Source organism: Rattus norvegicus, chromosome 12 (genome assembly GCF_021556685.1).
Source record: "Rattus norvegicus strain SHRSP/BbbUtx chromosome 12, alternate assembly SHRSP_T2T, whole genome shotgun sequence".
In the NCBI taxonomy this organism is placed as follows: domain Eukaryota; kingdom Metazoa; phylum Chordata; class Mammalia; order Rodentia; family Muridae; genus Rattus; species Rattus norvegicus.
The window spans coordinates 53,079,863-53,220,602 of NC_141545.1; the positions used below are offsets into that span (position 1 = coordinate 53,079,863).

The following is a 140,740-nucleotide window of genomic DNA, read 5'->3' on the forward strand; positions in this document are numbered from 1 at the left end:
AAATGCCACGGCGTCCCTCTAAACTCTTAACTGGCAAGACCCAGTCCTCTGCATGGGGAAACATAGCTCAGCTCTGTCCGGGAACCTCCTCTTGCTGTCCAGGGTCCCGGTTCTAGTGGCCTCTTCAGCCTCCATTCACCAAACAGCCATCTGGCTTCCGGAGCTGGGCAGTGACAGTGCCGCAGGCTGGCCTGCTGCAGCTGGACAGATGCATTGTTTCACTGACCTCAAAACGATGCTCTGGGTTCCTTATTGTCAGCAGTGATGGCACACCTTAGAGTCACTGTGAACACCGCAGTGGTGATAGGAATGTTCTCCGTGACACACAGGTCCCTGCAAGCCTGTGGTCACCGCAGAGGTCACACAGTCATGGATGCTGGTCTTTTTATTAGTTATTTTTTGAGACAGGGAACTCACTAGGTAGGCCAGGCTGGCCTTGAACTCACAGAGACCTGCCTGTGTCCACTTCCTGAGTGTTGGGATTAAAGGCATGTGCCAGCCATCGCACCTGGATGTTTATTTGGTTTTAAAGGCAGTTTTGTTGCATTTATTTAAATATGAGTGGAGAGAGAGAGAGAGAGAGAGAGAGAGAGAGAGAGAGAGAGAGAGAGAGAACCAGCCCATATATGGAAGTTAGAGGACAATTTGCAGGATTTGGTTATCTCTTTCCACTATGTGGGGGTCTGGGATTAAATTTAGGTCATCAAGTTTTGGCAGCAAGTACCTTACCCAATGAGCCGTGTTACCGGCTCCTGGTCCTTTTACGACCCGTGTGCAGCAGGCAAGCTCTCTGCCACTGAGTCACACTCACAGCCCTCCTTTTAAGACGGTCTTGTTCACTAAGTTGCCCAAGATGGCCTTGAGCTTTTTATCATTCTGCCTGCGCCTCCTTGGGAGTTGGGGGACAGGCTTGGGACACCAGGGCCAGAGCATGCAGGCCCTCCCCTCAGCTCATGGCTCAGACATCATTTGGCTCCTCTGAGGGATCAGGGAAGTTTCTGAGTTTGTTCCGAAACAAGAACATAAAATGGTGTCTTTCCCAAATTCCTAGCACCTCGGGACAGAACCTCCCTTAGGAACAGGATCTTTGCAAATGCAGTATGGATGGAGTTCAAACTGGAGCAAGATACCAGGGGCTGCTATCCCTGTGACAGGAGAGGGCATAGGATGATGGAGGTAGAGTGCCACAAGCCAAGACCCATGATCTCTGAAGTAGGGAGAGGTGGAAGGCTCCTGCTGGGCACCCCCACTGGTGCTTTTCCTTTCCCATTCCTTGCTAGCTTCTCCAGCCTCCGCAACAGGGAAAGGCCACATTCCTGTTGCTTTGAGTCCACAATGGGTGGCCCTTTCTGTGGTAGCCCAGGATACCAGTGCAAGGAGACATGGAGGCTTTTGAGCTGATTCCCAGCGGGAGAGGAAGGGTGTGGTATGGGATACAGATCGAAGGGCAGAAGAGATTCCTCCTGGAAAACCTTATGCCACCTGGGTGCCACCTGGGTGCCAGGCACCAGTGGGACTTCTCATTGCAATTCCCTTGTGCTCACCCTGAGTCTAGTCGCTTCCCACGGGGCCCACTCCCAAGCACAGCTGGAGCCATCTGGGAAGCCTTGCTGGCAAGTTGAACACTTTTATTAGGCAGAATTAGATTCTGAGGCACTGTGTCTACCGAGAGCAGAAGAAAACAAGCAGCACCCTAGTGTAAGGGGCCTCCCCAGGGAGTCCTCCGAGTCCTGTTTCCCAAGGCAGCCAGAGCTCTGGCTACAAATGAGCTGTTTTCTTCCCAAACCACACGGATTCTTCTACATTGGCTATGAGGCCAATTTACAATTGAATTAATGAAAGAAACGGACATGTTCAGTCTTATTACATTCTATTTGTTTGATCATTGCCGTTCATAATATGACTGTTGTGCAAAAAGAAGGACAGAAAGAAAAGAAGGAAGGAGGGAAGAAGGGAGGGAGGGAGGGAGGGAGGGAAGGAGGAAGGAAGGAAGGAAGGAAGGAAGGAAGGAAGGAAGGAAGGAAAACAGGCAGGCAGGCAAGATAGAAGGAACCCAGTTTGGGCACAGAGAGGTGTACCCAATTAACCCTGTGACTGTGGATATCTTATACGAAGTCACTTTCTTCCTCTGTCTGGCCAGCCATGAAGTGTGGTCACGTCTTCCCAGTGCTACCTAAATGTAGATAGAGAACTGAGCCTCACGTCAATATAAACTTTGGCTTCCTTCCTTTCTTTTCTTTAGTTCTCCTCTTTCTCCTTCTCTCCCTTCTTCCCCTCTCCCTCACTGGCTTTAGCACAGCCCACAATGGCATTAGATGTTATTCCGAACTCAAGATTTATGGTTGAAGAACCAACACGTGTAAGTCACACGCCACCATGAATTCAACTTGCAGGCTGATCCCAGCACAGAACATCTCTGGGCCTAGACAGACAGGGTCTAGGGCAGCAAGAACATCCTGTTGGCCATGGGCAATACTGACCACAGAAAACATAAAAAGCACTAAGCTAAATCAGAGCCCCCACTCCCCAACACACACACACACACACACACACACACACACACACACACACACACACACACACACATATCTTCTTCATCTTTGGCCTGAACTGTCCCCTAACATCTAGGGGGCTGTGTTTACCCACTAATTAGACGCCAGTTTCACTGTCTCACTATGTGGACAACATCAGGCCTGTGAACTGATTCCCGTTTCCTCAGGAGAACTCTGGGAAGATCTGCACAAGGAGAGGTACTCAGGGGCGATGTGCTGGGGTCCCACAGGAGCTTTGGAAGGGCAATGGAGACATGTGTTCTGTGTCTCCCCCATAGTAAGAGAGCACCACGGAACACCTCTGGAAACAGTTCTGTACATTCCTCCAAGAGGTCAGGAGCCTGAACTGTGGAACTTGGTCCACATCTGGGCAGCTGGGGGTGGGTGGGTATCCTGTCGGTTGCTCACCCTTGCAGCAGTTTCCTTCCTGAGTCTGGTATCCTGAGCAGGACGAGGTGGTGACACTTCCTTTCCTGGAAAGAACAAGCTAGAAGAGGGACTGTCAGGCTCATGACCCTCTAAAAGTCTAGGCTGCTCTGGTAATACAGGTATAGGACAGACCTGTGGCAGATGGAGGTTCTGTTGTATAGAAACTACCCTGCTGACTCTATGGAGAGGCATAGGAAGCCAGCAACTGGCCCGTAGTTCTGCCTCCGTGAGACCATCAGAGGGGTCAGGAGGCTTCTGTGTGGGCAGAGCTGGCTGGATTTCAGCAGCCACCATCGAGTAGTGAGTTCTGATGTCTGGTGGGTGCTAAGTCTTCAGTCACAGCCGGTCTTCAGTGTAGTTCCTCCTATCAAGGGACAAGGTGCCCTCGCTGCCCTTTGTTAGGAAGTCTTGCTGCTCAGACCAGTTTGGCAGCCCTGGAAGGGCCAGGGTTTTAGGGTAGTGGCCATAACCATAAGCCCATCACCAGCATCCTATCTCCAGCAGCTTAGCCAGCATGGCCCCTTGCCAGTGTCCATGATGGCAAATAGAACAAGACAGGCCACTGTGTCCTGGGATGGCTGTCTGTGAGGACATTGGCTATGTTCATACAACTCTCCTGCTCTTTATCTTAGAAACTCTGGCTTTCAGATGCAGGTACAGCTGCCCAGTGTTAGGCCACATTTTCCAGTTCTGCCCAGCAGGGATGGTGACAGCTGGCGCCTCCATGTCTATCTTCCCCTTCAACATCTGGTCAACAACACAGCGAGGCCAGCTCTCCTGGACCACGAGGGCAGACACATCCTAGCAAAGACATCTGGAAGTGTTCCATACAACTCAAGACATTAAGAGCCATGCAGCATGGTCTTCGCCCTGTGCTACAGTTCAAATGCTGAGGCCACACATCATCTCAGACAACAGGTATGGCTGTGTGCCAGTAAAACTTTATTTATAAAACAAGTGTGGGGTTGGGGGGATCATTTGATGGATGCCTGCTGTAGAAATGGCAGAACAACAGGAGACTCACTTCCCAGGCTGAGAATCCCCCCCCACTCCCACCCAGTGACTGCCAAGCTGACCCTTGGGAAGAAAGGTGAGCTGGGTCTCATCCCTGTGATCGCTTCCCATTGCCTTGTTACCAGAACACAAGCGGCCACCCTCAAAGTTTGCCCTGTGTTATGGTGAGGTTGAGCAGGTGAGCGAGAGCAGCTGAGCTGAGAGGCCCTAACCTGCTAGGACAGGGTGCTTGTTGTGAGGATGCACCCCCTGCCCTCAGCACTGAATAGCTGAGTCTGTTTCCATATGGATTATGTACAGGGACTTAGCACATGCGTGGTGGCTATCCTCGAAGCCAGTTGGGGAACACTGTAGAAAAGGCACGTGATTTGGCATGAGTGTGCGCTGTCCTCAGATGTCCTCCCTCAGGCAGAGCTGCCTGTTCCACAAAAGTTTGGTTCCTAATACAGGCCGGAGCTGTCTTGGATATCCCTGGTGACAGGGCCCAGCCCTGAGGTGTGCAGGGCCCACGTTGCTCTTGGGTCTGTGGGGGTGGGCAAGACGTTCCCATCCTGGCTCCACCCCAGGACCTTCTGAGTCCTGGAACATTCAAGAGTCCAAGGGCCTGAATGTGTGGAGGTGGTCCAGGAGGGGTGCAGAAGTCAGGGCTTGGCGTGTTTGATCCAGTTTCGGATCATCCACTTCTGCCCTGAGCAGCGCTGCACCACCAACCTCAGCCCAAAGTTGGCATCTTTAGACATTTCTACCTCCAGACACCGACCTGTGTCTCGGCTCACAATGGGGCCACTCTGTAGGACAGGAGAAACAGAGTCAGCTTGGGAGTCCGGGATGTGTTGCTGATGAGGGGTGATCCTAGCACTACCACCGTAAAGATGTAGGGAACCTGTTTCTTTGGAATACCTGCACTTCCTCCTCTCCCCTTCAGCTAGCCACTCTCTTCAGTTCTCCGAGGTTCAAAGATCTTCCAAGAACACATCTAGGGTCACCCAAGACTGTCCTCTTCCTGAGTGCCCTTTGGTCCTTTTAATTATTGGTATCTCCATGACCCTTAAGTCTGGTGACTTTGGAACCCTCTTCTGCAGATTCTCTGTGTTGGCTTTCACTGTCTATCCAGCCAGCCTCCTGGGAACCTTAGAGCCTCAGTTGCTCATCAAGCAACAGTGGCAGCCCATTCCTACAGCCAGAGTAGCTAGACCCCGCCTTTCTGCTCCTACAAATTGCTCATGCTGGCAGAACAACACCCAAGGGATCCTCTGTGTGGGATCCCTAGAGGCTCAGGGCCAGAAGATCAGAGGACACGTGACCCATAGAGGCTGGTGCTGAGTGGGTCAGGATGCACAGGAAGAGATAGTGAGGAGGCTGGACCTGGATCGGGGCCCAGAGACCCAGAGGAGCAGGGCTTGACATAATTGAAGGGCAGTGGGGAAAAGGTTAGATTCAGAACCCAATGCATCAGAGCCCTGAGGAGTTCTAGTGGCCAGGGCTAGTCTTAAACCCATCCTCTCCCTCTGTGTCTGAGTCCAGGTGCTGGGGCAGGCAAGACTGTGCCCCTCTCTTCCTGTGTGACTCAGGGCCAGTTTTATAAAGTTTCTGACAGGGAATGAGGTGATCAGTCTTGATCGCCCTGATTTGATTGATAAGTGTCTACGGTGGCAAAGCACACCTCTGCACGTGTCTGTGAGGGTCTTTGCAGAGGTGTTAACCGCCACGATGTGAGCTGTTCTGCTCTGCCACTGTGGTGAGGCCTTTGAAACCATGAGCCAAAACAAATCTCTCCCTTCAGCTGTTTCACTATTTGCCACAGCCATGAAGTCTGACTTTCCGGGACTGTCAGCCCCATCCACTGACCTGGGTGAAGTCCCACAGTCTCTGCGTAGGCCTGGCTACATCCTCACACTTCTTTAGGGTGGGCATGCGTCCCCGGCCGTCATCTACCAGGCACTTGGAGTCTGGCAGAAAGGCGGTAGAGCCCAGGGGGCCCAGCTGCAGGAGGCCATCAGCACTGTAGCGCACCAGCTGGGGAGACAGTGGGAGCTGTGAGTGGAACTTGGATTCAGGCTCAAGGTACCCTGAGCCTAAATGTATCTGTCTATGCACAGGCCTTCATCAATACCCAAGGTCACAACTTTCCTCTCTAGCAGGAGGACATGATCTTGGTGTGGCCATGTCTGCCCTGATCACAGCATGAGGTACCTTCTCAGGTGCTCATGTCCCAGCAGCACAAGCTTCCTCAACTTGGACCTGGGAAAATGATGCCGGTCAGGGGACTGACACCCAGATGTTGACAAGAGACTGGAGAGACAGCATTTACATCTCCACTAAAAGCCCCATTTTGCCCTCAAGCAGAGACCATTCCCTCTCCCACTCACTGGGGCCATTGTCTCAGAGCAGGCATCTTGCAGTCTGAAATTAAGAAGCACCCAGAGACTGACTGTCTCTATCCCTGTTGGAGGCAGCAAAACCAGAGGCTCACAAAAATCCAGGTTTACCCACATGGGTGTTCATGAATGAGGCTCGAGGTATGCAACCCCAGCTTTGAGCTGCACACGACTCTTAGTCAAGTCTGGCAAGCTTTGGGGCTCCCCTAACAAGAACAGAATAGAAACAACTGTTTTCCCCCATGAAACCTCATTTAACTCCTCCTTGTGACTCCCATTTAATCTACAAGACCATCAGAGAAAGTAGGTGCTGCCTGTCCCATTCAAATGGTGGAGAAATGGAGGCATAGGACTGTCCATGACTTGCCAAGGCCCATTTGACCCAAGGGGTGCGTTTTTAAACTTATGGCACCCACTGCCTCCAGAGTCCCAAGATGCTCCAGCCTCTTCTGAGCTTGGCTCCAAGAGCACGGGGACTTGCTGTGACCTATTCTGTGCCTACCTACCCGCCTTCCCCGTGAGGTCTAGACGCTGCCCACCTGTGAGGACATGCCATGGCAAGGGTAAAGAATGGCTCGGTCATCGTCTTCTGCCCCCTGGTCCAAGCAGTAGCCGCTGGCTTTGCTGTTTCTCACCTATATCCGAAGTAACAGAGAAATGGCAGGTCACTGAGGAGGGTCCCGGGGCTGAGGAAAGACAGCCAGGAGCTCCCCCACCCTGTCTCCCACTTTGTAGCTGGCTGCGATGAGACAGGTATGAACTTTACATCTTCCCTTGGGATAAGACCCTGGGACTTGGCATTTGCCTGGGGTAGGCAAGAGGTATGGTCCCTAGGGAGGAGGCAGGAAAAAAAAAGGGGTGGCAACTCTGGCTCCATAGGCAGCCTGGAAAGAGATGACTGTCACATAAACATGCGCTCTGTGAGTATATGGACAGCTAGATGGCCCCCATTAGATGAAGCTGGATTTGGTCAATAGAATGGCTCAGGGACATCCCTGTGCTAACACCTTCTCCTGTGCAGCTAGCTGCAGAGGCTACTCTGCCTCCAAGACACTTTGGCTAAGGTCTACAGTAAAACAACTGTGTATAGCTGTGAACCCAGGAAACAGTTGTAGGTTCCTCAGAGAACCCACTTGGAATGCTCACAGGACCCAGCCAACAGCCAGCTGATCTCTAGTCTATGTAACAAGCACAGGGGGGCACCCACTGCAGCTCCTGCCCATCAGAACAGTGGTGACCTTGGACTCTGACCCAGGAGAGCGGTGTTCTGTTTCACCCCACTGGGATTCAGGTTGTGGAGTTTGCAATAAGTCAGCCCATGGGCCTGGCCCTAGGATGGGAGAAAGTCCTGTGGTCACAGCATTCAGGTTGGGAATGGATCCCACAGTTGGCACAGTGGGAAGGACAGCACAGGAGAGCAGAGAATTCTCCCTTCATCTCCACTTGAATGTCCAGAAAACCTTCATGCCCATAAGCTGGATCTGACTAAGGGGTTACCAAAGGGTGATGGTTCTGCAAGGACTACCCACCAGGCCCCTCAACCCTGAGTGTTGTTCCAGGGCTAGCCTGTCTGTAGGGAGGCTAGGCTGCCCTCATGAAGTTGAGGAGTTAGGAGCAGGGGGTTGCTGCTGTCTGTGGAATGCCTTCCTTTCTCCCTGACAGTTCTGTAGTGAGAGACCTTAGATTCCAGACCTGGGTCATGGTAAGAGCACAGTGCCTTCTCCCCAGCTCTAGAGAGATCCCTGTACACAGTTGTGCACTTGGGAGCTCAGGGTGACACATGGGTCTTGGTACAGCTGGTGTGCCAGCACTCAAGTGTACATGTATACGTATGTGTTTCTGTATATGCACATAGTGCATGTGCTGTGGTGTGAATGTAGCTATGTGGTACCAGTACACAAATGTGTACCCTTCCATGTTTCGTGGGAGGGGTGGCACATGGATGAAAGTATTTGGGGAGCTCCATGTACATGAACAGGAACAATATGCACCTGTGTATGTGTATGTGCACCTGTACTCATGTACAGACATGCATCAGTATGTGTACACATGCTATGAACTTATGTATAATATACACATGCGAGTGAATGACTACAGGCTTCACACATGTAAATACATAAGTTCACATATTCACACATGTATGAATGCACTGTCTTGTGTAATAATGCACTCATGCAAACATGTATCTTGATATGAATGGATGTGAATATATACACAGATGTGTGCAGATGATGCACGCTAGGCATGCATGTGATTTTATGCATTTGTTGGCATGTGTGTGATTGCATGTCTACATACATATGTGCAGTATGCATGTGTGAATGTCTGTTTATGCATGAGTGCATATACACAGGCCTATCGATTTGGGTAGATTTCTTATAGAAGTTGATTTTTTTTTTTTTGGTTCTTTTTTTCGGAGCTGGGGACCGGACCCAGGGCCTTGCGCTTCCTAGGCAAGCGCTCTACCACTGAGCTAAATCCCCAACCCCATAGAAGTTGATTTTTGTCAGGCACTGCCGCGCACATCTTTAATCTCGGCAGGAAGATCTTGGTGAGTTTGATACCAGCATGGTCTACATTGAAAGTTCTAGAACGTCCAGGGCTATATTGAGAGACCCTGTTTTTAAAAAACCCAATTAATTAATTAATATTCATTTCATGTGTGGGCGCATACCTGTCGTGTATGCATATGGCGGTTAGAGGGCAACTTGAGGGAGTTGGTTTTCTGCTTCTACCTTATAGGTCCCAGGGATCAAACTCAAGTCATCAGGCTTGGCAGCAATCACCTTCACCTGCTGAGCCATCGCACTGGCCCATTTATTTGCATATATTTTTGCATGCAAATGTGTAAGTATGCTTCTGCATGGACTCAATAGTGATTATACTCACAAACACGGGCGTAACCGTGTCATTTGGGTATACCCCAATATCCCAGAATGTGCACAGGAATATACACATTTATGCTGGTGGGTTTCTGGTGTCAGGGCATAGGATGCTGGAGCACGAGATCTTGGGGTAGGTCTGAGGTGCTGGGCAGAAAGCCCACACCCCAGCAGGGCCGTGTGCAGAGGCGGTACCTCTCCGTACGTGAGGGTGTTGTTGTAGATCCTCATCTCGGGGTACACGTTCTCCAGGTACCATTTGAAGCTACGGCATTTTAACTTCTGACGCAGGGCCAGCCTCTCAGACACATCCCCAAAGTCCACTCCTGGGTTCTACGGGACACAAGCATGCAAGACAGGGTAAGTGTTACAGATCTATGCTACCCTATGGTTAGATCTTTCCCTGTGTCAGGGACTCTTGGGCTTCCCACCCTATGAGTAGCTGCAGTTGTAGCCTTGGACCACCAGGGCCTCATCTTGGTCTCCTAACCTGGAACTCACAGAGGCTTCTGGCTGTGTGTACAGACTTGGCCTGTCCACAATGCTGTGCTTTGGGGAAGAGACATGAGATATTTTTTTCTTCCTGCCTAATCTATGTTGGGTTTGCCTGTGATTCAGTGATACTCATGGTGGGGCCTTGGACCACAACTTATCAGCTGGACTCCGTTTGATTTCTGGGGGGTGGGGTTGTCACCACAACTGAGCCCCAGACACAGAAGCTCATGGAACTAAAGGGGACGTACGCTTATTAGTACTGGGAAGGCTACACAGGGGATTCATGGGTCCTGCAAATCCATGCATCTCCTTCCTAGCTATGCCTACCCAGCAGCTCTGCTGAGTTTGTGGTCCTTCAAGTGAACTGTGGACCCTGAGTTGTTGTGGGGCCCAGTACCCTTTCTGGGCCCTGAGCCATCATGAACTTCCCTCTAGCTTGACTGGGTGGAGCTGGGGTAATAAACCGTATATGTGTGGCCCCCATGATTGGCCATGATGTCCTATGTTCCCTTCCAATGTGAACAGAGATAGGGTTGTGTATTCAGCTTGCGTTATAGACAGCAGGATCTTTGGGTTTTGCCTCTACTATACGAAGGCCATATGTTCTAATGGGGTCCTGATGCTTGAGGCTGGAGGGAAACCCAAAAGCAGACCTTGAAGGTCCTGGGTTAAGGTGGTCAGTCTCCTGCATCTTGGCAGGGTTGCAAGGGATGCAGGGTGGTCCACTGCAGACCCTCCACATGATTATCCAAATGCCAGCTGTGCTGCCTTAGTGGAGGTGAACCAACATAGGAGGGCTAAGAGAGACATTTCAAAAGGTTAAGTTGGCCAGACATGGTGTGGCCTCCGTGACCCCAGCCCAAGAGGGAAAGAAGCAAGACTATGGTGAGTGAAGGCCAATAGCAGACTATTGCAGAGTGAGACCCCATTTAAAACAAATTCAAGAAAGCACACACATTCCCTGAATCAGCATACAAGGACTGGTTCTGATTATAGGACAAGGAGATAAAAAGAGGTTGTTTCCAAGAGACTGGATCAGCTGGAGAAGACTGATATGGGAACACTGGAGTGAGGCTCTTGGATGACCTTTACTTACAACCTTTGGTGGCTACTTGTAGCTTGGAATGGTTACCTATAGGAAGGAGAAGGTTGTGGCCACTATGGCTGAGCCAACGCGATGAGAAGTCATTTCCTAGTTGAGCTACCATGTGGGGGAGGCTGCCTGGATGTGGCTCAGTATTCCAGAATCCCTCACTCCAATTCCTTCCCTAGGGTCTACAGGCTTCCCTGTTTCTGTCCACCCCACCCATACCCGCCTTACTGTCATGGGGATATTCCATGCCATGTAGACGTGGGACTTAAAATCATCCATCCACACCTCGGCGGCCCTCAGCGCGTTACGCTTGGCGTAGTAGTCGATGTCATTGTTATATGGCTTCTTGGTACGCTCAATGTGGGCCACACGGGAGCAGGGGAGTACCTCCATGCTGCCACCACACTGCCACACCTGGGGAAGAGAGGAATGGTTAGAGACCTAGGCGGCCACCTGACATACAATGAGAGGGTCCCTGAGCCACTGGAATCCAGACACGCTGGATTTGTTAGAGAAAGGTATCTAAGGAGAAGCCATGGACTGTAGACTGTATCCACCAGGGCTTGAGCGTGAGACTACCTCCCCTTTGGGATTTCCTGTCATGCCTTATTTATCTTCCATGTTGTATGACCATGGATTTGTAGCCATCCACCTCACTCAGCGCTCTGAGTAGGGACTCTATCAATAACTACCTTCCCAGTCCAGTTTGCCAGTCAGCCTAAAGCTAGTTTGAGTTGAATAAAAAGAGTTACCAGTTGCCTAACAGCAACTCAATTGGAAACCGCCACCCCCACCCCACCCCATCCCATCCCCCACTCCCGCCACCCTAAGCAATTTTAGATGCTTTCTTCCCAGTATGTGGTGCTGTTTTGGGCAGCCTGTGGAAATACCAAGAGGAGGGACTGGGATGCAGGAAGTAAGTCACCAGGCGTGAAACCTGCTTCCTGTCATACTCTACATCCTAGTCAACCATGATGTGAGTGCCTACATCGTGTTCTTGACACCAAAGGCACACCTACTTCCATTGCCAAGCCTTCTCCACCATGAGGGACGGAGCCTGTGAACCTGTGCACCCAAGTAAAAGTTACCTTACTTAAGCTGTTGCTATTGGGCGTTTTAGTCACAGTGAACTGAAGATCACACGCGGCCTCTGGTACCCTAAGCAAACACACATATGCAATAGAAGGTGGAGTAGTTTGCTCTCTCAGAGGACAGACACTGAATCCATCTGCTGCTCTGTGGTAGAAATGGGTTTCACACTCTGGGACCAAGCACAGGCCTGCCCCACTCATTTCTACTCAGCTTGGCTCTCCCCAGCTAACCTCCATGGTCATCTCGAGCTGGGCTAGCACGTGGCTCATTCGTGTTGCTTTCTGTCCACCCAGGAATAGGATGGTTACACAGGTGTTCTTTGGATCTACTTCTTCTTGTGTGGTCCCACCTCCTTAAACCTACCATCATTTCCCACTAGCTATAGGGGACATTTTTATTTTCAAACTGAGACACAGTAATAAAAACAAGAGAATAGCCGAGAAAATTCTAGGCAGATAATGAGGACATATTCAGCAGTTAGACATAGTCTTTTATAAAACAATGAGGTAATGGCTAAAAGTAGAAAGTTCAAAACAGACACAATACACACACATACACATATACACATACACACACATATATAGACACATACATGTATAGACCCAAACATATATACACATAAACACACATACACACATACACACATACACACATATATATACATACATATACACACCCATACATATACATAAACACACATATCACATACACACACATACACAGACATATATAGAGACACACATATATACATAAAACCACACATATATTTACACAAATATACATACATATACATATATATATACATATACATACACATATATATATAGACAGACACACACATAGAGACACACATATATACACAGAACCACATATGTATATACACAAATATACACTCATATGCATACACATACACACACACATAGAGACACGTACACACATATTTATAGACACTCATATACACAAAACCACATGTGCACAAGTTTACACACAAACACACATAGACATGCACACACACACACATATATATACTACTCACACACCAACACAGACAAGCATATATACTACACACCAAATGCACACCACAAACTGACACATATGCATACATACCACATACAATAATACACACAGACATACACACATGCAGAGTATGTGGCAGAGGTTGTTGTTCTTGTGGCAAAGGAGGGAGGAGCCTCTATTTTAAAACAGTGGAAAGGCAATTAGGACCTCACTTCTGTGCAAGCACGCACTGCACACTGACCAAGCTCTCAGAGTGGGAACTCTGTGGTGCCAACAGGAAGGTATTTAAAGGACTGATGGCTTCATGTTATCCCTTCAGAAAACACCAGGAAAAGCCCAGTGCCCAGAATGCAAGCCAAAAGCAACAGGAACGGGTTTCCCAACCACACAGGGAGCTCATATCCCTGAGGGCAGAACGGCTCTTCAACCAGCCAGAGAAGGAGGGGCAAGCAAGCAAAGCCAGCCAGGGAGGGAAAAACATATGGTGAACACTTGCACACAGTGTTCAGACTCATTCAAAACCACAAAGCTAGGTCCTCAGTGTCTGTCATAGTTGCAGAAAATAAAAAAATGACAGCTGATCAGCCCCCACATATCACAAGGCTTGGAAAATGGCTTCCCTCAGGCATCACCACCAAAGAAAATATTCCACACACCACACACATACACACACACACATACACCACACAAACATATACAACACATATCATGCATGTACACAAATACCACAACATGTATATACCATACACATATGCACATACCACACACATACATATGTATACACATACACACACCACACAAATACATATATGCACAAAGACCACATTGTACATCATACACATGAACATATATATCACATGCATGCAGACATATCACACATGTATACATATTACATATGTGTATACAAACTACACACATACATATACAGATACCACACTCATTGCACATATATACCTATCACACTCATATATACATATAGATGTACAATCTATATATAATGTACATACATATACCACAGGCACACACACATATATGTGCACATTGAAATATAACATACACATAAACATACAAATATCCTTCTGGGGGCAGAAAAAGGGACTAACGTTTGTATCAAAAGCTGTGCAAATACAAGACTCATCTGACTGGGTAACTCCATTTCCAGAGACATATTACAAAGGGTGACTGAGCCGTGACAGCAGTCAGACCAAGCTGTCCCTTCCAGGCTGGTGACATAGAGAAGCCACAAGTGCCTGCCAGGCCGGTACCATGAGTGGAAAAGGAACTATGGATACACATCCACAGCAGACCTGCTGTTGCAGCCAGTCACCCCAAGGATATCTGTAGACCCACACCAAAGACACAGACGTAAATAACACAGGACAACGCTCATCACACACGACCTACCGCACGCAAGCGCACACACGCATATCCACAAGCAGGTTCCAAGCAGGGGCACACCTCCTGCTGACAACTGGGCAATTCCAATTCTGTCTGAGCCAGTGTGCCTCATCCCAGCCCCCACCACATCAGGCTGACTTAAGTAAAACAGTGTTTAAGCAGCGTCTTTCAGAGCCACCATGAACACCACCCACGGCGTTTAGTCCTTAAACAGTTCTCACGGGCTCCTCTACAATGGATTGGCAAACAGGCTGAGATAGATGTTAGTGTGGGTGAATGAACAGAGTCCAGCATGAATGCAAGTCTCAGGGGATCTTGGAAGATACTGTGTCTGTGATGCTTCTACCCACGAGGCAGCAGATACCCTTCATCCTCTCCCCCTGCCCCCAGGCAACGCCTGCCCCCTACAGATGGAGCTTGTGGATGTGTGGATAGCTGGCAGGTAAGGATGCTCAGTTTGTGGCTGCTCTTGCCCAACACCCAGACAGCAAAGGGCCCCTCTGCCCTGTCTCACACAGGCATTCTTAGGTGAGGGTTGAAGCTGTGTGGCAGCCACAATGTGGTCCCTGGGATGGGTCCAGGCTAGCCCTTCTCTTTGCATGGTAGAGTTGCCACGTAGCCAGTGCCCCTGGAAAACTCTTGGCAGCAGCCGTTAACATCAGAGCTGTTGGAAGCAGGCTCCTTGTAGGCCACCCACTTGCAGGGGAGCACCTGAGACACCCCAATATAAATAGTGACCGTGTGGTAATGATCTCAGATCCGACACAAATCTAAGTTGTTCTCTTAGCCTCAGTCACCTTGGATTGAGGTCTGATACCCTCTTGGGATTCAAATATCCTGGGGAATAGCCCACTACCTGCCTCAGACACACACCTTGTTCAGTTATAACCTCCTGTCTCCTCTCCTCCCTAGAATTTTGCTCTCATGAGGCCTGAGGATATAGCTCAGTGCGGAACATTTGCGTTTCCCAAGTCTAAAAGCCCTTGATGTTACTATGGTGCATACGGCCAGTGACTGTAGCTCAGGGATGATGCAGGATCCATCTAAAGTGGGCTGCAGTACTGGCTGGGAAGGGTAAGGAGAGGGGAGCTAGTTGCAGACTCTTACAGTCTGTTCTCGGGGTTGCAGATACCATGATCTAGCAGAGAATCATGCCAGGGAAATGTATGTCCTTGAGGAGCTCCCCTACCAGACAGACAGAATTCTCCCCCAAGCAGTCTGCATGTGCTTTGGCCAAACAGAAGCATGGAGGGGCTGAGGGATTTCCATGAGGAAGGCTGGGAAGGTGGGAGGGCTCTAAGACTGACACCTGAACAGAGACACAAAGGCTCCCGTTCGTCGTTCGGTGGGAGCCAGGCAAGCTGTGCGGCCAGCAGGGTAAAGTGGCCATGGTGGAGAAAGAGCGGCTCAGAGGGAGAGCGCGGTGTGTGTACCTGTTCGGGATGATGGTTTGCAGCCACGGGTCTATACTCTGCTCCCTGTTCTCACGTCTCTGACCTGTGATTAATATGATGGCCCACACAGCCTTTCTAATTGACTCAATCCAATTAGAGGGACTCCGAAGTCTCCAGGTCAATTTTCATCCCTGTGATTGTAGAAATACCAGCTGCACGTCCCCTAATGAGGAAAGTCCTGGAGCCAATTAGGGGGGAAATGATTCTGCTGCGTCCATTAGGTTTAATAAAGGTCAGGACAAAAATCTAACGAAGACTGCTTTGGAAAGGCAGCTGCAGAGCGGGAGCTCAGACACTTGCTCCTGTGCTGTAAACTGCCTGCGTTTGAGGAGCAGGATATATGCTCTGTCAGGTACTGAGAATCACCACTAGCCCAGGACTCCAGCCCACAGAGGCTGGCTTTAACCTTGGAGCTGATTTTTGCAAGGAAGAAGAGTGTGAGACCCTCTTCTTTTTGTTTGTTGGTTTGGTTTGGGTTTTCTCTTTGTACCCTTGGCTGTCCTGGAACTCACTCTATAGACCAGGCTGGTCTCAAATTCACAGAGATTCACCTGTTTCTGCTTCACCTGAGCTGGGATCAAATGTGTGCACCATGGCCACCCAGATGAAACCCTGTTCTTATTCTGAAGAGCCACTTTGAGGAATTGTGTTCTAGGGGCTGGAAGGATAACAACTCAGTGGTTAAGAGCATTGCACAGGCATGAAGACGTGATTGGAGCGAAGACCCGTAGACAGCTGATGGGTTCAAGAGGAGCTTTGCCGTGACTGGGGAAACACAGTCCATCAATTTATACCAAAGATTGAGCAGTAATTGGTGCAAATGCCTTGGCCACACCCACTTTCTGTCTATGTAAGGAAACTGTTCATCTTGGTTTATGAGTCTCTGGGAGACTCCCTCCTGCACTGCAAAACCCCAACCCCCACCTCCTGCCAGGTGTGACAGCAACAGGTTGAACTGGTAACAAGAAGAAAAGGCTATGGTAGTGGGACAGCAGGGGTAGCAGCAGCAGCAATGACAAGAGGCAGGGACAAGGGTAAAGAGACAAGGAGCAGAAACAATATGGCGAGGTGGGGGTTGGGGGGAAGTAGTGAGCAAGTCAGGGCAGGTGGAGAGTAGAGACTGGAAAAAAGAAGAGAGCCCTAGACAAGGAAGTATGGGTCCTGGCTGTTGGAAGAATTACACAAAGCTGCAAAGCTTTAAGGGCTAAATTCCTGACCTCCAAAGCCTGAGAGCTGTAACTCCTGTCATTCCAGGTCAAAGGATCCCAGCACCTAAGGCTTACTTGAGAGCTATGTCACCAGCAGTTGGCATTCCAGCTGCTCTGAGCTGTCTGCTGCCACCATTTATTTACTGTGGCTTGAAGCTGAGGGTCACAGAAGCTGCCAAGTACTTGGGCTGCTGGTGGTTAAGGCCCAGGGCTATAAGCCTCTGAGTGTCCAGAGAAATGCATTTCTACCTTCTGAAGGGCCCAGAGCCATAGGCATCTGGGTCTGCCACTCCAGTACCCAGGCCTCAGGAAATATAGGGCCCAGAATGCCCTGGAAGAGCATCTCCTTTCTACTCAGGATTCCCATCTGGATAGAGCAGAAGGACGGGGCCAGCTGTTGGTGACTTTCCCCTCTGTGTGCATTCATGCATGTTCTCCTGGTTCCTCTCAGGATGGGGCCGCATACGGTTAGATGAGCATTTCGATTATGAGGTGTCATAGTCCTCCCCAGCATGGATCTCAGCCTCGGTGATCAATCATGCCAGAGCCCATGAATATTAGCTATTGTGACAGAACAATAGGCCCTTGGAGACACCGCAGCCATATCCAACTTCACACAGTGGGTGGCGGCAATGGGCCCTGGACAGGCAGAGGCATCAATCATCCAGTGGGGTGGGCACTGGGTTTTTTAGACTTGGGAGGTGGATGGCTAATCTGGATTGTTGACTTGCTAAGACTTAGAATCACCCCTGAGCCTGTCTGTGAGGAAGTTTCTCGGTTGGGTTAACTGAGGAGAGAAGGCAGCACCATAACTGAATAGAAGAGAAAGCAACTGAGAGCTAACGTCCACCTTTGCATCCTGACCGGGGACACAGTGTCATCTGCTGTCTCACACCCCTGACACCATGACACCACCCCCCACCATGCTCACAGACTGCACTTCCAAGCGACAAGCCAAAACAAGCCTTTCCTTCCTTCCTCCCATAAGTTGTTTTTGTTGTCATAGCAATAAGAAGAGTGACTGAGACAGGAGGTGAGTGCAGAGTCCAGGGACACAGCACAGGAGTCCACCAAGACCTGGGCACAGCAGCTGCTGTCACTGAACATGCCAAAGACCCAGCTCTCCTGAGCCATCAGGGAGATGGGCTCCATACCTGGTTACCTTCGCTCACTCCTGACTTCCTTAGTCTTTTTTTCCAAGTACCCAGGAGCAGCTTTCTCTCTTTAAAAAGCTACTTTACGCCCACCTACTTTAGGAATGAAAAAAAAAAAAAAAGGTCACATTTGACCCTGACCCTCACCCCACATGCAGTTCCCAACCGCCACTAACCATCCCTGTCCTGTCTGCCCCTTTCCAGTCTAAGCCACAGGCATCCTGTGATGGGCCAGCCAGCAGTGATGGCTTGCTACCAGTCATACCCACTGTCTTGCCATCTCTAGCTGGGGTCTGTCCTGACTCCTTGTTTTCTTCCAGACCATCTGGGCACTATGGGTGAGGGCTGCCCAAATTTCAGTGCGCCCTGGATCTCTCTGCTGGAAAGTCCTCTTCGTCCACACACATGTGCTGGACCCGGTGGTCATCTCAGGGTCACTGTGGGGAGCAGGAACATAGCCTGAAGGCTATGATCTGAGCAAAACAGCTTCCATGATTGCTACTGACTGCAGAGATGCCTGTTCTCTGGCGATTTCTAGAACTGCCCCCCATGTAGGAGCCATTTTCCATCATCTATTCTTTAATTCTAGAGGCCTGTTTAGAGAGCACTCACATTCGGGAAGACTGGAGATTCTCGAAGTGGACTAGTGGATTCTCTAAGATGAGGTACCTCAGCAGGGGGCTGCCCCACGGTTAAAGGGTCCTGGAGCCACACGGGTGTCAGATGGACGCAAATTGGGAACCTTGAGGGGAGGGCAGCTCACCTTGCTTCCTCTCCATGGGCCAGGCCTGGCTCCCACACCCTCTACCCTGTTGGGGATTCCTCCCAGGACTCTGGGTCCCTGGGGAAGTAGAGTCCCTCCCTGCAGAGCCCTTTGGAATCTTTAACAATGAAAACAGAGGGTCCCAGGCTCAGCCTTCCAAGCCTCAGCAGAGCTTCTTGGCAGTGGCCTGGCTCAGAGGAGTGCTGGCTTTCCTCCTGCCCAGCTCTGCAGGGTTGTGTGAGCATTGCTGTGTCAGCCCGTCCCACCTCCCTCCCTTCCTCCTTCTCTGATTTATTTTATCTTGCTGAAACTGTTGGTTTCCATGCAAGCTCCCCTAAATGCAGTCAGAAATAAAAACGTGATATACACGTGAGGCTCACTTGTGTGCTTTACACATGACTGGTGTGAGCGACACTCAGTCTGCAGCACTGGAGGCTGTGATTTGCACCCTCTTCAATCCCGTGTGCAGATTCCGTAAAGAATAAAATTTACCTCTAGGTGGAGCCACACTCTTGTCTCTTCCCTGACTGGTTAATCCGGCAGGGCAGGTCAGGACCACCCCTAGGAAGGTGGGTTCACCTTAAAGATAACTTCCCTGATGTAGAAAAAGCTCAAAGTGGCAGAATTGATATTACGAAGGATTTATTGTTAATAGAGTGGCCTTGTAGACGTAAAAATCACCAAAAAAGTAGAATTTTAGTTAAGGGGCGATGCTCTCCAAATACCCTAAAGATATGTAGCATGCCAACTAGGCCTGTTAGAGATAAACAAACTTACAATGCTAGAATGTAAATGTCTGCTCATCAAGGTTGACCAGCCATTCGACTCATTCCCAAAGAACACATCTCCTCATGCAGTGACACGGCCAGTGTTAAGTCCTGATCTGACATAAAGCTCCCAGCTCCCTTCTTGAGGAAAAGCACAATTCTGCCAGATGGGAAAGATAAGCCCAGATAACAATATTTGAAAAGAACAACACTGGTTTACTTAAGAAATTATTCTGGGGCTGAAGAGGTGGCTCACCGGTTAAGAGTAGTGGCTGTGGGGCTCAGTGGTGGAGCGCTTGCCTAGCAAGCTCAAGGCCCTGGGTTCGGTCCCCAGCTCCGAAAAAAAAGAAAAAAAAAAAGAGTAGTGGCTGCTCTTCCAGAGGTCCTGAGTTCAATTCCCAGCAACCACATGCTGGCTCACAACCATCTGTAATGGGATCTGATGCCCTCTTCTGGTTGCCTAAAGACAGTGACACTCATAGTCACGGACATAAAATAAGTAAATAAATGGTTTTAAAAACATTATTCTGGCGACATCTTTGCTATGGAGAACCTCGCATTTGCCCAAGTGGCCAGACTTGCGGTTTCCTGTCTCTGTTTAAATTGTTCCAAGTGTAACCTGGGGCCAGGACCTAAAAGAAACTTAAGGATGACTGTAACGTACATGAGCTGAAGTTTTTTTTTTTTTTTTTTTTTTTTTGGTTCTTTTTTTCGGAGCTGGGGACCGAACCCAGGGCCTTGCGCCTGAGCTGAAGTTTTATTTTACAAACTTAGTAAAATCTATTAGTGGCCAACTTGTAATTGGCCGTTAGCTCCAGTTGGCCATGTGCTTTTGGGTGAAAAGCCTTTCTTTCATCTCTAAGTATGCAGAGAGATCTCCCAATGGATGGGGCTATTATTTCTATAACATCCCTTCCTGGAATTCCAACCCCTTAGCACAACCCCTATGAACCATGGGTTCTGCTGGTCGAACCGTCCATGAGTTCTGCCTGCCTTTGTGCGTTCTGGTCCAGGAAGATTCAAAGATTCCCTTTCTTCTTTTTATCTGGGATGCTGGTCAGAGACTAACTATGCATTTCGACTCCTTAATGCAGTCTCAGGGCTTTCTTCCCACCGTCTGGCTGCCCGCCTGTCACCGTACTGCTGACCTCTGTGCACGTTTAACTTCTCCTCCTTCTACTGATTGTGAAGTTCACAACTTACCTGTCCTTGCTTTTTCCTGTAGACTCTAAAGCTACCCGAAGCTTTCTTCTGAGCCTGCTCTTTGTCCTCTAGGAAGTCAGAGACTAGCACAGGCCTGCTACACACAGCCTCTCTTACTAGCACAAGTAGAGCCCTGACCACCAGCTTCTAAATGCAGTCTGATTTTTTTTCTCTTTTTGCGAACAAAACAAAGCACGAAGTAATGGGAACGTGGATGGTGAAACTAAGACTTGGGGAAGGCTGCAGTGAGGTGTATCACAGTAACAGGGCTACATGGATGCCGAACTTCGAAGGGACTTCGGGATCTGTGGCATGCATCCACAGTCAGCCTCACACCCCCGAGGCATCTCTGTCCTTCCAGATGCTCAAAACCGATATGGAGGGGAAGCTGTATGCCCTCTCCCTTTCCACTGCCTACCACCAAACATGGCTGGCCTCTTTCAGGATAGCTCAGAGTCTGAGGAGCAGGTCCACTCCCCACCACTACCTCCTCAACTCTTCCCTCAGCTATGTCTTGTCCTCTCTGTGTAGCCTCTCCCATCCCACAAGTCAGAGGCATCCCGGAAGAAGGTATCAGGAGCCTTGGAGTCTGGCGCTCTATGTCCTGCTCCACTGACTGGGTAAGTACCTTCCCATCTCTGAGGTACGGCCCCACAAACCTTGGGAGCATCTCAAGCTGCCCCAGAGTTTTGCACTGGTCAGTCCTTTGCCCGTCACATCTTGCCTTGCTGTCCAGGCTCCTGTGGCTCACTGGAGTGTTTCCCTAAATGTCTTTGTTGTGATTAATGCTCCTGCCCTGGACCCTTCTGCTTCATTTCCTACCCCATCTTCCCCTTTGAAGGACAGGCTTCCTTTTCTCTAATCATCACCTTTTCTAGAAGCCAGGGTACAGAAAGGCAGGCCATCCTTTCCTTTTCCCATAGAACCTAGCTATGAGGTGATCAGCACATCTGTCACTGATGGCTCTGAGAGGTCCGGTGTCCTAGGGAATACAGAAGCAAAAGCTCAGGGCAAGCCTGTCTCTACATCTGGCTCACAAGGGTGGTGTAAGGGATCATGGCTGCTTGATCTCCATTCTTACAACCTCTCACAGTCTACCCTGTGCGAGGTCCCTGTGCCCAGTTCTGCCTGTCACCTCCACTGGGAGGCTGTTCCCATGCTCCCCTCACAGGGGCGCCCGTGTCTTCTGTGGATGTTCTGCCTTTCCCTGTAAAGGGTGTGTGAGCTGTTTCCAGTTAGCTGGAGGACCAATTCTCCCCACCGCGTCCACCTGGGCTCTAAGGATGAGACTTTCCCAGGCAACCTCACTAGCCAATGTGCATGACATGGAAAATGACAGTTTGGAGCACAGACACAGCGCTCCATCTGCTTTGATCAGCTGTAGGCAGAGCTTTGCTTTAAAAATGCTAGCAAGGACTCCCACTGGGCCTTTGTCTTGGCTGGGCTAACATAGTCTTCCAAGCAGCTTGAGTCCTCAGGCCCACCCTTGTAGACAGTCTTGGCTCCCCAGAGCATGCCAGTCTACTCACCCGCATCCCCAGTTCGATGTTCTCTGCACCATACACCTCCATGCCTGGGTCCAGGAGGCCAATGTCCCCGAAGTACTCCCGGTCCACCACAAATGAACAGCCAATCATGGCGGGTGTCCTGGGGAAGGAGAGATGCGGAATGAGGCTGTCACCAGGGTCTGGCCCAGAGCCCTAACTGCCTGTGAGACCACAACCTCTCGCCCCTTCAGTCTCCCCATGCTTCTTGTTCCTACTGACATCACTGTGCCTTGGGTATAGTGAGAAGCCATTTCTCCAGCTGCCCTGGACCTGTCCTTGCAAGCCTTAGGCTCTGGCAGAGCAGTTCAGACCAGAGTCTAAGAACTTGGCTTGGGCTGTGTGACTCCAACAGACAATGCTTTCCACAGGTCACACCTAGTCACCCTCCTTCAGGGTCATGTCTTGTTGGTGTGTGTGGATTCAGGGCTACATGGGACAGTTCAGTTGTGTGAGTTGTACACTACTCGGCTCCGTGAACCTTTTCTGATGTCAGGCTGAATGACAAGCTCTGAAGTTCCGGAGTATGCAGCTATGCAGCTGCAGAGAACAGACTGCCAGCTGCCATGTAATATTTCAGTGTAAACACACACACACACACACACACACACACACACACTCTTAAAGATGGCAGCAAAAGGCCTTTCAGCCTTTTGTTGAAATCATGAATGGATACACTCATCATCTAGGTAGCAAAAATCCTTCAATGTCTGCCAGGCAATGGCGAGACACACCTTTAATCCCAGAAGCACTTGGGGGCCAGAGGCAGGTGGATCTCTGAGTTCAAGGCCAGCCTGGGTTTACACGGAGTAACCCTGTTACAAAAAACAACAAAACAAAACAACACAACCCATCAATGTGCATACCCAAGGAAAGAGTACATGGAGAAGCAAGATCGATAAAGGACCAGGTAAGGGTGGAGAGTAGCGGCCACCATCTTGATGGCACTTTGTGTGTGTGGATGTATTTATTGGTAAAGGGTGGAGTGTGCTGACCCTGCCAGGTAGGATGAAAAAACTGAGAAGACGTAGACCACAGGGACTGTGAGTCACACACACCCTGTGGCCACAGGGTACACGAGGACTGTGAGCCACAGAACACACTCTGGGCTTCTAGGCTTTGCATGAAAGGCTTCACCTTAGAACAAAGGCATCCCTCAGCATCCGAGCTTAGTCTCACCCAGGGCACAGTGCCTGATGCTGAAACCAGCAGAGGCTGCTCATGCCTTCTCCAGGCCCAGATCTTTCCAACACAAAGAATGAAAAGACGTTGGTGTGCATCAATTTTAACAGAAACGTTCTGCTCTTGCTGACTGAAGGGCAGCGGTGAACACGGTAGTATGAAAGAACGGTTGTCCTTTTGTTTGCGCTAAGATATATTTCGTTGTTTGCAAAGCTAACAATAACAAGATTTTAATAGCACCTTTGAATCTTAATAGCAGGTATTCAGTTTAACAGCAAGTACTTGATTGGTTAAGGTATGATCCCAATGTCCAACAGGTATGTCTCTCATCGTCTTAACAATGATAACAATTCCAGGATGGTTTCTGATGAAGAGAGGTGCCAAATTCCCCACCAAGGCTATTATAGCCGGTAATGACTTTTTTTTATTGTTCAGCTCCAAAATAAACAGGAACTTAGGAGGCCATGGTGCTCGAGCCAGGTGAGCTGATTTTTACTCGCATGAGGAATTCTTGCTGTGATTACAGAAAAGCAGAACCAAGCAATGCCTGAATGAGGTCTTCTCAGGTTGGGGGTGTGTCCCGATCATTTCCGGGGTGACCCCCGTTTCTGCAGCATTCAGAGGACACAGACACAGCAATAGGTCCCCGAGGGGGCCAGGAGATCTGTTCATCCCAATACCAGGTCATTTGCCTCTAACCCTGTCTTCTAGGCCTGCAAGCTCTGGAAGAACCCAGATGTTTCTGTTGTAGCATAAAAAGTGGATCAACCCTAATGGCCTCTGTAGCCGATTGATAAACAATGGCTTGTGCACAGCAGAATACTATTTGGCTATTACAGGAGTATATATGGCCACCAACGGTCAGGCCACATCAAGGAATGGCTAGGGAGAAACTGGCTTTTGGTGGGCATATTTGGGCCCTGGTTCTCAGGCTCCCTCACCTTTCCTGACTTCTCTCCTCCATACTTCTCTCTCGTTTCTGGTAGCTTTATTATTTGTGTGAAACTTGACGCCAGTATCCTGTTCTGGTTATATATTTGGAGAGTGCCGGGGTTGATTCTGAAGACCGACTGTAGCCATGGTGTGTTGATGAATCGGAAGTGTATTCCATGGGCACCTGACTTGCAGAAGCTGTGGCTCTGTGTGGTGGTCACAAGCAGTCAGTTCAGAATCAGTGTTCAAAATTGGGGAATTTCTGTTATTTCTCATCCCCAACCCAGCCTGTTACATGAACTCCAGTTTTCCATGGAAGGCTATAGAGGATGGGCATGGTAGTGTTTGACTGTGGGGAAGGTGCTTTTTCCCTAGGAACTGGCCAGGTTTTTTGGTTTCTTGAGCTTGAAGATAATTTTATTAGAGTTTTACAAGATAAATCTCAGGGCAGACAAATGCCCTTAATCCCAGCACTGAGGAAGCATAAACAGGTGGAGCTCTGTGGAACAAGGCCATCCTGATCTACTCGTCAAGTTCCAGGCCAGTCAGAGCTGCAGAGTGTGACTCTGTCTCAAAAGGGTGCTGTGGAGGAGGAAAAGGAGGAGAGAGAGGAAGAGGAAGAGCAGGAGGAGCAGAGGAGCAGGAAGGGGAAGGAGAGGAGGAAGGGGAGGGGGAAAGGGAGGGGAAAGGGAGGACCAGAGGAGGGGGAGGAGGGGAGGAGGAGGACCAGGAAAGGGAAGGAGAGGGGGAGGGGGAGGGGGAAGGGAGGGGAATGGGAGGAGGGAGGGGAGGGGCAGAGGAGGGGGAGGAGGGGAGGAGGAGGAGCAGGAAAGGGAAGGAGAGGAGGAGGGGGAGGGGGAAGGGAGGGGGATAGGAGGAGGGAGGGGAGGGGCAGAGGAGGGGGAGGGGAGGAGGAGGAGCAGGAAAGGGAAGGAGAGGAGGGGGAGGGGGAAGGGAGGGGGAATGGGAGGAGGGAGGGGAGGGGCAGAGGAGGGGGAGGAGGGGAGGAGGAAGAGCAAAGGAGTAGGAAGGGGGAAGGAGAGGAGGAGGGAAGGGCAGGAGCGAGAAGAGGGGAGGAGGGGGAAGGGAGGGGGAAAGAAGGAGAAAGGGGAGGAGGAAGAGGAAAAGCAGAGGAGCAGGAAGGGGAAGGAGAGGAGGGAGAGAGGGAAAGGGAGGGGGAGGGGAGGAGGAAGGGGGAGGGGAGGAGGAGCAGAGGAGCAGGAAAGGGAAGGAGAGAAGAGGGGGAGGAGAGGAGGGAGAGGAGGGGAGAAGGGAGGGGAGGAGGGAGAGGAGGAGAGGAGGGAGAGGGGAAAGAAAAGGAGGAGGGAGGGGAGAAAGGGAAAAGCCATGTCCCTTTGCCATTTGAGTCAAGACAGCATGACAGAGAAGCAGCCACTGGTAGGGAAGGCTTAGGGGAAGATCTAAAAAGCCGGAAGAGAGGGAGGACACACTTAGGCTTAGGCCAGTATCAGAAAGAGAGAGACAGAAAAGAAAACGGGCAGACCTGATAGAGCCTCTCTGTAGTTCTGTTGTAACCACACCAGGGTCAGGCTTTCCAAGAAGGGGAAATACATTATCTCATTAAGGGTTAATTATTCCTCCCCTCTCTTTAGTGTGGTGTTAGGTGAATCTGCCTTCCTGAAGGGTGGTCCCTTTAGCCAGGTCATTGACTGGATTAATTAAGGAAGGATATGATACCGCGTTTCCATCCACAGGCAGAGTCCAGTCTTTTGCAGGTCACACTTTTGAGGAACCAGCATAGATCTTCTCATGTGAGAGAAATCAGTCTTGGTCAGGAATAATAATCACTCCAGATCCTCAGCTGTGAGAAGCCACACTTGACCAGAAGGCATGGCTCCTAACAACACAGAGTAAACGCTGTCTGATCCGGCTCTTAGATTTCTCACCCTCCAAAGTGAGCCGGATTCCTCGCTGTTACTCCTGAGACTGAGTGGGTGAGGTGACAAGCGAAGGTTCTTCCTCCTCTGTTGCTCCTGCGGCAGCGCTGTGTGGAAGGTGAGATCTGCCCCCATCCCAGAGTGAGGGAGGTGAAGGCTGACAGGATTCTCCCCTGTTGCTCCTGCAACACTGTGAGGGAGGAAACCTCTGACAGGATTCTCTCCCACACTTCCTCGTATTCTAGAGTGAGGGAGGCAGTGTCTGACTGGATTCTCTGTCTCTTCTCGTGTGTCAGGGGAAGGGAAGCAATGGTGAATCCCCCCATACTCCTTCCTCCTCTTACTCCAGAGTTTAGGGAAATGAAGCCTAGGTGGATTCTCCCTGGACTCTCAGGCAGGAGAGACAATAATATCAAGACAGTGAGGCACACCAGACGTATCAAACCACCCCCAATGGCAAATCCACGAGGGAGAGGATGTCTGTCAGGATCCTCTCCTCCATGAATCCCCGTCCTCCAGAATAAGGGAGGCCATGTCTTCCAGGACTCACCGGGTCAAAACACTTGGCTTGTTCCTACAGTGAGCATTTTAAAAATTATCATTGCAAACACTTGTATATAAGCCTTTTTGTGGGCTGTGTGTTCATTCATTTTGAAAAAAAAAAAAAAAACTTGCCAGGAATAGAACGTCCGGATGGTACAGGAAGTTCCTACGTCTTTACAGGAGGCAGTTCTCCAAAGCGGCTTCCACCAGACAGGCACAAGCTTCTGTGTGTCCCGTCTCCTTAAAGTATTACTAGTCTTCCTTTTTTTTTTTTTTTTTTGTAATGTGATATCTGTTGAGTCAGTCCCATTAGTTAGCTGGGTTTTGGCAGCAGGGTTAACAGCTCTAGGGCGATTCTAATAAAGGAGTTTGGGAATCGACGTCCCTCAAGACTCAATCAGGCCATCGAGCTTGTTCCCTCTGTCTCTTGCATATCCAGAGCCTGGCACAAACCGTGGGAGATGCCTCCCATTGGGCCTCGGACTTCTTCTGATTTCTAAAATGTCACACGCGAAGCATTTATCTTGCTACTAATTGGGATCATGAAATGAATCTCAAATGAAGAAAAATAACCTTCAGACTGTCACTCTCTGCTTCAATGAGCCCCTGGGGGCCCATCCGTGGGCCTTGTGCTTTGAGAGGCTCCCTTGCACTGGTTTCGCTGCAAAGCCCAGAGCCCAGAGCCCTGCCCAGGAAATCACTGCAGCAGCTCAAGCAACTCCAAGATCCCTGGTCCATCTCCGAGAAAGCAACCTTGAGGAGCTAAGAGGTTTGGGGAGATGGCGCTTTGCCAGCTCTGAAAGCTCCTTATTCTTGGCATTGTAAAGCCATTTCCTCTGAGATGATGATTTTGTTTGCTTTTTTTTTTTTCCTTTGGTTCCCCCCTCCCCCGCCCCCAGTTCCTCGCCAAATGATTTCGTCTCACGATGCTGAGTTCTGGATTTACTACTAATAGTTCTTTGCCAGTGGAGAGGAGATGAGCAAGGCATTTCAATGAACTAGTTCTTCAGTCTACAGGGTCGAGCTGTGCACCAGTTCCTAGGAGGCCTCAGGAGACCCTCCCACAGGAGCCATTGGTCCAAGGGATCACAGATGCTTGCAGTATTCTAGCCAGAAGGTGCCACTTTTATAACAAGGTGGTTATCTCACCAAGTCCCACAACACTGCAGGGAGATAGGGCGAGGTGCACAACAGAACCCTGGGCCCAGTAGGACCTGGAGGTGTTCATTTACTCCAAAGACAGTTCCGGAACCCAGGCGGGTCCCCAGGAGAAAGTGGAGCAAGCCACCAGATGTAAGGGTGCAGATTTCCCAGGGGCTCATCAGGTGGTGTGGTGGGAGATGGGACTTACCAGAGGAAGAGCCTGACAACTACAGAGACTGTCCTGCTGGGAGCAGGCAGGTGAAAGAAATCTGATTGAGTGGGGGGTGACACCAAAACCAGTAGGATGACAGGTAGCAGCAGGGTCTCCCACAAAACACTCTCCCATGACCCCCGTTAGGCAGAGCCCATAATTCTTTTGGATGAGTGGGGCTCCCAGATCTTATGAAATGGTTGAACTTCCTCTCCTTGAGTTTAATGAACCAATTCAAACAGAAAGAAAATGCTCTGCCGGGTAATGTGAGGTCAGGGTATTACCCTTCCTGAACACAGTTCACAGCCATGGGCTGTCCTCTCCGCCCATACTCAGGGCTCCACTGTGGCTGCCTCCTCTGCTCTCCGCTGCCATCTGCTTTTCTGTGTCTCTGTGTCTTTATCTCTCCCACCTCTCTGTCTCTCTCGGTCTCGTTTCTCGCTGTCTCTGTCTCTCTCTGTTTCCATCTGTGTCTTTGTCTCTGACCTTCACTCTTTCCTTTCAGTCTTTGTCTCCCTCTGTTGCCGTCTCTGTCTTGCTTTTCTGTTTCTGTCTCAGTGTCTGTCACTCACTCAGACTATCTGTCTGTCTGTCTCTGACCCTGCCTTTCCATTGCTGCTATTCTAGTCTCTCAGTCTCTCAGTCAGAGTCTCTCTCTCTCTCTCTCTCTCTCTCTCTCTCTCCCTCCCTCCCTCCCTCCCTCCCTCCTTCTCTTCTTCTCCCTCCCTCCCTCCTTCTCTTCTTCTCCCTCCCTCCCTCCCTCCTTCTCTCCTTCTCCCTCCCTCCCCCCGCCTCCCTCTTTTCCCTCCTCTCCTTTTTCCAAGATCACACAGCCAGACCACAATCTAATCGACCTGGTCGTCATTCTAGAGTTGGATCTGAGCCAGCCTTGTCCATGTTCCCTGACCAGAGCTATTCTGTAGTCCTGGCACTCCCTGCTCCTGTGAGGTAGGGACACATTTTTTTGTTTTGTTTTGTTTTTAAGTCTGGGGCAGACTGGGGCTTCTTCAAGCAAACGATCCTCCCTCAGGTCCTGAGCCATCTTTGGTGGAACTTCCCAACCCTCACACTGATCCTGGCTTACCTGATGGGTGCTGACTCGTCACCTCGGTCCAGCCAGTCCTGCGGAGGGATGATGTACATGCACCACAGGCCCCAGTTGTAGCCGTGGGCAGCGCTGGCGTACTGCTGCACCTCAAATGTGCTGTACTTGATGTTGTCGATGGCTGGCAGGATGATGCGTCGGCGGTCCTCCTGGATCCGTGCAAGGGCGGGCTCAGCCCTGGGAAAGGAACTGGCAATGAACAAGAGCCTTCCCGAACCATCAACAACCCAAGGAAGGAGCCCCACTGGCCGTGAGTTCAAACCCTGCAGTTGGGCCTGATATCTAGCTGAGCACAGGACCCAGTCATGGCAGACTTGGACTACTAGGAATGGCTAACCCACAATATTGCCCTGATCCAAGCCTGCAACCTGTTGACTGGTCAGTGCTAGGCACAGGGACATCTGAAGGTTCTCCATGGGTCAGGTAGGGCCCTGGGGCTATACAGAGAGACTTCTTAGCCTAACCCTACCCTTCCCTCTATTCCTGTATCTGTGGTAAATATGTCCATTTTCAAGTGTCAACGGAAGATCTGTTGTAGGCCACACTTATTGTAACAGATTGCATTCATAAAATTAAAAAGAAAAAATATCCATGCCTTGTGGCGCTTACATATACTGTGTGCAATGCACAGCCTACACAACAGACCGTGGTTAGAGGGAAGGAAGATGATGAGGCTTGGGTAGAGGATGCGTGGGAGGGGAAAGGTACTGTGGAAAACAGGAAGCTGTGAGTGGGGTGAGCTCTGCATTCTAGATGATATCCAGTGTGGAGTGCTCTGGGTACTGAGTGGGAGGATGCCAGGCAGTGTGGACGGACAGTCCACAGGGACAGAGCAGCTTTACCAGCTGGCCACACATGCCCAGTGTGCATGGGGATGGAGCATGTCAGGAGGCCATAGGAGAGAAGGGCAAGAGAGCCTCTAAAGGCAGAGGCAAACGGCCATAGTAGCAGGTATTCATTCCATGACAGCAGCTGGGCTGTTGCCTGTGCAGTATCTTGGAGGTAACAGGGACAGCCCTAACCTTTAAAGACATTATCTACCACAAGGACAAGGTCAAAGACATGTTACCTACCCACAAGGTAGAGGGCTGTATCCAAACTGGGGTTCACCTAAGATCTGAGAGTTAGGTGACTTCTGGGTCAAGGATGTCGTGCTACAGCAACAGAAGGATGAGGAGTGAGGGCAATATGGGCCCATCCCCTTATCCTGTCAGGAGCCTCTATTGACCTAACTCCTCATCAATGAATAAACAAAGCCCACCGGAGACATTGCAAGTGCCGTTCCTGCCAACGCACAGGATCTGCAATAAAGGCCATGCCTTCTCCAGAAAGCAGGGTTTCCAATTATGAAAATAAGAATTGTGTAGGTTAAAAAAATTGCATCTGACTGATAAATTCAGCTCTCCCAAGCGCCTACCATACTCAGGGAGCTGATGGTGGACATTGTTGGCTGTTGTACAGTGCACAACGCACACCACAGTACAAGGTGACTCTAGTGGGAGGGTAGCTGGTGACACAGGATTGATGGTATAGGATTTGAGGAGGTGATGGAAAGGTGAAAAAAAGAAGAGCTGCGCCACTGCGGCAGAGGAGGGAGGCATGGGAGTGTGGTGAGCAGAAGGAGGTGGGTCTGCCAAATGCCTGCTGAACATAACCAACCAAGTTGTAGTTGTAGAGTAGGTGAGAGAGTTGGGGCATCATGGTAGCCAAACAAGAGAAGCTGCTTCCATGCCATGCCTGTCAGACAGGCCAAACCGGGGTGAATCAGGAAATGCTGCTCCACCACCAAGAGCTAAGAGATATCCTGAAACCCTCAGTACCTGGGGACCCTCAGGGATTCTGGGACCACACACGGGTGGATAGTTCCACACATTTGTGCAGTGAGCCCCTCTGTAGCTCTCAGGCCCCCAACTCCCAGGTTGACACCATAACAAACGTCTCTACTTAAAAAATGAGTTGGTGGGCTAGCGAGATGGCTCAGAGGGGAGAGGAGCTTGCTGCCAAGCCTGGATTCGATTCCTGGGACCCACAAGGTAGAATTGATCCCTCTAAGTTGTGTTCCGATCTCCACACATACACTATGTCATGCTAGTGTGTATATGCTCACAATAAATGAAAAACAACTTAAATTTCCTTTTAACAGGTGGGAGAAGGGCTGGAGAGACGGATCAGTGGTTAAGAGCACTGTCTGTTCTTCCAAAGGTCTATGGTCAGTTCCCAACAATCAAATGGTGGCTCACAATCATTTATAATGGGATCTGATGCTCTCTTCTCGTCTGCAGGTGTACATGCAGGTAAAGCACTCATATACATAAAATAAATATTTTTAAAAAGGGTGGCCTAATATTTTTTTAAAATATTTTTAAGAAGTGGTACAAAATTCTGAGTTTTCATTTCTCTTGAAAATGGGACGACTGGATGTTCCATGGTGACCTGGCCTGGGTGGACTTAGGGTTTTACTGCTGATGACGTTTAATTGAGGTTGGCTTAGAGGTTTAGAGGTTCAGTCCATTATCATCAAGGTGTGAGCAGGGCAGCATCCAGGCAGGCCTGGTGCAACTGAGACTTCTACATCTTCATGGGAAGGCTGCTCTAGCAGAAGACTGTCTTCCAGGCAGCTAGGATGAGGGTCTCAAGGCCCACGCCCACAGTGACACGCCTACTCCAACAAGGCCACACCTCCTAATGCTATGGGGGCCATACCTAAACATAGCATAATGAAAAATACATTTAGTTCAATTTACAAAGCCCCCGTAGTCTATAACAGTCTCAACAATGTTAAAAATCCAAAGTTCAAAGATCACTGAACTGTAATCCCCAAAGCAAAGACAGGGAACCAGCTGGGCAAACTCCAAACTCCGCCATCTCCACGTCTGATGTCAAAGCGTTCTTCAGATCTACAACTCCTTTTTCATCTCTGTTGACTGCAACAAATGTCTTTCTCCTGGGCTGGTTCTACTCCCTGTTAGCAGTTTCCTCTGGCATCTTGAACATCTTGGGGTCTCCAAGGCAACTTCAGTGTTACAGCTTCTTGTTTCAATGTCTGGGATACACACATGATATTCTGGGCTCCTCCAAGGGCTGGCCTCACTTCTCCAGCTCTGTCCTCTGTAGCACTCTAAGCTCAGGTTGATCCACTCCACTGCTGCTGCTGTTCTTGGTCATCATCCCATGGTACTGGCATCTCCAATACAACAGGGTCTTCTGCTGCAACTGGGCTTCACCAATAGTCTCTCATAGGCTCTCTTCATGGCGCCAAGCCTCAAATCCTTTGCATGACCCCTTCAGTTCTGGATTGCCAACTACAACTGAGGCTGTACTTTCACCAATGGCCTTCCATGGCCTCTCACAGTGCCCAGCCTCAGCTGCTCTTCATGACCCCTTCATGCCTTCAAAACCAGTACCACCTGGGTGACTCTTACACACTATCCAAGTCCAGCCACAACATGAGGTACAACCTTGCTATCTCTGAAACACAGCTTCTCTGTGCTCTCAGAAAACACTTCCTAGAAGATTTCACCTTAGTGATGTGGGCCTCTTCTTAATCACTGCTAATTTCTTAGCTCCATCTCACCAGCGTCAATTGTTCCAGTAGTCCCTTCTATTCTTGACTCTAAAACCAGACTCAAATGGCTGAAGCTGCCAATTTCTGCTGCTTGCTGGGGCTGGTACATGGCCCCCTTTTTCTGTTACATTATCACTTTCTGTTTTTCAACTCCTTCACTGCCTAAGCTTGACTGACCTAGAACTTGCTCTGTAGATTGACCTTGGACTCAGAGAGCTGCATGACTATCTCCTGAATGCTGGGATTAAAGGTGTGTACCGCCACACTGGGAATTAAGCTTTTCTTCACCTAGAACCTGCTCTGTCTTAGGCTGGCCTTGAACTCAGAAAACTGCTTGCCTTTGCCTCCTGGGATTAAAGGCCTATATTACTATGCCTGGAACTACACTTAGCTGGGTTGGAACTTGCCCAAGGTCACTACTCCCTTAATTCAATTTAATGTCCTTGAACACAGGATTCTGCTCCATTTCATTTCCTGGTGCTCCTTTAATACTTGAACCATATATTTTATATTTTTCCTTTCTCAGCTTGCTGTGCTTGTTTAAAATTCTCTTCATGAAACTTAACCAGAGAACTAAGTCTAGGATGAGTGTTTCTGAGACTTCCTTTGTCAATGCAATTAATCTGAGTCTCTTCACCTTAGCCTTAGGCAAACTCCTCAGATAATGGCAAAAAGCAGCCACATTCTTCACTGAAGCACAAAAAAAAAAAAAACAAAAAAAAAAAAAAAACAACCACTTCAGACACTAAAATTCTCTAAAACCTCTTGGGCCAGGTCCACACAATTCGAATCACTCTCAGTAACAAAGTCTTCCACATTAAAGCTTTCCACTGCCTTCCAAATCTGAAGCCTCCAAATCTACATTCTTCCAAACAGAAGCATGGTCAGGCATATCACAGAAATACCCAACTCCTGGTACCAACTTATGTCTTAGTTAGGGTTTTACTGCTGTGAACAGACACCATGACCAAGGCAACTCTTTTTTTTTTTTTTTTTTGGTTCTTTTTTTTCGGAGCTGGGGACCGAACCCAGGGTCTTGTGCTTCCTAGGCAAGCGCTCTACTACTGAGCTAAATCCCCAACCCCCCAAGGCAACTCTTATAAGGATGACATGTAATTGGGGCTGGCTTACAGATTCAGAGCTTCAGCCCATTATCATCAAGGCAGGAGCAGGGAAGCATCCAGGCAGGCATGGTGCAGGAGGAACAGAGTTCTACATCTTCATCTGAATAAAGGCTGCTAGCAGAATACTGACTTCCAGGCAGCTAGGACAAGGGAAGCTCACACCCACAATGACACATCTACTCCAATAAGGCCACACCTCCTAATGGTGCCAGTCTCTGGGCCAAGCATATACAAACCATCACAACTGTGGACCCTGAGAAGCTCTAAGGCTCAGGTTTGGCACAGGGACTTCCTGGTAGAGCCACTGACGAGGGTTCTAACAAGGGACAGAATGCCATGTGGAAGCCAGCAGAGTAATGCAGCCACACATCAAGGGACATCTGGCCACCAGGAGCTGAGAGAGGGCAAGACCCTCTCTAGACCCTCAGAGGGACCAGTCCCAAAGCACCTTGATCAGACTGCCTGAGTTGGCAGAGGACTATCTTCAGCAGCTAGCGAGGAGCTTTGGTGGTGGTGGCCCCAGGGCAGTACTATTCCAGGCCACCTTCCCTCTGCAACCCCCCCCCTCATTCTCTGAACCCTCTGGTACCCACTCTCACTTCTCACAACACCTTGCCCTAAAGTGGTCTTGGCAACTTGGCTTATGGTCCCAGATGCTCATGTGACGTGCATATATGCAATGGCAGATACCACTCTGTGATCTTGACGAGCACAGAGACTGAGTCCCAGAGCAGAGCCACAAGTAGGGATTCGAATGCCCTTTCTCCATATGAGAAACAAAGACCATAGGAGACCTCTGCCAGCCATACCCACAGGTACAGCACAGCCCACATAGATTAATAGCCAGGGACCCTGGCCACCAGAGGAAGGCATCACTGAAGCAAAGCTGCCCAGGGTCAGGAGGAGGAACAAGCTCTTTCATAGCAGCATGGGTCAAGGAACCAACTCTGGCCCAAAGCCTCCAACATTGCTTCTTTGGGATGTGTCACTTGCTGGACAAAAGACACTGTTCTTAAAGCATTCTTTGCTGAATGAATATGAGAAATCCCAGGACAGAGATGCTGGACCACTCAGCCCTTGTGGATGTCTTGGTCTTATAAAGGCCTGCTCTGGTCTAAGGTTCCTGCCTCCACAGACCACAGGATCCCAATCCACACCAGAAGGACAGATAGATTGCTCCTGTAATGGATATTGTGCATACCTGCTGGCTTATGACCACGAGATGGGGATGCTTCTTCACCTCCTGGCCACAGGGCCCTCCCATTGGTTTCTCATTTGAAACCAATCCTTTCCCTGAATTAAAAAGTAGTTCCTAGATCTAGAATTTCCCACAAGGTCAATAAAATACTTCCTCTTATGCCAAACAGCTAACAGCCTAGACCATCTCTAGAAACCTCCAGAGCCACAGCCCCCACCCAGCCTTATATGCCGTCTGATCTGAATCCACACAGGATGCTCACACACCCCAGCCCTTACCAGCCAGTGTTGAACTCCACGTGGGCATCAAAGAAGCCAACGATGGGAGCCGTGGCCACCTTCCACCCCTGCAGCCGGGCACGGATCAGGCCTTCCCGACGGCTGTTACGCACAACCTTCACGAGGCCTGGGTACCTTTTGTGAACATACTGGTCCAGATTGAACTTGAGTTCCACTGAATGGGAAAGATACAGTTTGTTAGCATGCTGCGCTGGCAAGAGCCTGAGCTGTGTCTGGGATGTTTGAGCCCTGCTCCCAAACTGGAGTTTCAAAAAGTACTGGGTTGGGTGATATCCAAAATACTACACAGGGCCCCCCCGTCCTGTGAATATGGACAAAGTAACAAAGGTGACAAAAATAAGAACAACTCAGGTCAAAGTGATAAACGCAGCATAGGCAGCAGGACCCGCAGTTGAGCTACAAGCAAGAATGAAGACCTTGTGCAGAAGAGGGTATGGTCAGCCAGATCTTTACACACAGGAATGAACTCCTGTGCAGATGAGGAAGCAGCCAGCAAGGTCCCTCCACACAAGGGAGTCACTTGGTGATGATGAGATAGGACACTCTCTTTGCAATATGGAGGGACTGTGACACAGTATAAAGTGACACATACCAGACACTAACAGACAGTGTGGTTTGGTTGTCTTTTTGACACGTCTATAGGTGTCGAATCCACGGAGGGGCAGTAGGAAGGTGCTGGCCACTGGGGCAGTTGAACAACTGGTTTCCATGAGAGCATGTCCAGTTTGGGATGACGAAAGAATTCTGTGGTCACAGCATGGTGGCCTATGCCTGTGATCCCAGAACTCAAGCAGGTGAGGCAGGAGGATCTCTGTAAGTCTGGGATCGTCCTAGGCTATGTAATGAGCCCCAAGCTAGCCTGGGTTACAGAATGAGGCTCAAAAGACACCCCCCCACACACACCGACAGTTCTGAGGTAGAGATGGCAGTTGCCCAACATGGATGTCCTCGATATCATTGAACCACAAGCCTGAAAATGGTTAAAATGGTAAATAAGGAAGTTTCTAGATTGGGTTAATAGAGGTGGGAGGCCCATTCTAACCATGGACGGCACCACCCATGGAGTCCTAGACTAAAAACAGGAGAGATTAACTGAGCGCTGGCATCAATCTTCTCTGTCTTCTGAATGTGGATGTGGCTAGCTGCCCTCTCTGCCTTCTGCCATGCCAGCCCCATCAGGATGCACCACACCCTCAAACTGAACCAAAACAGGCTCTTCCTTACGTTGATTTTGTTAGACACTTCCTCCTGGCAATCTGTAAAGTAACCATTGGTAGGGGCCTCGAGAGGAAGGAGCATAGAGGACTGTGTGACAATAACACAAGAGAGGAAAGGGTCACAGGCCCAGAGCCCAGTGTATTGGTGCAGCAGCTGAAGATGGGATGTCACTGGGCAAGGTGCTTTCCCGGGCTGCACCTCCAAGCTGTTGCCTGTCAACTTAGTGACTCAACTCTATGGTTTCAAGCCACCGAGAGCTGGCCCACAGATGCAGAGCTTGACAGCACTACTCTTAAGGCATCAAAGCCACGTGCTTGCCCAGCATGGATACCCTCAATATCAATGGACAGCCACTCACCATTGTCGCTATTGTCATCCACCAGGATGATTTCCTTCAGGAGCTGGGACGGTGTGTGGTTGACCACACTGTGTACAGAACGCAGGATGACTGAAAGTGCCTCGTTGACAAAGATGAAGACCACAGAGATCTGGGGCAGGTCTTCAGAATACGTTATCTGTCGGCACCTGTGGGAGGCATGGTGGTCACCAGGGGTGCAGTGGGAAGCTGGGACTGCGGTGGTCACTGTGGGAGGTCAACCTGGCAGGTTCTAGACCCTGAAGCCAGCAGAAGGGCAGAGACAAGGCAGTCACTGGAAACCAAGAAATGCTATAAGGAGCCAACCTTTGGAAGCTGTAGCTTCTCACACAGCCTGTGCCCACCCACTTTAAGCCTTTTATATCACAGGATGCTTAATGGGTTAGGGTTAGGGTTAGGGTTAGAGGATGGAGGTTCATGAGGTCTATTTGAGGGAGCTGTGCTGCCCACTCTCAGTACAGTTCCAGGGTTGTTCATAGTCTCAGAGCAGGAAGAACAGGTTGTAGTCTCTAGATATCCTGAGCACCTACTATCTGAGATCCAGCCAGGCAGACAATATCACTGTTCAGGCCATGAACAGTGAGCTCGGTGCACTGTCTATCAAGTTCCCCTGAACTGGGGGAAGTATGCAGAAACCACCTGGTTGTTGTGAACAAATGTGCTGGAGTAGCAAGAGTCCAGCATGAAAGACACAGGGAGGAAGCCTATGGGAGTGAGAGGAAAGGGCAAAACTGGGAGAACCTTGACTCTGTGGTTGAGCGGGGGAAGTCATGTTTCAAACAGAAGCAAACACAGCTGACAAATACACAAGGGTGTGACAAACAAGACCCAAGGGCAGAGGCAGAAGGATCGGGAATTCAAGGTCTACCCAACCTGAGCGTGCAGGCTAGTTTTATGTTAACTTGACACAAGCTAGAGAACCATAATGGTGAACAGATCTCCATGAGCCTGGCCTCTAGGCAAGGCCATGGGATATTGACCTGATTAATTATTGATGTGAGAGGACCCAGATCACTATGGGTGGGGCCGTCCCTGGGCTGGTGGTCCTGGACTGTATAGCAAAGCAAGTCAAGAAGCCATGAGGCGCAAGCCAGTAAGCAGCACCCCTCTGTGGCCTCTGCATCAGTTTGTACCTCCAGGTCTCTGTCCTGCTTGAGTTCCTGCCTCAGTCTTCCACTGAGCCATTACCTGGAAACTTAAAATGAAATAAACCTTTCCCCAAGTTACTTTTGGTCTTGGTGGTTTATCACACCCTAAGATACTGGTATGCTTAATATTCTGCCTCAGAATAACAACAATAAAAACAAAAAACAAACAAACAAACAAACAAACAAACAAACAAAAACCCAACTCAGGGGCTACAGAGAGGGTTGTTAAGAGCACTATCTGCTTTTCCGGAGGACCCAGGTTTGATTCCCAACACCCACATGGTGGCTCACTACCTTCCCCTAACTCCAGTTCCAGGGGATCTGATGCCCCCTTCTGGCCAACATGAGAAATGCATGTGGCACACAGACATAAATGCATTTATACAGGTAGATCACCCATAAACATGAAATAAAATCCAAATAAGAAAGTGAAGGAGCGAGGGAAGTCAGGCGGTTTACACTGGTAATCCCAGTTCTCAGGAGGATGAGGCAGGAGGATCGCTGTGAGTTTGAGGCTAGCCAAACCAATCCGGGCTAGACCGAGATCCTATCTCAAAACAGCACCGGATGAAAGAAGAAAGAAAAATCAGGAAATTAGGTGAAGCAAGGGACAGAACCCACGGAAAGCTGTTAAGACTCTTCACAGAAGTAAACAAGGTTTCCTTCCTAACGGGAAAGCCGTTTAAACTTAAACACACCTACCTTTGTGTGATACAGGATGCTACAGAAGAGATGTGCTGGGTGGGTACCACCCAACCCCTTTGGAAGCAGGAGTGTGTGTGGGGGGCATGGCATGACAATACTGAACATAAGGGTAGATAATACTGTGGGAGACAAAACTGTCACCAAGGGGTGGGGGGAAGACTGGAGGGGAGCTAGGGGTTCCCCTAGGTTCTCCCTAGCTAGGGAGATAGGAGATGACAGGAATCACACAACATCTCCCTAGTGCCTCCAGGGCACGTTCCCATGTGTTCCAAAGCTCAGCATCTAGAGGTGCTCGCCAAATCTGACCACCTGACTTCAGTCCCTAAGACCCACAGAGCGAAAGGGAAGAAATGGTTTTTACAAGTTGTCCTCTGACTCCCAGACATGTGCTGTGGCATGTGAGTCAACCCACAAATAAATAATATATTTATATATTAATACATTAATAATGTTTATTATATATGAGAAAAATCACAGGGGTGCACAACAGGCAGTCTCCTACCCGACCTCTGCCTCCTCTTTTTTAAAAAAAGAATTAATTTATTTATTATGTGTGAGTACACTGTTGCTATCTTCAGACACACCAGAAGAGGGCGCCAGATCCCATAACCGATGGTTGTGAGCCACCATGTGGTTGCTGGGGCTTTGAACTCAGGACCTCTGGAAGAGCAGTCAGTGCTCTTAACGACTGAGCCGTCTCTCCAGCCCCTGCTTCCTTCTCTTTAAATGGGATTTTTTTTGGGGGGGTCAGGGGTCTGTCCTTCACTAATCACGATCATAGTAACTCTGCCTCCAGGTGAGCATATGAAGTCCTGTAGGTTAATGTTTCAAAGCGAATTCAGGGAACGCAGCTCAGCCTGTGACACCAAGAGCAGCAATGTTCATTCCACATTCAGACCGAGAGTTAGAGTCAAGGGGCTCTTGTGTCATTTGAGAACAGGGACCGCATTTGCTCACTGTTACTCTTTACAGGCTCAGTCTTCCCCTGTTGGAGACGAGGACGCATTCTCTCAGCTGCGGGGATTCAAACCCAAACCATCTGGGTCAGGAGCAGAGCAGGGAAGGGACACCCCGTACACAGCATGGTTAAGGACCCAGCCTCCCCAGAGTAGTCACCGCCCTCATGGCCAGGCTGCATACATCCCCAGCCGCCTGTGTGACTTTCAAGGGACAAATACCTTGCAGCAGCGCCACATTGATATGGGCTGCGTGCGCTTAGCTATGCAGATTTCATCACTCAGACAAACGCTTCCTGACAAGACGACCTGGGTCCATTTATTCGTGGAAGGAGAAAGTTGAATGCATGATTTCCATGAACTTGCAAAGCATGTAAAATGGAGAAAACATTAGCGGACTTGCAGCCACCCAGAAGGGACCCCATGCGGGAGGAGTTTAAATGTTTCCTGCACCAAGAAATTGTGTAGCTGTCGCTGGGTCCATCGTTAGAGTCCTTGCCCATCATTTACTCTTATTGCTGCTGAAGCCCCTTCCCAAAGAGAAGATGCAGGATGTAAATAAAGTCTATTTCTCCTCCTCAGGTCCCAACAACAAACAGGCACAATTCCACGGAAGTTCACCCTGGGGAACCAGCTGGGTTTCCTTACAGAGCACAGCTTATCTACAGGGCTGTGATCCCTACTCTCAAAAGGCCACACCGGAAAGTCATCAGCAGGGATGTTGATTTCCCCACAGCCTCAGAAGAAGCCTCTCTCAGTCTTCTCTGGCCTATAGACTCTAGCCTCTTCCTGGGGCCACGTGGAATCTCTGCATACCAACAGGTGGTAGGGAGACACTAGATACTCAGGTGGCCATCTTGTAATCACTCCTACCTCTCTATGAGCAGATGTAAACAGTCAAGAAGCCCAGCTGAGATGATCTTCTGCACATGGGATGGTGGTTGGTTTGCTCTGAGGACAAATATATACAACACTCACCCAGCACACAGACCTCATGGCTGTTTTCCTCATCCATGTCCTCTGTCAGGGTCTTCTTTCCTACTCCTTCACGAGAGGTTGGTGGTGGACATTCAGGACAAATACTATCTGATCATCCTGCCATGTGCTATCAGGAGGCAGTAGCTGGCTGGACCGGGATGGACTGTACCAATTCTCCTTCTGTTTCTGGGTTAGTTGTCTGGAAGTCCATGGAGTTGTCCACAGATACATGCACTTGCCTCATAGACCCTTCCACTGGCAAGGACTGGATCATGAGGGCATGTCCTGTCTCTGGCCCTCAGCCCGTCAAGGGTTGTTGAGAGGGAGAGATCCTATCTCTCCGTCTATGGGGGCCAGCCTTGGCTTACTGCCTCCACTGAGGAAGGCTGGACTCTTCTTACATTCACCATCCCACTGGGCTGGGATGTGGGCACAAGACACAGACACAGAGATAAAGACAAGGTAACAGAGAGTCAAAAGGAGAGAAAGACAGAGACAGAGGGAAATACAGAGATAAGGACAGACAGACAGGGACAACAGATAGTGTCATGCAGTCCTTTGAACAAATACAGAAATGAGTAGTTGCTGGCTCATGCCTCACACTGTCTCACACACCCCCGAGCTCTCGCTGTCCATCTCATCTCTCAGCTTCTATGTCCCATTCTGAAAGCTCAGATATGACACAGAGCTGAACCCATTCCACCCCAGTTTGGCCCTCTCCTTATGGGCACTGATGTGGGTCTGACAATGTCCTCACTACTGCATATTACAGAGAGCTATGTCTTGTGTGCCCTGGAGGTACCTTGTTCCTCTTCAGACAAATCATGGCTTACAATACAGACTCGGTGTGGTAATCTGGGCTGCATGTGTGAAAATTGTTCAGGAGGTAATGCCTCAATCGCCCTGTGTCCCCTCCTAACCTTGGGGTCCCTGGAGTAATGTGTGTGCTGAGATAACGTTCAGGACCATTCGAGACTCCAGGACTCAGAGAAGAAAAGAATGAACCATGACTCCACAGCCCCAGGGTGCACAGGAGCCAGAGGCCCCTCCCAGCTTCAGCATCCTGTCTGTCAGACGGGAAATAAACCAGAGCTTAGGTCTTCTCATGGTCAGCCACAACGTCTTTCTGGCTTGCCATGCACCAGGATGTGGTGGCTCTGTTTTGTTCCCATTCCTGGGCTCAGTGTCCCCAAGCAAAATCAAGCAGTGTGCTCAACCGTGAGCAATCAACCAACTAGTTTGCCCACCATGGCTTTTCTGTGGACATTGTCCCCTCTCATTGCTGGCACAGAGTAGGGCTTCTGCAAACCCATGGTTAGGCATGCGGAGGGCGAGGGCAAGGCTGGGAAGTAGACTAAAGGGACCCTGTGCCAAGGAGACTCAACAGGGAGATGGGAGAATCCTGCCTGAGAGATGGCAGGCGCCGTGCACTTGCCAAGCACCTGAGCATCTCTCCCCAGACGCCCAGATCAGCGGTGCTAATGGAAATGCACGAGGCTGCCCCTTGCGCCCTGGGAAAATGACGGAGGGAATGTCAAGAAGCAAAGTGGCGGCATGTCCCCGAGAGCCACTGGTTGCGAAGCAACGCCACCGGTGTCTCATGCCCGGCTGGGCCTCAGCAGACAGAAAGTTTCTCATTTGGAAACTGTGCCCTCACTTCTGGGAATATTGTATGGGGAGAAGATTCTTGGAAGGCAGGTCCTTGGGGACTGTGGTGCTGCCGTGCTTCACGGCAGAGTCCTGCCTTGCTGGGAAACACATGCTCACACAAGCAGAGCACATGTGTGAGAAACATGTTCATCCAAGCAGAGCTCACGCAGTTCAAAACCCTGAACTAGGTAGCCACCTGTGCTACTGCCTTCTCACTGCCATCTAAGAAGCAGGGGAGGAATGCCTCCCATGGCCAGAGGAAAAAAGAGAGTAAGGACCCAGAAACTAGGGGTCCCTCCTGTATCAAATTGTCTTTCACAGACTGAGTCCGTCCATCCGTCCATCCATCCATCCATCCATCCATCCATCCATCCATCCATCCCCCTATCCATCCATGTTGCTAGAGACAAGCCTGCCCTACAATATACCCACACCTATGCACACACACACACACACACACACACACACACACACACACAATTTGCACATATGAGCACACATTTCCACACATGTATGTCCACATTCACACATGTACACCTGGCATTTTGTCTGAAGACCCAGACACATCCCACCAAGACCTCTCTAGTTGGCATGTTGATGGCATGTGGAGCATGTACATTTACACAGTGCCTGCCCCTACAGTTATGGACACATGGTCACAGACACATGTCCATGTTCAAAGACTGAAAGCCACAGGAACCAAAATGCTGAAAGCAAGCCCACATGCTCCACCCACCAGCCCTCTCCTCACAGGTTCAAACTCCCTTTGGAGACAGACATACTTCAATCATGTGTCAGAAGCAAGACACACGCAGAACATTCTCATACCACCCTCTCTCAAAGGGACCTCAAACTGGTTATAGGGTCACTACCTGAGTGAACCAGCCACTTGGAGACAGACAGCCTCCCTTGGCCCCACAGGGGTATGGGTATGTCCCCTGTTCTTCAGGTAGTAACAACCCTCAAACTGTTTGTGGGTCACTGGTGCTGGCAGATCTCCTTGGTCCGGGTGACACACTATGTTCTGGGCCAGTTCAGCCCTTGATGTTCTCTGTTGACTTTCAGAGCTGTGTTAAGCTCCTTGCTGCCTTAGCCCAGGACCCTCTACAGGCCCCTCTGGATGCTCAGTGGGCCCTGGTCAGAACTCACACAGCAGGAGACGGGGACGGCAGCCCTGTAGGCCTAAGGTTGAAGTTCATACCACAGCCAATGAACTCTGTGTCCAGCTCTGCCCCCTGAGAGGAGGCCCTGTGCTCTAACTCCATTGAAGGATGCAAGGCTTTCATTGTCAAATTAGGTTTCATAACTCCAATCTATGTTGCCAGGGACAGGTTTGGAACACCAGAGACAGTTGCTGGGCTGGATCCTCCTGGACTCAAGGCCTTCCAGCTGTCCTTCACAACACTACCTGACTGTAGACCTAGGCGGAGAAAACTGGTAAGAATTAGCTTGCATTCAGGACAAGGACTTGCTGTCCACAGCTCCACGCCTAGTAAAAACCAGGACCAGGTATCGGGACACAGAACTGTCATTCCAGTACTCAGAAGGCTGAGGCAGGAGGACTGTGAATTTCAGCCTAGCCTGGACTACATGAGGAGACCCCTCCAGAAAACCACCACCAAACGAAACCAAACCGACAAAAAAACTATTGCACCACAAAACGCAGGTCAAGGGTCATGTCTTCAGGGAACCTCAGTGGCCCTGAGATGCGCAGTGTCCAAAGTTCCTTCCTTTCTCTCAAGGACCAAGAGCACAAGGGTTGTGTGTGGGGGAGGGGGTGGGGTTCGTCCAGTAGACTGTACAGCCTGAACCCAAGGAGCTAGCTCAGCCTTCTGCTTGCCACGCACTCAATCTGCACTTATTGGAGCTGACAGCCAAGCTGTTCCTGGCTCAGACGATGAATATGCATGGAGACCACAAACACGAGGCAGGGGACATCACAGCGGAGGCTTCTGGGGGAACGCTGTTCGCTTTGATGACACTGTTTAATTTGGATTTACTGGCCTCCTTTCGTCATCCCAGGGGCAGGCTTAGTAATCAACATCTATGTGATGCGTTTTGTGCCATAATTAAAGCTGCTGCTTAATTAGAAAAACTGTCCACCCCCAGACAAAAGGCATCCAAGGATGACACCGACTAGAAAGTGTGAGAAATCATCTGAGTGGGTGGTGTCCGCCCGCGGGTGCTGGAACACACTCACATATGTGCATACACACGCATGCATGCCTGCAGCCCAGTTTCTGATGACCAAGCCTGCTGGTCCTGGAGGCATGTTCTGGCCATGCTGGGAGGGTGAAGCCCTTGAGGAGATCATAGACAGAAAGTTTAGGGGGAGCCTGGACTGAGCTTGCAATGATTGCTTTTCCCACTTAGCCACCCTCAGACGCCTGTCCCTAACACCTTTGCTGAGGAGGGCAATGCTCACAGACGCTGACCTTGTATTCACCTTGCTCTTCACAGGATGTCCATCACAGGCTGCACACAACAGCCTAAGGTTATAACTCATACAACAGCCATTTCTTGTCATGGCTCTGGGGTCACGGGGAGAGCAGGGATTTGGAGACCTCTTCAAAGATTCTAGGTTGGGGACTGTCACGTGGTACAGTCACATGAGGGTTAAAGTGGACAAGAAGGGGTTGAGCCCCCGGGAGGGGTGGGTGCCTCTTCAAGCATCATCTCAGAGCCTGCCCACCACACTTTGACCGTCCACCTGCATGCTCAGACATCCCACTTGCTTCTGTTTTATTTCTCAGCAGCTCCATAATGCGATTGCCCCAGTGTCTCTCCGGGCTGGTTCCCATCATGCCTTTGCTCTGATTGGCCAGGCCTGGTACACATATCTCACTCACCTGGATTAGGCCTTCTGACATATTTCATGAAACTGGACATGGGAAAGGGAGGTTCGAGAGCTGAGTGATGAAGTTCTGAGTACACTTGTCCTTGGTTCACTCTCTGGGAAGGGGAATGTCCATCAGGGAGAGCCCATAGTGGGAGGGTTCACCGGGGAGAGCCTACTGTGGGAACATCAGGCTGGGAGAGCTCATTGTTCCTTGACAAGACAAGTGGGTCACATTCTGATACAGGTGGACTGCCCAGGTCAGGGAATTACCTCCACACTCTCCATAGTCCTTTCTCACCTTCCCAACCCAGGCCGGCAGGCTTGGAGAAAGAACTTAACAGGGTTCTACCAAAGCAGGTCATAAACCTTTGCGTAACCTCAAATTTGAAGGCAGCAGCTAGCTTCCTGGGTCTGTCTCAGGATGTAAATAATTCAACTTCTGAATTTCAGAAGATACCCAAAAATAAAAGAATCAGGCATGAAAAATACAGGTTATTTTGGGAGTTAAAAAATAGCACAGCTACCAAAATAATCCCAGAGGTACAGTCTCCATTCCATTGCTGGGAGGATCACCCCAGCCCAGGCACCTCCTGGGAGCGGTTCAAGCACAGCCCCAGAGAACTGTTCCAGATTCTAGGCATTCACAGCCAGCTGGGACTCTGGGTTTTGGCCATCTTAATACCTCGGCTCATGCACAGAGCAAACTGGGGGTGAGGAACGAAAGTCCTCAAAAGCAGCTCAAAGATTGAGACTCAGGAACTCGGTGGATGGTGGTGGGGTGACCCCTCCTTTTTTCTCCCTCACTGCACCCACTGCTCTGGTGAGGCACCTCTCCAAGCTTCTTTTTTCACCTTCTTCCCTGCTCCACCCTCCTCAGCAAGCTCCTTGCTGGAGTTCTAGTCCTTAGGTCCACCAGGCAGTAGGAGAGCTGCAAACAGACCTACTACCACTCATCGACCTTTACCAGGCCCCAAGAGCACTCTGGCAGGTGCTGAGCCCTGAGCTTAGTTATCCAGAGCTGCTGAGAGTTTCTCTGTCTAGGCCTCCTGTCCTGGTGGTCTATGATAGAGCACAAGAGCAGCCATCTTGCTGCTGGCAACTCTGAGTCTTGGCACTGTAGGTGCTGGACCTAGCCAGTCTTCCTATCAAGGTATTTGTTCAAGCTCAGCTCTGGTCAGCCCCCTTGTGTGCTTTTGGACTGAGATAATAATCAGGGGCAAGAACTCAGTCCTGAGACACAAGCAAGGCCATAGCAATGAGCACCTTTGTGGTGAGGAACAAGATGGCCACACCCTCTGAAGGACTGCTGAAACCTTTTCAGGACACTGAAGGCTCACTGAGCAGTCACAGCATACACACACCAGCAATAGCTGCAAAAGCCAGCGAGAAGAACATACTCAGCAGGAATCAAAGCTCAGGTGTTCAAGTCCATCTGCAAACCTATGTGCATGTGTATATACACATGGGCTCACAGAGATAGCCCAGCCACCTCCAGCCTTCCAGCCTCTGAGACCAAAGGGAAAGGGGACTGATCCTGCGTGTGGATGGGGCTCAAAAGAGAGGAACAGAGCAGACAGCAGAGGGGCAAGTGAGACAGAGAAAGAGAGAAAGAAAGAGACAGGAAGGGAAGGAGGGAGGGAGGGAGGGAGGGAGGGAGGGAGGGAGAGAGAGAGAGAGAGAGAGAGAGAGAGAGAGAGAGAGAGAGGAAGAGAGACAGGGAGAGAGAGACAGAGACAGGGAGAGAGAGACAGGAAGAGAGACCAGAGTCAGAGAGAAAAACAGAGACAGAGACAGAAAGAGATGGATAGACAGAGACAGAAAGAGTCAGAGACAGGGAGGGAGTGACAGGGAGACAGAAACAGGGAGAGAGAGACAGCAAGAGATAGAGACAGGGAGACAGAGATAGAGAGAGAGACAGAGAGAAAGAAAGACAGAAAGGAAGATTGAGGGAGACAGAAAAGAGACACAGAGAGATATAGAGACAGAGGGATCAAGGGAGACAGAGCCACAAAGAGACTGAGGGATATTCTGCAGCCCCATGCCCCTGTGTAGCACAATCCCACCTCCAGTTCTCAGGGGCTAAGGCCAGGCTGCTCACCTCTTGGGCCTGTAGTCAGGGATGGTCCTATCCAGGGAGATGCGGTCACTGAGCTGTGCATTGTACCCAAAGTCCTCGAACTTGCCCTCGGTCTCTTGGCTGTCATCTTGCAGAGTGGCAGCCACTCCTCCCTGGCCCAGGCCACCTGGCCCCTCCACCAGCCCAATGGGCTTTGCAAGGCCTGTAGAAGACAAGAAAAGGCAGGTCAGGGGATCCTTGGAGTTGCTTCCAGTGTACCCACTCCCTGCACAGTGTGTTCTGGAATGAGCCTGTCTGTGAGATCAGAAGATGCAGGCTGACAAGGTTGTAGGAGGGTGGACAGAGGAAGCATGAGCCAAGGTAGTGGTGTTACTCAACACTTCATCATGATGTCAAGAGCAAGTCTGTAAAGTAAGCAGTAAAGTCTGGGGGGCGTTTGGGAAGCGATGTAGAAACCTAGTGCAGTGGTAAGCTCCTGGAATCTACAAGTAACCTTATCAAAAGACTCCCAGTAATGGGGGTTATGGAGCCTGAATTGTCCATCTTCTATAACCAGGCAAGGCTCCTAGCAGTGGCACAAGGACATCAACCCAGCCACAAACCTTTGACCTAGAATATGTCCTGTCTGCAAGATGTGCTGGAGTAATGGAAGTGTAGAACTTGTGGGAGTGGCCAACCAATGATTGACTTAAGTTGAGGCCCACACCACAAGAAGGAGCCTACACCTGACACTGTGTGGATGACCTAGAACTAGAGGCTTGTCAGCCCAGAGACCCAGAATAGAACCAAAAAGGTCAATGGAATGTTTTCTAATGATTCTCTGCTATACCCATAGACCGGTGCCTAGCCCAATAGTCATCACAGAGGCATTGTCCAGCACCCGAGAGGAGCAGATGCAGAGAACCCCAACAAACACTGCACAAAGCCAGGGAAAGCAGAGGGGGAGAAAGGATTCTAGGAGCCAGAGGGGTTGAGGATACCATGAGAACAGGACCCACAGAATCAACTAAGCAGGGCTCATAGGGGATCACAGAGACTGAAGCCACACTCATGGCCCTTTATGGGTCCGAGCCAGGTCCTCTGCACATACACTGTGGTTGCATAGCTTGGCGTCCCTTTGCAATCCCCAATAGCAAGAGTGGGAGGTAGCCCTGGCCCTTTTTGCATGCACTTGGGACCCTTCCACTGGGACGCCTCATCCATCCTTGATATGAGGGTTTGTGCCTAGTCTTACTATAATTTGTTATGCCATGTTTGGTCGATATCCCTAAGAGCGCTCTCTCTCTCTCTCTCTCTCTCTCTCTCTCTCTCTCTCTCTCTCTCTCTCTCACAACAGAAGAGGAGTGGATCTGGATCTAAGGGAGAGGAGACGTAGGGAGAGGGGACTGGGCTGGGAGGAGTGGAGGTAGGGGAAACAGTCAGGATGTAATGTATGTAAAAAATAGATAGATAGATAGATAGATAGATAGATAGATAGATAGATAGATAGATAGATAGATGATAGATAGGAAGGAAGGAAGGAAGGAAGGAAGGAAGGAAGGAAGGAAGGAAGGAAGGAAGGAAAAGTCAGAGCCAGTGAAATGGCTCAGAGGGTAAGGGTGCTGCTGTGTGGAGTTCAGTCCCTAGAAACCACATGGGACAAGGAGAGAAATGACTCCTGAGCATGTAAACACACACACACACACACACACACACACACACACACACACACACACACAGTAAGTAAATCAATAAATGTAAAAAATAAATGTAATAAAATCTACAATAAAGAGTAAAGTTGGCGTTGGGGATTTAGCTCAGTGGTAGAGCACTTGCCTAGCAAGCGCAAGGCCCTGGGTTCGGTCCCCAGCTCCGGGAAAAAAAAAAAAAAAGAAGGAAGAGTAAAGTTAACTGATATATAAAATTTTAATTGGTGGCTGGGCAGTGGTGTCACACACCCTTAATCCCAGCACTTGGGAGGCAGGCAGATCTGAGTTCAAGGCCAACCTGGTCTACAGAGTGAGTTCCAGGACACCTAGGGATACAACACAGAGAACCCTGTCTCAAAAACTAAAAAAGGTAAAAATAGGTAAAAAGTACACACATTGTAAAGAATTAAAATATTAAACTTTTAAATACAAAATCGTCTGTACCCTGGGCATGGGTAGTGTTTGTGTTTGAGACCAATTGCAAATGACTGCCACACACAGTTCCAACCCAAGGACACGGGTGATAACTCGGGAAATAAGGCATTGGAGAGGAGAAGCCAGGGACTCTGCAGAAAGCTAGGACAGAAGCCTGTTCTGCTCCAAGTCTTAGATGAGGCAGTGGCTACAGGACCTGGGAACCCCAGCTAGGGAGGCTCTTGACAGTCGTGACAGTGGACACAACTCAGAGCATCTATCCTAGAGGAGTTATAAGCCAGGGCTACAAACACATGAGAGACCCTTTGCTCTCCTTGGTGGAGGTCCAGCTGGGTAACGGGAGGCATCAACCTCCAAATAGCCAGTGGGGGAGGCGGGGTCCCCTCTCAGTCCAGGTTCCTGGACCTCTGTGTGTTCTGTAACATCCCATTTTAATTGTTCAAACACAGAATTGATGTTTGTATAGGATTGAAGGACATGCGTTAGATATAAAGACCGAAAAATTATGACACATCACTTCACCTGCTTTTATTTTCTTATTCCCTTGCTTATTTTTTTTTCTTTTAAATCTTAGTACTGCAACATATCTAAAAACCATGCTGTAGACATGGTCTCCTCCTGTAGCCCAGGCTGGCCTGGAGTTCACTACATAGTCCCTGCATAGCCCTTCCCGCCTTACCACTACATATGACAAAATCCTATCTTTAAACATATTACACTTTGTGACTTTCATTAAAGACAGGGTTCCCACAGAGCAGACACACAGTAGCTTCCAAGCTGGCAGGAGAGCAGCCCTGATAGCCTCTGAGCACTTGTCCCCAGGCCCTGCTGCCTGGCTGCAGGGTGGCTGGGGGAGTGGGGGCTGTTCAGGTGGTGCTAGTAGCCAGCTTTGGGGTTTTACTTGTAAAAACAAAATATCTGCTTGAACTGTCTGGTGAATCCAGAATACACCACTTGTGCTCCCTTGCCTGCAACCCCACCCTTGGAAGTACTTGGCCGTTGGTGGCCTGCTGCATCCTTCAACGCCAGGGTCTGAGGACTGGAGCCCTGATAGCTGGATGGATCTGGTTCCCACTTTGTGAGCCAGAGGCAAGTCCCAGGGCTCCTAAGTGAAAAATGAGTGGAGTCTGTTTCAGCCTCCGCCCACATCCCCTCCCCTGCGCCGCCTTCCCCCGATTTTTCTCAGCTCTGTTTTATTTTTAGTGATTCTGGCAGTTACCCTCGTGACTTCCAGAGGAATGCCGAATGCTCTGTCTCCGGGAACGTCAACCTTACCATGTCCCTCGATACCTAGCATGTAAGATGAAGGACATACGGGTTTCTTGCCCACAGCAGCCACAGTGTCCCACAAGGTTGTCTGGAACATGCTGTGCAAAAGCAGGCAAGATCCCACGAGATTTTAAAACAAGAAATGGATAAGTATCTTTCCTGCAAAGTTACCTGAACAGAACTCGCTCCAGAATCTACCTGGATCAAAATGTAATAATTCCACCACTCACCAATCTCAGGCCACATAATGAATTTTCAAATACCAAGGCAATGTTGACGTCGTTTTTGTTTTCCCTTGGAGACAGGGTCTCACTGTGAAGTGTTGGCTGTCCTGGAATCTGCCCTGTAGACCAGGCTAGCCTCAAATTCACAGAGATCCACCTGCCTTTGCTTTCCATGTGCTGGGATTAAAGGCATGGGCCACCACTGCTTGGCCGGCAATATTGATTTCTATTGCCAATGTTCTGAATTCCCAGAGCCACATGCACTCTGATTGTTTTGTGTTAGGTCATGACCAGCCATCTTGCTCTGGCATGGGCGTGTGTGGTAGTGACAGTGTTTGTAGGCACCTGCTCTGCAGACATGTCCACTCCCTCATTATCAACAGCACCTCTAGGAGGTCATTTGGGGCACTTCAATCTGCAGAAGAGGAAACTGAGGCACAGAGTCAAACAACAAGTGAGGTTGTGGTGTTAGGGAGCACATGACCACACTCAGGCAGCATGGCTAGAAACAGCTGGTCTCCATGCTGTATCCCAGGCTTCTTAACAAGGGGATTGTGGGGTAGATTCCAGCCTGTGTCACTGGAGAGCGGGGACCATGGGCAGTGCTCAGCACCCGCATCTGGGACCTTTTACCTCCTAAATCATTTGTATAATCTTGCTTGGACACCACCCTTGGTTTCCTATGCTCAGCCTGGGTAGGCTCTCCGATTTTGCGAATTCCACATTTCCTTATGTCTAGGAATTGTCTTTCATTTGACAGAAGAATATTACCAAATTATACTTCAGAAGGATTTTATGGAAAGAGAATTTTCTAAGCTATGAGACAGTTGGGAAATTTGTTTTTTCCTCCTTCTGAGTGGCAGATAATTTGGTTGGGTATAGAATTCCTACTAAGCTTTTCTCCTCACCCAGTCTCAGGATTGAATTCCAACATTGACTGAAGACCCTTTTCCTTCTAAATTTATTTTTTTTAAGATTTTATTTTATTATATATGAGTACACTGTAACTGTCTTCAGACACACCAGAAGAGGGCATCAGATCTCATTACAGATGGTTGTGAGCCGCCATGTGGTTGCTGGGATTTGAACTCAGGACCTCAGGAAGAGCAGTTGGTGCTCTTAACCACTGAGCCATCTCTCCAGCCCCCCTTTTCCTTCTATAGGTATTGTCCTTCATACTAACCCTGTCTCTGTGTCTCTGTCTGTTTCTATCCCTGTGCCATTTCTGTTTCTCCCATCTGGGTTATTATGGTCATTGACTTAGTTAGGGTTTTACCGCTGTGAACAGACACCATGACCAAGGCAACTCTTATAAGGACATTTAATTGGGGCTGGCTTACAGGTTCAGAGATTCAGTCCATTATCATCAAGGCAGGAGCATGGCAACATCCAGGCAGGCATGGTGCAGAAGGAGTTGAGAGTTCTACATTTTCATCTGAAGGCTGCTAGCAGAATACTGGCTTCCAGGCAGCTAGGATGAGGGTCTTAAAGCCCACCTCCCACAGTGACACACCTACTCCAACAGGGCCACATCTTTTAATAGTGCCACTCCCTGGGCCAAGCATATACAAACCATAAAAGTCATGTTTGGCCTTCAAGAGACATTTCCTCCTGGAAGATGTGTTCTGTTAACTGTAAGATTATATACTTCTGTCTGCCTTCTAAATTGTTCTTCTGCAACTTCCTTTAATTTCTTTTTATCTTTTATATTTTATTTGTATATGCAGGTTGTGCTTGTGTGAATGTGGACCATGTGTGTAGAGGTGCCCTCGGAGGCAGGCATCAGATCCTCTGCAGATGGAGTTAGAGGTGGTTGTGAGCCACTCACTGGACATGGGTCTTGGGTGAATGGAGCTTGGGTCTTCTGATTGAGCAGCAGTACTCTTTACAGCTGAGCCTGAGCCCTGGGACTCCCCTTAAATAGAGGCTTCTCCTCTTGACACCTCTTCCTCCTGCTAACATCCCTTCTTTGTTTTCATTCTCTGACACTTTCAGACTCCCAGCTTGATCCCTTGTGCAAATGTGCAAATCTTGGTGGCTAACTAGTCCACCTGTGGTATTCTTTGTTACAGTATTTTGAATCCCAAAACACTGGTTCTTATTCTCTGCCTTCTATGGCTGGCATGCTGGCTATACACACACACACACACACACACACACACACACACACACACACACACACACCACTGAGCAAGCCAACTCTTTCTTTCTTTCTTTCCTTTTTTCTCTTTTTTCTTTTTTTCAGAGCTGGGGACCGAACCCAGGGCCTTGCGCTTGCTAGGCAAGTGCTCTACCACTGAGCTAAATCCCCAACCCTGCAAGCCAACTCTTGCCCCTGGAGATCTGTCTGTACACACACAGCCCCAGGGCATGACCTCCCCAACCCTTGGGGAACAGGTGAGGAAACAGACATGGAGGTACAAAATAGCCCAGACAAGGTCTCCCTCAAGCTGTTCCCAGAAGGTGGCGGACTGGGGGTCCAGGCTAGGAACCTCCACTGTGAAGAGTCAAGGTGGAATCCTGGTGGTTCTGCTGGTCCAGGCCTGGCCCCCACCATCCTTCCTACACAGGACCCCAGTGGACATGCTATGCATCTGGGAAGTCTTGTATATCAATATCTTTATCATTGCTGGGACAAAATACCTAACAAGGCAACATAAGGAAGGACGGAGAGATTGGGGTACAGTCTATCATGGTGGCAGCTGGACATTCTGTATGCATAGTCAAGAAGTGGGGAGATGAATGCATGGTGGTGCTCTGCTAGGCTTCCCTTTGTGTTCAGTGGGACCCCAGCCCATGAAACGTTGTCACCTATTCAGGGTGAGTCTTCCCATCTCAAATAACCCAACCTAGAAACTCTTCTAAGCGCCGAGCTTTTGTCTCCTAGATAACTCTAGATCTGCCTGAGTTCACAACCAGCCCTAACTATCACACCTTGTTTTCAAAGTGTGCTCCAAGGGCCTCAGGAAGAATTCAAGGTGGTACAGGTTCAATCAGTCCTTAAGGACACCTGTTTCTTGCCATTCTGTGGAGTCCCAACAGAGGATGTGGGACAGGAATGCTGTTTCTGGGGAGATTCACAAGCGGGTTCCACACAGACTCGCTTCTGAAGAGCACTGGTCAGGGGCTGCCACTGGAGAGGGGTTAGCATGGGCAGAGCAAAACTTCAAAACCAGCCTGGGAGTGGGGCCTGAAATCGGAGCCTCCCGCATGGGCCTCGGCTCCTATCCCAGTTCTCTGGAGTAGGAATCCGTACCAGTGACACTGACTGAAAACTCGAAATTGGATTTGCCTTTAGGGAAGGATCACTCTGCCATCGGATCCTGGCCTCTCACCTTCCTTCGCTCCCCCTGCGTCAGCTCAGATTCTACTTGACAAAGATTTCTTGTAAGGAGATGGGAGTGCTTGACCTCACCAGGAAACGAGGGAAAACCTGGAAGGACACCGAGATGGCCTCTCGGTGACAGAAAAGTCATGAGGCCTGTTTTACAAAGTTAACTGTCTATAGAGTCGCTCACACTCTGAGGCTCTGCTAAAATCCATGCTGAGCTGGGCAGACCCTTCTGCTTGGACTTCAGGACTTCTGGGCTGCAGCTGTGGGGTTTCCTTCTTCACTGCAGGCCAAGCTCCAGACACAGTACAGACTGGGTAGAAGGGGCCATGTGGGTTCTGGTAAGGGGTAGGGAATTCTGCTGCTTCATGCCTTCCTGGTTCTCAGGATCTCCAGCTCCAATGAGCAACAACGAGTATAATGTAAGCACACAAGACCAGACTACAGACACTACTGTGGGCTGAACCGAATCCTCCAAATATCTTTAAGGTCAGTGTGCTTAAAGTCTCATGAATGGAGCCCGGTTTGGAAACAGATGTGATCACAGTAAAATGAAGTCACACTGGCTGGGCCTGGGCCCCAAGTCTAGCATGGCTGGTGTCCTCAGAACTGGGGAATTTGGATGTCTACCCACAGACCACCTGTGTAGAAGGTGCAGGTGTCCCCTAGGGACACCTGGAACTCCCAGCAGCTGGACGGGGTTGAAAGGCTTTCCCTAGAACCATGACTGCAGACTCCTTGACTTCAGAGCCTGTTGTTGTAGCTGGTCTGTGGTGTTTGCCGCACAGCCACGGCCTGCACCACATACTTGGACCTGACCAAGCTCTGTTGGTATCTGGGGCAGGAGATTCTGATATGTGTGAACTGTTCCTCACATAGAGTGACCCAGTGGTGACGCAGTGTGTGTCCATCCCAGGGAGCTGAGCTGTGAGAAGGTGGCGACATGGTTTCTGATAGCACTGCAGTTCCTGGAGAACCAGGATGAAGTGTTTTCTAGTTTCTGGTCCAGAAATCGGCCCTAGCTGAATGATGCTGTAGTGTGTGCTGTATCCTTAATGTCATGTGACTCTAAGAACGAGAAATGCACATTCCTCAGCTCAGTTTAAAACATCTTCTCACATTGTTCCTAGAAAACGGAAACCAGCATCCTATGCATATGACAGCTCATATACCCATATGAGGCAGTCTAACAGCTCATTCCAGGGTCACCCTCCCAGGATCTGGTGCCCTGCAGAAAAGGTGGAGCCCAGGATCATCATATAACAAGCCCAACCAGCCACTCGGGCACAAATGCCCTCAAGAGAAGACAGACGGTCAGTAGTCAAATTATCAACTAAAAAGCAGTGTCTAATCCCACCAGGCCAGTCAAGGAGAGATAACAGGAAAAGGTCAGCTTTTCGGTGAACACTCTCAGGAGAATATCACCCATCTCCTTCACATTGGCAGGGAGACCATGAACGCACACCCGGAATCATCCAAGGGTCTCATCACAGAGCCAAAACTCAATATTCACAGCCTAGTGCCCCACATTATTTCTATTAGACTATGACCACGGGGGGACATAGGGGACAGAACAAGTGCACATTTGCCCTCCTCTCTCTGCCTCAACACTTTCCTGCTACTGAAGGTTCTTTTAAAAACATCACTTGAATAGCCATAAGCATAAAAAGCCAGTGTGAAAGTGTCTTTTATTTCTTCGTCCATTTGTCAAAATGGCCCCAGAGAAGGGATAGAGATATGGCTTGGTGACCAAAAGCATTTGCTTTCTAGGGGAACAGAGTTTGGTTCCCAATACTTATGATGGCTCACAAACGCCTGTAACTGCAGTTCCAGGAGATCTGATGCATGCACTCACATATGAATTATGTGCAGAGCCTTTGACAAGAGCCATCCCATACCAACCGGCAGGCACATGCTATCATCAGGAAACTTGGCAGGGGCAGGGAAGCAAGTGTGGTGCAGCTGTGACCACCAGCAGTGGGGTCCAGCTGTGATTGGCTGCTCCATGCCTGGGGTCAGTACAGGGAGAAGAAGAGTAGGGTGGGGCAAGGCATTCTGGGAAGAGGTTGGGACATGGTGGGCTAGAGAAGGGTGTTCTTGAAACCTTGAAAGGTTGGTATGGGAGGACAGTGGGGGTGGGGAGCTTAATCCTCAGTCTAATCCAAAGCTACAAATGGGTCTGTGCCTGGCATTGGCATGGGTGACTGTCCAGTCTTACGCATGGGGAAATCACTGAGGTGAGCATGGTGGGGACTCACAGACTGTGCAGGGGGCAGGTGAGGAAAGTAGGCTTTTTGTTGTAGGGAGAGAGTTGCAGCAGGGGAGAGCTAGACATGAAGAAAAGAGGGTTTTTTTCCAAACCCCTGGGAGGCAGCAGCTGGAAGGCAAAGGGACTTTGATAAATGAGGTTACAGTTTAGCTTAACCTAGAGACCTGACTGCAGGGAGGGGCAGTTCTGCTCAGGACATTCAGAGCCACCTTAAAATTGACTGCAGCAGGATCCATTTGGAGGGTTGGGAGACACAGAGACAATACCCAGGAACTACCCAACTCTCCAGGCTGCCAGGGTAGAAAAGCCTCAGCTTTTATGGGCCCTTCTGTGTTTTCTCATTTTAATTTCTATTTCATTAATTTCTGTTTATTGTCTCCCTCTTTCCAATTTATTTAACGACTGTGTGCTTCCCCTAAGACCTTGGTTAATACAGTTTTGACCTTAGTTGTTTTCCAATGTATTAATGTAAAACCATAAAGTTAAATACAGATCAGGCTGAACCTAACAATTTTTAAATCATTTGGTTTCTGAGCCTTTTATGATGTTCAATATAACATACCCCTTCCAGCTCATAGGAAACACAAGGTTACAGCTTTATGTGAGCCTATGTAGAGTACCAGCTTCTCGCTTCCAGAGTCTACCATCTGTGTGCCCAGCAGAGAACATGATCTGCACGGAGGGCTGCAGTTGGGGCTTGCCTGTGGTCTGGTGCAGGCTCGAGTTTTTTGTTTTGTTTTGAGATCATGTCTCTCTGCATACCCTTGGCTGTCCTGGAACTTACTATGTAGACCAGGTTAGCCTCGAATCCACAGAAATCCACCTGCCTCTGCCTCCCAAATGTTGGGGAAAGGAGTGTGACTTAGGCTCACTCTGGTTAAAAAAATTTTTTTACACTATTGCACACGTGCCAACATGTACATATCACAGCACATGTGAGGAAGACATGATAATTTTCAGGATAACTTTCTCTCCTTCCACCATGTGGGTTCTGGGTACCAAACTCAAGTTTTAGGCTTGACGGCCATTATCTCGCCCCCTGAGCCATCATCTCACTGGCCCTGCAGACTGAAGGTCTTGAGAACTTTCTGTGTATCTCCTAAGAAGGCAGGTCTTGTTGCTGAGTTCTTCATGTTTGATCTGACAGAGTTGAGAGGCCTCCCCTTGCTCAGTTTCCCAAGATGCTCCATTTTGTCTTAGTTCTTTCGATGTTTTCATTTCTGGGGACGTGGGCGGGGGACACTGAAGCACTTCCCTGGTGAGTCGTTTGCCACCTTGGTTTTTATTGTTAGAAGCACCTGTGTCCTACTCCTCTGACATGCTGCTTTTAACGATAGCTTCTGAGTTTTCTGCATGCACATTTGCCTCTTACAGCCAACGATCACTACCTCTGCTCTCCTCAGTACCTCAGGGCCTATGCAATGATGACTTTGTGTTCCTTGAGTGGCCCTTGTCTTAAATGTGGCTTGAACACAGCCAGGGGGTGCAGAGTCTTGAACAAGACTTCTGTTCAGAGACTTCTCAGTCCTGGCCTCCAAATCCAACACTTTTTCTTCCCAAGGTGCAGTGACCCATTAGTGACATCTGTGTAGGACACCTCTCTTTCCCTGCCCCCTCTACCTTTAAGTCACAGACAGGCCTCTTGGGTTACAATCTGCTGATTTAACTATTGAGTCTGATAAGGTCTTGGCCTCTCGGCTGAGGTCATGTGTAGAAGTCAGGGTTGCTCTAGCCTCCCATTCTGTTCATGCCAATTGTCTATGCAACCAGTTCATAGTCCCAGGAGTCTGACTTAAGTCCTCATTTTCCTTGGCTCTCCACAGCCTCCCATAGATGGCTAAGCCCACAATTCTCAGGATGATGTTGTAGAGTAAGGGTGTGGAGTTCTTCTTATTAAATGACTGAACTTTTGCAGTTAATTGGGAAGAAGGAGAAGGAGAGGAGGAAGTAGAAGTAGTAGTCAGGGGCTGTTACTTCCTTATCAATCCGCACAGCTGCCCAGGTGCCTCCAGACACATATTCTGTAGAACCGGCTCTACATGCTTAACAGGAGCTTCCTGGGGTGGGGTGGGGTGGGGTAGCTGCCAGTTTGTAGTTTGATGGGTAATTTGTTCCAAGCTTGGCTGGTTTATTTTCCAAGCCCCATCTCCCAGTCTTTTCTTCTTCAGGGGTCTGCCTCTTTCTACCCCCGGAACAGAGTAGGAAGCTGCTACCTCTCCAGGTGCCCGCCCTCCAAATCTATACAGTGCCTTTCCTCTTCCTCCATATAAGTGGCCCAGGCTATGCTCTCAAGACCATCTTCCAGGTACTACATCTTTTCTTTAGCAGTGTCTGATTCCTTTGTAACTTTGTACTCTACCCATTGAATCTTTTGTTTTAATGGCAACAATGTACTTCAATTTTGGAAGTCTGTATATATCTGCCTTTTCCTTTTTTTTTTTTAATTGTTGAGACAAGACTCTGTAGTCTGTGCTGACCTCAAATTGGCAACCCACTTACCACCACACCAGTGTTACTATGTATTTTTCTAACTTATGCTTTCTTGTTTCAAAATATAATCTCCTTGTAATTTTTATCCATTTTCTCTTTTAAGCACTTCATAGAGAACATTTGAGGGTCTCTTAAAACATCTACATCTATCATCCTGTCCTGTGTGTGTCCCTTGGCCACACCCATCAGCTCTCAGCAGTGGCTGGCTCCTCACTCACTATGTATTTTGTCAATTTCCACATGAAATAATCCTCAGAGGGGGCCTTTCGATCTGGAAGGATTCTGATGGCCCACAATGCAGAGGGAAATGTCCTGAGCACGTCCACACTGGCTAGGGAGCACCAGGACAGAGCTGGCCCTCCCTTTCTTTGAGTAACCAGTCAGCTGAGGTCCTGTGGGGGCCATTCCCATGCATATGAGTCACGTGCTTCCTCAGAAGGCTGCTTTTTCAGGATGATCTGGAATCACCCTGCCACTGAGGCAGGGGCTCATCTTGAGCCCGACTGGAGTCTTGTCAGATCACTGTATATGAAACCAGTTCCCTTGTTGGGCATCAAGACGTCTCTGTGGCTTTGGCCAAATGTTGACAGGAGGCACAGGTTTTTAAAATAAGTGTTGGGAAGCAATGAGGGGAGCAGAAACCAGGCTCACCTGGCTGGCCTCTGGGCTCCAGGTAAAGGATGTCTGTCTGAGGCTCAGGTCCCGGGGAGAGGCGAGCAAAGAGCTATAAGGGAAGACGGAAGCATCACAGGTGTGGCTTTGAGGTAGGGCGTTTCTCCACAAGTTCCTCCCATTGTAACAAAGAGCCATGAGGAAGGTTCTGGTACAAAAGGAGGAGGGTAGAGATAGCCACAGTCACCTGGGGTTGTGACAGGAAGGCCCAAGTGCTCCAGCCCAGCACATCGAGTCGGGAGACACGGCTCAGCAGCTAAGAGAATATGCTGCTCTTAAAGAAGACCCAGGTTCTGTTTACAGCACCCATACAACAACTCATAATTGCCTATAATTCCAGTTCCAGGGAATCCATTGCCTTCTTCTGGCCTCTGCGGGCACAAGTTATACATATGGTGCACATATGTACACACAGTCATCACTCATGAGAAAAAAATCTAGAAAGCACAGCAAAACAAAAAGCAGGGTTTACACACAGCTGAGACTGCAGATTGCTGCTCTAGGTCCCTGAACCACTGACCTCATCCAGGAGTCTGGAAAGCACGAGTTAGAACCTAAAAACCAGGGGTTGGACAGATGGCTCAGTGGTTAAGAGCACTGACTGCTCTACCAGGGGTCCTGAGTTCAAATCCCAGCAACCACATGGTGGCTCACAGACACCTATAATGTAATCTGATGTCCTCTTCTGGTGTGTCTGAAGACAGCTACCGTGTACTCATAGAGAGAACATAAATAAATCTTTAAAAAAAAAATCTAAAAACCAGCACTCAGCCCCACCCCAGAGCAGGACTTGACTGTGTCACTGAACGAAATTGGTGGGGCATGGGAGGAGGTGGGGGGCAGAATCCTCAACTTCCTGATTCTCCTGCCTCAGCTTCCAGATGTTGGGATTACAGTTGCCTACCACCATACCAGGTGGTTTTTGGAATCCTTAACAACCCCCAGATCAGGGGTTGGGGATTTAGCTCAGTGGTAGAGCGCTTGCCTAGGAAGCGCAAGGCCCTGGGTTCGGTCCCCAGCTCCGGAAAAAATAGAACCAAAAAAAACAAAAAAAACAAAAAAAAAAAAAAAAACACAACCCCCAGATCATTCTCATGAGTGAATGGGTGCTCTGGTTCTGGCCTTCAGGTATCATTGAATCTCAGGTGTCACCTCCTAGCAGGTGGATTAGAGCTGGACCAGCTTGGCACAGAAGTGAACCAGGACTCCTGGGGCTGGGAAACATCTCAGTGTCTGGGTACAACTAGGTATCAGCTGTCCTGCCTGTGGGTACCCCGTGTCCAGAGCATAGGCCAAGAGCTGGAGGAACCACCCATTTGTACCTCTACTCATCCCCATGGAGTCAGGTCACATGACAGCAGGGGCAGGCTACTCCATGCCACTGCTCTAGCTCAGGGTCCAGGTCCTCCTCTGGTTCAGAGGCAGTGGTCTGACTTACAAGGGGCAAGCGAGTGGCCTTAGTGTAAGACTCAGGCAAGCTACTTCCCCATCCAATTCAACGGTAACAGAGCCACTGAAGGCAATGACTCAGTGACGTGCAAAGCTAGCAGTAATCCCACCTTTATAGAATAATCACTCCAAGTTCTTGTCCTGTGCCCTGGGGCAGGGAACTCCGCACACCTCTGATTACAGGATCGCGGTGGGTAGAGCCGTTGCTAAAGGGTGGGTGTGAGATTGTTTACACAAGGAGTTGACTCAGTTTGGAAGCAGGGTGGCAGGCACGGGTGACTCAGGCGCTGCGGTGTGATTTGGATCAGTTTCCACACATCCCTTCGAAACTGCACTCTGAGAAAAATTATGGCAGAAGTCCCAGGATAAATATGCCATTCACTGTCATGCTGGGAACTACAAGTGGTGGTGAGGACTGGGGTTGATGGCTACACAGGACCACTGAGATCGAACCAATCACTGTCAGCCAGAATTGGGACCAAGAGTTCCAGGTGATCTAAGATTTCCAGAGAACCATCGATAGATAGGTTCCTCTTATGACATGGTTTGGAAGAAGTGGTTAAGAGGCAAACATGGAAGTCTGTGTGCCAGGCTGGGTTTTGGTTGGCTAAGTACTGGACACTGGGAAGACAGTGGGGCTGTACCCAGTCTGTGAGTATGACTAAGTCCAGCAGGTTGAGGTGGGACATCTGTTTCATGAGGAATGGAATGGGGGCTGAATGCAGCCATAGGTAGCACAAAATCGGTGTTCTAACCAGGCCGTCTCTACAGCACCGTGGCCATGAGGCATGGATACTGGGATGGTGGTGGATTCCTCAAAAATGCAAGTGGCAGGGAGAGACCAGCCCTAGTGTCTACACAGATAGCTTCCAGACACCTAGGTTTTGGTTTGGTGAAACCCACTTTAGACTTCTACAATCCAGGCCATCCTTTGTGGTGACTTGTTCCCATAGGCCCAAGGACAGAGTCAAGCAAAAGCTCAGGAAGTGTTTAGACCCCAGATGCTAATGTCTGCAGTCCTTCCCAGGGGACCCTTGGACTCTGAGCGCTCCCTGTAGAGGGATAGTGGCTGCAGGCTGTGTGGTAGCCAAGGATATGCTACAACACGTTGCCTTTGTTCCTGTCAAGTCGGTCTGTGCATGAGAGCACTGTGCCAGAGTAGCGCCCAACTCTGGAGGGGGTAATGAGGACAGAAAGTAGTGTTTCAGGCCTAACCACCAGACCCATGTATATTTTGGCTGCAGAGGCTGCTTAGAAATCTGGCTGCTGGGGTTGGGGATTTAGCTCAGTGGTAGAGCGCTTGCCTAGCAAGCGCAAGGCCCTGGGTTTGATCCCCAGCTCCGAAAAAAAAGAAAAGAAATCTGGCTGCTGCCACATTCGAGGCCTGTAGGTTCTCAGTTTAAGTATGGACATCCAGCCACTTTAGGGGGACACAAATCTGAAAGCATGGATCTGTTTCCAGCAGGGCAGGGATGGGCTCTTAGGAGGGCTGCCTGAGCCCACAGTAAGCAGCTCCCAGCAGCTGCCTGAGGACCTAAATTGTACCTTAGACAGTGGATGCATCCCTCAAAGACAGCAAATGTGGCCTTGTCTGCAAAAGGGGTTGTTGTTGGCATCGCTAAGTGTGAGTGTGGAGATGAAAGGGTTCTGCATTGAGAAGCCCTAAATCCAGGAGACAGTGTCCCCATGACAGGCACAGCCAGTAGGTAGAGAGTGATGGCAAGACTAAGACTAAGAACCATCAAGAGAGAGAGGTCAAGGGAAGGAAGCTACCGGTACCTTATCTCGGAGCCTGCAGACCTGCTGTCTGTCATGCCAGCCCAAGGAAGTAAGAAATTACAGAAGGAAGTAACAAGTAGAGGGCCAGTGGTGAGGTCTGGCAGCCGCTGCTCCCTGCAGAGCCACTGTTGGCTTCAGAGAGGACGGTTTGAATGGCTCTGGTGGGCCACTTACCTCCACGAGGGGCCTGCAGGCAGGAGTCTGATCATGGGGAGTCATCAGTATTCACATGGGACCCAATGAATGCCATTCTGAGAGACATATCTGAAGGGTATACCCATCACCATATCACTCGAGCTTTGCTTTTTATCCTCAGTCCTGTGTCCTTTTCCTGCTTGGAACTAGGACTCAGTTTTGGGGGCAGGAGTAGCCATGATGTAAGCATCAAGTGCAATGCTACATGGCAGGGATTCGGAGGGGGTCGGTCCTGGAAGATCTCCACCATCCTTCTGGATTCCGTGTGCCACAGAGAGCCCACAATGTAGGGATGCTGTTTCTCGGCCGTGGTTTTGAAGCATGCGGAGACAAAGAACTCAAGTCTCTGATAGTCAGACGGAATTCTCTCCCATGCAAGAAAGACAAGATCTCAGCACAGGAAAATCCCCGCTGCCAACTTATTGATGGCCCTGCCAAGAAGAACTCAGCTAGTGTCTCCTGGCCAGGCAAGAGCCCCCGCAGGAACGGAAGTGCTGCCAGCTCCCACCAAACTTCTCTGCCCCCAGGCAGCCCACCTCTTCCGCACAGAGTACCTGGGCTCGTGGGTGGCTGTGATTTTTCGACTTGGAAAGCAGTGTGGCTCTGGAGCTCCCTGCTTCTCTTTGAGTCACTGGTTTCCATCTGTTACCGCAGCATCAGCCAGCGTTCTGAGAGAGGAAACAGCCTTCAGTACCCAGGCTGCCAGCCACAAGTCCATCGCAGAGGAAAAGGCCTCTGGGAAGAAGGGTGGTTGGCCTTGAAGGTGAAGGTGCTGGATATAACAACCAGGTCCTAAAAACAGCTTCCCCTAGCTGGAGTCTCAGCCTAGCCTGACACCTAGGGTTCCCAATAGCCCAGAGAACAGACTCATGTTACCCAGGATGCCATAGTGGCAGTAGGTCAGAATAAACTGTGTTCACTGAAAACAACTAAGAACGTAATAACCAACAGAACCAACGTCTAAAATGCAATAAACAAGGCTAGAGAGATTGCTCAATGGTTAGAAGCATTAACCACTCTTCCATGTTTGATTCCCTGAACCTACACGGCAGCTCAAAACCACTTATAACTCCAGTACTAAAGGATCTGACACCACCTTCTGGACACTGTGGGCCCAGGCACACACATAGTACATAATAAACACCTGATGAAAGTCATAAGAAGTATGTGGCCCAGAGAGAAGGGAGCCGAGCAGGAGTGTGGAACAGGAGAGCTGGGGAGCACTTGTACTTTGTCCTGGGGGCTCCGAATGCTATGAGTCTGACGTCGCAAGTGGAAGAAATCAGCAGGGTCATTTTATCTCTCTAAAGAGGGTGAGCGTGAAACCTGTGTGTCCTGCCACATGTGGACACAGTTTGGGCCTGAATGATCTTGAGGGTAGATTAAAGGACCTCCAGGAGGTCCTCAGGAGCCCTTGGTCCTCTCCAAGGGAATCTCTCCATTCTCACACTGCAAAATATGCTTGCAGATCAGACTTCATCACAACGGCCACAGCCCGTACAAAAAGCCACCCAGACAGACAAAATACCATGAGTGCATGTCACAGAGCAGTGGAGGCTGGCTTCAGACACCAGTCCTCATGTTCCCTTTGGTCCCCAAAGAACCAGTGGCTCCACCATTGTCTTACAAGCAGAGCCTCGCCCTCTGCAGGAGGAAATGACCACTGTTACCTGCCAGGGTCTATCCAAGCTTCCCTCTTGATTCCGAGATGTTGGCTGCCAATTTTGTGGAGTGTGTGGGCGGGAACAAGAAGACTGGGGACAGACAGAACATCCCTCCGGCTCTCCTTGCTCCTCTCTCTCACCACCATCCCCCTAAAAATGCAAACTGATTTAATGTGCCTGGATATTCATTTTGGATGATCACAAAATATGGATAATAATGACAGGCCCTGGTTTGCCTCTGTGGATGACTTCTCTCTCACTGCTTCAATTCCATCCACCCTCAAATACAACAGCTCCTTTTATTGTGATCAGTTAGGTCTTTTAAGATTCCCCAGGGACCCGAACTAATAACAGGTTAACAATAGCACAGACCAATATCCTTAAACGATGAGGTCACTAACAGTTTGCAGGGTGTGGCAGTAACTGGGAGGTGCCTTTGGAGGCTGGGTCTAATACGTCCTCCCATGGAGTTCCTACACTTAGCTGAGAACACAGCAGGGAAGAAGGGGTGAATCGGAGTTCCCAGAACATGGGGCTTCACAGCTCTTCCCTACACGGTAAGCCCACAGTTGCTAAACAGCTTCTATGCATAGCAACCAGTGCCCAAAACCCAGGTTGCATCTAAGGATCATTGACTGCAAGGACAGGATGGTCTAGGGTGACCTCAACAATGACACACCTGAGATCCACCCATCTATTCATCCATCCACATGTCCATCCATCCATCTGTCTGCCCACCTACCTACTTGCTTGCCCATCTGTCCATCTGCCCATCTGCCCGTCCATTCTATCATCACCTACGCAGTCATCCAACTATCTCACCAAATAATATTTTTCTACTGCACGATTGGCATTATCCTACCCATTTATCCACATCCTCCCTCATTTTAACTGTTTCTTCTACATCTTCAATAACATTTCTGGGAATCAGTTGTCTTCACCAAGTCCTCTGTAGACATGTAATCTCAGTGATCCTGGTAACAGGGACTGATAACTCCCATCTCATAGATGTGGAAACCAAAGGTCAAAGAGACTTCCCCAAGGTCATCCAGTTAGAGTTTGTGCCCAGACAGACCCGTCCAACACCAAGTGATCAGCTTGAACACCTCCCCTTCCATGAAAGCATCTGACTTGTCATTAAACCATCCCCTCCCTGTGCCCCTGTGGGTTTTCACACCCCCGATAGCATACCATCCCCAAGAGTAGTGACACTGCCTACTGCTTCCCATACTGGAGGCTCTCAGAGAAATCCAGGATGTAGAGTTCAGCATTGCTCTTGGGCTTAGAGCACACACAGGGCTTACACCCACCACCTTCTCCCCAACTCCCTGAGGAAGCACAAAACCCATGACTTTTAGTTACATGCATCAGAGAAGAACTACACCGGGCTGGAGAGATGACTCAGCGGCTAAGTGCGCTGGTTGCTCTTGCAGAGGACCTGGATTTGGTTTTTAGCACCAATATGGTTTCTAGCTCACAGCTCTCTGTAACACCAATTCTGACAGGGATTTGGCGCCCTCTTCTGGCCTCTATTGGCACTGCACACATTTGGTACACATACACATAAGATAAAAATAAATGAATCTTTAAAAAAATATCTAAGCAACAACAGCTGATCCCTATGGAGTTGGGTGAGAGGGTCAAGTGGACGGTGAAGGGCAGAAATGGCTGTAATGAGGAAATGGTAACCAGAACCCATGAGACATGCCTTTCCCCAACGGGAGACAACTCATGCCAGCCATTGGTCCTAAAGTTTCACATTCTCCAGAGTGAACACCTACACTCTCATTTACAGAGGAAGACACTGAGGAACAAGGACATCACACGTGAGACCGAGGCTGCATAAGCACAGGGTTGGGGCCAGCCTAGCATTTCAACCTGCTTGAATTATGCACTCCGTTCCTGCCAATCAAGCTCATCTCTGTGTTCCCAGCAACTGTCAAGTGCTTGAGCATTGGTGTGCTAACAGGCGTTCCCACAGCCTTCTCAGAAAGTGTGATAATTCTCCTTACATAACCCGGGCCCTGCCTATGATCCTCCTACTTAAGAACAAAATCAAGCCCTGCTCAGTTTTAGACTGAGACATACACAGAGTAACTGGCTGAACCGTATGCTTAAACAAAACCAGTTCCAAGATGGCAAGACAGCTCGGTGGGTAAAGGCATTTGCTGCTAAGCCCAACCTGAGTTTGATCCCCAGAACCCGGATGGTGAAAGGAGAGACTTATACCCTCAGGTTGTCCTCTGACCTCCATGTGAGCACAGGAGTGACCATGTGCATGTGCCTGTATACACATATATAAAATAAATATAGTTTATAAGATAATAAAAATGTAAAACTTACTTCTTACCATGAGAAGTGGAAGATAAGACACCCAGCTCTGATCCAACTAAGTCATGTCTCCTTGGCCAAACTCAGTGAGGTACGGAGGTCATGCCTGGGTTCGAATCCCATCACTGAACTGTGAGGTTTCTTGGGTCCTGGCCTCCTTTGGGCAAAACCATTTAAAGAAACTGTGTCATCACAGGTGTCTGTGGGACCAGGAGTGAAGACACGTGTCTCTGTGTTTACAGTAGTTTGGTTTTATTTTGTGTGTGCCCCTCTGTTATTAACCTTAACCCTGAGGCCTCACTCAGAACTGAGAGGACTTGGGACATGTGAAGTAGGCTGGTCTGACCCTAAGGCTTTCTCCAGAGAGGTCAGCACTCACCAGTGAGGATGATGGGAATAGTGCCAAGGAAGGTCCAGGCAGCCACCTACCCCAGCCATCCTTACCCTTGAGATCTGCTGAGTGAGTCCTTGGTTCCATTGTCTCCCCGTCTCTCTGCATCTCAGAAAAATGTCTAGAAGTGTCAGAGCTGAGCACTGTGGGCCATGCAAAAACACTTTGGGATTGCAGGTATAAAAGCACACACCGTGTGGCTGGAGAAATGACTCATTGGTTAAGGATACAGACTGCTCTTCCAGAAGACCAAAGGACCCTGGTTCTGTTCCCAGCAACGTGGCAGCTCAGAACCATCTATAACGCTACTTCCTGGGAAGCTAATGTTATCTTTTGTCACCCGCAGGCACCAAGCATGAAGAAGATACATGGACATTCATACAGGAAAAGCACCCATACAAATAAAAATTAAATTAAAAAAAGAGAGAGACCAAACTTCTTCTCCACCTTGTAGACTGGTGGTCTCAGCACAATTATACCCAATGTTCTCACCTGAGTGTAAGGCACACTCTATAACCCTACACAAGAGGAAACATGCATTCTCACAGGTACTTGAAAACACTGTCTAGTTGGGAATGGTGGGAAGCATTGTTAATCTTAGCACTCAGTAGACAGAGGCAGGCAGATTTCTGAGTTCAAGGCCAACCTGGTCTACAGAGTTCCGATACACTGAGGCTACACAGAGAGACTCTGTCTCAACCAAATACATACATACATACATACATACATACATACATACACACACACACACACACACACACATACATGCAAACAAAAAGTTAAAAGGCAAACTGTCTAGTGCCATAGAGGTACCAGAGGGGGGTGAGGAGGTAAGAAAGAAGGGAGAGGGGTTGGGGATTTAGCTCAGTGGTAGAGCGCTTGCCTAGGAAGCGCAAGACCCTGGGTTCGGTCCCCAGCTCCGAAAAAAAGAACCAAAAAAAAAAAAGAAAGAAAGAAAGAAAGAAGTGAGAGAGACAGAGAGGGAGAAGGAGGAAGAAAGGGGGACTCAGAGAGACAAAGAGGAGAGGAGGAGAAGCGGGGAGAAGGAGAGAGCAGAGGAGAGAGGAGATGGAGGAGGAAGAGAGGAGGAGGAGGAGGAGGAGGAGGAGGAGGAGGAGGAGGAGGAGGAGGAGGAGGAGGAAAGAGAGAGGACAGGAAGATAATTTGCAGTTAAACTTCAGCCCCATGACTTGTTTCTTGCCTCCCTAGGAAAATGGAAAATCCCTGGAGAAAAGCCAGCCCGTGCCTCTCGCCTGACAAAGAGCCACTGGGGAGCTGTCCATGGTGTCAGTGAGCCCAGCCTTCCCCTTGCCCCTGTTCCCACTCAAGGACAGGGGCCATCAATCCTGGCCCTCTTGTCTTTTCAAATGCCAAGTCTTTCTTAGCAGTCCGAGCCAATATTCAATGCATAGTGCCTCCTTCCATTTTAAAGGTATACGCCCGTTAGCCACTGAATACTTTAACTTGTAATGAACTGGCTCTCAGGAGTGTCTGTCCTCAGGAAGATCATTTTGGTTTTTACAACCAAGAGATAACATGAACCTACTGAGTAGGGACCAGGGATGCAGCCCACCCAGACAATCACCACCACACAAACATCATGCACTATATTCTACATTCTGCTCTGGCCCACGTGTTCCCTGACTCTAACAGCATTTGATAGAAAATACAGACTCATTGTCCCCATGATCCAGTCCCCATGGCCTTTTCTGGACACTCCTTGGCACTGCTGCCCCAAGACATTTGCACTGGTTGAGCCTTAGACACTATTATTCATCCTTCTTTTCACTTCAGGCTTTCCTGATGTGTTAGTCGGGGTTCTCTAGAGTCACAGAACTTGTAGAACGTCTCTCCATATTGATGACTTATTGTGATGACTTAATCTGTAGTCCAACTAACCCAACAATGGGCAGATGTGAATGGGAAGTCCAAGAATCTAGTCGTTGCTCAGTCCCATGAGGCTAATTGTTTATGCTGGTCTCCTGTAGAAGCAGGTTCCAACAGGTGTGCTGGCAAGTAAGCGGAAGCAGTTGAAGAAGAGTTGGTCTTCCTTCTACCAATGTCCTTATGTAAGCCTCTAGTAGGAGATGTGGCCCAGAGTAAAGGTGTGTACCACCAGCCTGGATCTGGGACTTGCTTTGTCCTAGGTTGACCTTGAACTCAAAGATCTCCTTGCCTCAGTCTCCTGGTGTCAAAGGCGCGTATTACCTTGCCTGGGCCTAAGCTTTTCATGGCTACTATGTGTCAAGATCTCCATGCCAAGATCTGGGTCAGAAACCTGTGTCTTCCAGCCTCAAGATCTGGATCACAGGTGAGCCCTCCAATTCCGGATTGTAGTTCATCCCAGATACAGTCAAGTTGACAACCAGGAACAGCCATGACACTGAGAAGTCACTGCTACACAAGGCCCTCTCTGGGCACCTTTGAAAATGCCAAGACCGTCAACCCCTACTTTGATCTGCTTTCTCCTGAACACTGAACACTGCTGAGAAGTGTGCATATGTCGATTACTGACAGCAACGTAGCAGCCTCTCCTCAAATCTGGGCATTTCACCCCAAACCTTGGGGGATGTGGAGACAGCAGGCTGCCAGTGCAAAGACAATTGGGGGCTGCAGGTGGCACCTCTAGGGCCCAGGACAGTGACCAGCCTGGGTCTGAGCCTTCACTGGACTCTAGAAATTAACTCTCTGTCTCTGCTCCTCTGTTCTTCACCAAGACATGGGGACCACAGAGCTCTCGGCACACCTTCCTCTGGGCAGCACCTTGTACCCAGAGCATGGCCAGGAGCACATTGGACAGTGGATGTTATAAAAAGTTTAACAAGACTTGGTATACCACTTCAATGTGGAACACATCAGGGCAGGGCCACCCAGAGGCAGGATGGAGGCAAGGAGGTGGCAGAAGAGACGATGGCTGACCTGCTGCGTGTGTATCCCCAAGAGGACACTCAGAGCCCACACTATAACTGAGTTTGCATATTTGGAACAAAATACATACATATATATATATATATATATATATCTTCTTGGGATTTAATCTGGTTGGTTGAATAAAAATTCAAGTGAAAATTTATTGGGTTTACATGAAAGAAAGAAAATGGACTCAGCTAGTCATGCAGACAGCTGGGCCAGTCTCTGCTCTGAGCCCAGCCTGCCTTCTTCTCTCAGCTCTGCACATAAGCATCAGCACATGGGCAGAGTGGCCCTCCCAATCATCTCTCTCAGGGGTGAGCTACCTCAGGGCTAACACTGGGCTACAGAACTGATGCTGGGGCCCTCCCCAAAAGAGCTCACAGAGGGACAGCAGGAGGCCCTCGGAGATAAGCTTCGTGGTGAGTAGAGTCTAAGAGGCACCAATGGACACAGCAGGTGTCTCAACATACAACATTGCATTCATGTATGCCCTCAGGCCTTCCACAGCTGGCGATGGTGACATCACGGGCTCCATTACCATGTGGTAAAGAGCTGAGTGAACCATGTCCCATGCATCTGCCAAAAGCATTAGCTAAGTGCATAGGATCCATGCTGTATCACAAATCTGGTGGTTGGCTAAACTTGAATTAAAGTTTCTTCCTTTCAGTTGGGTGGTAGTGGCACGAACCTTTAACCTCAGCGCTCGGGAGGTGAAGGAAGGCAGATCTCTGAGCTTGAGGCCAGCCTGGTCTACAGAGCAAGTTCCGGGACAGCCAAAGCTACACAAAGAAACCCTGTTTCCAAAAACCAAAATGGCCCCAAGGCCCATAGCCAGCCAGACCCTGAAGGGTATCTAGTCCTCTTAGGTTCTGTCTTATCCCCACCCTTCACAAGGCAGCTAGGACTCTTCCTAAGGAGGGCGGGAAAACCCAGAAGGAAGGAGCTATAACTGAGCTACATGAACTGTGGAGCAGGGGGTCTGGCAGGGTACCTGGGAGGTCCTGGGACAAAGGTCCCTTTATTTCCTGGGCACAACAGCAAGGCCTGGGAAAACACCATGAAGAATATTTGTACTTAGAATGTGTATTTAAACTCCTACTTCAGCCTACTGAGCTGTTGAGGCATCCAAGGGGTTGTGTGGGCTAGACCCAGGGCTGTGGCCTGCTTTAGTCAGTCAGAGCTTCCAGGATCCACGCTGTAGGCTCCAGGGAGACCTGACCCAGAAAGTGAGGTGCTGTGGGGCCTCATACTTGCTATGCCTTCCTTTCACGGTCTCGCAAAAAGATGAGAGCCACCTGATTTCCCCTTGGACCAAGGATCCAGGGGGACCTTGGACCAAGGACACCAGGTTGGGTCAAGTGTCCAGCCCCTAACACCAGGCATTCATACCAATGGGGCTGACAATATAACACCCAGTCAGCACATGGCAGGATGGAGAGCACGTTGTGCTTAGTGTGGGAGCCACAGGGATCCTACCGAAATGCAGACTCTGAGACCACCCAGCAAGCAGGGAGGCTGCTCAATCATCCTCCCTACACCAACACTGTTAAACATGACAAGGTGACACCCTGACCTGGTCTGCCTTCCCCGACAAGCATCCACATACCCAGCCTGTCATCTGTTCTCATCAGATCGAGAGCATAGGATGCTCTGGCCAGGACCCGGGATGGGGAGTTAGGTGTCTCCCGCTACCAACTCTGGTCACTCTGATGGCCTCAGGGAGGCCAGTCAGGCTGGAGCCCCAAGGATCACCATACTCCAGCTTCCTCCCTTCCCTCTGCACCGTCTTTGCAAACTGGTCAAGTTTATATCATTCCGCAGATTCCCTGAAACTGACTCATCTTTTGAATTAAGTAAATTAGTCTCTCTCTCCTTTAAAATTCAAACGCGTAGCCGGGCAAGGAGTTTCGTTTACTCCCATTTTTGTGAAATACTTTTTTAGAAATATGACCAACTTCTTTGCAAAATCACACATGCTTCAGCTCCGATGACCTGATTTTTCGTGAAAACGTAGACAAGCTCACACGGTAAGATTGTGGAGTGCTTGTGAGAAAACTCCAAGAAACTAAGACCAGAGTCTTATGACCTCAGTTTCTTCAAAAAAACGTTTTTCTTGGATGATGTTCTCATGCCCCTCCCAGGTGTAGCAAACAGGAATTAGTTATTAGTTATTAGTTTTTAGGAATTACTTCATATTATTCAACACCTGGCCAGTGTTTAATATGTTTGAGCCACTGGCTGCTTGTCTGCCTCCTGGGGCTTGCCCTTCACATGCGGTTTGCCCTTGTGACTGTACACGCTACTCACACGGCTCCTCTCAACCCTCAGGGTCTAAGTTGTCCGATGCCCTGAAGAAAGTCGGCTACTGCGTGAGACTTCAGTCTACCTCATTTATCAGCTCCCTTCTCCCAGATCCTCCAGAGCGGTAAACAATCAAATTCTCAGCCAAACTCCATTTATGGCCCCCACTCCTTGATCAATGCCTCTTAGGTTAGTAATGTATTGCTACCAATGAGAGAAGACACCTGCACCATTTGTCAAAAATGCGCGTAAGTAGAAGATGAAAATGTATGGCATCGACAGCCAGTTGTAGCTTCGTGTGTGTGTGTGTGTGTGTGTGTGTGTGTGTGTGTGTGTGTGTGTGTGTGATGGCCTCTTGAAGGTCACTAGGTCAGAAATGGCCACCAGCTAGACAATACAGTTGTTGACTCTGCCTGGGAAGCTGGAGACAGTGGCAAGGGGGCAGGTCCCACACTTTATAGATGAGGGGTGCATATGTCACAGAGTCCCTTCCCCTACAAAACATGTGGTAAGGCTCCTGCCTATAATGACTCCTTCAGTCCCTACCGGATTCCCATACCCACCTCACAAGCGAAGAAATTAAAGCTCGGATAGGCAGATGATGTCCACGGGGAAGAGTGAAGTTAGAGAGGAACCCAGCTGGTCAATGGCCACACTCTTAATGAAAACAGGGGAGCTTGGCCAGACAGGGCTTCCCTGGGGACATAGCTAGAGTAGCAGCTATAAAGGGGTTGCCTCTGGCAGATGGCGGGATCAGGGATAGTATTCAACATCTCATAATCCATAAATCAATAAACTAGACACATAGGACACCTGGGACAAAAAGCCCAGTGACTGAAGCACTGAATTTAGAAGCCCTGACTGGGACTTGATCAGGTCGTAGGCAGTGTGGATCAGATCAACACCCTGAAGAATGGATAGAGGGAAGGTCCGGCTCGTGGGTTGCCTGGGAACCTTGCCTTTCCCCAACTCTGATAATTGACAAATGCATTATTAACCCAGCCACTCTCATCTGGTCTGAAACATCCAAGAGAAATCATCAATGCTTTTCAAAACCAGCCAGCAAGGCAGAGGCAGCATCCTAGCTAAAGTCCAGGTCTCGGGCCTGAAGAAAGGCTCAATTGTTAAGGGCACTTTTTGCTCTTTCAGACGAACCAACTTCAATTCCCACCATCCATATCAGGCGACTCACAAGCCACCTATGACCCCAGGTCTAGGGGATCCAAAGTCCTCATTAGCCTCTGTCAGTAACACACACACATACGCATGCGCGCGCGCACACACACACACACACACACACACACACACACACACATACACATCAAACAAAATGTTTAAGAAAAAGAATCGGGGCTGAAGAGATGACTCAGTGGTTAAGAGCACTGATGCTCTTCCAGAGGTCCTGAGTTCTAATCTCAGCAACCACATGGTGGCTCACGATCATCTGAAATGAGATCTGATGCCCTCTTCTGGTGTGTCTGAAGACAGCTACAGTGTACTTATCTATAAATAAATAAATAAATAAATAAATAAATAAATAAATAAATCAAGAGAGAGAGAGAGAGAGAGAGAGAGAGAGAGAGAGAGAATCACGCATCTTCCAGGTCACTTGCATTATGAGCTCTCTTTGTAGGACCCTCCCAGAGGCCAAGGAACACAGATGATGCCTGCTGACCTAACAAGCCACTGAGGAGACCAAGATAGGCTCTGTCTGCCTCCCCTCCCCTCACGACTCACTAGGACCCTCATGACACAGGACAGTGGTCGTGACCCCTTTGGCAAACCTCTGTCTCCAAAAATGCTTACATCATGATTCCTATCGGTAGCAAAATTATAGTTATGAAGTAGCAACAAAAATAATTTTATAGCCGGGGGTCACCACAACAGGAGGAACTGTATTAAAGGGCCATGGCATTAGGAAGGTTGAGACCCACTGCCATCCACTGAGTGGATGGAGCCTTTGCCTCCACTGACACCCACTCTGTTTCCCAGGATGCTCCTAGGTCACACAAGCCTTTCATTTACACCTCAGTTCAAACATTTACTGGATAGAGTCCCGGGCTGTTCCTTTGTGAGAGTCCTCAGCTGTGCAGCACGGCACCTGGGGGCCTGGCATATGGTTTCCTTGGAGTCTTTCCAGTTGGGAGTGCAGAAGTCTAAGATTCAGGCATAGCGAACAGAAACCTGTCCCTGTGGAAGTTCTAAGGAAGGCACCCTGCCTTTCTCTGCTCCTGAAAGGTCCCAGACTCCCTTGGCCTGTGGCCACATGGCTGTCTCTACCTCTGACCTTATAAGCCCCTTCCTGTATCTCCATTTTTTAAAAAGAAGATCTATTTTTATCACTGTGTGTGCACGTGTGCATGCAGGTGCCCACGGAGGCCTGGTGCGGAAATCAGATCCCCTGGGGCTGGAATTACAGACAGCCGTCAAGCACCTGATGTAGGCAGTAGGAGCCAGACCCCAGTCCCCTGAAAGAACAGCAAGTGCTCTTAACTGCTGAGCCACCTCTCCAGCCCCTGTCTCCTCTTCCCGCGGAGACAGATGTCATTAGATTTAGGCTCACCCCAGACAGCATAAGCTCATCTTCAATATCTGTGCAGACTTTTTCTCCATATAAGACTACATTCTAAGGTTTGGGGGATGAAAAATTTGGAAGACGCAGTTCAATTCATGTCAAATAACTCTCAAGTCCCTCATCTACCTACTTGCTCTGTCAATTACCCCTTTCCCATGTCATCTCTGCTGAAAATGCTTTACCTGGGCTCTGTATCTACCCGGCACCTCAGGGAGGTCGCTATGTTCAGCAGAGTTGAGCATCCCCAGGCCCCTGCAGTACGGGGTGGGTTTACAAGGCCTCCACCCGGGGAGGGATCCCAGAATAAGTGCTCATATATTCCCCTCACACATCTATATAGGCTGCCCGTCCTTCGCCAGTGTGAGCGTCCCGTGGAACAGGGATCTGTTTGCTTGGTCAGCAAGGGCTGTAGAACAAGAGCCACTGAGCAATCCTGGGATGCTCCACAGAGGAGGAGGAAGCAGAGAGCCTGGGAAGGTGCTGGTAACCACTGTGTCCTGTATTAGATTTCAAAGCCATCTTCTTCAGGGGGTGGGGGAGTACCTTTTTGAAGGTGGGAAGATGCTGCTGTCTGTCAGCCTCAGTGGTCCTTCAGTGGCTGGTAGCACTTCCGGCTTCTTCCTGTTGGTAGCAACACCTGTTTTCCCTCTCAAAGCATCTCTGCCTCTCTGAGACGGTGAGGAGGATGAGCTAGTCTTGAGACGCACGCAGAGCCTAGTTGCATTTCTTTGATGACTACTACTTCTTCTTCTTCTTCTTCTTCTTCTTCTTCTTCTTCTTCTTCTTCTTCTTCTTCTTCTTCTTCTTCTTCTTCTTCTTCTTCCTCTTCTCCTCCCCCTCCTCCCCTCCCCCTCCTCTTCCTCCTCCCTCTCTTTCTCCTCCTCCTTCTTCTCCTCCCCTCCTCCTCTTTCTTCTTCCTCTTCCTCCTCTTCTTCCTCCTCCCCCTCCTCCTCCCCTCCTCCTCTTCTTCCTCTTCCTCCTCCTCCTTCTCCTCCTCTCTTCCTCCTCTCTTCCTCTTCTTCCTCTTCCTCCTCCTCTTCTTCCTCTTCCTCCTCCTCCTTCTCTTCCTCCTCTCTTCCTCCTCCCCCTCCTCCTCCCCTCCTCCTCTTCTTCCTCTTCCTCTTCCTCCTCCCCCTCCTCCTCCCCTCCTCCTCTTCTTCCTCTTCCTCCTCCTCCTTCTCCTCCTCCTCTCTTCCTCCTTCTTCTTCCTTCCCCTCTCTTTTCCCTCCTCCTCCTCTTCCTCCATTTTTTTCTCCTTTTCTTTTTTTCTTTTTTTCGGAGCTGGGGACCGAACCCAGAGCCTTGCTAGGCAAGTGCTCTACCACTGAGCTAAATCCCCAACCCCCATTTTTTTTTATGTGTATGAGTGTTTTCCCTGCATGTATGTTTGCACTGTGCTCCACGTGCCTATAGCAGTGGATGCCACTGGAACAATGGATGCCCTGGAACTGGACTTACAGACAGCTGGGAGCCACCATATGGGTGCTGAAAATTAAACTCTGATCCTCTGGGAAGAGTGGGTGGAAGTCAGCCAGCGCAACAAATTGCAGCTCTTTTCCCAGTTGCCATGACTCTTGCCACTTAAATGGGCTGTGCAGTAACAGATACTCTGAGAAGGGTGAAAACCAATGGGCCTGAGCTGAGAAGGCCCGGAACCAAAGTGAATCACTTTGCGAAGTAAAACTTGCAGGGTAACAAGAACACTCCTGCCGCCCACTGTGCTCCCTGCAATCGAGGTGCCCTTTCTGCTTCTCAAGTGTGCAGAGATGCTCCAAACAGGGGCCTTTCTAGAAGCTAATACCCAGATCTATCCAGAGTCTCAAGAGGGATGCATGCTGGAGCTACCAATGGAGAAGGAAGCAGTCCCCAGGCCCAGGCCCACATATTCCTCCAACTGCATTATCTTCTTGCTCCTAAGCGTGTTGCCACCTGGCTGGTCACCTGCCTGACAGAAGTGGATAAAAGGGGGCCACTCCTTGTGAGGACATCCAAAAGAGAGGCTCATTGTGCTCAGCTTATTCTAGGGACACAGCTGCACTCTGAGCAAATGCTCTTGGTAGGAGAGAGATCTAGGCCATGTCTTGTCTTGTCACACCTGGCACAGCACCTGCCACATCCCCAGCCATAGGCTCAAGTCACCCCCACCTCCAACACCTTGTCTTAGGCTCAGTACTCACTACTCTGAAGCCAATGATTACAAAGCCAAGTCACACCATTGCTGACATTTCTCCACCCTTCCCCTCCCTCCTTCCGGCCTCTGCTCCAGCTCTCAAAATCCTTTCTAGATAGATGGAAATTCATTTCGCCCAACACAAGCTGGCTGGGAGGACCAGTGCTTACCAACAGTCACTGCTGGTGTTGCTGCAATGAAGGTGACTCAGAACCCGATGCCCTATGACAATTGCCTCAATTTTCCCACCTGGCTTCCAGCCCCGCCATCTTAACCCTGGGGGGGGGGGGCTTCTGAAGCTGTGTGCACTGGCAAGCTTCAGCTGCAGGAAGCAGAAAAGGCCTGAGTAACCCAGGATCACAGCATGAGGACAATCGCGCTCCTGCAGCATGGCTCTGCAGCATGGCTCACTCTCCCACATCCTCCTCACTGGAGCTGGCTCTTTTGAATCTTTTGACAGCAGTGCAACGGCGTGCGGTCTTCCAGAATACTTTCATTTGGTACTTCCGCCAACAAGCACGGCGGTGGGATATGATGGCCCAAAATAAACTTATCCCGAGCCATGTGGCACCGAGAGCCTTTGATCCCAGTGTGTGAGGCAAAGGTGAGTGGATCTCTCTGAGTTTGGCCTAGGATACAGAGACCAAGACAGCCAGTGCTGTGTAGAGAAAGACTTTGTTAAAACAAACAAACAAACAAACAAACAAACTTATCTATCAAAAGCAATGTACAGCCACTTACTCAAATATTCATGGGTGTCCTACTCTGCCTGAGTGTTGGGCGCTAGAGATGGAACCACAGACAAACGTATTTAAAAGGGACCAAAGGAACTGGGCGTGGTAGAGCACACCTTTGAGCCCAGCACTCAGGAGGCAGGGGAAGCAGAACTCTGTAAATTTGAGGCTAACCTGGTCTACACTAGAGACACAAGACATCCAGGGCTACACAATAGAGAGAGCTTGTCTCTGAAACAGCAAACATAGGAAAGGACCAAAGGACAGGAGTCTGCACAGGTGTTGTGGTCAGTGGAAGTAACAGGTCAGCATCCCAGAGGAGGGCGAGCAAGCCTTTATGAGGCAGACAGTCACCCTCTGTGCCAAGACTTCTATGGCTGGCATCTGGGACCCACATTAAAACCTTCTGTTTTGTTTTTGTTTTTAACTTGAGCTTGTGATAATGTCAGAAATGCAGGTCCTGCGTGTCCTTCAAGCAGCTGCGCCACCAGCTTCCTATACAACCCTGGCAGCATGCATACATGCTCTGATTTTAGAAATGACCCTTCAAGAGTGACCAGGTGTGAGACCCTGGGCCAAGGGGTCCCCTCCACCATACGAAGTTTTCCTCAGCATAGGGCTCTGCCTCTGTTCTGCTGAGCCGTCACACAGATGGGGCACCCGGTACGGACAAAAGCCCCAATTGTCCCTGCACACATTGTGTCATTAGGAGAAAAGGGTTGAATTCCCAGCATCAGACTGGAAACAGCACCAACAGCTTGGAGGATTTCAAATTTACTGCTCCTGAGAGCCTGGGCCAGCCGCTCACACAGCCGTGGGCACCAGGCTTTATGTGCAATTTAAGGTATTCAGAGGGTGAGTTCTTCCCATAAACATTTTCTCCTTGCCTTGAGCACTGAATTTAGAAGCAATTCTCAAGCGCAGATAAGAGGGACCGCGCACCCTTTCCCACAGTGCCCCCCCCCGTCCTATGAGCCTGAACCTGTGCCACATTGGGAGTCTCTGCCAGGGTAAGACATGCCACAAGATCACAGGGCCAAAGAGAATGGCATAACACCCACGCCAAAGCACCCTCCTGAGTGTCTCCTGCCTCCCCAGGACTTCCTCTTCTCCCCAGCTGGGAGAGAGTTCAAAGGAAGGGTCCCAGCCCAGGGGATGTAAGCAATTGCTTCTTCTTACTGTTTTAATGTGACTGAGATAAGCATCAGGTAGAAACCCTTGGGGACCAAGCCCGCATCTCTAGGATCTAAAGTAGAACAAGCCGTGCCAGGGAGAGCAGCCAGCCTCCTCCAGGAAGCTCTCATGGCTTTCCTCCATGCCTTCAGTCAGAGGTCTTAAGTCAAGCCTGGAGTGGAGTAAGGATATCTCAAACAACTTCACTTAAACAGACAGCCCCTGGATACTTTATACTCTACCCTGAGGAGCCCACCTGAGACCAGTGTCTTGTTTCCTTCCTAGGACAAATACTGAATGACAATTGAGCTTAGATTCTGCTAAGCTTATGAATCAGAGAGAAAGGCATAGCCCTTTCAGCACAGAGAAGGAGCAGAAACGGGAAGGGATTTAGTGAGGGGTGGAGGAAAAGTTGAAGGAGAGGCGGAGATAGGGAAGGAATGGGAGAAGAAAAGCAGGAAGCCATCAGGAGCGTAGGAGCAGGGAGGAGATGGGCCAGAGGGAAGAACTTCATTCTGTCCATCTCAACGTCAGGAAAGGTGATCCAGGGTCCCAGCTTTTTATTCCACCAACTACTGGGCCCCCTCGTCCTTGGGGAACTAAGGAAGGAAACAGCTCATGAGGCTGGCTGGCTAGCATGATGTTACACAAGCGCAAACGGTGCCAATGTTTTTATATAATCCTCTGGTTCGCCCCATAAAACAGACCATAACACCCTGGCAAATACACTTCAATAAAGCTTCGTGCTATTACGGGACCCAGCGTCTTCCAGGAGATGAATCATACTGGCAGCGAGGCCAAGCCACCGCTCCAACTCAACTTTCTTCCTCTGTGCCTTCAGCTGAACGGCTGATGGAGAAGCCACAAAGCTGGTCAGGATTCCTGTGGGTTCCTAGAGCTCTGTGGGTGATGAGGGTTTTGTTGTATGAGGCTACCTGAGCCATTTGGAATTCAGATGGCACTTGCTTAGTGCTTAGGAGACCCCAGTGACCCTTACACAGCAAGCAGGCAACTTAGAACCTGAACCCTGCTGAAGCTGGCAACCCAGCCTAGTCACTGCCTAGCGAAGCCAGTTCCTAGCACTTGCAGAAAGTGGTTTGCTGGGGCTGTTTCTGCTGGAGCTGCAGGCATGCACCAATTGTCTCCTGAAGCCTAACAAAGCTGTCCTTGGGGACAGAGATGGTGCATTCATCCTACACCCAAAATGTAAAATAGTCTATTCCCAACAGCTACAACCATCCACCGTGACTTGCTGTGACAAAGATGCTGAGTGGCCCTTTCCTCACAGAAAAGCAAAGAGGCCACCAGAAGCTGAAACTTTCATGCCTCAGGGGTTCCCAGGCACCATGACCTCAGTCCACGGGAGCACTTGGCTCCTACCCAGCTCTACTAAACATTTGAATCCATCTGCCCACACAGCCCTTGTGTTGTGTCTTACATTTCTCCCACAACAGAACTTTCTGCAGGAGCCCTGAGCATCCTTGAAAGGTGGCTATCCAGGCCAGAGGTCAGACTTTAATGGACAGAACACCCTCTGTGCCACGCAATGAGGAAGATGGGATGGATCATTTTAGAGGGGCAGCAGTCACCCCTCCTTCTGTATCTCCAGGAAGGGGACTGGGGCCAGTCTAAACCCACAGCTTGGAAGGGCCCTCCGGGTCCTTGCTGTGGACCTAGGTGTCACCTCCACCCTCACAGTTCTGTAAAGTATCTCTAGTCCCTGGATGTGAACCTAGGCACTGTCTGGACTCACTGTGGATCTAGGCATTGCCTGAGCCTCTCACTATCCTCCTGGAAACTCCTCAGAGGCTCTTCCTGAGAAGTTCGAGTTCTCTTGGGTAGTAAGTTTGGAAGCATTGTGGGAGAGGCAGGGGACAGTTCCCAAGTGTTCACAGGATGAGTGGATGGTGCAGTCACCCCATCACTGTCCTCTGCCAGTGAAGGCCTCCCAGCACTCCCTCTGCAGGACCCAGAGTAGCTTCCACCCGGGACCCTGGAAGATATTGTGGGTTGGGTGTGGGCGGCCACTCCTGGGCAGTAATGTCCTGGCATGGGACCCTACCTCCCCTCCATACCGCGGCTCACCATTCAGCTGGTTGTAGACAACCTCCTCCAAATGGTCCAGGCGCTGTAGGATGGCCTCACGGTCAGTCAGAGCACTCGCCTTGGAGAGCCGATTGCGCATCCGGCGATCAGCGCCTCGCACGACCTGCACCAGCGCCTCAGAACGGTCCTGCAGGCGGCAGTACACCGAGAAGAGAATGATGCCCACGAACACCAGGATGTTGACCGTCAGCAAAGTTTTGATCTTCCTGGCCACCGCCATGAGCGCGGCTCGGACCGGGCCGCCTCACCCGCCGGGCATCCCCGGGGCCCCGGGGCCGCAGGAGCCTGGGAGCGGCCGGCCGCGATGGGGACCATGGGCCGGGCAAGGGCGGGAGCTGTTCTTTCAGCACCGCCGCGCGGGCTCCACGCTCCAGGCCGCCGCGACCCGCCCTTCTTCTCCAGCGCGCAGAAACCGCCGTGGGATGCGGGCACAGGGCGCCGCCCGCATAGTCAGCAGGGCCCGCCCGCCGGGAGCTTTCTGGGCCAGAAGGCAGCGCGAGGCCTTGGCTGCTGCGTCCCGTTCCTGCGCGCCCCGCTCCTGTGCGCTCGGCTCCTGCGCGCCCCGCTCCTGCGCGCCCCGAAACCACGGCGCCGGTGCGCAGTGACGCGGCCTGCGCTCATCAGCATGCACGCGGCGCCCGCTGCCCCGCCCGCCGCCCCAAACCGATCCCGCGCTCCACCCCTGGCCAGGATAGGCCCGCGTGGAGCGAGGCCCAGGGCGCGGCACCACTCAGCGCTTCGGACCGCCCTCCACGCCCGGGCTTATTTTAGGGGACAAAATCCACACTTGACCCCTGTGGACACGAAGCCTTAGGGAACGCCGGTCAGGATTGTGCTGTGGGTGCACGCTGGGGTGTGGTGGGGTGCCTTTGTGTGGTAATGAGTCAGAGCCACCTAGATTTGCCTGCCCACCGCGCCTGGCCAAACATAATCTGATTGGTTGCCCTCCTCTGGGTCCGAAGGATAAGAAAGGAGAGTAGAGTAGATTGGAGATTGAGCGATCCTATTGTAGCATCCGGCCAAACAAATAAAGGAAAAACAAATCTTGACCAGGTTTCCCAAGTTCTCAGCGCTCAGGTGCACGCTCAGCCAGAAGACAAACAACAAACACTTGCCTCTCCCTCTCTAATTTAGCCCCAAACAGTTATAGATGAGACTGCTGGGATCAGAGGAGAGATGGCACAAGTCACACAGCCTGGTCTGTGAGCCTGGGTCACGGGCTGTGAGCTCCTCCTGTTACCTGGTTACCAGTGAATCTTCAGTGCCTGAAAAACAGTTTCTGACACGTAGCTGGTATTTAGCAAATATTGATGAAATGAATAAATGATGGAGCATTTATGAGAAGCTTACTTTGTGGTGGGCCCGTCTCGCAGAAGGACAAGGTCTGTGGGACTTTGTAGCTCTTGGTTCTGCATATTTGTGCATGCACGTATCTTGTGTGTGCATATATCATGTGTAAGCATGCATGTCTATGTGTTCATTGTGTGTGCATGTGCACATGTGCTAACATTTGTATTTGTGCATGATTATATGTTTATACTCATGGATAGGTACTTATGTCTGTGTTACACATGTGTTTTTGTGTTCATAAGTCTCCTCTGTGTGTGAATATGCATATGTACAAAGGGTGTATATGTCTCTACATGTTGTATATGTTTGTGGTTATATATGGTATGTCTTCATAATGTACACGCACATGAGTAGTGTGTGATGTGTCTGCATGTGTGTGCATATATACGCATGCATGTGCTGTGTCCTTGTGATTATGCATGTGTGTGATGTTTATGTGATGCATGTGTGTGTTTGTATGTACATGTGTGTGTGCAGTTTCTGTGTGTATGGTTCCATGTCATATCTGCTCACATTCAGAGGAGTGGGTAGAGGCTTAGAGACATTTGATTTCTGGTTGGAAGCAGCAGGAGTAAAAGTCACACTGCTTCTTTTCTAACTAAGCCTCTCCTTCCTGTCACAGAAAATGTGGCCGGTATGGATTTGCTGAAGAAGGCAGGGCAGGAGAATCTCATGAGTTTAAAGCCAGCCAGGTCTCCAGAGTGAGTTCCTGAACAGTCAGAGCTACACAGAGAAACCCTGTCTCTACAAATTAAAAAGGGAAAAGGAAAAGGAAATTGCGGGAGTCTAGCGCCTGCCGGTTCCAAATCCCCTGGGATGTAGATGTGGCGTCAGCACTATGAAGATGGCCACAAGCTTGTTGTACAGGAGAAAGCCCCAGAAAGCTCAAGCTTCTATCTTTATTTCATTTCAAAGTCATAAAGCATACAGTTTCAATTTTATTTCCCCAAACAGGTTCCAAGAAACCAGATCAAAATTCTCTGCAGTTTTCTCTATATGTTTCTTTCTCATATTCTTTTATTTCCCCCCAGGCAGATATTTAACCTTATGGGCTCATAATTAAGCACATCTCTGTGATCATTGTGGTTGGCACTATGTCTTAAACAGCTACTACAAGCTTTTATCTGGATCTACAAGGGCAATATCTTTATTTCTGTCCCGCACAACCATGGCCATAATAAGAAAATTTATTCCATTGGCACTAAATCTGGCTGAATCTTGACCAACCTTTTTTATTTTCTAACTACTTTGGGTTTTGGCATCTACATAGATGAGTTCCTGAACTAATGTCTTTATATTCATGTGTATTCATTAACTTCCCTAATCCGTTCTTGCGAGGGCTACTTTCTCAGTCAGTGTGTTCCGAGAATAATTATGTGCCCCAGGGAGGCTGCGCGACTTCTATTCCATTTGTCATAAATATTTCTCTAAGTTTTTAGTTGATTCAATAATCATTATTTCAATTCCATCGTTTATTTTTAATAAATCCACCTTAGAATCATTAAGGAATTTCTATTATGCAATTACCTCACCTGAGTACAGACAGAATGGTAGAAAAAGCTACCAGGAGTATATATAGTGTTATACTAGGGGAAAGGGATCACCCCTCATCCAGTCCAAGGAAAAACAGCCGAGGTTGCAGATTCCGTCACTCTGGTCTGTGCCAGGGCTATGGGAGTTGTTCATTGGGCGTTTCCTACAAGGAGAGCCATCCTTGAAGCATTCAGACACTGCTCCCTAGGACAAAGCATAGTTTTCACCAGAAAATATGTCTCTGAGACTTAGAGGACACTATCAGGAAGACCCCAGCCACTGGGACTGAGGCCAGGGCTCTGTAGTCACTCACCAGAGAGATCATGCCTCCCAAGATGAAGCCTGATAGATACACCTCACGCCTCAGGAGTCTAGGACAACAGTGTGGCTCACAGACACTGGTCTGTTTCCAAAAACTGCCATCCCTGTGTCCTGATATAATGTGTTGTTCTGTGGGTAACACACCAGGGTCCGAGATGTTTATACAAGGGCAGCCTTTAAATCACAGAACAGAACTCGCTCATGCCGCTTTGGGGTTAGGCACTGTTTTTGGGCTGGGATGACTTTCCTAACACTAATTGGATGGGGAGCAGAAGTGGGTATAGCCTGACTTTCCACCAGAGAAAACTGAGGCTCCAAGAAGAATGTATCCCTACCCAAGGTCATGCTGGCAGCAAAGTCTTGGTCTGGATTTGAGCCCAGACAACTTGGCTCCAGAATCAAATTTATTAGCCACTGATGCTCAAATAAAAAAAATCAGAAACTTTTCATTATATGTTTATGGAAAGTGATGTGAATGTGGTTCGTGTGAATACCCAGCAGCAGGTCCTGAGTCAGTATCTGGCTGAGTTCCATGGGCGGTGTGAGCAGACAGAACCTAGGGGTGAGCAAGAGGAGGCTCCCTGGAACATCCAGCCGACCTGGGAGAGATGCTGACTGCTTAGTGTGGGGTCCCAGGACATACAGAAGGCAGCTCTGTTGGAGCGTGAGAGAGTGTGAGAGAGCGTGAGAATGCTCTCCTTGTCCCTAAGAGTCACCTTCCACTGGCTCCCATGATGCTGTCCTTGGTATCCCTGCCAATGGCACACAGATATCACCTCGAGAGGCCCAACAGCTCATGGGAGCCTCATAGTCGCTCTTTGAGTGCAGGTTGCGGGAAGATAGGGCAGTGGGAAATCAGGGTGCACCTGGAGGGACACTAGGGTCATCCTTCAGGGGGATGGGGCTCTATGGGGTGCTTGGCCTCAGGCCTCTCCCACAACTTTGCACTGAATACTCAGAATGTAGCCAGCCTGGAGATACTGAGACATGGTGAGCAGGGGAGACCATGGTGCTGCCACTGGGCATCACCTCTAAACTGGTTATTCCCAGCCCAGAAAAAAAGGCCATTGGAGCTGCAGTATCGTGAAAAAGAAGAAGGATCTGGCCCAGGTTGGAACAGAAAGCTGTAAATGTAGGGATAAGGGGAATGCCCTCTCTCAGTGGAGCACACTCCATCAGGTTCTATTCCAGGTTCGCTGTATTGGTTACGTTTCCCCAAAGTACCCTACAAAAGAAACTTAGGGACCGGTTTGTTTTGATTCACCGTTTGAAGGCACAAAGCAGTCCATCAGAGTGGGAGGCATGGCATCAGGGATGTTAAGACCGCTGTTCACACCGCATCCACAGTCAGGAAGCAGAGAGATGGGGATGGATGCTGGTACTAACCTAGCCTGGAACTAGACCAGGCTAGCCCAACACTTGCTGTGTAGACCAGGCTAGCCCAGAACTCGCTGTGTAGACCAGGCTGGCCTACTCACAGAGATCTACTTGCCTCACTCTTCAGAGTAAAAAGGTGCTGCCTGCACTCAAGCTGGGTCTTCCTGCTTTAATTAACCTAATCTAGAATTTCCTCATAGAAATGCCAGCAGTCAGGGAGTGGGGAAATGCTGAGAGCAGTAGACAGGCTCCATCCAGTGCAGGGTGGTTGTAGATTCGCCTGCTCAGGGGGAGTGATCCTTAAAACACAAGTGCCAAGCTGGAGACATAGCTCAGCAGTTAAGAGCATTCGCTGTTCTCATGGAGAACACATGCTCAGTCCCTAGCACACACCTAGCAAAGGAGATCTGACACCCTCTTCTGGCCTCTGCAGGGATGAGGCACACACGTGGTGCACAGACATGCACTGCAGTCAAAACACTCACACACAGAAAACCAATGAAATGAAGTTAAAATTACACAAATGCGCTGTTGAGCGCTAGCGTGACTTCCCTGGTCCCGCCTCTGACTCACTCACCTCGCATGAGGCAGTCTGTCCCTCTGCTCTCAAGAGCTGTCTCAGAAGGTGGGGGCTCTTAACCTGGTGTCTCAGTCAGGGTTTCTATTCCTGCACAAATGTCATGACCAAGAAGCAAGTTGGGGAGGAGAGGGTTTATTCAGCTCACACTTCCACCTTGCTGTTCACCACCAAAGGAAGTCAGGACTGGAACTCAAGTAGGTCAGGAAGCAGGAGCTGATGCAGAGACCATGGAGGGATGTTTCTTACTGGCTTGCTTCCCATGGGTGGCTCAGCTTGCTTTCTTATAGAACCCAGGACCACCAGCCCAGGGATGACCCCACCCACAATGGGCTGGGTCCTCCCCCCTTGGTCACTAGTTGAGAAAATGCCTTACAGCTGGGTCTCATGGAGGCATTTCCACAGCTGAGGCTCCTTTCTCTGTGATAACTCCAGCTTGTGTCACATTGACACACACAACACCAGCCAGTACACCTGGAGAGATGGCCCATGCGTGCTCCTGAAGGCTCTGGGTCATCTGTCACCCTGCTTGGATCGAGTGTGGTAGTTCACATTAACCTTAATCATGGGTCACTATGAGACATCTTGACAGGTTCCCTGCCCTCCAGACCTTCTTTCTTCACAGTCATCTGGGGCCAATCGTTTCCCTCCACAGAGATGGATCAACCACCCATCATTATGCCGCGTCTGCACCTGTTGAAACAGAGGCACGGGAGCCACAGGCAGGCGTCACCTTCCTTTCCAGTTCAGTGGAATTACACGGCCTGGGGAAACATTTCCTGTCTGGGAACCAAGGCGGCCCTGCTAGGGAACAGGAAGTACAAGAGTTGCTGTTGTGACCCAACGAGGGGTGATTGTGAGAACACAATTGCCATGTCCTCTCCTGATCCCTGGACTCTCAGGTCCTGGCTGCAGGAAGAACAGTGACACATACTGGACAGTTCAGAGGGTATACAGGCTTCTGAAGAACCCTGCCCCTGCCCTCTACGGTATTGTCACCTAGTTAGTGTAGTAAGCACATCTTTAAAGGGCCATTCCACCATTCTGTTAAACCATGTGCCTGGGATGTCTAGGGAGGACTGGGTTGAAGATCTGTCCACAGGGAAGGCCAGGAGGCTCCAAATGGGTTGTTTCTGGCTGTCTTATGGGTAGGGTGAAGGAAGGGCTTACTTGCCAATCAGAGGTTACACAGAGTGGGGTATGCTGGGAAGAGTAATTGGTGTCAGCAGAGGTTAAATGTACAGGACTGCATTGTCACCCCCCCAGAGTTCACCCATCTTCTTCCCAGGCCACGTAAGAGAGATTGATGGAGCCTATGGGGACGCTACCCCAACATCCTTCCAGTCCTTGGTTGCACCGACCTCTGTGACCCTCCATGTTTGCCATGATGCTCTTGATTGGCCTGTTTCTCAAACAGAGGTGGTTCTAGTGGGATCCACAGGTCAGGACCCGTGCGGAAACTCTGCCAGCTGCTTGTCCACTCCAGTGATGCATTCTGGGATGGGACACTGAGCACAGCATGAATCTGAGAACTGAGACACACTGGGTCCCTCCTGGATCACCAAGGACACTGGAGCCTCCTGATAACTTTATTTCTTGGGGCTCTGGTAAGAAGCTGCTCTCTGATCCTGTCAGGTGACAAGAGAGTCTCGTGTGACAAACCCAATCCAATGTCCCTAAGTACTTGGAGCCTTGCAGAGCTGAGGCTAGCGGAAGGCCAGGAGGGGCGCAGACACAACCTTTCATTTCTACAGTGGCAGTGAGGCCTAGAGACAAGCTGAGACACAAGACACTGAGAATGGCATTCGCCTCCCGGCAGACCCCACAGCCATGAAAGCCGTGGAACCTAGGTCCTGCACCTTCAGGCTTCTGCGCTCAGAGAGAACAACAAAATCAATTATTTTTTTTTTTTTGGTTCTTTTTTTTTTCGGAGCTGGGGACCGAACCCAGGGCCTTGCGCTTCCTAGGTAAGCGCTCTACCACTGAGCTAAATCCCCAGCCCAAATCAATTATTTTTTAACTGCAAGCCCCTGAAAGAACATTTGAAGCCTTTAAAATAAAACCCAACTCCCAATTGCAGCCGTGGTCAATAGGGATTAAAAAAAACAAAACAAAACAAAAAAAACAACTCCTCATTCATCCATTCCAGATATCAGGGTTCTGAAGTCATGAGCCCATGAGGGGAAATGAAGTCACAGGAGAAGCATCTCTCTTCTACGCCACTGGCTTCACATGACATTTTCTGCAAGTTAGGCATGCGTCCAGATACCTCATCTCCAGAAAGCTGTGTCAACATGGGAATGTAATCCACTTCTGTCGGCTCTTCCACAGGTGTTTAAAAGCCTATATTCCATGTGGATATCTCTAGGCTTGAAAGTCAGCAATACTGGGGAGCCACTCCCACCAAGCTTCCCATGGCAGTTGTGCTTACCTCAGTGGTATTTTTACTGAGGCTTGGCAGGAGCAGATGTGGGAACATGAATTGAGGCCCCCGACGACTCAGGCTAGATGTCGCATGGGTCACGGAGAATGCGTGTGCAGCTCAGGTGAGGCAGAAGCTCCAGACTGGACTCCCCATTCACCACATCCCCTGTCATAGCTCAGCACTATTCGGAGACACCCTCCATCTTCTCCCAAAATGCTGCCCTTTCTCCTAAGAGGGGCTGAGATGGAAAGAAAGCTACTAACTCCACTGAGAATTACATCAACACACCTACAGCCCCACCTATGTGGCCACAGGGGAGCAGCGTTCTGGGTCTGTGAGCAGGTTTGAAAAGGGGGGGGGGGTGCTGGGGATTTAGCTCAGTGGTAGAGCACTTACCTAGGAAGCGCAAGGCCCTGGGTTCGGTCCCCAGCTCCGAAAAAAAGAACCAAAAAAAAAAAAAAAAAAAAGAAAAGAAAAGAAAAGAGAAAAGCAGAGGGGACCTTGCCCACCTCAGCTGGGGACACTCGTGTCAGGTTTTTGTACCTGTGGTGTGTGGCTGCAGATTCTAATCAGGTTGGCTGCCACATACGCTGAGACAGCTTATGCCCTACAGCCACCTCCTGCTAACCAGGCTTGAGGTCAGCTAATAATATACTAATATACTATACCCATTAGTATATTATTAGCATGTTAGTATAGCTAACAGGAACCAAAATCATGTCTTTCAACAAAAACACACATAAGCCAGGGTAACAGACAGATGAAAAGGTCACACTAAGAGGCTTGAAGGAGCCCGTTTCCACCAGAGCCATCGGTTCACATGGTGAAGATGTCTCCTGGGGAGACTGGGAACCCCGCATACAGACACATACCCAAGGACACCTGTGACATCACCCGATCCCACATATGCCTAGAGCTCGCCATTTATAGCACAACCACTGGTTGTATAACCCAATATATTTTTTCTCCTCTTATTAAACTGGTTTAGACTCAGTCTCTGATGTTTACCAATAAAATCTGCCTTACTAACTCCAAATCCAATTTACCCAGAATGTCTAAGGCAGCAAAGGGTGAGGAGTAGAAGGCAGGATCTTTCTCCTGAGATCTCCCCAGGCAACAGAGAAGGACTTTTAGGGACTTGGAAAGGATTATCACGTCCACTGCCCAGTCAGGTTGCCAGGCTCAGCATGCAGGACAGAGCGGATCACGCAGGGTAGACTGAGAACAGCAGACTAGCGACAGGCCAAGCTGGCTCTCCAAGGCCATCTTTCTCTCTCTTCATAATGATATTCACAATTGTCTCCTTCCATTTCCCCTCCTGGCAATCTTTCCAACCCAGGTTTCTTCAAAGAACTCCCCAAAGATAAGACACAAAGCACGGCTGTCGTAAGGAAGATTCATGGCGGCGCCGTGTGCGCGTGGCGCTCGCAGACCTGAGCCCGGTGCCGTCTTTTCATTTTATTTAGTACCTGGGAGCAAGCTGGTCCCGAATCACATTTATGCTTTCTTCATAAATCAGCTGGTTTGGAGCCGCCGCACCTGGCTTGGTGTCCTTGGCCTGCTCTCTGAATGGGTGGCGAGTGCTCAGGACAACATGCGCAGTTCAGACCTTGTCTTTGCCCGCACACCAGGGGACCAGTGATCGGGGGTGTCTGGGGAAAGGAGCTTCAGCGAACAGGGATTTGTGGTTCACATCTTCACTAAGGGTTCCAGGATTCTCTCACTGTCTGCGTCCACATGGCGGAGAGGCAGCGTCCTGGAGTCAGTAGCTTCCTGAAGCTCATTGAGACTAGCCCTGTGTGCCAGCATCTCTGTCTGCACTCAGGGATCCGAGATACTACTGTTCGCCATCCAGGGCTGTTCTCTGGCACACTCACTGTGTGTTCCATGCCTGTTTCTACTGAAGCGCAAGTCTTTGAATTTCATGGTGAACTTATTGTCTCTGGTAGCTCTCAAAGAGGGCTGGATATCTTCCTAGGAACAGCCGAGGGAGAAGGAACTTAAGAGACTGTGTTCCACACTGGGGCCAGAGGGACCACGCCCCTTGTTAGGAACAGAGGGTCAGGCCGGGGACCAGGTGACCAACCGTGTCCTGAGAGTGATTCTGGCATTCGTGTAGAAACAGAGGATTGTTCCAGGGATGCTGGGCCTTCCCTGGCTTGGTCACCAGGCTGTGTGCATACATGGGCTACACAGTGAGCTTGTTACTTGAGACCCTGTCTGGAAGGAAGGAAGGAAGGAAGGAAGGAAGGAAGGAAGGAAGGAGAAAGGGAGGGAGGGAGAAAGGAATGAAGGAAGGAGAGAGGGAGGGAAAGGAAGGAGGGACAGAAAGGAGGAGGGAGGGAAAGGGAGGAAGGGAGGAGGGGAGGAATAAAGAAAAGAGGGAAGGGAGGAGAGGGGAGGCTTACTATGTCATGTCAACCCATAAAACAAATACAATGGAGGATGCTACCTTCCTAACTACCTTCACTCTATGAATTAATTTTCAAAGGAGGAGTTCTAGTTTTTTGTATCAAGAGAAAAATATTTTAAGCTTTATTTTCTATGTTGTGTGTGGTAGCACATGCCTTTAGTCCTGGCACATGGGAGAGGCAGAGACAGACAAATCTCTGTGAGTCCAAGGCTAGTCTCGTCTACATACTGAATTCTAGACCACCCAGAACTATAATAGTAAGACCCTGTCTAAAAATTTTTTAAAAATACATCTTATTTGTGTGTATATGAGTGCATATATGGGGGGGGCAGGATGGGACCCAGAAAAGGCAGAAAGGGCATTGGCTCCTGTACAGGTAGAGTTACAGTCAGCCTGTCATGGGTGCTGGGAACTGAACTCAAATCTCCTAAAAGAGCAGCAAGTGCTCTTAACTCCCAAGCCATCTCTCCAGCTCCAAAAAAACAACCCAGTAGGATTTGATGGGTCCGAATTGGTGCATTGGAGTTAAGACTAGACTCATTCAGGGTCTCACCTCACCTTGCCTTGATATACACTTAGCCACACACAAGAACACAGTACAAACCCTTGCAGACACATGAGCCCTCCTGTCACATTCGTCATTAGAACTAGCCATTCTAGGTTTTCATATGCTGAAGCTCTGTTGAGGTGACTTACAGATATTTTCTGATGTGCCCTAGCCTTCTGGGCCATCATATGTAAAGCTGTTTTTCTTACAAATAAGAACACAAGGAAGCCGACTTTTGGGTCTTAACCCTTCACTGATTTCTGGTATTTTATGGGTTGGTCACCTATGAGGTAGAAAATAGAGACTGAATGGAGTTAGAATGTGGGCAAGGTTGAGAACACCCTTACCTCAGCATGTAGAATCAGCATCTTGAGCTGACACCGGAATGGATCTAGTGATACATATCCCCTTCAGTATTCATGGAGCCAATGTCACAGCCACATCACCTGGCTCACTGTTGCAAACCATTAGAATAACCTGTCACACTTTCATTAAAAAGAAAAAAGAAAAAGAAAAAACCCAAAGGATGAAGAGATTACTCAGTGGTTAAGAGTACCTGCTGCTCTTGCAGAGATCCAGAGCTCAGTTCCAAGAACTGACTGGGTAGTTCACAGTATCTCTTTTGCAAACCTTAACTGGAGGGCTTACAGTGCCCTCTTCTGGCCTCCATAGGTACCTGCATTCATAAACACGCACACACAGACATGCACATGTGTATACACAACACACACACACACACACACACACACACACACAATTTGTTTTTCGAAACAGACTTTCTTTGTGTAGTTTTAGCTGTCCTGGAACTCACTCTGTAGATCAGGCTGGCCCCGAACTCACAGACATCCACCTGCCTCTGTTTCCCCGAGTGCTGGGATTAAAGACAAGTGTCACCACCACCAGAGCTTTAAAAAAAATTTTTTTTAATCTAAAAAAAAAAATCGTGTTTGATATCAGGTTTCAGCGCCAGGACTGTGTGCCGTTCAGATTCCACCAGTGCTGGCCTGGGCTTTTGCCAACTTTCACTACTATATAATTTAATCTAATTGATCAATTAAATCCGAATAATTTTTAAACAACTCATAATAACAGTTATATAATTTCAGTACTACATATAATTTTCTTAGCAACTTTATCAAAGGAAATTGCTCGTGAGGCTGTGCCGTCTGCCTCATGAAAATTGTTGCCTCCAGCGCTCTTTCTTAGGTGTCTAGGAGCTCGGGATCCCAGGATAGAAGGGACCCCACAGGAAAATTGTGGTTCTCTTGTCCAGTGAAAATGAGAAACTGCAGCTCTTGGTTTGCCCTGGGTAAAGGCTGCCACACTCAAACATTAAAGGCATGCAGGGAACACATCTACCTTTGCTTGTGTGACTGCCTGGGGTCCTTCTGTGTTCTGTGAGTGGCTCTGTTGATCCCTCTGGGAATGTCCAACCTTAGTGGAGATGCTGTATCCTCCGTAGGCTGGCTGGGCTCACTGTACCCGGACAAGAGAACACATGTGCTAATATCAGCTTTCTGCCACTGTGACGCAACACCTGAGACAAATAGCTTTCAAGGGATACAGGCTGGTTTGGTTCAGGATCTTAGAGATTTCATTTCATGGCTGCTTTGGACCAGTAAAGGGGCAGCACATCACTGGGAAGACTGGGGCAGAAGAAATTGTTCACCTCATAGCAAGCAGGAAGCCAAGAAGAAAGGGAGGGAGGGAGGGAGGGAGGGAGGGAGGGAGGGAAGGAAGGAAAGAGGGAGGGAAAGGAGAGGAAAAGAAAGAGAAAAAAGCAGAGATCTGAGTCCCAGTGTTTCTTTCTCTCCCTGATAGTACTAGAAGCTAAAGACCAAATTTTAACATAGGTGCTCTTAAAATCTATTTACATTCTCGCTGCCACTACAGAAGTCACAGCACGGGATTGGGGATTTAGCTCAGTGGTAGAGCGCTTGCCTAGGAAGCGCAAGGTCCTGGGTTCGGTCCCCAGCTCCGGAAAAAAAAAAAAAAAAAAGAAGTCACAGCACCCAGAGGAAGGGACCTGTTAAATCCGGATCAGAGGGTTGAGAAGTGGGGACAGGAGCCTTCACCAAGCCCAACGTCTTCAGCTGCAGGTAGCAGGAACTGACCTGAGCAACCGGCTTATGGGTGGATGGATACAGTGCATCGTCTGAGAGGAAACGAACATGAAAATGCAGAAAGTGAACCGAAAAAGCCAGCCCCAGGGACAGAAAGTCAAAGGCCTGGAATGGGTGTGGTCCTTCTGAGCCTTGGCTACACTGCAGGTTCCTGCAGTCCGGTCAGCTTCTATTTGGCATCTTACGTCCAAAGGGTTCCTCCAGGTCCGCTCAGAGCAGGAAACAGAGAGCTCTGAGAGAAAAAGTATGTGATGGCAAGAAAGGGACCAGCCACCTCCTGTCCAGCCGTGTGGCACCAGCAGCCCTGAGGAACACCCACCATAGCCAGCTCAGCTCCTATGCAGATCGCCCCAGCCGACTGTTCCTCTAGTCAAGAGCCACAGTGGACAGAAGGCAGCTTCATGACTGCACTGGGCCTCCCTGCCCAGCTCTGCAGTGCTGGGCTTTCTTATGTCATTGTCCTGTCTTGCTGTGTGACAGTTCCTGCCCCCTCACACTGACTCTGGAAGATGTCAACACCCTGGTCCCATTACTCAGGTGTTACAGGTTAAAGGTTCCCCCAAAACTTGCATGGTAAGGTCCTGCCCTCCACATTACCTTGGAATGCAACCTCGTTGTGAAAGTCATTGGCTACATCAGTTGGGACAATGTTGTGCTGGAGTGGGGTTCCCTAATCTGCAGCCTCATAAAGGAGGAAAACCTGAGCACAAAATCCCACAAAGAAAACCATGAAGGTACAGAGAGGACCTCGTCCACAGACCCAGAAGAGCAGCCTTGGAGGAGCGGATGACCTCTGGCTTCTGTTACTGAATCTTGACCTCTCGTGGCATTGCAGCCACTCTGGGAGGCAGGACCAGCAGAGGAGGGCTCCGGGGCTTAGACCCTGCAAGATTAAGCCACTAACAGTTAAGGCATCTGGTCCCACCAATCATAAGCAGGAGCTGGGATTGTGGGCCAGCATGTTACTTCCTGCTCTGTTGCTGCCTCTACTGGAGCCTTGACTAGTGTAGTGGTTGGGGTCAGAGAAGTGTGGAGGATAGCCTACCCTGAGAGTGAAGCAACCCTGGAGAAGAGCCAGGAGTGGGGGGTCACAAAGCAGGGCCCTGTCAAAGATGCAAAGGCTGGCGTCTCAGAAGCAGCATCAGAACAGGTAAGAGAAGGCAGAAAGGCAGAGCCCATGTGAGCCAGGGCACCATGGGAACTGGGCAGGTCCTAAAAGTGAACCTGACCCCTGACTCTGTGTGTGCATCCATGTTTGCCTGAATACATATGTGCTTGCATGTGTGTTTATATGTATGTATCTGCATTTTTGTGCCAACATGTATGTGTCTGCATGTATATGCCTATATGTGTGGTTTTGTGTGTATACACAGATATATACCTGCATATATAAGTTCCTGCATGAGTGTCTCTGTATGTGTGCCCCTGTATATATATGTGTGTATAAATGTATGTAGCACATATGCATATATGTATATATGTGTATATAAATGTATGTATGCACATATGCATATATGTATGTGTATATATGTATGTATGTATATGAATACATGTATTTATATATGTGAATATTTAGTAATATATATGAAGTAGGAATATATACATGAATGTATTCCTTCACTTGAGTGGTTGTGTTATATTCTTTCATGTGTGTACTTAGTGTGTGTATATGTGCATGAGCATGCCATCGTGTGTATACATGCTTGCATCTGTGGTCATGCATTTACTGTGTGTCTACATGTGCATTCCAACATCGTGTGCCTGAATAGATGAGTTTGCATAGGTATGCTTGCATGTGTGTGCACCTTCATTTGCTTATGTGTTCCTGCGTGTATATATCTTCGTGTGTGTGTCTCAGTTTATGTGTTCCTTCATACATGCATGCTACATGTGAACATTTCCTTGTGTGTGTGCAGGGAGGTGTCCTTTTGCATATATATGTGTGTATGTGACTGTGTGTGACTTGTCATGCATATATAGTAAGCACATGTCTCTGTGGGTGTTCAGTCATGCACTGTACAAAAAAAATGTTTCAGTCAACAGCAAATCACACACACAGCAGGGGACCCATGATTACATAATTACACCACCGAATGATGTCACAACCATCTTAATAGATTCACAGAGCAGTGAAATTGCTCAGTAATGCTCTTTTCAGAAGATAATCTGTGTTGGTTAGTGTTTGTCAACTTGACACCAGAGTCACTTGGGAGGAGGGAATCTCAGTAGAAGAATTTCCCCCATCAGATTAGCCTATGGGCATTTTCTTACATGATGAGTGATTGACAGGAGAGCTTTGGGATAAACTTGGGCAAAGAAGAATAACAGTGTCTTGCCACCAGTGGCTTCCGGAGACACGGACGGAACTACTGTTGACCAGAGTGTAAGCCCAGCTCCACAGGCTTAGCTGTTTATCTGTGCTTCCTCCACCCTCCTCTCTCCAGGCCCTCCCTTGGATTCACCTTCTGAATCAGAATTCCATGACCAAGATCCAAAGAGGGGCATCGACTCCCTACAGGCCCCCACCCCCTTGCAATGGAGAGCCACCTGTGGCTCTGTCTCCTTCATTGTCTCCTTGAAGAGATGGAAATGAGATCTCAGAGTGCCTGGTGCGCTGGCGGTGAAATTCCCAAGATTTCTGCTTAAATGCAGCAACAAAGTTTTCATTAATTCTCCATAAGTGTAAATGTTCCCACGGGCGCCAATTAAAGTCTTCCGTGGAGCCCAGCTTTCCCAAACAAGAACGATTTGAATTTGAATATCAAACACTTTGCACAGTGGGGCTGCTGAGATCCCCACAGAGCTAGGCCCTGAGAGGGAGAGCTACCCTGGTCCTGTTTACACCACCTCCTCTGGGTTTCTCCTCCGCTGGGGTCCTTCTTACCATCTCAGTAACTCCCACCTGCCTTCTCCAAGAAAGTGCCCGAGACCCAGAATTCTCCAGACTGTATGGGTCTCCGTAAGGTTTCCTGGTTTCCTCCAGGAAATATGGGTACATGTATTTGGGGGGCTTAGAGGGGCTGGAGGTTGAAGACATGACCAGTCATCTAGGAATTCACACTGAAGGGGTAGCAAGGTCCCATGCTATCAGTCCTTTCTGTCCATTACCCGTTTGTCACCCAAAGAGCTTTCCGTTGTTCCCAGTAGATAAACCTTGTGCTCGCCAACACTCCTTCAAATATTCGAGTTGTCAGAAATTGCCAATATCTATAAACTTTTTGCTGTGTGTGCATTTTGTGCATTTGCATGTGTGTGCATACAGGTAGAGGCCCTCAATCAACATAAGGTAGCTTGCCCTATTATCCTCTACCTTATATTTTGAGATGGGGTCTCTCATTGTACCCAGTGCTTTCCAACTGGCTAGACCAGCTTACCAGCAAGCCCTGGGAATCTACATGTTTCCCCTGTACTGAGGTTACAGATTTGTGCTACCCTGCCTTGCTGGGAATCGAAACCCAGGTCCTCAGGCCTTTGTGCTTGCCTAGTGCCTTTGTGCTTGCTTCTCCCTAGTCCCAATACCTTAGTGATCCCCACCCCTTAGTGATACCTCCAGTGTCCCTGTGGGTGTTCAGCGATGCAGCAAAGTGTGTCTGAGCTACTGTAGATGCTGCTTCTAAAAGAGCTCTATGCAGATTCGGTTTGCAACAATCTCTGTTCAGCCCACTTTGGCCATTGGTATTTCCTCCCTGCCATGTGGTCCAATTTTTGGTAGTGTTTGTAGAGGTCTCTTACCTTCAGCTCTCCTAGACTGATAACAATGTGATGGCTCCATTATCAGAATCTACAGAAGCATCATCACCATCACCAATGTTGTCACCAACATCGTCACCATCATCACCACCATCACCATCATCACCAACATCACCATCATCACCAACATTGTCACCACCATCACCATCATCACCACCATCACCATCATCACCATCATCACCAACATCACCATCATCACCAACATTGTCACCACCATCATCATCATCACCAATATCACCATCATCATCACCAACATCACCACCATCATCATCATCACCAACATCGTCACCATCATCACCGTCATGATTATCATCACACCTGCACAATGGAGTCTCTCTTCTTCAGGTTGATCTGTGTCCCTCTGGCTGCATGAGAGTTCTCTCAATATTAGGCCTACTGCTGTCAGTCCATATAAGTACATTTGTGTCAGAGCTGGGGCACGAACAGGTGGAGTGGAGGCAGGTTTGGAACCCATTGTTTTAATGTCCAGCTGGCACAGCTCTGAAGCTGTTGGTAAAACGTGGGTCAGTCACTGCACCCAGCTTTGCCTGTGCCTCTAGCTGAGAAAGGATGATGACCACTCCATTTCTTGTATTTTATTATTTGGTCACCTCTATTGTTTGGCTAACCAGCAACCATTTCCCCTTCTTCTATTTTCTTGTGTATGTTTTGTTTTGTCTAGCTTTTTGCTTCTTGAGACAGGGTTTCTCTGGGTAGACCAGGCTACCCTGGAACTCTTAGAGATCCTCCACCTGCCTCTGTCTCCCTTGTGCTGGGATTTAAGGTGTGTGCCACCATCTCCCAGCTTCCCTCTTCTTGAACTGTAAGATTTCTTTGAGGATCCACTTCCTTTAAACCCATTGGTGGAGGTAACACTAACCAACGTCAAACTCTAAGAATGATCCATGCTTCTATCACAGCCCCCACCCCCACCCCCACCCCCACCCCATTAGCCCTTCCCCACATATTGGCTTCAGGGAAGCCCATGGCCCAAACTAGGCCAGTCTGACTTATTTCATGGCCTTTTTTAGAAATGCTAAATGTACCCTTTCCCCATCAGTTTTGTGTGCCATGTAGAAGATGGGTAAGGAGTTTCTGGGTATACCTTTCCTAGCAACAGAAAGCTGGACTGAGGAGCTGGTAGCAGGAGACAGCTGAGCTCTTAGGAGACCTCCTAGCCTGTGGCAGCTGTGCCTGAGGCAGCTGCAACAACCGGAATCGCTTGCTCTGATGTGTTTGGCTGAGTTCTACCCCATACAATCAAAACAGCCTTGGCACATTCATCTGCTGTGAAGGACTTTCCTGGGAAAGTCCCCACCAGGCTGACTTCTGCAGCACTTGAACATCATTTGAACATCTGCTCAGCTTCAGTCTCTTGCTCCCTAAAGTGGGATGAACGTCCCCACCTCTATCGGCTAAGGCACAGACCTTGTCGACCAAATAAGCCTCTTTGGAATCAGCGGGATGTGCACACTCAGAGGCCTGGGCTCTGCCTGTTCATCAACCTAGCCCTGTGTTGGGGACACTGGAAAATAGAATGACCCATGTTCTCCCTGTCGGGGATCTCCCGAATAAACTTAATCTTTGAGATTAAAAAATAATCCAGCAGCATCTCCTAAGGATGGTCTGGGCACAGTCATTAGTCCCTGAGGGTCAGGCCTGACAGCATCTGGCCTATTCAGACTTCTTGTTCCACCCCTGGAGCTACTGCTCAGGAATGCCTCTGGAAAGCTCTGGGCTCCTGTGTCTACTCTGGGCAAGCAAGTCCTCCGGGCTCACAAATCTTTTGTGGTCTTGTTTCAACTCCTGTCCCTCTGCCGAAGAGCCCTGCGTGATACTCTTCCTCAACATATAATGAGAAGTGTGGTGTGGGACAGTGAAAGGCACCCTGGTTCCCGGTTAAGGAGGCTTGAACCCCAGAGACCCTGAAGGGATGGTAGGTGTTTCCCCTGACTCTCAGGAAATCAGGTTGGTCACTACCCGAAGCCCTCCGTAGATTTGTGGCCATCAGTCATGTAAGGGCAACGCTCCAATCCCCTCTGAGGTACCCAAAGGCCATGACAATAAACGCCTTGAATCCACGGACTGTCTCTTTTCATCGAGATCTGCCATGGGGAGCCACAGATAAGGCCTTTGCCTCCCTGCATTCCCAGCAGCGACTTTTAAGCTCAAGCCCACCACCCAGCCAAGGATTCTTCCTGCGGGACCAGCCGGAACTCCAGCTCTTTCCCCTCGGCTCTGGGCTAGATCCAGCCCCGTGGACCCCACTCCATTCTTAGCTCTTCCTTCGCATCCCAGAGGTACCTGGAAGCCCAAGAGCCTAAGAACCAGATGGCCCCTGCCTCCTTGCAGGCCCAGGGACCCCTGAGCCAGTTCCAGCTGCGTTCCACACCTCAGACTGTGCTTCCCCACAACCTGATCTCCATCCAGTGGCGCGGAGTGGGGTAAGCACAGTCAACTTCCCGTGCCCTGCTTCCCCCAGCCCTGTGGCCGAGCGGACTCCGGACCCCACTAACCTACAACAGTGTGGGGTCCGGATAGGGTTTCCGTGAGCCCCATCGTGGTCGCCTCTCTACATGCAGTGAGACCTGGGAGAATGGAGTCTGATAAACGAGGTGGATTGAAGTGTCATGTAAAAGCCTCAAACTTTGTTCAGAGAATTAGACAATTTATACTTTGAGGGTTAAGCAGAGCCACGTGAGTTAAGCATTCAATCACAAGGACAGGTCACGCATGGCAGGCAGGTTGCACGTGGATTTTTCCATAGAGTGTATAAACAATAGCCAGTTTTAATGAATAATCTGAAGTAAATTCACTCCTATCTGCTACACTTGGGTGGGGCACGAAAGCATAATCCAAGAACAATTTTGTGGCTTTGAAGAAACTGAAACCACAAGTCTCTTGTCTTGGTTTCTTGGAGTTTTCTCCCAAGCACTCAGAATCTCCTCAGACAACTCCATTCTTGGACCGTGATCTGACACCCCAAACTTCATGTTCTGCAGGCTTAGTCCCCAATCTAAGGAGGTATTAAGGTGGCAGGAACTTTAAGAGGGAGATCTAATGGAGAGTGATTGAGCCAGCACCATTCAGCTGTAAACTGCTTTGTCATTAAGTGCTGTGTCTCCAGTGTTTTGTTACAGCAACAGAAAATACAGATACTATGTTATAGTTAAAAGATAGTCCCCCCCCCCCGTGTGCTACCTCACAGCTGCACATCCATTTCTCACTGCCCAGTGACTCAAACAAGCATTCAATTTTCTTGTCTGTGAAGACATGATCTGAAGGTGAGAATCTACAGGTGCGCCTCAGTGGTAGAGCACTTGGCTAACCCCCAGGTTTGATGCATAGCTTCATAACTAATTAAAGGTGCTTGTGGTTAAAATATCTGATAGAAAAAGTATTCAGGAAATAGGAGGTGTCCAACCCAGGCTAGTCATATACCCCACTACTTCAGGATCCCCTTACCCATTACTGTTTCTGCCCTTGATCTGTTAGCAACCCACTGGGAGAAGCCTGGCGTTCCACTGTGTCAAGTGATCCTTAGATGCCTGGTGTCTCTTCAATGAAAGCTTAGAACAAGAAAGTATGTGGGGTATGGGAAGAGGTGCACATGCACACACAAATGCATGCACTCGAGCACACGCACACACACGCGCGCGCACACACACACACACACGGCTCCTTATTCTCACGAATACTTTCTGGACATGTCAGACACTATAGTAGCCCCAAACTGAGAAACATTCTAAATTTCTGCATCTCTAAGCACCAGGGAGAAGGGCTGGAGCTTCTTTTGATGGAAGGATTCATCTGCAGTTCAGTTCTGCCTGTGTCATTCCTCACCTTGGAATTCCAAGTACAGTCTGCCTCTTAGCCACTACATGAACATCTTCTGAGCCCCCCCACCCACCCAGCTGGCCACTGACATCTTTTCCCTACAAACCCACAGCTGTGGTCAGAGGATCAGATTGTCTTTGCAATCATGCATCGGTCTTTATCTGGATCTGCCTCCTATGTTTTCAATCTACACAGAATCCTGTGAACCACATGTGCACCTCAAGAGCACTTAACACACACGGCCTTCCCATGGTGCCACGATCTCCCAAACAGAGTGGGGCAGGCATTATAGCAGTTTCTGAGCAATTGCTGGCACCAGGGACAGACCCTGTGAATGGCTAGAAATAGAACTAAAAGAGTCAGCATCCCAAGCACAGAGCCCACTGCTGCTTCAAATACACCAAGATCATAGTGGGACCTTTGACCTTCTGCCCTTGCTCCCCTCCCTCTGCTGTCCCTAGACCCCAGCTCAAGACACTGCTGCTAGTTGGAAAATGCTGGAAGCGTTGGTGCCCTCAATCCGGTCTAGCCATATGCTCCTTCTCAAAGACTCGCTTCTCAAGTGGATGGATTTAAAGCCCCTCTCTTCTTGCCAATACTTCATGCTTCTCTTTTCCAGGAGGCTGGTCCAAGTGCTTCCTCCCCTGCCTTTCCAACACGGGGGAGGAAGGCAATCAGAATATATGAATAAGACAGGTCTTCTTGAATACTCTCCTCCTCCACAGGATGGGCTTGAAGATGAGATGAGGCTGGCAGGAACTGACTTTTCAATCTGGGTCCCGGAGGGGGACTGCCATGCTCCAGGACATGGCTGCTCAGTATGCAGTCACCGGACCCTGTTCGCGAGCTAATGGTTGGGACTCTGTGGGGACTCTATTGAGCTTCCCCTCAGAGCTCCAGGAAAGGTTCCCGAAGACCAGACTGCTCACCTTCTATTCCCGAACCCCAGGGACCACTGAAGGGTTGGAGGCAGAAGAAGAGAGCGAGGAGTTCCCAGCCCTGTGTGTTCCAGCCTCTGTGAGCCGGTTCTACATTTCAGCCCACCATCTGGCACTCTGCTTGAATCTGCAGTGTTTACTTTCTGGAACTCTGCAGTCATGGGGTCTGAGGCGGGAGGCGACTGTGTGTGGAAAACTGCGCTTCCTTTCATATGTTCTGGTGGCACAGAACAGCTTGCTTTCCGTACTTTAAAAACAAACCAGAAAGGAAAAATGTAAAGGGCTTGCCAAGCCTAGAGACTCCAGATAGTGAAGAACCCCCCACCTCTCTCTCTCTCTCTCTCTCTCTCTCTCTCTCTCTCTCTCTCTCTCTCCCTCCCTCCCCCCTTCCTCTTCCTCTCCCCCTCCTCTCCCCCTCCCCCTCTCCCTCTCTCTCCGAAAGGAGGGAGGAGGGTCACCTGGTGCCTGTTGTAATGGAACGGTATCATCAGGTAAAGGAAAAAAAAAGCATCAGGTGCCTTGTCCCATTAAGGATACTCTCTGTGCCTCTTGGCTCTTTGGGATCTGCAGATGAGCTGGGTGAGTGCTGGGACATGACACCTGTGTTGTACAGTAAGGAGCCCCAGGAACCTCAAGAATGTGCCAGTGGGAGGCCTGAGCACTAGTTGGTCCTCTGTCCCCAGTATTTGCACTGTTGGTGGGGTGCAATGGAGTTGAGAACGGGGGTGGAGGGGAGCCCTGTAAGCTCTGCTCTAGATCAGCCATCTTGCTACTCTCTTTCCACCAGCCCTGTCCTCACCTGCCTCTTTCTTGATGTGCTCCTGGAAGCTCCCAGACCCATACTCCATGAGGCAGGAACTCTGAACCATGTTTTCACTTTCTGTACCCACCCCAGAGAGTGGTAGACCCCATGTGGACCTTGGTCAGGCTCTCTTGCAGTGGGCATAACTCCCTGGAGGAGCACATGTAGTATGTGGTACCCATGAGTGAAATGGACATGGAAGAGGGATGATGAGTCAGCTGATGCCCTCAACTAAATGGCTATGGGGGCTACTAAGACCAGTGGCTATGGGTGTGACTATATTGTCTTTCAGATCTCTGGTCTCAAGTTCAGATCAAGTTCTGGTCTCTTGTGGGTCAGGGCCATCAAAGATCTCTTCCGGTGTCAGGAAATCAGGGCTGCATGAGAACTTGGCACCTCCAAGCAGCCAGAGCCAGGAGAACAAGCCTGTCTCACAAATGATGAAAACTATTCTGATTAAAGAGGTCACACTAAGCCCCCAGGCCTGCACAGAGCCCTATTTAAAGCACACAGATCTACATAGGTCTCCTCTTTCCACACCGTGGGGCCACTGTCCTAGCTTCTCACTCTCAGCACCACAGTCTACTGAAGCTGTCTGTGGTCATGTCTCTTGTCAAGGTACCAGGACTTTTCCCTGTCTTCAGAGCGCACCAATGGGGCAGGAGGCTCTCGGGTGTGCAGCCACAGGGAATGGTTCACTTCCAGGTCTTGGCCAGTCTCTCATCAGCTTCAAATCTCTCCAATTAGTGGATCTTGCTAATGCGTCCCCCAGGAGTTGTCTCTGTGAGTGCTGGGTAGCAGATCTTCTGTGGGTCCAGGATCTCCTAAACTGTCCATGAGACCAGCTATCATGGATGGGAGCAGGCTCAGCATACTGTCCTAGATATCATGGATGGATATGGGCCTAGCTATTATGGATGGAAGCAGGCCCGGTGTACTCACCCAGATATCATGGATGGGAGCAGGCCCAGTTTATTCACCCAGATATCATGGATGGGAGCGGGCCCAGTGTACTGACCCAGTCCCACCACCCTTGCTTGGAGAAGTTGATCTGTCCTATGGGACACCTGTCAGTATCTAGAAGCCCAGACTGCTTTTAGAACAGACTGGTGTTTCCAAAAGCCATGCAGCCTGATGCTTCCTCCATTTCCTCACTCATTCCTCTGTTCTTTTCTTACCACCATTCCTGTCCTCTTCTTACCACCATTCCTGTCCTCTAGCTCCTCTCTTGTTTGGGGCCTTTGCAGATGGTGCTAACACACACACACACACACACACACACACACACACACACACACACTGTGAAGTTCCCTTCCATCAGGCTAACTGCTGCTCATCCTTTACATGTCAGCCTTTCTTACTCCCAGAAGGCGTCAGGACTCTTGTCCTTCTAACAGTCGCAAAGTAGCGCTTACCAACATTCATAGCAACATGGATGTGCTTGTTTGATTGCTATCTTCCCAGTGGTCAAAAGCCTTGGTGAAGAGACACCTTTTCCCCTGAGAGGCTCTGACCAATACAGAGGTGGATGCTCACAGCCAACCATTGGACTGAGCACAGGAACCCCAATGGAGGAGTTTAGGTGGAAGACTGAAGGAGCTAAAGGGGATTGCAACCCCATAGGAAGAACAACAACATCAACCAACCAGACCCCCAGAGCTCCCAGGGACTAAACCACCGACCAAAGAGTACACATGGAGGGACCCATGGCTCCAGCCACATGTGTAGCAGAGGATGGCCTTGTCGGGCATCGATGGGAGGAGAGGCCCTCAGTCCTGTGGAGGCTCAATGCCCCAGTGTAGGGGAATGCCAGGGCAGTGAGACAGGAGTGGGTGAGTGGGTGGAGGGGCACCCTCATAGAAGCAGAGGGGAGGGAAATGGAATAAGGGAATTGTGGAGGGGAAACCGGGAAGGGGGATAACATTTGAAATGTAAATAAAATAACCAAGAGAGGGAGAGACAGACAGACAGACCTGTCTGAAGCACAGGTATACTGAGAGGGAGGGAGGACTCAACCTGCACAGCTCAGCCCATCCACCTCTGCCACTGTCCTTCTGAAACCGTTCTCTGTCCTCATCACAGCTCTTTCTGACTCTCCCTGTGGCCTGGCCCAGAAGAAAAGGAAGGATGTCAGACACCTGTCCCTCTACTATTCGTGCTGTTAACCTTCCTTTGCAAAGACAGAGGATGCTGCCCTGGCTCCTACTGAGCATGCTCCTGGGCTTGACTCAGCTGGCCATGAAGGAGAAACCATGTCTTGTCCTTTTATCCAGTAGTTGGTATGGGAAAGATCAGGGGGAAGGAGCTAAGTGTGGAGGGCACCCTTGTGTGCTGCTGGCGCTCCAGAAGCAGAGGCCCAGGCTCAGAAGGATCCGCACAGGCAGGAGACTGAGCAGGCTCTTCTTCCCCTGAGGTGCAAACAGGGATGGAAGCCTCGAGCAGACTGGGTTCTTGCCCGCTAGCCAGGCACTGGATTTAGTTGCTTTGTTAAGACACTTGCTTGTACTCAGAATGCAGTGCTCCCCGCGGCCCCAGCTCTCCTCTAGAAGTCACTGCAACTTCCAGAGCCTAGTTGTTGGTGAATTGATCTATCTGCTTCCCGAGCAAACATCTGGCATCCTTCTGGCCAGCTCGAGCAGCCTATCCTGCTCCACTGACTCGGGAGGGAGCTAGGCAGCATGGTTTTCAAGTCCCAGGTTTTTAACCCAACTATTGAAAGAGGGGTCCCTGGAGGCCAGCTCACAGAGGTCTAGCGTGTAGATGAGACAGGCGAAACAGGACAAAGGTGAAGGAAGGAGAAGGGGGACCTGAAGTGTGATGGAAGGCACCTGGTACAATTACGCCCAGAGCTTTCTGCTCTTGAGTCTTCGGTTACAGAGGGCCTCTCTGGAAGGTTCTGTGTAAATTGCATTCCTATCCATTAAAATCGAAATAGAAAAAAAATTAATAAATAAAGGATAGTGCCCAGTATGGCAGCTCATGCCTCATGCTGAGGCAGGAGGATTACCATGAGTTTGTTGCCTGAGCTACATTGTGAAACACTGTCTTGGGACTGTCCAGTAGTGCCAGCTCACATCCCTGGATTGGCAGCGATAAGGCTGTGATTTCAGCTCCTGTCACCTGTCTGGACTTTATCAACTATTACAGACTTGATCCCTTGGACTGACATCCAGCTGCCTGTGGACAGCTTCAAGGTGTCTGTCTAGATAGCACAACTAACATGTATAAAAGACTGAGTTTGGTCCCAGCATAGCACAAACCAGGAGTGGTGGTGCTCACTGGTAACCTGATGGGCAACTTGTTTTTTTTTTTTTTTTTCTTCTGAAAACATGACACTCCTCTTGGACCAATCACATGGCATCAGGAACCAGTAGCAAGTTCAGTCAGGTGGCCCTTGAGACAGGGCCCAGCAGGACTGCCATCTGGAACTCCTCACCTCAATGGAATTTTAGAGAGCAGCCCAGATGGTGGGACAACTGGCTGCCAACTCTGCATACCTCACACAAGGGAGCCTACCTATCCTCCAAGAGCTTGAAGTGTCTGCAGTGACCAAGAGACAGTGCTTCTGTCTAAGAGTATCCATCTGAGGTAGAGGGAAGATTACTTCCCTTCTCGGATCATGAGTAATTACACCTGGACCACGCGTGGTGCCGTCAACGGCTTCATGCTTCCTCAGTAAGTCTGCCCTACAGGGGTGGCAGGAGTCATACAAAAGAGAATCCTCTCCAATCACCCCTTCCAGGAAACACCTAGGCTGCTGAATCCAGATCCTCAGATCCTGCTGGGGAATCATCAGACCTGAACTTCACTCTGGCTTTGCTCCTTGATTGCTGTGTAGCACTGGGGTAAAAACACCTCAGGGCTTCGTTGCATTAAATGGGCACAGAAAATCTTAGGCTTCATAGGGCTAAGCAAGCAGCATTTACCTTAGAGCTGAGAATTAGCCCGAGGGTGCGCGATGGCAGATACACGTCACCGCGCCCCGCGCGCGCGTCTTCCTAACACACGCACCTCGTGACGCAGAGCAACCCTTCCGTGACCCCTGTGAGAAGTTGACTCTGGCTCATAACTCATCACTAGGAGTTCACCAGGGGCAACACCCCCTCTCACACTGCTGGCTGATAGTGGGGGATGATGCTCAGGGCCAACCCTCTTTCTGTTCTGTTTCCTCTCTATAAAGTGTGGAGCTTTTTAAAGCCAACACAGGTTGCCTGTTTCCACACCCAAGCCTGTCAGGTTGTGTCTCCTGCCTACCCGCTCCCTCCCACAGGTGGCAGGGTCCCTGATCTGCCCACAGAGACCTTTCTCCTGGATCTGTCAGAGTCCGCAGCCATCAGCTGTCGACCTAATCCATCTCTGTCTCCTCACACAACCCAACATAGTCTGATGTTTGGTGCTTCTGTGAATTCAACCACAAATAACGACATTTTTCTGGTGCCCTGAAATGAGGTTACCCATCAGAGTCTGAAAGGCATGAAAGGAAACATCTCTGGAGGATTTCTGGGAAAGCTTTGCCGTGATAAAGAAATGTCTTCTTTTTTTTCTTTCCATTTTGAATGTCGATGTGATGGTTAGGGAATGTCGGCCAATTTTTAGCAAAGAAGTCTAAGGGTACTCACAAAAGATAGTAACTCAGGGGGCTGGGGATTTAGCTCAGTGGTAGAGCGCTTACCTAGGAAGCGCAAGGCCCTGGGTTCGGTCCCCAGCTCCGAAAAAAAGAACCAAAAAAAAAAAAAAAAAAAAAAAAAGATAGTAACTCAGGAAGCAAGTCTGAGTTCTCCCTGACATCCTCCAGCCACTCTTTGAGCCTCGCGTTGCCTGTCTGCCCCACATTTGCTTCAGTTGTTGTACTTAGGCTTCTGTTTGGTGTGGCTCAATTTACTTTCAAGTGAGATCAACCTCCCCCCTTAGATACATCAACCATGATTCATAGAAAATAGCTCTAACGTCTTGCCTCGGCCAAGGCACCGCAGTGACTCAGGCTTCAAGCCAGAACACTTGGAAGAGCCACATGATCCAAAAGCCACAGAGAAAGCCTGGCTTCCGGCAGTGGGAGCTCTCCATGGAGCACAGGGTGGAGGTTTGTGGATGGGGAGTCTCAGGAGAACCTCAGTCAGTTCATGATGAGGGAAAGAGTCACCTACTCTCCTGGTCTAAGGCCTGTTCCTCAGTTGAGCAGTGTGGAAATGCCAAGTTTCTGATCATCAAAAGCAGAATCAGAGAAAGGCTGTCCCTAGACTCCAAACCTGCTCTCCTCTGGATGCAGTAGGTTGATCTCCTCTCTAGGCACCCAGTTAGTGCAAGCGGCACCAGCAGATGGGTGCCAGCCCGACTTCCTCTTAATTTGCTTACTTTAAACAAAAAGGAATTTCACGTTTTCCAGGATATTTTGCCTCTCAGCACATACCCTGGGTCTCTGGCTCAGACTTTCTGGCTTCTTCCAGGTAACAAATCCTTTTTTTAGAGCAGCTCAAAGGGTGCTTAACCATAACAGTTGGAGGCCAGTTCTGCAAAGGTGACCTCAGGAAACTGTCCGGCTGTAAGGATGCTACTTGGAGAAGGAAGAACCTCCCATTTCCTTCAAAAGGTTACTGGCAGGTGGCCTCACCCACGCCATAGCTTTGGGGAAAGGCCATCCAAAGCTCAGAATGGTACTACCCTCAACACCCCCGCCCCAGGCCAATAGGACAGAAGGCACAGTGAGAAAGCCAGGATTCTGCTTGCTGGTCCACCATTGACTCACCACGAAACCCTGAGCCTCTGCGTCCTCCTCTCAGAATGTAGTTACTTCTGTTAGAATGGTGTTCGCAGGGGCTGAGAGATAGCTCAGCTGAGGCCATGGGTTCAGGTCCCAGTACCTGTATAGTGGCTTGCAACCATTCATAACACCAGTTCTGAAGGATCTGACACACTTTTTTGAACTTGAGGAGTACTGGGCATGCACGTAGTGCACATAGATGCCTACAGGCAAAACATGTATGCACTTAACATGAAAAAATAACTTGGAAATTTTTTTTAAATAATGGTGCCAGCACCAGTCAGGGCTCATTCAGTAGCTGCAGACAATAGACTCTCCAACTAGGAATGTCGTAAATCAGGAAAAGGATCTACTGCTGCTCAGGGGGTAGTGTGAACTTCAGGGACATCAAAATCAAGATTAAGCCTCTCCCTCTCCTGGCTGATGCCTCACAGATGGCTCTTTCCAGATACCTTGCCTGTTCTGGTGACAAGATGGTGCCAGCTGTCCAGATTCTTTCTTAACAGCTCCAAGCACTTGGCTCAGAGAACATTCTCTTCTCCTCTTCACGAGTGCAATGGATTAACTTTCTTTTACTGTGACCAAGTAAGTGCCTGAGAGAAGCAATGTAAGAGGAAGAGCTAACTGCTGGGTTGGCTCACTATTTCAGAGAGCTTGGGCCAAGGCTGCTTTTAACCACTAAGCCATCTCTCCATCCCTGTCTGTGGCATTCTCATCATATTCATTCTCACTCTCATTCTCTCTCTCTCTCTCTCTCTCTCTCTCTCTCTCTCTCTCTCTCTCAGATTTAGTTATTTATTTTATGTATGTGAGTACACTGTGGCTGTCTTCAGACACACCAGAAGAGGGCATCAGATCTCATTACAGATGGTTGTGAGCCACCATGTGGTTGCTGGGAATTGAACTTGGGACCTTTGAAAGAGCAGTCAGTGCTCTTAATCGCTGAGCCATCTCTCCAGCCCTCTGTGGCATTCTTAAAGTCACTGTAGAGCAACCCTCATTGCCAAAATGACCGGCAATGAAAGCAGGCAAGCCACACAGCTTCCTTAGTGAGCAGAGGCTATGAGCAGAGCCTTGGCCCTTAATGGTGCCTGAACATCCTGAGCTGCTGCCCACAGAGTGACAGAGGGGCTCTGTGGGAAAAGCCACAAGTACTTGAAATCCCTGCTTTGGGCAGGGACATCATGGATCCCCAAAGCATTGCCCAGAAGCACTAAAAGTGCTCAGACTGGTCACTCCTGAAGAGAGAAGAAGAGGGAAATGTCCCCAGCTCATGCCATGGGGCAGCATCACCTCCACAGAGCAGCTGGACAGATGACAGATACAAACTCTATTCATTGGATAACAATCTTTGATTCAGACTGGGTATGAAATCCCAAATATCCCTGTACACTCTCAGCTGTGATAAAAAAAAAAATGACCATCCTAGAACAACAGGGGTGGGTTATCTCCCTTCTCCAGGGAGATCTCACAACTTCTGAGGCAGATGTGTTCAGCAATATGCTTCTTGAGACGGCATCTAATGCCCCAGTACTGACATCACCACCTATGGCCACCTGTGTCTATTTCTGGGACCATTTCTGTAGCCTTGCCCTTTCTGAATCCCTGCACTGGGGATGCCTGGCAGGTTCCACCCAGGGAGCCCCAGGATTGGTTGAGCTATTTGGTAGGTCAAGGAGTCCAGTAGCTCTGGTTGCCTTAGTAACAAGTCACTCCATCTCCATAACTCCTGAGCTGTTCTGCCAGACACAGCCCATAGATGGGAAGGAGGAAGGGGGAAAGACACAGAAGGCCACCAGCCAGGAGGATGGTAACCCACGATTCTCTCAGGAAGCCTCTTGGTGTACCCAGCCACACTGGACTGGTCATGCTGTCCCTAAAGGTCCAAAGCTGAACAGGTTTCCAGTGGATGTGAATCACTGAGTCCCTCCACTGGGATGCCTGACCTGTGACTGTAACCACCTCCAGATTCTACCCTCTGCAGTAACAGGAAGTCAAGCCAGAGCGTATAAACATGCAGAGTGCTGTGGGTGCTCCCTCTCCTGAGCAAGCAGGGATGCAGAGGGAGCATCAGTCAGTGACTGCACACATGGATACATATGTGAACGTGCACCGCATGTGCACACATGAATATGCACGCACAAATGCATGCTCACACACACATGCATAGAATGCTTTATACGTATGTGCATATACATATTTATCCACACACATCTGCACACCTATGCATGCATTTGCACATGTAGTTCTTACACTATCCTACTTTCTTTTATGTCAGGGTGTGTGTGTGTGTGTGTGTGTGTGTGTGTGTGTGTGTGTGTGTGTATAAAAGTTGTTTCAAAATGTATGTGAACCATATGTGTTCCTGGTGCCGATGGAAGCCATAAAAGGAGTATTGGATCTCTTGTGAGCTGCCATGTGTTTGCTGAATATCAAACCCAGGTCCTAAAGCCATCTCTCTGACCCTTATTTTTATTTATTTATTTATTTATTTATTTATTCATTCATTCATTCATTCATTCATTCATCCAATTTTAGACAGAGTCTCAACTTGTAGACCTGGCTAGTCTTGAACTCTGAGAGCTCCAACTGCCTCAGTCCCTCAAGTGTTGATATCAAAGGTATGTCCTACTGTGTCCTTTATTTATGCAGGCGTGAGTGAATGCCACGTGTGTATGGGGTGTCTCTGGAGACCAGAAGAGGGCATCAGGTCCCCTGGAGCTCAAGTTACAGGTGGTTGTAAGCTACCTAATGTAGGTATTGGGAACTGAGCAGGGGTCTTCATCAGGAGCAGCAATCCCTGAGCCATCTCTCAAGCCCTTGTGCTGTTGTTTTGTTTGTTTGTTCATTTGTTTGCTTTAAGCCTACAACACTGAGTATTCCCATAGAATCTCCCATCCAAGTACTACCCTGCTTGGTTCTGAGATCAGATAAGACCAGGCACGCTCAGGGCGGTATATAGCCTTAGGGGAGAGGGGGGTGCACATATATATATAAAACCTAGGCTGAACTCAAAGCCTCTATGCAGATGAAGGTGAATTTGATCTTGTTTTTTGGAGGGGGATTGTTTGTCTGTCTTTGTTTTTTTGTTTGCTGAGACAGAGTCACAGTATTGAGCCCTGTCTGTACTGGAACTCACTGTGTATACCAGACTGACCTTGGACTCATGGATAGCCATCTGCTTTTCTGAAATTAAAGACACCTATTGTTCTCTTTTTGAGAGAGGGTCCCATGTAGCATAGGCTGGCCCGGAACTTGCTGATAATGATGAACATTTTTTCACATTTACTACACTTATTTATTTGATAGGGAGTGGAATATACACATCACAGTATTTCTGTGGAAGTCGGGGCATGACTAGGTGTTCTCTTCTCTTCCCAGGAATCAAACTCAAGTCATCAGGCTTGACAGTAAGTGCCTTTACACACTGAGCCAAATCACCGCCCCTACCCTGAATTTCCGTTCCTCCTTCCTCCACACTCAGAGTGCCCAGATCACATGAACCACCCAGAGCCTCATGTGTGCTAGGCAAACACTCTGTCAGCTGAGCCAGCCCTCGGCCCTACAAAAGAAACAGCTAATCTATGTGTCCAATTACCAATATAATCATAGCCCTGAATCCATTAGTGTGACTGTTCATGAATACCCGACTTGCTGTGTAGGGAACAGGGGTAAGATTCATGATTGCAGTCAAGCCAGTGCTGGGAATTTTAATTTTTATTTTACTCAAAATTCAAACACCAAATAATAACAGTGCTTCTTCGGTGGAATACATTTCCACAATCAATTAAAACTGGAGCCACTGGTTCAGAAGACGCTCCCAGGCAACCTGCTGAAGGCTGCTCTCCAAGATGAAAAACCACCTCCCACTGAAGGTGTCACCCTGGAGAAGAGGCCTCCAATGTCAGTGACAGCAAACGTGGGTAGCCGTGGTGATGTGAGCCCTAGCTCTGTAGCCCAGAAGCCTCAGTAGCACAGCCTTGTCTTCTAGTTTATTGTGTCCAATGTGAGACATTTTGAACATACTCTGACCTCCTTGCCTGACGAACAGAGCTCAGAAGAGCCAGGCAGCTCATGTTCCTGTCAGCCACACATTCTCTGAGGCTCCACTCCAGAGCCCTGAGGTCACAGTGTCCCATGAGAAGTTTCCAATGTCCTTTGAATCCTAGCTGCAGTAATGGCCCTTCCCTGGGGCTCCAGTCTGCTGGGAGACCCTGAGGATCACACTGTGGTTCTGCACAGCCAGTATGCATGACTCCTTAGGACATTAATCTCAGTGCCTGGCCTTATCTGGTTATATTTTTAGAGTACTGTTCAGTCTGTTCCCCTCTCTCAGGCACCTTTTGGGAATCTGATGATTGGGTCTGGAGAAACAGCTCAGAAGTTAAGAGTGGGTACTGTTCTTACAGAGGATCCATCTTTGGGTCCTGGTATCAATGGCAGGCCACTCACAGCTGTCTGTAGTTCCAGCTCCAAAGGACTTGATGCCTTTGTCTGGCCTCTGCGGGTATACACTCTGTGGCATACACCCGAACACTCATCAAGGACTTGGTGATTTCAAGTGAAGAGTTTAAACTCATACTACTTGGCTTGGATTGGGAATCCTAGTGTCAAGTTCAGAAATGGCCTCTGGTTTCTGACAACCAGTAGAGCAGAGCCATGATGCTTGTTAGAAAGTGATGACCCACCTTCTACCATCCCAGCTATCACCCACGCTCACAGCCAACAACAGCCCCTCCACCATACGCTCATCGGCCCTTCAACCAAGGTTTTGATACAAGCTTGTAATTCCTTGCTGAAGCCATAAAATCATAATTAGCATTTGCTGAATTATATTTTTTCTGATTCTTTGACTCCCGAATGCTATCTACTGCTGAATATCAAAATATTGCCACCAAAGTAATGAGGGTGACTGACACAGAAAAGGGTTTTCCTTTAGCTGAGTGACCAGTGAGTCTCCAGGTCAGGCAAGCTTCCCCCTATACAAGAAAAATGAAGGTTGAACAGAAGGCCCAAGACCTCAGCCTCGGGGCCTGTGATCTGCCCTTATATGGAAATATGAACCCAGAGGTGGTGACTCACGCCTTTAGTCCCAGTGCTTGGGAGGCAGAAGGAGGTGGATCTCCAAGGTCGAGGCCACCCTGGTCTACAGAGCAAGTTCCAGGACAGCCAGGGCTACACCAAGAAACCTCGTCTCAAAGAAACAGAGAGAAAGAGAGGGAGGAGGGGGAGGGAGAGGAAAGGGGGGAGGGAGAGAGAGAGAGAGAGAGAGAGAGAGAGAGAGAGAGAGGTAGATTTTTGTATTTAAGTAAGGGTGTCTAGGTGAGGCCATCCTGAATTTAGGGTGGGGTCCCAGATCCAGTAACATCTCCTTATATGAATGAAGAAAGGAAGAGAGTTTTGTGGCTATGCATGACACTGATACACTCCAGAGGTAGAGGCTGGTGGATCTCTGTGAGGTCCAGGGCAGCCAGATCTACATAGAAAGAAACCATATCTCAAAAGAAGAAGAAGAAGAAGGAGGAGGAGGAGGAGGAGGAGGAGGAGGAGGAGGAGGAGGAGGAGGAGGAGAGGAGGAGGAGGACGGGGGAGGGGGGAGGAGGAGAAAAGAGAGAGAGAGAGAGAGAGAGAGAGAATTGAGGCTCAGAGACATACACAGGAGCTGTGAAAACAAGAATGAAGGCTGAATCCTGGCACCAAAGAGGTGAGAAAGGCCTGCAAGATGAAGAGGCTCAAGAGGAGACCAATGGCCTCCAGCAAAGAAGACATATTCCTGATGCCTTGTTCTTGTTTGTGAATGTAAGGGAACTGTCCCCCAACCCCACTGTCACATTGTTTCTCAGCAGCTGGCTGGGTCCTTCTGCTCTACCCAGAAAGGAATTATGGGTAGCAAGAAGATGTTCCTCCAATGCTAACAGTTCTTGGCCTCGGTGCCCATGGCGTAGGGGCTGGACAGACAGACCTAGTGGCTCACAACTCCAAGCCCTGGGAGCTAGGGACCTATTGCTTCAGCTTCAGAAGCCAAAAGCTCTCTGTTCTCAGCTTGGAGGCTATTGCTCTGAGCTTTAACCACCAGAAGCCCTGGATCTTGGCAGCTATTGTAATCCTCAGCTTCCAGCAGTGAAGACAGCAGCAGCAGGCAGCATTTACTGATACTGCGCCTCATACATAGGCCTCAGTTTCCAGGACCCTTGGGTCCATGGTGACGAGTTTTACAGCTCTCGTACCTTGCTCTGCACTGAGAGGAAGTGACTGTTCATGTTTACCAGGTATGCCTGAAACAATCTGTTGGAGCAATCATGGCTTGGATGGGACTTTTAGGATGGGACTTTGGCAGCAAGCACCTGTGGTCAAAGTATAGCTTCCTTGAGGCTTGTGTGTAATGTTCAAGGCTGTCTGTTTTGTCTTTTTAGGAGGTGGGAATGAACTGAGAGAGATAGAGTGTCACTGTATAGTCCTGGCTGGCCTTGAACTCACAAAGACCCACCTGCCTCTACTTGCAATGTTCTGGGATTTAGGTGTGAGCATAAGCATCACCAGGCCTGACTTAGCTAGCTTGTCTCATAAAGGTCATAAGGTCGTCTAGCCAAACACTGGTCCTGAGGCATCAGGACACCAGAGACAGGACTAACAATTATGGAGTCAACCTGCCCCTGTTTCCAACATTTTTGTTTACTTAGAGGGAAAAAAATAAACATTAGAAATGGCTACTTCAATTGAAGGCCTAGAATTCCCTTACATTAGTAGTGCTTCAGATGTATTTAATCGTGCTCTATGATCTTAGCCAAATACACCAAAGAGCTGGGTCATTTAACATCTCGATATGAGGCCTAAGATAAGTTTTAGGCAGAAGAACAAGGTGTACAAAGGTCTTGGGCAGAGACCAGCTTGGGTGATGAGGCAGGAAGTCCTAGGGATAATTGGATATAGAGGAGGAAGAACAGGCCAAGTCCTCAAGGATCTGGGCTGAGTTCCACGTGCTGAGGGAGCTGCTAGAGAAATTTCAGCAGAGAACGTAGAGCCTTGGTGCTCTGGTGGGTGGGGTATGAGTAAGGGACTCTGTAGAGGGGATTCTGGAATTTTGGTCTCTTTAAAAGAAAACAACACAGAAATGTTATAAGAATGTGCTTTCGTTTTTTAATCCCAGGTGTGGGGATGCAGGGCTGGTTGCTTCCGGCCGTCTGCAGCAGCTGACTGTGATTTGCCTCCCCCCTCTACCAGGGGTGTGATTTTACCAGCTGCAGATAGCCTCTGCGACTGTGTGATGTTAGAAATTCTGGGAACTTCTCAGAGGGTAGATAAACTCGAGGGCCCCAAGAGGAAGGGTCGGTGGTTGGTGGTCCTTCCGGGAGGTTGATCGCAGTTGGTTATGGTAGTTGTGCTCAAAGAAGACACAAAAGGAAAGAATTAGATTCAGGGATCTCTATCTCTGTTCCCTCAAGCCTTCTTTCTCTCCTCTCTAGAGATAGGGGGTGAAATGGAGTTGGGGGGAGATAGAGGGTGGGAAAAAGAAGAACCCACAAAGTAGCAAAGGCCAGCTACAGGACTTCTCCAGTTCTTACATCCCACCACAGCCGCCCCTGAGAAGACGCGAATGCGACAGAAGTTTCTGGCACTCCTCAGAGCAGATGACCAAACAGGAGAAAGAAATCTTTGGATATGTTTGCTGAAGCAGCAGAAACCAGGCAGTGCTGGCATTGATGCCACACAATGCCTGCAAATGAGCCTTCCGGAAGTCTGCCTTTGCTAAAAAGGACAACAGAGAGTCCAAACCTAGAGCCTGTTCCTGGTGGGACTTGCCCGCAAAACTATTTTCAAGGTGGCGTCTCTCCCACGTGGCCTCACAATGTCCACCCAGCTCCGGAGTGTTGGAGGGATGGGACCTGCCAGGCTGGTCATTCTGGAAAACCAGTCACCATGTTAATTGCTTCATAATGGACTACATGCTGATGTATGGAAACAATCAACGATTCGGGCGAATGCCCTGTGTCCACAGTGGAGATTTGATTACTTCTTTTTATCACTAAATTAAATTCCTTCTCCTGTTTGTCTTGTTACATTAAATCTCTTCAAATCTTAATAGACTGCAGCTTCTGCCTGCAGCTCAGTCTCTGATAACATGTCTGTAATTTGTAGGGTCCAGGGCCAGAGGTGCCAAGGAAGCCAGGCAGCTGTACAGAGTGCTAAAAATAGGCAGATGTTAGAGAAGCAGCTGGCCAGGGGCTGGATGCAGACAGCAGAGGCTTCCATACCCACGGCAGTTCTTGTTCCCAAGCCACTACACACCCAGCTTCCCATGCTGTGTGGGAGGATCCCAGGGGGGCACAGCTGCTTCCCGCAGATCAAGGCAGGGCTCCTACCTTCTCCCTCAGATAAGCTCCAGTCTTGCTTTGTGTGCATCATCAATCCTCCCTACCAGGCTGCCTCCCTCTCCCCGGCATTCAGGCATATCCTGTGACGAACTAAACTGGAAGGTCAACGGAACGGCCTCAAGTATAACCCAAGTCCAGCTGGCCAGGAGCTCCCTGCAGACATAGCAGGTAGATTTATATGTTGTGTTGGCTGACAGGATGAAGGAGAGCTACGATGGACAGATTGCTGAACACTTGTCCGTGGGTCATCTGAAGACAGTTCATCCCCAAAGAACAGGGTCAGCTAGGTGTGCGAGTGCTCAACTTTAATCCCAGCACTTGGAAGGTGGATCCAAGTAGATCTCAAGGCCAGCCTGATCTACATAGTGAGTTCCAGGCCAAGAGGACTGACTACACGGCGAGATCCTGTCAAAAACAACACAGGGTCTGTCGACCTCCAATGGCCTGCTGTGAGTGTGTGAAGGGCCTATGAGACCAAATGTCTATCATCTGATCCTGGCTTCAGTATCTGCAGCTGTTGACAGCTTCTTTAAAGCTGAATTATAAGTAAGGAGCTGGCTTTGAGACTCGACTGCTCTCCCAGGCTGGGAGCCCTGAGTCTGAGTTCAACATTGGATTCTATTTGAATCCACTCTTTCTATCCACTACAGCTAAGCCATGACCATCACTCAGGATCACTGGTTTGAGTGACATCTATTCACATCTATTCACAGCCCAGCATCAGTATGTGCCTGACCGAACAGGAGTCCATGAGGTACCAAACAGGCAAAAGTCAAAGCCCAGGTAGGTGACAGAGATATCCAGCAGGAAGCCACAGTCTTCCAGCAGGAAAATCCAAGGAGATACAGAGGGAGACCACAGACTGTCCCTGTCCCAGGTAACTGACAGGAACAGGAGACCCTGGAAAGGGGAAAGAACCTCGGAGAGGGAAGAAGAGGCAGTTCCAGTTCCAGACGAGCCAGTGCACCAGGCACACAGATGATTCATATACATCCAGGCAAAACAAATACTCACAAAGAATAAAAAATAAAAGAATAGGCTGGGCATGGTGGCACACGCCTTTAATCCCAGCAGGAGATAGAGGCAGGCGGATCTCTGTGAGCCCAAGGCCAGCCTGGTCTACAAAGTGAGTTCCAGGATAGCCAGGGTTATTATACATATTTTGAAACGCTGTCTCAAAAATACACCACCACCACCACCACCACCACCACCACCAACAACAACAACAACAACAACAACAACAACAACGTTTACAGATTTGCTTTGCTTTGGTTTGATTTCATTTTACCAAGCCAGGGTTTCACCCAGTAGCCCAGGCCTACCTGGCACCCATCATCTTCCTCCTCAGTCACCTAAGTGCTGGTTTTACAGGCACAGGACATAGTTCTCTCTGGCTGACTGTTGGAATGTTAACCATGAGACAACAGTGTTGGAAATGGGACCCTGGGAAGGCTAGGGAGGAATGCTTCCTGCGTGTCCCCAAGAACAGAGCAACGAAGGAAAGAGAACTTGGAGACAAGCACAGAAGACAGACAGACAGACGACAGACAGACAGACAGACAGACAGATAGACAGGAAATGGATCCAGCCCTCCAGCAATTCTGGAGCTGCAGGTCACAACAGGGATATGGGTGACTAGGAAGAGAAGGAAGACAACTGCAGAGGGGAACCAACTTCCAGGAAGGCACTGCTGACAGGCAACTCTCTTCCTCTGTAGTGACAAGCCAGTCATGTCTCCTGGAGCAGTAACTACTGCTTCCTTCCTTGAAAATGGAACCTGGACTCTCCACTTAGCTTGGAATACATTGGTTTGTTTAAGCCAATTTAAAAAAAAAAACAAAAAAACAAAAAACAAAGAAGGCTCCTTTTGCTGCTGGTTTGCATTTATTATTTCACTAAGCAAACTTGGCTAGAGAATTCTAGAGAAAACATTTATCCTGGAAGAAGGAAATATTTCCTGCTTGGCCCCCTTCTGCCTTAAGTATCCTTTCAGGAGAATGTGACCTTCACGATGGCGGTATCCGTGTTACAGTCCTGTGGCGGTGGTACAAACCAATACGTTAACCACAGGAAGGGAGTCAGGGTAAAGACTCAGAACTGAGGAGTCAGTCACCTCCAGGACTTATATGATGGCATTAGCCTTTATTCAGAGCACCGTGAGAGTACAAGTAGCCTTCCCTGAGGTGCGTACAACTAGGAGGACATGATAAACCAACTAAAAATCAGCCTGATTCTGGGGAGATGATCAAGTCTATAACCTGCCTGTCACAAAAGCACAAGGACCTGAGTTCAGATTCTGGTAAATGTATTCCCAATACATGCCTGAATCTTTAACACTGGAGAGGCAGAGACAGAAGGATGCCTGGAGCTTCTTGGCCAATCATTCTAGCAGAATCAAGTAGCTCACAGTTCAGTGAGAGATCCTGTCTCAAAAACTAGTGACTGGATGCTCTTAATCTCATGGCAGCTCACAACCGTCTGTGTGACTCCTGTCCCAGAGGATCTGATGTCCTCTTCCGGCCTCTGAGTGTCCCCTGTGCGAAGAGTATACAGACATACATAGAGGAAAAACACCCATGCACACGAAACAATAAAATAATAATAACAACAATAACAATAATACTTCTTAAATAAGGAGGCTGAAGAAATGACTCAGTGATTGAGAGTATTTGTTCTTGCAGAAGGCCCAGATTTGGTTCTCAGCACCCACAGGGGGCTTAAAACCACTCTTAACTCTAGTTCCAAGGGATACAATAGCTTCTTCAGATTTCCACAGGCACTAGGCACGTACATGTATGTACACATGCAGCTAGGCACATATATATGTACACATGCAGCGAAAACACTCTCACACATGAAATAAATTTTTCACACGCATTAGTTTTTTAAAAAATAAATAAGGTGGAAAGCAACCAATCAAGATGCCCAGTGTGGACCTCTGGCACACACACACAACTGCATACACACACACACACACACACACACACACACACACACATACACACGCAAACACACACACCTGCACATACACACCTATACATACACACCTGTACATACACACACCTGCACACACACAGACACACACACACACCTACCTGCACATACACACCTATACACATAGGCACGGGCACACATACTATACACACATCTGCACATACACACCTGTACACACATGCACACCTGCACACATATATCTGCACACACACACATACCTGCATACATGCACTCACACATGCACAGGAATACATACCACGCACACACAGAAAAAAAGTGCACTGGCTGGTTTTGTGTCAACTTGACAGAAGCTAGAGTCATCAGAGAGGAAGGAGCCTCAGTTGAGGAAATGCTTCACGAGATCCAGCTGTAAGACATTTTCTCGATTAACAATCAGTGGGGGAGGGGAGCAGCCCATTGTGGGTGGGGCCATCCCAGGGATGGTGGTCCTGGGTTCAATAAGAAACCAGGCTAAGCAAGCCAGGATGAAGAAACCAATAAGCAGCACCTCCCACGGCTGCCGCATTGGTTTCTGACTCCAGTATCCTGCCCTGTTTGAGTTCCTGTACCGATCCTTCAATAATGAACAACAATATGGAAATGCAAACCAATAAACTCTTTTCTCCCCAAGCTGCTTTCTGGTCATGGTGTTTTGTCACAGCAAACCTGAGACAATAAATAAATAAAATAAGCCAGTCTTCTTACTAGTCTGTTCAAACTACACTTTTACACTTTTTTTAAAATTTATTTTATTTATAAGATGAGTATAATGTAACTGTCTTCAGACACACCAGAAGAGGGCATCGGATCCCATTACAGATGGTTGTGAGCCACCATGTGGTTGCTGGGATTTGAACTCAGGACCTCTGGAAGAGCAGTCGGTGCTCCTAACCGCTGAGCCATCTCTCCAGCCCAGCTGCTTACACTTTACCCACAAGTGACAATACCTCACTGCTACTGGGGCCTACAGCCTACTTCAGGGCCTACCACCTCCTTCCCTGACTAGAAGCTATGGACCTGTCTCTCTGTCTTGGATAAGTGAACCGTTCTTGTGAGATGAGTTTTGTCTTTGCAGTTTTTTGTTCCTTTTTCGGTTTTAGAAAAGGAAGCCGGGGTTGGGGATTTAGCTCAGTGGTAGAGCGCTTGCCTAGGAAGCGCAAGGCCCTGGGTTCGGTCCCCAGCTCCAAAAAAAAGAACCAAAAAAAAAAAAAAAAAAAAAAAAAAAAAGAAAAGAAAAGAAAAGGAAGCCAACTACCAAGGACAAATGGGAAAGGGGGCGATCAACTCAGTGTTGAGGAAAGTATGACATTACCCCTGTGCATTCTGGGAAACTCTGAACAGGACCAGCAGTGGCCTGAGAGCCAACAGACCAGCAACTGTGGTCAGCATTGTGTGACTGCAGAGGCTCCTGGCATCTGCAATAGTTCCAAAATCAACAGACAACATATACTCATGCACCCACTTGGGGTGATTCCTTCCCAAAGTAGGGATGGCCCCTTATTACCTTGTGGGGCAGAGCAGTAGACTACCACATGGCCCAGGTTATAATTGCAACAGGTCCATATTCAGGAACAGTGAGAGCGACTTCAGAAGTCACAGAAGGACCAAGCCCTGTTGGGTTCACTTACCCAACCTTGGCAAGTGAAGAGCTAGCCTATACCACACTGGAGTGGCATGAAGAGCTAGTCCATGACTTGCTGGGGTGAGATGCAGAGATAAACCATGATATGTGGACATGAGGTACAGGGTTCTTAACATACTGGGGTGAGGGGCAGAGCTATCCCTCCCCACACTGGGGTAAGATGAAGAGCTAGCCCGTGATAGGCTGGGTTGTCCGCTAACTATGTATCATTATATCCATCATCCATTCACCATCCCTTCACTCATATATGGCTTCTCCCATCTACCACCCATCATCTATCCTCCATCCGTCAATCATCCGTCCATCCATCCACCTCTGTCCCTCCGTCCATCTGGCAGACATTTTCCAGGCAACGAACGCCATGTGTTGCTGTTCTCCAGCCCCTGACTGCAGAGCTCTGCCAAGCAGACTAGCGTTACCTCATCCAGCTTGCTTTTTGCAAGTAAGTAGCAGAAGAGAAACAATATAAATGAGCACTCTGCCCATCAGGAGAGGGCACACTGGGAAGACAGAAAGTCTAGAAAAAGTTCCTCTCCCGGATGCTGAGGTGGGACCTGAAATCCACCGAGAGATTTTCTTATCTGTGCCTTCTCACCATTCCGTGCTGTGTGGTCTGAGTCCTACAACCGCACCACCCCTTGCCAGGTAGAACAGTGACCGGCTGCAGAGACCCCCATGCTGAGCACGCTGGGGCCTGCTCTGCATTTGAGGGGGATTACGGGAGATTTGTTTGTGTTTGATCTCTTGCCCAGCAGTCGATAAAATGTAATTAATTTTAAAACAAGATTCACAGCTCTGTACTGCACACTGGGATGCACTTGGCGAATGCAGGAAATGCTTGCTCTGACCCTGTTGGAAGCAAGATGTGTGCACGGCAGGCCCTGCTTTTACCTACACAAGAACAAGGCCAGAGCCTCCTTTCTGCAACTGGGGTAGCAGCTCTCCAGCCAGGATAGGGGACAGAGGTCACGGATACCTGTGAAGTCATAGCACTGGTAGGATGTGGGTCAGGAAAACTGCAGAAGGACACTGTGGTGTGTGTGGATGGGTGTTGAAATCTAATCTCTGATGTACTCAAAGTCAGGCAGGCTCACAAATGGGTTCAAATGCTTGCAACAAGCCATGTGGGAGGGATGTGGCAGCGAGGGAGCTTCTGGAGAAGAGCTGCCTGACAGAAAGCAGGAATCCTGACAAGAGAGTTCCTAAGGAAGTCACCAGCACTCTGCTGAGTTCTTGAGCCTCAGAGCGCTGTGGCTAGAAAGCCTCATGTTGGCATCCTAGGGCTGAGCCGCAGACTATTACGATCAGTAGAATCACTGATCTTCCCAGCTATGGGGAGCCTTAAAAGTGAAGGAAAACTAAACGTCTTGGCTTCAAAACACAACAGAGGAAAAAAATCAGATTTAAAATTGGTGGATATTTGATAACATTTAAACCGGTAGTGTGCGATACACTTGATGCCGACCAGGGTGGGGCTCAAGCCCCAGGCTTCAGACTCTTAGGATAGAGGCTGTGCCACTGGCTACCCACATGGATGTGCACTGAGAATTACTGTGAGATTTACCCATACCAGAAGAAGGTAACTGAGGACCATGGGGTTGTGCCCCTGCACTCAGAAGCCTCCTAAGACCGACTGACTGGGTGCTGTCAGAAGGAATCTGAGTTTGGGATAGAAGTATGAAGCAACTACAAACCTCTTGGCCAGCCTTAGGGCCGGTGATATACTACCCAAACTGCCCCCTCTCTGCTCTAAGCCACAGTCCTATCTTCACTCTAAACAGAACAAGACAAAACTTTCCACAACAAGCATAGCTTACACATGAAGAAGCATAGAAAATATTCTAGTTCGGGGACTTCCTCGATCTTGATCGTGAAGTGGTCCACCCCATTAGCTGTAGAAAGTTCTGCTTCCCTCGCCCTTCCCCTGTAGCCCTGCCACATCCCATCTGAGCCTCTGATCCCACAGAACATTAAACCAACTCCCTGAGGAGAGCTACCACCCCTCTTACCAAGGGCACTGGCTTACCCGGGAGTGTGGTGGGGGTTGAGGTGACAGTCCGGGAGTAGGGTCTGTCATGGTACATGGTAGGGCCTTTGTACCTTTGATGAGTGTACTGGCTGGTTTTGTGTGTCAACTTGACACAAGCTGGAGTTATCACAGAAAAAGGAGCCTCAGTTGTGGAAATGCCTTCATGAGACCCAGCTGTAAGGCATTTTCTCAATTAGTGATCAAGGGGGGAGGACCCAGTCCATTGTGGGTGGTACGGTCCCTACGCTGGTGGTCTTGGGTTCTACATGAGAGCAAGCTGAGCAAGCCAGGGGAAGCAAGCCAGTAACATTCCTCCATGTCCTCTGCATCAGCTCCTGCTTCCTGACCTGCTGGAGTTCCAGTCCTGACTTCCTTTGGTGATGAACAGGAACATGGAAGTGTGAGCTGAATGAACCCTTTCCTCCCCAGCTTGTTTCTTGGTCATGATGTTTGTGCAGGAATAGAAACCCTAAGACAATGAGGCTCACTCATGATGACCAGGATGGTGGAACAGCCATTCGAAATATCACATTCCCTAAAACTCCGTGGAGATGCTCCTGCTGGCCTTACAGAGGCAACACTCGGGAACTGGAAAGAGTCTGGGTGACAGACTGAGAAGAGAGCTTGGTGCTGCAACTGCAAGACCCTGAGCTCTGTCCACTCCATGATCTTAGAAACTGACCTCAAGTCAAGACGAGAGCCCAGCCATGACCTAATCCAGCCTGTAGATTCCCTAGCAAAGTATTCAATTAAGCTCCATCGCTCTGACTGTGGACCCTACAGATGAGAAATGTGGATGGTTTTGAGGCTTCAAAGCATATGATCTGTACCTAATACCAAATGAGGGCTGTTCCCTGAAGAGGGACCTCGCATACCCCTTGCCCTCAAGGACTCACAGCCAGGGAGGGGGAACAAAGAAATAGCTGGCAGAACCCCGGGTGGTGGAAGACAAGCCGTGGGTGGGCACAGAACCCAGAGGAGTACGGGGCATGGAACCGGGAAGGGGACCCAGATGGGATCTGCTAAAAGGAAGACTGTCCCAGCCTGCTCAGTCTGAGCTCAAAAGATGTCAGTGCTATTCCAGCGGGGGCGCTGGAGGGATAACAGTCAGGACTGTATACTTCAGGGCCTGGGAGCAGGGCTCAGGGAAGCTGGAGGGTGGGGGAGCACATCTGAGCAGATCTGCGGGTCAGAGGCCAGCACAGCACGGGTCTGCGAGCATCAGGCTAGTGCTCACTCTCTGACCCAACCACAGCCTTGCACATTCCAGCGTTCCATGCCTGTGGGAAATAAAGTCACTCCCTGTCGTAGAAATCACATTTGTCCTCGGGTGTCGGGGACATTCCATCTCCCCCTTCCTCTGCAGGGCCACTAATGTCAAGGGGATGATGAAGGCTCTACCTCCACGGACTAGTGTTAAGGAGGAGAGGGAAGAATCATGGCAAAGGAACCATGACTTTATGAAGACACATTGCTGAGGTGAAGTGCACTGGAGCAGAAAGGCCAAGCTGTGATGGATGGATCTAGTTCTAGCCGGGCGGGGCTCAGAAGGGAGCGGAAGCCACCAGACTCGAGGCAGAAAACCTGGCTGGGTATCTGGGGGGAAGTGCTGGATATTAATGTCCCCGTGTTAGCAGAGATGAGAGGAGGGAAGGGTCATCCTAGACTCACAAGAAGGGGAAATGCAGACCAGGCAAGGCCACCTCGGAAGAGCAAAGTGGTTAATTAAAAGGCAGCTGATGCCAACTAGTGGTGTGGGCAACGCAGCTCTGGTGATGGGAGGGAGGAAGCATGACAGCAAAGGCCGGTGCCTGTAGAGAACTTAATCTCCCAGGGACAGATGCCTCCAGGGTGTTAGTAGAAGAATCTGCCGTACAACTTTGGAGACAGTACAAGTGCCTGTCTGTAAACTAGGACATATCACAGGCTGGATGCCACAAGCTGAGAGCCATGGGAGGCCTGGCAGACGTCCATCCGAGAATGCAGCGCAAGGACAGAGCAGCATGTACACTGCTTTATTTGGGGGGACGTGCAGAGCGATCTGGAAGACAAGGAGAACAACAGTTCCCAGATTGGAATTTAAAGAGCTTCAGGGGGGCCCTCAAGGCAGTGCCAATGGCTTTCAAAGCTACCGCAGCTGAAACCTAGACCACTGGAGCCTCCCTGCCCACTGTCGGCATGTGCTGCCTGGTAGTTTCTGGAGAGACTCCCAGTGTTAAGAGAAGGCCACCAACAACGAAGTCATTCATATCCAGATCTTAGCTGCCAAGGCCCCAGGCTTTGTCTAAACCCTGATTCAGCCATTAACTTCATTCTCCAGGCTTGCTAAGAAAAGGCCTTCATTCCACCCCAGTGCCTTTCCAATGGACCAGAGATAAGCCAGGGCTCAGTGGGATAGACTGTAGGAGTGATCCATTGGCTTATAGCTCCGTATCTACAGCCTACTCTAACAACTTCAGGATGTGCCCTGACCTGAACTGTTCCATGCCCCTCGCTCCTGTAAACCACTATCTGTCTGACCCTGTGATAGGAAAGTCAGGGCCCATTCTGTGTTACCGAAGCCACCAAGGTCCCTGATCTCCCCATCCAGACCCCATCCAAGGGCTGCCAATGTCTAATGCTTCTGAGAAGTCCAGCCACAGCACCCTCTCCCCCTTAGCTTTATAGATCCTTGCTCTGGGATGGGTGATCAGCATCCTAGAACACATGGACACATATAATGCCCACCTGAAAAGATTCCTGGATGTGAGGCAGCACCCACCATAGGGCCACTCTTTCCACTCCCTACATGATGAATCTTAGACACAGGACTAGCGTGTCTCTTGGATTTGGAGGATCCAAACCATTAGGACCTTGTGCCCCTAAACTCTCACCATAGGCAGGGAACCAAGTTGGAAGTGGGGTGCCTGTGAGTTCCTTCTCCAGACCCTGGTGGGCATAGGTCAGCTGGGATGAGGGGTCAGAGGCCCCGGACAGTTCTGGCTAAGACCAGCAACGCAGATTTGAAAGTTGAGTAGCTCAACGTCAAAGTGCACCTACCCTAGGTAAAGACATCCCTGTGAAGCTTTCCTGTCCTCAGATAAAACTATGACTGAGGGCATGCTGGGGACATGTCCATGACTCCAGAGTAGGAGGAATGCCAAGGCAAGGGACTACTTTCTCTGACTGCAGAAACACCCTCAACTATACAATGTCTAGGCTTTGCTTGTATTCCTGAGGTCTTGGTAGCCTCTTGTGGGCTGAAGGAGGCCTGGGCTGAGCTGAGCCACCACCGAGGATGTCTGCGTGACACAGTGGACATAAACAGGTGGGATGCAGGGACAGTAATGCCGGAGTTGAACAAACCTGTCCTTCAAGAAGAGAGCATCCTTCCACACCCACTTCCTCACAGTTCACCATACTGCCAGGAGCAGGAGGAAAGCAAAGGAGAGAACCTCCTTCTGTAGAGAGTACAAGACAACCTAGCTTGAGAAAACAGACAGGGTTTGGAGGGCAGGTTCACCTTCCTTAGGAAGTTATCGTTCTGCCACAATACACAGAGGTAGCCAAGACTTAGTGTTGAAATGCCAACTGCTACCCACTGGGCCCATTGCCCTTGCTTAAGGCCTTCCTTCCTTTCTTCCTTCCTTCCTTCCTTCCTTTTATTGGATATTTTTTATTTACATTTCAAATGTTATCCCCTTTCCCAGTTTCCCGTCTGTAAGCCCCCATCCCATCCCTCTCCCCTTCTTCTATAAAGGTGCTCCCCCACCCATCCACCCACCCCTTCCTGCCTCCCCACCCTGACAATCCCCTACACTGGGGAGTTGAGCCTTGGCAGGACCAAGGGCTTCTCCTCCCATTGGTGCCCAAAAAGCCATCCTCTGCTACATATGCAGGTGGAGCCATGGTTCTGTCCATGTGTACTCTTTGGATGGTGGTTAGTCCCTGGGAGCTCTGGTTGGTTGGTATCGTTGTTCTTATGGGGCCAAAAACCCCTTCAGTTCCTTCAATCCTTCCTCTAACTACTCCAATGGGGACCCCATTCTCAGTTCAATGGTTGGCTGTGAGCACTCGCCTCTGTATTTGTCATGCTCTGGCAGAGCCTCTCAGGAGACAGCTATATCAGGCTCCTGCCAGCATGCACTTCTTGGCATCAGCAATATTGTCTGGGTTTTGTGGCTGTATGTATATTGGCTGCATCCCCAGATGGGTCAGGCTCTAGATGGCCTTTCCTTCAGTCTCTGCTCCAAACTTTGTCCCCATATCTCCTCCTATGAATATTTTTGTTCCCCCTTTTAAGAAGGACTGAAGCATCTGCACTTTGGTCATTCTTCTTGAGCTTCCTGTGGTCTGTGGATTGTATCTTGGGTAATCCGAGCTTTTAAGCTAATATCAACTTATCAGTGAGTGCATACCATGTGTGGGTTTTTTTGTGATTGGGTTCCCTCACTCAGGCTTAAGACCTTTCTAACAGTTGTACCCTGTCCCCTCCTCCAGACAGTATCCACTTCTGTGGATGGTTTACACAACAGGATTAAGCTCACAGGCTAGGTCCTGAACTGCTGAGGGAGGCTGGAATCTTTGGAGTTCCTTGACTTGTAGAAGCACTTCCCCCCAAATGTGCCTCCTTTTTTTTTTAAGATTTATTTATTTATTATATATAAGTACCCTGTAGCTGTCTTCAGATACACCAGAAGAGGGTGGTGCCTCTTTACATCAGATCTCTTTACAGATGGTTGTGAGCCACCATGTGGTTGCTGGGAATTGAACTCATAACCTCTGGAAGAACAGTTGGGTGCTCTTAACCACTGAGCCATCTCTCCAGCCCCCATGTGCCTCCTTCTTAAATGGCTTCTTTGTGTCTGTGTTGGTGCAAATTTCCATAGGTCCTGGCTTAGAACATGCTACTTTACCCTAAATCCCACCTGCAGTGACCCGTGTCCATCTGCCACATTCTGAAGTAGAGGCTGGGACTTCACGCGTCCTATAAGTCCCTGACAGAGGTGGCATACACCTCTGATGGCTGAGTTGGAATTTTTCACCGGGTCTGAGTGAGAAAACAATATGATTTTCATTCCCCAGGTCAGGGTTAGAATGGAGCCTCGGAAGCAACGATCATGAGCCTACTGGGAACTTCAAGGCAGCTCAAACATCAAGGTTGGGCAGAGACCTCTGCATCAGGGCCTGGCCCTTATGCACCAAACACCTGAGACCTTATTCTTTCTACTGAGGTCTTCCTAAGATACCCATTGCAGCTTCCTGGGAGTCAAGGCTCCTCTAACCAGCTGAAAATAGTAATTTGTGGGGCAGGCACGGGACTTTGTGTCTTTGTAAAGCCCTTGAATGTCTACATCATGTGACTAGGACTGAAACCCCCAGGCACATTCTATGTACATACACGCACATGCACGTGCTTATGCATACACATAGCCCATCAATTAGAGTCTCAGAACAAAGAGAATCCACTTTGAGATAATTTGCTGCCTAGATGCTGAAATGGTGAGCAATTTTTAAAGGGCACCTTCTTTTAATTGCAAACAGAATTAGAGTGTTGCTCCTGAGCCACTGGCAGTAGCTTAGAGAAGAAATGGGGCCACGGGTCCTATGATGCTGGTGACACAGGATGCTACAAGGAGATGAGGTTCCCAATTCTGCTGAGTAGACCTCCTGTGCAGGGCTGTTAGGAAGGGCCTGCGAGGTCAGAGTGGGTATTAGGTGGGGTCTTCTATGTCAATGTGAACTCAATAGAATCAGCTGGGTTCTGGAGTAGGTGCTAAGATGTAGGCTGTCTTCCCCAGCTGTGTGACTGTATTTTTCGCCCTCACCTCTGAACAACAGAAAGACTTCATACACATTAGTTAGGCCTAGGTTTTTGGGGAACTGGAGACCACAGCCCTAGGCTGGCTCTGGAACTATGAAGTCTATGCAGGTTTCCACCCTAAGCACATCTTTCTGCCAAGCCACAGGGATAATGGGACCCTGAGAGCTACGTAGTAGAGCCTGGACCAGTACCTGGCTATTCTCTCAACTCTACTCACTCCACTTGTACAAGGAATAAGAAAGAGCTGACTGGGAAGGCTGAAGAGTGTGTCTGGAACACATGCCCAGTGGTCATTCACAGGGCCTCAGACCACACAAAACAGGTTCTTCACGTTAATGTAACACAGATATGTGCAAGACCATGATCCTCCAAGCCACACTGCTGCTTATCTGAGCTCCAAAGCAGCCCTACCTACCACAGTTTTCCTAGGTTAGAAATAAGGACACTGAGAAATAGAAAGTTAAGGTGCCATCTGGAGACAACCCAGCTAAAAAGAGAGCCCTAGGAGCTGAGCCCAGACAGTTCAAGATCGAAAGGAAAGGCAGACAAAGAAAGACAGGCAAACAGAAAGACACCATCAGACAAAGAGAAATAGGCAAGGATGAGATGAGGAAACAGAGAAAGAATACGAAAGGAGAAAAGAGAGGGGAACTTTTAAAAAGAGCAGGGACCACTTCACAGGCCTAAGCCAGAAGAGGTAGGTATTCTTGTGAGGACCCCTACCTGCCTTCCAGCTGCTCCCTAGGTCAGACCTCTGCAGGTTGCAGCTGGCCTGAAGCCAGCTTAGAAAGGCAGGCAACCCCCTGGCCTACCTCCTCCTGGCCAGGACTCTTGGGCTGGTATGAAGAGTGCTGCTGGCACCTCGTGGCCATATCTGGTTCTACATGCCTGGAGCCTGTTCCCTCACTAACACTGCCCTGAAGGTCTCTAGTGCTTACATCATATCCCCAGAAAACACCACCAACGTCCCTGATTCTTGCAGGCTGCATAGGTTGTTGAGATCTCCGATTTCTTGCCAGCTTCTCCAACTGTCTAGGATCTGGCCCAGGGCTCTGTCCATCCTAATAGTTTTGAAGGAAACTGCTCAGGTGTTTTCTACCTGTCTAGAGGAATTGTAACCCAGCAACATGGAATCTCTGGCAAGGGATCACATCCAAAGACCTTCAGGTCTGTAGAAGTTTGAGCCTGGTTCTTCCTCCCAGCTCTATGTTCCCAAAAATAAGACTCAGACTCAAAATATATTTATGAATACCTTGGCCATATAGCTAGGCTCTTCTCTGACTAGATCATAACTTACTATAACCTATTTACTCTACATCCTGCCATGTGACTGGTTACCTGTGCTCAGGTACTGTGCGTCCGCCTCATCACATTGGGTGGATCCAGGACCTGGCTCTATCCCAGAATTCTTTCTGACTCCCGGATGTCCCACCTTCTAGTCTACCCTTTTCTATAGGCTGTAGGTTTTTATAATTGGCAGGTGATGTGTCCATACAATACACAAGACGTTCCCTCTACCCAGGTCTGTGTGATCCAGCTGGAATTTAGACACACCTTTAATCCCAGGAAATGGAGGCCAGCAGATCTGTGAGTTCAAGGACAGCCTGCTATACAGAAAGTTTCCAGTAAAGAAAAGCTTAGGTCCAGGTACACACCTTAGATCCACCCACACACCTTTAATCCCAGCAATCAGGAGGAGATAGGGCATGCAGATCTCTGAGTTCTAGTCAGTCAGTTAAGTCAGTGAATTAAGAGAGCAGCGCACACACACAAGGGGGGGAGGGGGGATGGAGGAGAAGGGGAGGGGGAGGCACTTTTACTGGGACAGTTTTACAGACACAGGTTGCAGGTGAAGGCAGAACAAGGCAAAGAATGAAAAGGAACCAGAAGATTAGGACAGATTGCTAGAGTTAGTTTGAGGTCAAGCAGAGATATTCAGTCAGAAGCTGAGAGAAGCCGATTTGAATCAGTCAGCTTAGAGAGGCATTTGGGCCAGAACAACTGAGTTGAACCAGCCAACCAGAATTTAGAAAGAGCTAGAAAGGGTGAGGCTATTCAGAAGTAAGCCTAAGGCTGAAAACATTCTAGGCCCAGTTTAGATTGTAGGGAGGCTAGAGAGCTTCCCGGACTAAGCCTAGGTTAGTAGTCAGAGACCTCCAAGACCTCCAAGATGACAATTACATCAGGAGAATAAAAGTTGAGTTTACGTACATGACCCTTCAGTTTGGGGGATTCTGCTTTTCAGTTTGAAGCAAACACACAGAGACCTTCATCTCCCTGTGTCTAACGAGAGACCTAGTCCAAGGGGTGAGAGCTGTGCTGGCCAGGCCGTCCTCTGTCCTAGTCTCTAACATGTCTTTCAGAGGTAGAATTGAGTGACAGATTCCAATCTGTTTGCTGGTTGCACAACCACAAGCGGGTGACAGTTCAGCTAAGTAACAGTGTGCTATCCTGAGCTGCAGGCCAAGGCTCAAAGAAGACTTATGTCACCTCCATTTGGTATCAGGCCTGAAGACCCTACCATGTCTGGAAAAGCAAGTCTCCAGTCCTGGTGAAGACTGGCATTGGCAGGATACCACATGACCGCCCCCCCATGCATGTTTCTCAGGAGAGAGGACAGTCCTGAGGCAGGTTAGACTGCCTGTGTACCTGCAACACACACATACCACATATACACACATCACACTGCACACACCACACACAAGCAAAGCTACCCACCTGGGCAAATTATTCTGTTAGTAACTAGGTACTACATTTGCAAATTCTGTGGGAGCCTCAGCCCAGGACACAACCATATAACTGAGCACCTGTAAAAGTAGCTTTTATTCTTCTGATGTAATTGTCACCTCCATCTGCTAACTTAGGCCTAGACCTGGAAACTTCTAGACTCTGTACAATCTAATCTAGGTCTAGAGTGTTTTCTGCCTCTGAGACTTACTGCTGAATAAGCTCACCCTTCCTATTTCTTTCTGATCTCCGGTTGGCTGGTCAACTCAGTTGTTCTGGTTCAAACTTCTGTCCACATTAATTCAGTCTAGCTTCTCTCAGTTTCTTACTGAATTGCTCTGATTGACCTCATAATAACTTTGGCAATGCGGTCTAATATTCCGGCTTCTCTTTCTCAGTCTCATTCTGTGTTTGCCTGTGTCTAGCTTGTTCTTTCCTCAGTCTTTCTCTGTAAAACTCTCCTAGTAAAACTGCCTCCTCTTTTTTTCTCTCTGCACTGCCCTCTTAAGTAGCTTCTCTTTCCTCTCTCTTCGCTTTGCCACTCATTTAGACATCACTTTTAAACATGGATGCTTCCTTCTATAAGCTAGCTTTACCTTTGTTGATTGGGATTAAAGGTATCTACTTAAGGAGTGTCTTTATTCCAGCCAGAGGGATTAAAGGTGTGGGCTAAGGACAGAGCCACACCACAGCTAGGAACAGGTTTTTCTAGTAAACAACATAATCTCAGGGTTCACAGTGTGATCAAGTATCCTGCAATATGGGACCTACCACACTGGGCTCAGGGTAGAATGTCACAGAGCATGAAGCTCCCAGAGGCTCAAGCCTGGAGCTCTGTACCCCCAACCTCCAACCCAAGCAATAGGTGACACTGGTGCTGCTGGTCAGACAGACCCCAGCTGCAGATATCTAGGCTGATGAGCAGAGAAGAAGGCTAAGCCTCAGGGACAGATCAGACCTCGGTGGTCCCCTTGTAAGTTACTCTGTCCTGCTTGCATAGGCTCAACAAGAGGGAAAGACAGCCTCATCTCCCTCCAACAGCCCTTCACAAACCCCACTACCAGTCCCTCCACGTGAAGCTCTACTCACTGCTGCTGTATGTGTGAGAATCCCAAGATTGAGCCACAACCTCACCATGTCAGGTCCTGTCCATGTGCCCGCTGACCTTGTGCTGTGACTCTGAGGTAGCTACAGTCTGGGATCTCTGACCATGTGTTTTGGGGGCTACAAGTATTTGGCACAGCCTAAAGTGTCCAGTTACCAGATACTTGGAAGGATACTCAACCAGACTGGAGATGGCCGGCTCCCAGCTCCCTCTCTTGCTCATCTAACCTCTGAAGGACATCCCATTTCCACAGGAAGCCAAGGACTTCCCTACACAGGGTGTAGGGAAAAAGCAGAGCATCTGGGAGGACCTAGGGATTCCGAGTCAAGAGGATGACTCGGGAGATGATGAAGTAGGTTCAGAGGTCTCTGAGGATCAAGGACAGCGAGCCCCACCTTCCCTCTGGCATGGAAAGAAAGTCTCTGGAAACCTGGAGAACTGCTAGATACCAGAAGAGGGCGCCAGCCTCCTTCCCACTGCCCTGCCACACCCAGTGGTGCAGGATTAGGGGTCGGGATGATGCTAACTGTTAGCTCAGGTGTCACTGCCCCACCTCCTCCTCCCCCCTTCTCTCTCTCCCTCTCCTTTAGTGTTCTTGCCCATCTCAACACAAGGCTGTACTTTTCTCAGCAACGTAGAATGGGCTCTGCAGACAGTAGGTGCCTAATAAGGGCTTTGGCAGGAAGGAGACCATGAAAGTGCAACACCTTGATACTCGATACCCACTGCGACTTCTGCTCCACTCCTGGCCTAATGCCACTTGGGGAAAGCTCAGACCACACCCTGAGGGAGGAGCTGGAGTGGAGCACTAAGTTCCTTAGTCCTGTGTACAAAGCCTGCTGATGGGATTCAGGTCATTCCCGTTATTTACCTAGACAAAGCGCACCACAGAGTAGGAGCTGGAGGCCTGTAGGAAACAGAGGCCTGCCACTTAGTGGGAATTGGCTTCTTCAAAATCAGTTACACACGGGCTTCTTTTTTTTTTTTTTTTTTTTTTTTTTTTTTTTAGTTCTTTTTTTCGGAGCTGGGGACCGAACCCACTACCACTGAGTTAAATCCCCAACCCCAACACACGGGCTTCTGAGAGCTATAATGGGGTACATATGTTAACCCTGTCAACACAGCTGCAGCCCAGCATGAGCTGGCAAGGAGGAAAGTCAGAGACCAGGGCAGAATACCCCCTCCTCCCACAGACCCACAGAGGTTCCTGACATGCTGGATGGGGGATATAAAAATGAGGAGGAGGCTGGGGTAGTGGTGGCACACACGTGTAATCCCAGCACTCAGGAGGCAGAGGCAGGCAGATCTCTGAGTTCAAGGCCAGCCTAGTCTACAGAGCAAGTTCCAGGACAGCTAGAGATACACAAAGAAACCCTGTCTCAAAAATCCAACCAATCAATCAATCAATCAATCAAGGAAGGAAAGCTGAGAACAGTGGCACAAACCTGGAATCCCCCTGTCACTAGAGAGGCTAAGACAGGACAGCCTGAGGTATAGCATAGAACCTTGTCTTTTTAAAAAGAAAAAAGTAAGAGAAGGAATAGAGGAGGGCCCTGCCTCATGCCTTGGTAGAGAGAACCCCAAGGGCAGACCTGCGGGAGAGTGGGAAAGCAGGGTTCTGAAGGATGTATAGGAGCCTGCTGGCTAGAGTGCAATCGCAGAACAGCAGTGAGACCAGAGAGACAGCGAGCCAGAGTGGGACACATCTGTAACCCCAGCACTGGAGAGGCAAGGGCATGAGGGTCTCCAGCTTGAGAACAGACTGAGCTACAGTTTTTTGAGACCCTGTCTCAATAGAGGGAGAACGCAGGCACTTGAAGTCCAGCATTGTCTATACAGGGGGCTCCAGGCCAGCCAAGGGGACACGATAAGACCCTGTCATAAAAACACGGGAGCGCTAGAGAGCTGGCTCAGAGGCGAAGAACACCTGTTGCCCTTGCAGCTATCTGTAAATCCAGTTCCAGGGGATCTGATCCCCTCTTCTAGTGCCCATGAGCACCACGTATGAATGTATGAATATGGTGTGCGTGCATGCCTACACACACACACACACACACACACACACACACACACACACACACACACACACACGGAAAACACATACACATAAAATAAAATAAATCTTAAAACATTTTTAAAGGGTGGGGTTTTAAATTCAGGTTCTTCATCTCTCTCATCAAGCCTGGCAGAGGAGATAAACCAGGGTAGGCAGACAGAAACAAACAGAATCAGAGGCAAACACATAAAGACAAAGAGACACGGAGACCTAGAGAGGAGAGAGAGGTGATACCACAGGATAGGGGTATCTGCCTTCAGGATATGGCTGACTGCTTAGACAATTGCCTAGATTTCCCAAGATGCTGCAGGGCCTATTAACAATGCAAATGTAACCTAAAAAGGGGACATTTCTTATGAATAACACCAAACACTCTGAAGGTTCTAGAACATATCACCAGTCCCATGGTTACACATGTAGTTGACAAGCAAAAAGCTCCATTCACCCTGTGGTCATATTTCCTTCTTCCTTCCTTCCCTAGATGAATGTTGCCAGCACCATGTTGTCACCAGACCTTGTCACCAGCTGTCTGGGGAATGACAACAGGGCCAGACTGTAGCTTGATCTGTGGAAACCTTATCACCCAAGTTTCACCTTAGCAACACCTGCCCTGAGTGTGGCTTTCCTACAGTCACCATAGGGATGGCATCAAGGGGCCCTGGGACTTGTGTGGTCTGGAGGAAGAGCCCAAGGGTTTTTGCAGTGTCTTCGGGGCTATAATCTCCACCCCTTGAGCTCACAGTGAGGTAATTACATGTCAGGAAGCCCCACCTGACCCCAGATCTACTGAGCTGTGATCATGGACTTTCAACCTCTAGAGAGGGGATCCTCTGTAGCCTGTGAGCCACCATTTATGGCACACTCTCTAGTGGCCCACATGGACTAGACACAAACACCTTAACACTTCTAGACAGCTGGCCAATATACCACTGTCCAAGCACCAGGTTGGCAGAAGATAAAACCATACTGGCCAGCCCAGTGCATACAAAGACAACTCTTGGGCAGAAGGCCCAAGGTCAACACACACACACACACACACACACACACACACACACACACACACACACACACGTCCCCCACTCTGAGTTGACTGTCATTCTTTTTTTTTTTTTTTTTTTTTTTTTTTTTTGGAGCTGGGGACCGAACCCAGGGCCTTGCGCTTCCTAGGCAAGCACTCTACCACTGAGCTAAATCCCCAACCCCTGTTGACTGTCATTCTTAAGAGACCTTGAAAAGTCCCTCAGTTATTGAGGTGTCTATATCTTTTACAATAAAATTCCCTGACGTAAAACAATTCTTATTTTACTTGTTTGTGGTGTGTTTTGCTTTGTTTGCAGCAGGGTCTCTACATAGCACTTGCTGTCCTGGAACTCGCTATGTAGACCAGACTGGTCTTGAACTCACAGAGATCCATCTACCTCTGGAATTAAAGGTGTATGAACTATTCCTGGCTCAGATTCACCAGCAAATGTGGGCACTGGGGCTGGAGAGATGGCTCAGTGGTTAAGAACACCGACTGCTCTTCCAGAGGTCCTGAGTTCAAATCCCAGCAACCACATGGTGGCGAGCATCCATCTGTAAAGAGATCCGATGCCCTCTTCTGGTGTGTCTGAAGACAGCTACAGTGTACTTATATATAATAAATGAATAAATAAATCTTTAAAAAAAAAATGTGGGCACTGCCTGTGGGTGGCAAGCTTTGCCACTCCCTGGGACAACTGACACATCCCCATCTGTAAACTGGTCCAACAGAGGCTGACTGTTGATAGGGTTGAAGTGTGTGTGGTATTCAGTTTGGATTCTACAGTGGAAGCTTACCACAGGCAGGTGGTCAGTTTCGGGTGGAAAGACAGAGCCAGTCAGCTCTGGGCATGAGAAAGGACCAGAGGGTACAGCCTCCTACAAGGCACAGCAGTTTCCTTTCCTGCCAGTCAAGAGTGTAAGGACACCACAGCCCTTATCAGGGAGTAGAGTTGTGACATATGTCAAGTCGGGAGGCCTCCTAGTGAGTCTCCTTCAGGCCTAATTAGATTTTGTTGTAAAGAGATAAAAAGCTGTTACTTTGTATCAGCAAGGCATCTTTTTCAGCGGGATGAGAGCGGGAAGTTTGGAGAGGGGTGGAAGGAAAGGGCTGGACATTAATGGACTTCGGAATAAAATCCTGACAGATCCAAATTGATTCTGAAGCCTGAGAAAATTGAGTTCAGAGAAAATTAGATTTATGCACTGTAAAATGTACCTTCCTCTTGGTATCTACCCAAAGCTGTTAAAATGGTAATCTTTAGAGATGTATGGAAATTGTGTGTGAATAGACCAACGAACCATCCTGGGAGCAGGCTGCCTCTGTGGAGACAAACACACCTCACACTACCACAATGAATAATAGGATACAGAAAATACTTTGTTTGTTCAAAGCATGTAGAAGTACATGCTAAGCTGAAAATCCCTGGTAAATGTCCCATGTGTGTGCTCTCAGAATCCTTGGGACTGTGGGGTGCAGCATGGACCCAGCTGTCCCTGGACTGTGAAGACTCACCTTCCCTTTTTTTGGAATGCAGAGGGATAGCCCAGATTGTTTCTCAGGAGATCTCAGGAAATCTGTGATTTGCCACTCTGTTGGGGATGGAGTCCAAGGAACCCTATTCTTAACCCTTTCACCCCAGAAGAGTCCACCAGCCTCGCTGGTGTCCTCCACTGACAGACCCAGTCTTGTTTCTTTTTACAGTTTCTCAGGGACCTAGAAAATGAGTTTGGGACATGCCTGTAAAACGCTTTTGATCTTTGTGCCATGAAGTAGAACAGACAGTCACTCACGGTAATTATCAGTCAAGCTGGGAAACACGGAGCTGTGTAACAAACATCCCCCACGCTATACTGAGCTCATAAAAGTAACGAAGGGGGGTTGGGGATTTAGCTCAGTGGTAGAGCGCTTGCCTAGGAAGCGCAAGGCCCTGGGTTCAGTCCCCAGCTCCGAAAAAAAGAAGCAAAAAAAAAAAAAAAAAAAGTAACAAAGGTCAGCATGTCACCTTTGTTCTGTGACTACTGAAGACCAGAGACCGAGGGTAACACACACTCCCACAGCCACCAGGGTAGATCCACAGCCAAGCCTAATGTCTAGAGAACAATAAAGTCCATCTCTCAAAGGAGACCAAAACATCTGCAAACTGTTCTTAAAACTCCTAGGGTCAGCATCTGGACCAGGTCTACTGCCTCTGTCCAAATGAGATGACCCTTAAATTGCAGGGAGAAAGTCAACAGAAGTCAGTGGGTACCTGTCACAAACTCAAGACTTGGACTTCATGCTCATAGATGGTAACCCTGGCCCCCTGAAGCATTTGGAAGGAGGCCTGTATGAATGGTGCTCAAGCAGGAAGAAAGGACCACTCATGGATGCATGCGTGCAAGTCCTGTGTCTTTCCCTGACTCTATTCCTGACTCCATCTCCATCTCTCGTCTCTGTCTCTCCCTATTTCTTCTGTCTCTGACTCTTTATCTCTGACTCTCTTTATCTCTGTTTTCTCCCAAGCCCCAGAGCCACGAGTCAGCAATGCCTGGTATTTCAGATGCTTGCTCTATGGTGTTACATTGCCTGAGCTGGCTGAGAGCTGAGACAGATGCTAAACCGACCCAGCCTGAACTCTTCCTTTACTATATGAGCTCAGGCCCTTCAGGAAGACCTCCTGTGGGACATGAATATTGCAGAACCTGAAGGGATCCCCTGCGGTGGCCTCCATCTCTCTGTGAAAATCACCTGCTCATAAACTCACCAGGTCTGGGAAAGAGAGAGACCAGAGGTGGGAGTTGCAATACATCAGACACTGCTCTGGGCCTGAGATGTGCAGCAGGGGAGAATAAAAATCACAGGGAAAAACAACCTGCTCTCCCTGATTGCCTATTTCCTGGTTGCAAGAGGGGAGGCAACAACAGAGTCTGGTGTCAGCAAGTTCTAGGACAGTGGGAAGGTTTAGCAAGGTAGAGCTAAGAAGGATCCATGGGGAAGCTGACATTTGAAGAATGTGAGACTCGAGCTATCCAACGGGTTTGGAGAACAGTATCTCCAGCAGCGGACGATACAGTGCAAAGACTCTGTACAAATACAGAAGTAGCCTGGGTATTCAGAGAACAGCCCAAGGCAGCTGGAGGGAAGATAATGGGATAGGGACACAGGAGAAAGGAGGTGGTCACGAAGTTGATGGGAGGACACTGTAGAGCCATGAACAAACAGCAAACCAACGTGAGGTGACTTGGGTCTTTCATGGGATCTCCTTTGGCTGTTGGAGACAGAGCACGGGGTACAATGGTCAGTTACTATGGTCAAATAGATAGCTCCTGAATTAGCAGCATAAAATATGTAGAAATAGATTCACGTATTCTGTGGATCAGGAACTAGACTAGGTTCAGCCAGATTTTTGAGATCAAGGTCCTGGTGTCAGTTGGGCTTTGGGATATCTCCTGATGGCAACTGAAGAAGGACACGTACCTTTTTTCCTCACACAGCTCTCAGCTGGGCC

At 49.3% G+C, this 140,740-nt stretch overlaps 1 protein-coding gene and 1 long non-coding RNA gene across 5 annotated transcripts; one reads left to right on the top strand and one right to left on the bottom strand.

The window, feature by feature from the left end:
- Positions 1-3,902: 3,902 nt before the first annotated feature.
- On the bottom strand, positions 3,903-82,372 carry Galnt9 (polypeptide N-acetylgalactosaminyltransferase 9). Of its 4 annotated transcripts, XM_087578562.1 has the most exons (12): positions 81,730-82,372; positions 63,947-64,060; positions 47,613-47,793; positions 37,221-37,387; positions 35,624-35,798; positions 29,438-29,635; positions 22,429-22,546; positions 11,072-11,257; positions 9,451-9,588; positions 6,913-7,008; positions 5,844-6,011; positions 3,903-4,783 (listed from the first exon to the last, which is right to left on the bottom strand). In XM_087578562.1, exons 2-12 carry the CDS (start codon positions 64,032-64,034, stop codon positions 4,637-4,639), a joined length of 1,662 nt encoding a protein of 553 aa, XP_087434688.1. In that variant the 5' UTR covers positions 64,035-64,060; positions 81,730-82,372; the 3' UTR covers positions 3,903-4,636.
- On the top strand, positions 28,662-30,053 carry LOC148002382 (uncharacterized). Its single transcript, XR_015634926.1, has 2 exons — positions 28,662-29,301; positions 29,384-30,053. It is a non-coding gene; the product is annotated as an uncharacterized LOC148002382 (long non-coding RNA).
- Positions 82,373-140,740: the final 58,368 nt, after the last annotated feature.

Excerpts from the sequence above, each read along its gene's own strand:
- Galnt9 (XM_087578561.1), bottom strand. The coding sequence starts at position 81,970 with ATGGCGGTGGCCAGGAAGATCAAAACTTTGCTGACGGTCAACATCCTG. Across the intron at positions 47,794-81,729 it reads TGTCTACAACCAGCTGAATG|GCCTTGCAAAGCCCATTGGG; the intron begins GTGAGCCGCGGT and ends TGTCTTCTACAG. Across the intron at positions 35,799-37,220 it reads GGATGACAATAGCGACAATG|TGGAACTCAAGTTCAATCTG; the intron begins GTGAGTGGCTGT and ends TTTCCCATTCAG.